Source organism: Rhinopithecus roxellana, chromosome 16 (assembly GCF_007565055.1).
Source record: "Rhinopithecus roxellana isolate Shanxi Qingling chromosome 16, ASM756505v1, whole genome shotgun sequence".
NCBI classification, from domain to species: Eukaryota; Metazoa; Chordata; class Mammalia; order Primates; family Cercopithecidae; genus Rhinopithecus; species Rhinopithecus roxellana.
The window spans coordinates 116,132,780-116,275,506 of NC_044564.1; the positions used below are offsets into that span (position 1 = coordinate 116,132,780).

At 44.3% G+C, this 142,727-nt stretch overlaps 4 protein-coding genes and 1 pseudogene across 16 annotated transcripts in view; 2 read left to right on the top strand and 3 right to left on the bottom strand.

The window, feature by feature from the left end:
• The window catches only part of ATP6V1G1 (ATPase H+ transporting V1 subunit G1), a 10,149-nt gene extending 9,056 nt beyond the window's left edge, over positions 1-1,093 (top strand). The window contains exon 3 of the mRNA XM_010370495.1: positions 283-1,093. Within this exon, the coding sequence (XP_010368797.1) occupies positions 283-456 (174 nt within the window). The 3' untranslated portion in view covers positions 457-1,093. The remainder of the gene's footprint in view (positions 1-282) is intronic.
• Positions 1,094-14,704: 13,611 nt separating this feature from the next.
• On the top strand, positions 14,705-50,516 carry TMEM268 (transmembrane protein 268). 8 transcript variants are annotated; one of them, XR_004054009.1, is made up of 11 exons: positions 14,710-15,002; positions 15,706-15,876; positions 19,407-19,590; positions 26,672-26,805; positions 29,215-29,325; positions 30,373-30,522; positions 37,765-37,875; positions 41,030-41,110; positions 42,592-42,774; positions 47,223-47,488; positions 48,157-50,516. XR_004054009.1 is itself a non-coding variant. In XM_030919908.1 (10 exons), exons 3-10 carry the CDS (start codon positions 19,485-19,487, stop codon positions 47,400-47,402), a joined length of 1,056 nt encoding a protein of 351 aa, XP_030775768.1. In that variant the 5' UTR covers positions 14,710-15,002; positions 15,706-15,876; positions 19,407-19,484; the 3' UTR covers positions 47,403-50,516. The 8 variants fall into 8 exon arrangements, 7 of the variants coding, with proteins under 7 accessions (XP_030775774.1, XP_030775768.1, XP_030775769.1 ...); XM_030919908.1 differs by having other exon boundaries at positions 47,223-50,516; XM_030919910.1 differs by having other exon boundaries at positions 14,712-15,002; positions 29,218-29,325; positions 47,223-50,516.
• Positions 50,517-60,504: 9,988 nt separating this feature from the next.
• Positions 60,505-61,688, bottom strand: TEX53 (testis expressed 53). The gene is made up of 2 exons (XM_030920290.1): positions 61,555-61,688; positions 60,505-60,832 (listed from the first exon to the last, which is right to left on the bottom strand). The coding sequence occupies exons 1-2, from the start codon at positions 61,661-61,663 to the stop codon at positions 60,729-60,731; spliced, it is 213 nt and encodes a 70-aa protein (XP_030776150.1). The 5' UTR covers positions 61,664-61,688; the 3' UTR covers positions 60,505-60,728.
• An 8,550-nt stretch (positions 61,689-70,238) lies between these two features.
• Positions 70,239-85,800, bottom strand: TEX48 (testis expressed 48). Of its 6 annotated transcripts, XR_004054042.1 has the most exons (6): positions 85,639-85,800; positions 84,759-85,471; positions 75,543-75,650; positions 75,194-75,270; positions 72,004-72,135; positions 70,239-70,551 (listed from the first exon to the last, which is right to left on the bottom strand). XR_004054042.1 is itself a non-coding variant. In XM_030920173.1 (5 exons), the coding sequence occupies exons 2-5, from the start codon at positions 75,544-75,546 to the stop codon at positions 70,448-70,450; spliced, it is 360 nt and encodes a 119-aa protein (XP_030776033.1). In that variant the 5' UTR covers positions 75,547-75,650; positions 85,639-85,800; the 3' UTR covers positions 70,241-70,447. The 6 variants fall into 6 exon arrangements, 4 of the variants coding, with proteins under 4 accessions (XP_030776033.1, XP_030776032.1, XP_030776031.1 ...); XR_004054041.1 differs by lacking the exon at positions 84,759-85,471; XM_030920173.1 differs by lacking the exon at positions 84,759-85,471 and having other exon boundaries at positions 70,241-70,551; positions 75,194-75,313.
• A 14,155-nt stretch (positions 85,801-99,955) lies between these two features.
• LOC104679264 lies at positions 99,956-104,875 on the bottom strand (annotated as a pseudogene).
• Between the last annotated feature and the right edge of the window lie 37,852 nt (positions 104,876-142,727).

Genomic DNA, 142,727 nt, shown 5'->3' on the forward strand with positions numbered 1-142,727 from the left:
TGGTTAAGGCTATATAGCAGACTCTTAGAGGAGAGATGTGAATACATGTCTTTGGAATAATTTCCTAGCAGTGGAAATGCTGCGCAGTTTACTTTTGGTAGATGTGGCTCCCGTTGACTCGGGGAATACCTCACATGTGCTTCAGCCACAAGGTCTCATTCTGAGTATACTGATTGGTGAGCCTGGGTTTCTCCAAAAGTCAGCAAGTAGCTTACGAGAGGTACCTGACCAACCAGAGCATTGTTCTCATAATGCCTCTGTTACATCGCTCCCCATCTCCAGGCACTGGGATCCCATGGCAGTTGCAGCACTGAAGTGGAGAAGGAGACCCAGGAGAAGATGACCATCCTCCAGACCTACTTCCGGCAGAACAGGGATGAAGTCTTGGATAACCTCTTGGCTTTTGTCTGTGACATTCGGCCAGAAATCCATGAAAACTACCGCATAAATGGATAGAAGAAGAGAGAAGCACCTGTTCTGTGGAGTGGCATTTTAGATGCCCTCATGAATATGAAGCTTTAGCACAGCTCTAGTTATATTCTTATGAAATGGCATTAAATTATTTCCATATATTATATAGTAGGTCCTTCCACTTTTTGGGCAGTAGCAAATCTAGCTTTTTTGTACAGACTTACAAATTATCTAAAGATTTCATCTTTTTACCTCATATTTCTTAGGAATTTAATGGGTATATGTTGTCTTTTTGGCAAGGTATATATGCTCAAGCAACATGTATATCACTGTTGACTTTTTCTTTCTTAGATCTAGTTTTAAAAAAAAACACCACATAACTATTCTTTGAAGAAAGGAAGGGATTAAATATTTTTTTTCCCTAACACTTTCTTGAAGGTCAGGGGCTTTATCTATGAAAAAGTAGTAAATAGTTCTTTGTAACCTGTGTGAAGCAGCAGCCTGCCTTAATGTAGTCCATTGTTGCTAATGGTTAGAACAGTGAATACTAGTGGAATTATTTGGGCTGCTTTTAGTTTCTCTTAATCAAAATTACTAGATGATAGAATTCAAGAACTTGTTACATGTTATTACTTGGTGTATCAGTAATCATTTAAAAGTAAAGACTCTGTCATGCATTTTTCTCCCGTTCATTTTTTTCCTTGTCTTCATGATGACCAATGGTTCATCATTTTTGATAATGCATAATGCACTTTGACCCAGATGGTCTGCAGAATTTCACTTAGGACATTAGCGCACAAACAGCACACATATCACATACCCATTTATATACATAATTTGAAAATGTTTGTGATACATGCATCATGTGATTTTACCCAACAAATGTTTTGGAAAACAGCAAGCAACTAGTGTGTAGTTTCTTTTCTCTAGAGAGCCTTGGCCTGGGGCAAGTTATTGAGCATATTTCCTTTCTGGTGGGCTAGATGACGTGCATTATACCTGCAATACCTTCACACTAGCCCTTACAAGTTGTTTTTTTTTTTTGAGACGGAGTCTCGCTCTGTTGCCCAGGCTGGAGTGCAGTGGAGCAGTCTCGGCTCACTGCAAGCTCCGCCTCCGGGGTTCATGCCATTCTCCTGCCTCAGCCTCCCAAGTAGCTGGGACTACAGGCGGCTACCACCTCACCCGGGTAATTTTTTGTATTTTTAGTAGACAGGGTTTCACCGTGTTAGCCACGATGGTCTCAATCTCCTGACCTCGTGATCCACCCGTCTCAGCCTCCTAAAGTGCTGGGAATACAGGTGTGAGCCACTGCACCCAGCCTAGCCCTTACAAGTTAAATATCCTGTGGCCCTCTTAGCCGAAAGTCTTTGGATGCAAAAGTAATTTCTTGTAGGTGAAAACAGTTGAAAGAACATTATGGGATTTCCTTGTTCTGATACAAGATAACTAGATGACCTTAAAAACCCTCATATTTAATATGACTCAGGATTTTGTTTTTCAGAACACTACTGTCTCTAGTTACTGTTATTTCTCTGTTCCTTTTTATAGAATTCCTCAAAAGAGTGACTGGATGACTGGATGAGGTTTTCTTTTGTTTGTTTTTGTTTTTGTTTTTGTTTTCTTCACTGTTAAAACCCTCAAGTCTTGCTATCCCACTGAAGCTGTGTGTCAAGATCAGCAATGCTGTCCAGGTTGAGAAAGTTCATCGTCTTCCTCCTTGACCTTCCATACTCTTGACAGGGTTGACCATTCCTTCATTTAACCACTTTCCTTTTTTTGAGATGGTCTCGCTCTATGACCCAGGCTGGAGTGCACTGGTCTGGTGTGGTCTCAGCTCACTGCAACTTCGTGTCCCCCACTCAGTCTACCCACCTCAGCCTCCTGAGTACCTAGGACTATAGGCACACACTACCACACCCAGCTAATTTTTCCTTTTTTTTTTTAAGATGGAGTTTCGCTCTGTCACCCAGGCTGGAGTGCAGTAGCGCGATCTTGGCTCACTGCAAGCTCCGCCTCCGAGGTTCATGCTATTCTCCTGCCTCAGCCTCCTAAGTAGCTGGGATTACAGGCACCCACCACCACGGCCGGCTAATTTTTTGTATTTTTTTTTTAGTAGAGACAGGGTTTCAGTGTGTTAGCCAGGATGGTCTTGATCTGACCTCGTGATGCGCCCACCTCAGCCTCCCAAAGTGCTGGGGTTACAGGCGTGAGGCACTGTGCCTGGCCAATTTTTCTGTTTTTAGTGGAGACAGGGTTTCTCCATGTACCCTGGGCTGGTCTCAAACTTCTGGGCTCAAGCCATCCTCCTGCCTTGGCTTCCCAAAGTGCTGGGATTACAGGTGTGAGCCACTGCACCCAGCCCACTTAGCTTCTATCGTGCAGTATTGTGCTTCATTGCTTCTCATTCATTCTCTCCCTCATTCTTCCTTCAGCTTTTTTTTTTTTTTTTTTTTTTTTTGGCGATGGAGTCTTGTTTTGTTACCCAGGGTGCGGCGTAGTGGCATGATCTCAACTCACTGCAACCTCCTGGGTTCAAGTGATTCTCCTGCCTCAGCCTCCCTAGTAGCTGGGACTACAGGTATGCGCCACCACAGCCAGCTATTTTTTGTATTAGTAGAGATGGGGTTTCACCATGTTGGCCAGGATGGTCTCGATCTCTTGACCTTATGATCTGCCCTCCTTGGCCTCCCAAAGTGCTGGGATTACAGGTGCGAGCCACCACGCTTGGCCTCCTTCTGCTTTTATTAGTCTCTTCACGCTGCTGATGAAGAGATACCCGACATGGAGAAGAAAAAGGTTTAATTGGACTTAAAGTTCCACATGGCTAGGGAGGCCTCAAAGTCATCGGGGGAGGCAAGACATTTCTTACATGGTGAGGGCAAGAGAAAATGAGGAAACTCCTGATAAACCCATCAGATCTTGTGAGACTTAATACCACAAGAACAGCACAGAAAGACCAGCCCCCATGATTCAATTACCTCCCCCAGGTCCCTCCCACATCATGTGGGAAATCTGGGAGATACAATTCAAGTTGAGATTTGGGTGGGGATGCAGCCAAACCATATCATTCTGCCCCTGACCCCTCCAAATCTTACGTCCTCCCATTTCAAAACCAATCATACCTTCCCAACAGTCCACCAAAGACTTACTTCAGCATTAACCCAAAAGTCCACAGTACAAAGTGTCATCTGAGACAAGGTATGTCCCTTCGCCTATGAACCTATAAAATCAAAAGCAAGCTAGTTACTTCCTAGATACAATAGGGGTACAAATATTGGGTAAACGCAGCCATTCCAAATGGTCAAGAAATTGGCCAAAACAAAGGGGTTACAGGGGCCATGCAAGTCTGAAATTCAGCAGTGCAGTCAAATTGTAAAGCTCCAAAATGATCTTTGACTTCATTCAGGTCTCGCATCCAGGTCACACTGATGCAAGAGGTGGGTTCCAACCCTGCGGCTTTGCAGGGTACAGCCTGCAATGATCCTGGGCAGCTCTGCCCTTGTGGCTTTGCAGGGTACAGCCTCCTTCCTGGCTGCTTTCATGGGCTGGTGTTGAGTGTCTGTGGCTTTTCCAGGTGCACGATGCAAGCTATCAGTGGATCCCATTCTGGAGTCTGGAGAACGGTGGCCCTCTTCCCAAAGCTCCACTAGGCAGTGCCCCAGTAGGGACTCTGTGTGGGGCTCTGACCCCACATTTCCCTTCCACACTGCCCTAGCAGAGGTTCTCCATGAGGGCCCCACCCCTGCAGCAAACTTTTGCCTGGGCATCTAGGCATTTCCATACATCTTCTGAAATCTAGGTGGAGGTTCCCAAACCTCAATTCTTGACTTCTGTGCACCTGCACATTCAACACCATGTGGAAGCTGCCAAGGTTTGGGGCTTCCACCCTCTGAAGCCACAGACTGAGCTGTACATTGGCCCCTTTCAGCCAGCCATGGCTGGAGGGGCTGGGACATGGTGCCATGTCCCTAGGCTGTACACAGCACAAGGACCCTGGGCCCGGCTCATGAAACCACTTTTTCTTCCTGAGCCTCCAGGCCTGTGATGGGAGGGGCTACTGTGAAGGTCTCTGACATGGCCTGGAGACATTTTCCCAATGGTCTTGGGGATTAACATTAGGCTTCTTGCTACTTACACAAATTATTTCTGCAGCCAGCTTGAATTTCTCCCCAGAAAATGGGTTTTAATTTTCTATCAAATAGGCTGCAAATTTTCCAAACTTTTATGCTCTGCTTCCCTTATAAAACTGAATGCTTTTAACAGCACACAAGTCACCTCTTGAATGTTTTGCTGCTTATAGAAATTTCTACCAAATACCCTATATCATTTCTCTTAAGTTCAAAATTCCATAAGTCGCTAGGGCAGGGGTAAAATGCTGCCAGTCTCTTTGCTAAAACATAGCAAGAGTCACCTTTGCTCCAGTCAAGTTCCTCATCTCCATCTGAGACCACCTCAGCCTGGACCGTATTGTTCATATTGCTATCAGCATTTTGGGCAAAGTCATTCAACAAGTCTCTAGGAAATTCCAAACTTCCCCACATGTTCCTGTCTTCTTCTGAGCCCTCCAAACCGTTCCAGCCTCTACCTGTTACCCAGTTCCAAAGTTGCTTCCACATTTTTGGGTATCTTTTTAGCAGCACCCCACTCCTGGTACCAATATATTGTATTAGTCTGTTTTCATGCTGCTGATAAAGGCATACTTGAGACTGGGAAGAAAAACAGGTTTAATTGGACTGATAGATCCACATGGCTGAGGAGGCCTCAGAATCATGGTGGGAGGTGAAAGGCACTTCTTAAGTGGTGGAGGCAAGAGAAAATGAGGAAGAAGCAAAAGCAGCCTAAAAACCCTATCAGATCTCGTGAGACTTAATCACTATCATGAGAACAGCACAGGAAAGACTGGCCCCCCATGATTCAATTACCTCCCCCTTGTTCCCTCCCACAACACGTGGGAAAGTTGAGACTTGGGTGGGGACACAGCCAAACCATATCACCAAGGTTTTGTTCTTGGACTTCTCTAATGTTCTATTGGTGAGACTACATTCATTTCCTGGCTTTATTACCTATACTGAAGACCCAAATTTGTATCTCGAACCCATTTCTCCTGAGCTGTAGTCATTAAATTGCTTATTTGATATTTTGACTTGGATGTCTGGTAAACATCTCCATCTTAACATGTCCCAAACTGTATCCAGTTTTGTTAAGGCTTTACCCTCCTTATTGCTAAGTGTAGCAACTCCTAATCTCTGCCAACTGCAAATACAGATCTACCAAACTGGAGAAACATGAAGCAACACTCATGTTCAAGGGCTTAGACTCAATTTTTAAATGGGATGCCACCAATATTTTTATTCTGGATTAATAGAGTTGTGCTTATTTATATAACTACTTGACTATTAATACTGAGCCAAGCTACTCAATGTTGCTAGTCACAGAAACCAACAGCAGAGAGGTTTTATTTTATTTTATTTTATTTTATTTTTTTTATTTTTTTTTTTTTTGAGACGGAGTCTCGCTTTGTCGCCCAGGCTGGAGTGCAGTGGCCAGATCTCAGCTCACTGCAAGCTCCGCCTCCCGGGTTGACGCCATTCTCCTGCCTCAGCCTCCCGAGTAGCTGGGACTACAGGCGCCCGCCACCTCGCCCGGCTAGTTTTTTGTAGTTTTTTAGTAGAGACGGGGTTTCACCGTGTTAGCCAGGATGGTCTCGATCTCCTGACCTCGTGATCCGCCCGTCTCGGCCTCCCAAAGTGCTGGGATTACAGGCTTGAGCCACCGCGCCCGGCCGGTTTTATTTTTTTGAGATGCTCTTTCGCCCAGGCTGGAGGGCAGTGGCACGACGATCAGGGCTCACTGCAGCTTCGACCTCCTGGGCTCAAGCCATCTGCCTACCTCAGACTCCGGAGTGCAAGGATTACAGGCATGAAGCACCATGCCTGGCCGGGAGGGTTTCTTTTTGTACACTTAATACATTATAGGGCTTTGTAGCAGTGTCCCTGGCCTCTACCCACTAGATACCAGCAGAACCCCTTCAGTTGTGACAACAAAAAATGTCTCCAGATATTGTCAAATGTCCCCTGGGTGCCAAAAACCACCCCCACATTAGAGAAGATAAGGCACTATACAAGGTGTCTGGAACATTCTAGGTACTCAGCAAATGTTTCCTAATTTTCTAAAACTTGCTGTCCTTTTCTCAGACTAATCATTCTTGATTACAAGTTTAATAATAGCTACATTGGTCAGGAGAGGACAGGCTCTGAAATCTCTGTGGCTTAATGTAACAGAGGTTTATTTCTTGCAAAGTCTGATACAAGTTGGGTGACATCAGGGCAACTGTTCTCCATGTGGCCACTCAGTGATTTGGATTACTTCCGGTTTGTGTCTCTACCGTCTCATCACATTCCATTATTTCAGTAATGGGAAGAAAAAGTTGGCAAGCATGCATCAGCTCTCACCTGCTTCAGTCCTCAAATGACACTTGTTCTCAGCTCATTGGTGTAGGTCACAGGTCACAACCTAACAAAAAGGAGGCTAAGAAATAAGGGGGAGAAGGGGGAGCCCATGAATATTCCATGGGTAAAACCATGTTTCTGCTACAGTTGCTAACAGCCTTTTTTTTTTTTTTTTGAGACAGAGTCTCACTCTGTTGCCCAGGCTGGGGTGTAGTGGCATGATTTCGGCTCACTGCAGCCTCTGCCTCCCAGGTTTAAGTGATTCTCCCACCTCAGCCTCCTGAGTAGCTGGGACTACAGGTGCCCACCATCACACCTGGCTAATTTTTGTAGTTTTAGTAGAGATGGGGTTTTGCCATGTTGGCCAGGCTGGTCTTGAACTCCTGACCTCAAGTGATCTGCCCGCCTTGGCCTCCCAAAGTGCTGGGATTATGGGTGTGAGCCACCATGCCTGGCTTGCTAACAGCTTTCTATGTGCCAGCTAGTTGTAAGAACTTTTACATTTATATTGACTAATGTAATTCTTTTTTTATGGGATATGAGACTGAGAGAGGTTAGGGAACCAGCCCAAGGATGTGCAGTGTTGGAGCCAAGATTCAAACTTGCAGTCCGGCTTTTGCATCTGTGTGTTTAACCATGGTGCATACTCAGTATTGAACAACTTCATAGCTGTACACCTTTTATGTATCTTACCAATCTGATTCTTTTCCCTTTACCTCTCCCAAATTGTAGAGTGATGCTCCTCAGTTGCCCTCTGGGCAATTTTATGTCCTGTAAACCTAGAGAGGAGGATGCCCTGATAAAAGGCATAAAATATGACTCACACCTGTAATCCCAGCACTTTGGGAGGCCAGGAGTTCAAGACGAGCCTGGCCAACATAGGGAAACCCTGTCTCTACTAAAAATACAAAAAATTTACTGGGGTGTAGTGGTGCACACCTGTAGTCCCAGCTACTCAGGAGGCTGAGGCACGAGAATTGCTTGAGCCTGGGAGGCGGATGTTGCAGTGAGCTGAGATCGAGACTGCACCACTGCACTCCAGCCTGGGTGACAGAGCGAGACTCCATCTGAAAAAAAAAAAAAAAAAAAAAAGACATAAAATAGCTTACAGCAAGCCATTGTGTAACCTTGTGGTAACATCTCACAAATTCCCTGAATAATTACCCCTCCCACTTTCTGAATGGGGGAGGGAGAGGGAAACTTGTAAAAAAACTTGTTAAAAAAAAAAAAAGTAACTTGTCAGAGGTCACACGTCCAATCTCTGCTTCTATCAGGGGAAGCCCATTATGTTCTCCGCACATATATAAACACACAGCAGCCCTGTGGGTTAGACACTGTAATCCCACTTCCACGATGAGAAAGCTGAGGCCCAGAGGCTTACAGAATGTTCAACATCACGGAGCAAGGAAGTGACAGAATTGAAGTCCCATCAGATCACCCTGAAGGCTGCAAGGGAAAACCCACCATGTTCTGCCTTCAGGCTTTTCTCCCAGGATATTGGTGGACTGGGTACTTGGTTTCCTGTAACCCCAGTAAAGCCTTTGGGCCTGATTGGGTAAGGCCCATAACTAACTTTCTGCATTTCTTGGTCTTTATTCTACTCAAGGAACCTGATGATACCAGAAGTCAACAAAAGCTGTTCAACAGAAAAGATACGCTTTGATCAGTCTTGCGTGTTTCTTGTTTTTCTACCTGTTTATTCTTCTCCCCTTTAGGGTCATTCTGGCAGATCTCAGAGTGTTTTTCTCTTGTCAACTGATCTCACATCACTTCAGTGGCTCTGAAATTACTGAAAAAGCTTCAGCACAGGCAGGCAGCTGTAGTTTTGCATTTTTTCCCCCTTCTTGTGCAAATACATAGGTCTTAAGAGGCAAGTTAAGCACATGCTTTATTGAAAGATTTGGCCAGTGGTTCAGAGAGATCTAGAAGCTGAAAGATCATCAGGTCAACATCTATCTTCTCTGGCTTTTAAAAAAAATTCAGATGCCACCGGCTCCTGTGCCAAGTGTGAATTTACAGTCACAGTTTACTGTGTTTGAAGGGATGATTGATAGGGATGGGTAGGCTTGAAGAATTAAGGAGCAGGCAGCCTCCTTTTCTTCCTACTTGAAAATAACTTACAGCTGGGTGCAGTGGCTCACACCTATAATCCTAGCACTTTGGGAGGCCAAAATGGGTGGGTCGTTTGAGCTCAGGTGTTCAATACCAGACTGGGCAACATGGGGAAACCCTGTCTCTACAAAAAAATACAAAAGAAAAAAATTAGTTGGATGTGGTGGTGGTGCCGCCTATAGTCTCAGTTACTTGCAGGGGCTGAAGCAGGAGGATTGCTTGAACCCGGGATGCTGAGGTTGCAGTAAGCTGAGATTGTGCCACTGTGCTCCAGCCTGGGTAACAAAGTTGAGACCCTGAATAAAAAAAAAAAAAAAAAGAAAAGAAAAAGAAAATAACTTACAAAGGAGGATGGCAACATTCTAGATGCTGCCGTTGATGATAAGTTTAGGAAAGAAACACGGCTGATTGTTCAGAGAGCATGACTGGGTTGTCTACCATTACCTTAGGTGGTTTTTAAAGATGAAAAGACCAATAGTCTAGTTACCTAGTTAAAAAAGTCCAATTGCCTTCAACTGCCCTTCCCTTTTCTCCCCAGCCGGAGACGGAGTTCTCCCTCTTCTGACTCTTCCGACCCTGATGCTTATCTTTCTGTTCATAGTGTAGAAAGAGATCCCTGACCCCTATCCGCCCTGGGGGAATTGCTGGCCTTCCTAATAGGAATTCAGAGGATTTTTTTCTACTGACTTAGGCCCGGTTTCCTGACAAACAGCATGTGATCTGTCTGACTTCCAGCACACCTCCTGCCAAGCACAGCTATGTATCTAGTCCCAAGCTCTCACGTATAGTTAATCTACCTCTCCCATAGTGGAGTCTGTCATTTGACGATGTGACTTCCGGGAGCTGAAATCAATGTAATGGAGCCACTAGCAATGGAATATTCTGTGGGACACACTTTCAGAAATAATTTCTAAAATAACTCACATTTATTAACATCAACTTTATACCAGGTACCATTCAAGGTACTCTATATACATAATCTAATTTTCCTACCATCTCTATGAGGTATGTATTATTATTTCTATTTTATAGATTAGGAAACTGAGGCTACAAGGTCACAGAGCTAATTTGTGGTGAAGTCTGGATTTGAACCCAGGTCTGTCTGAGTTCCCAGCCCGAATTACTACTGCATGCTTTGGGTCAATTTGTTCAGGCCATGGCGATGTTCCAAGTAGTATGTCTCCAAGAAAAGTTTAGGAAGCCAGTGAATCCATAACTGGCACACGAGCTCCAAAAAAAAAAAAAAAAAAAAAAAAAAAAAAAAAAAAAAAAAAAACCCAAACGAAAAAACACGAAGATGTAATTTTTGATCTTTGCCTTTTCACTTACTCATCCAGCAGTTCTGAGATTCTCCCAGTACCATCTGCTGCAACACTAAGGTTCTGCCAGGCTGGAAAGAAGTTCATTCTCTTACTTCATTCAAGTTATCAAATAGTATTGGCAGCTAGCCCTCAGCCCTGGGTCTGTAACCCTTGCAGACACAACAGGACAGATGGAGCAACTGCTGAGTAAGGGTGGCTTTGGCTGGGGTTTGTGGTTATTTGGGTTTATCTATAGTTGAGGCCCTGATGATTTCATACATACATATTTATTCATTCACTATTTCATATGCATTTAACAATTACTGAGGGCAGGGTTAGGGGCAGGGGGATAGCGACAAACATGGGTAGAAACAGCCCTATGCCCAAAAGGCTTACTCTCTTTTTGGGAAAGGGGACACTGAACAATGATAATACCATGTGATGGGTATGGGATGAGTGTAGGTTAAGCAAGAGTAGGGCTGGACACAGTGACTTACGCCTGTAATCCTAGCACTTTGGGAGGCCAAGGCAGGTGTATTACTTGAGCTCAAGAGTTCAAGACCAGCCTGGGCAACATGGCAAAACCCTGTCTCTAACTAAAAATAAAAAATTAGCCAGGAATGGTGGTGCATGCCTGTAGTCCCAGATGCCTGGGAGGCTGAGGTGGGAGGATCGCTTGAGCCTAGGAGGTCAGGGCTGCAGTGAGCTGAGATTGTGCTGCTGTACTCCAGCCTGGATGACAGGGTGAGATCCTGTCTCAAAAAATAAAAACAAACAAACAAAGCCAGAAACAAACAAACAAGAGTAACTATGAGAATGAACTACGAGAATGGGGAAACTGGCCCAGGCCCAGGACAGGTCAGGGCTCCCAGAAGGGCCCTTTCAGCTGAAACTCGAGAATGAGTTGGTTGGTCAGGTGCCACGATGGGGTTGGGGTTTGGAGACAACTTTCCAGATGGGAGAGAATGGCAACCACTGAGAACTAGAAGTGAGAGAACAGGGGGAGAGGGTTATATGAGGAACTGAGAGATGCTTTGTATTTTTGGAGCATAGGGTTTTTACGTGCTGGGAGAGAGTAAAGATTAGTCCAGGGTAGGGTGTGGGTGGGGAGAGGCTTGGGCCCACCACAAGGACCTTGTCACTGCTGAAGTGTGCTTTCCAGAAGACCTGACTGGATTTCACCCTACTTTCACTGGATTTTATTGCCCTTTCTTCATTCTACATGGAGCACCCACTCCCCCTTGCTATGCCAGGACTGGACACTGGTGAAATTTCAGAGATACAAACACATGACACCTTGTTGTCCAAGAATGCACAGTACTTTTACTGAGCACTTTCTTCTAAGCACTTCATCACTTCAAGTAATCCTTGCAATCTCCCGGATTAGCAGATATTGTTATCTGCCTTTCATAAATGAGGGTATTGAAACTTAGAGAGTGAGCTGAGCTGCCTGCCAATGCCACATGCCAGTAAGTGGAGGAGCCTGGTGGGCCAGCTCCAAAGGCCCCTGTCTTTTGCACCTCCCTAGTATAGAAGATTGATGTGTCAGCATCTAAGTTCACGCTGGAGTGACCAGCAATGAGAATGAAGAGTAAAGGCAGCCTAGCAGAAAGGGCAGGGGGACCACATCTGGCTTCATGGAGGAGGGAGACCTTGTTGGAGATGTAGGGTTTAGATAGATTGCGATCAGGCCACACTCTTGTTGCAGGGTCCCTTTTAGTATCCTATGATCAGTGAGTTAAGCTTCAATATCTCTTGATACTCTTGCTCCCACGCCTCTAAATTGTTTTCTGTTTTTGTTTTGTTTGGAAATCAGGCACACTAAATAGGGACCTGGTGTATATTGTTCACTCTTGCCCAGTACAATGTCTGTCCCTTAGCAGGTACTGAATGTCCATTTGTTGATAAATAAATGAATGAACTTCATTTCTAGTAGCCCACTACCTGGATCCTTACCTGGTGAATGAGGGTGCCTGGGTGGTATCTACCACTCAGGTTGTCAATTCCTGCTCCTGTCTCCAAGCATGCTGTCTCTGAGGGCTGGCCGAGCATGTAGCCAGCTAAGTTCTGGGGTCTGAGAGTTTCCCAACAATCTGGCAATATCTGTTAAATTAAAAAATGCATGCACAGGCCAGGTGTGATGGCTTACCCCTGTAATCCCAGCACTTTGGGAGGCCACGACGGACAGATCACCTGAGGTCAGGAGTTCGAGACCAGCCTGGACAACATGGTGAAACCCTGTTTCTACTAAAAATGCAAAAATTAGCCAGGCGTGGTGGCTCACCCTTGTAATCCCAGCTACTCGGGAGGCTGAGGTGGGAGAACTGCTTGAACCCAGGAGGTGGAGGCTGCAGAGAGCCAAGATCACACCACTGCACTCCAGCCTGGGTGACAGAGCGAGACCCCGTCTCAAAAACAACAACAACGACAAAAAACAAAAACGCATGCACATTCTGACTCAGCACATCTACTTATAGAAATGGGCCAGGCAGGGTGGCTTGCACGTGTAATCCCAGCACCTTGGGAGGCTGAGGTGGGAGGCTCACTTGAGTGTAGGAGTTTGAGGCTAGCTGGGGAGACATAGTAAGACCCTGCACCTACAAAACAAAAACAAAAACAAAAACAAAAAAACCAAACAAATTAGCCAGGCGTGGTGGCATGCACTTGTAGATCCATCTACCAGAGAGGCTGAGGTGGGAGGATCCCTTGAGCCTGAGATGAGAGGCTGAGGCTGCAGTGAGCTGTGATTGTGCCACTGCACTCCAGCCTGGGCAACAGAGAATGACCCTGTCTCAGAAAAAGAAAGAAAAAGAGAAAAAGAAAAGAAACAAGGAAGGAAGGAAAGAGAGAGACTGAGAAAGAAAGGAAAGAAAGAAAGAAAAGGAAAGAAAGAAAGAAAGAAAGAAAGAAAGAAAGAAAGAAAGAAAGAAAAGAAAGAAAGAAAGAAAGAAAAAGAAAGAAAGAAAGAAAGAAAGAAAGAAAGAAAGAAAGAAAGAAAGAAAGAAAGAAAAAGGCAGGCAGGCTGTGGTGTGTTTGCATGTACGCAACAATGCTGCTATGTGCATCAGGGCAAGGCCTGTCAGCAAGGCTGGAAATCACCTCCATGTCCACCAAGAAAGAAGGGCAAAGAAAACAAAGACCCGTTCTATCAGGTTGGTGCAAAAATAATTGCGGTTTTTGCTTTTTTTTTGAGATGGAGTTTTGCTCTTGTTGCCCAGGCTGGAGTGCAATGGCGCGATATTGGCTCACCGCAACCTCCGCCTCCTGGGTTCAAGCGATTCTCCTGCCTCAGACTCCTGAGTAGCTGGGATTACAGGCATGCACCACCACGCCCGGTTAATTTTGTATTTTCAGTAGAGATGGGGTTTCTCCATGTTGATCAGGCTGGTCTCAAACCCTCGACCTCAGGTGATCCTCCCGCCTTGGCCTCCCAAAGTACTGGGATTACAGGCATGAGCCACCGGGCCCAGCCTGCAATGTTTTTAATGGCAGAAAAACGCAGTAACTTTTGCACCAACCTAATATAATATAGGGACGTTTATGTGCCCCTTAAAAAGAAATGAGGCAGTGTGGCATGTTCTGGCAGATGAGTGCCAAGGTACTCTGTCGTATGAAAAAGCAGAGTGCCCAACAGAATAGAAAAGGCCTTTTGTGTAAACGCACACACGCACAGGTACATATGTGCTCTAAGAAAAAATACAAGGAAAGCACAAGGTTAGTGCTTTCCTCAGGGGAAAGGGCACTTACTTTTAACCGTAGACCCTTTGAAATTATGAAAGATGGCAGTGGGAGTGAGCCCTTGTGAGTATAGCAATTGGGAACACGAGCAAGCAGTTACGTGTCTGGTAGTTGTGAACATTTCACACACACTATCTCATTAAATCTTCACACAACCTCATGAAGTAGCTATAATTATCTGCTTTTTACAGAAAACGAAGGCACAGAGAGGTTAAATAATTTACCAAAGATGATATAAGAAGTGCAGAGACCCGGGTCATAGCCCAGATAGTCTGACTCCAAACCAACGCTCTTAATAATACAGCACACACACAATTTTCCATTAGAAATAAGTCCTCGGCCAGGTGTGGTGCCTCATGCCTGTAATCCCAACACTTTGGGGGCTCAGGCTAGAGGATCGTTTGAGGTCAGGAGTTTGATAGCAGCCTGGGCAACACAGCAAGACCTCCGACTCTAAAAACAACGACAAAATCAACCAAACAAAAACCAAACCCAAGTCCCCAGTAAACTTCTGGTCTCAAATACTGCCTCATCCACGGGTTCCGTGACTGTGTGTGTGACGGGGGCTGGACCTCCGGAGTAAGCCGCTCCTTTACAGTGGGGAGACGGCGGGAACCCGTGCCCTAAGATGCCGTGCACGTGGTTGGCTCGGCGCGGAGACTCCTTCCGGCGTCCCGGGGGGCGCTCGGCTGATGAAACGCGGCCTCCAGCTCCGCTCCGCCGCGGGCCCAGGAGCCGCGTTCCCTCTTGGCCCCAAAGCGAGCCCGGCGGGCGGCTCCTCCGGGTTGGGCGACGGAGCGGGGCCGGCCGGGCGGGGGGCGGGCCCGGGAAGGCGGCGCGGCGCGGCGCGGCGCGACGCGGGAGGCGGGCGGGGCGCGGGGCTGCGATGCCCAGAGGCTGCGGCGCCCAGAGGCTGCGGCACTAGGGGCACGGCGCCCCCGACCTTCCGCGTCCGGGGGTGGCGGCGGCGGCGGCGGCGGCGCGGGCGGTGAGTGTGCGCGGGCCCGGGCGCGCGCCCGCGTCCTGCGATCCGGGATTGGTGCCGCGGGGCTCCGGGGCTGGGAGGCCGCCTGGGCGCCTCCGCCTTGGCCTGCGTTCGGGCCCGACGGCCTAGGGTCGGCGCCGCGGGCAGCCTGCGGGGGGTCCTCCGTACGCCCTGGGGCCCCTGCCCCCGCGTGCGGGCCGTGGGAGCGGCTCTGAGAAGCCTCCTGGAAGCCCGCGGTTGGGGAGGGCCGGACTGATTTCTGGGGTGAAGGAGATCCCCCCCTCCCTCAGCCGACCTGGACAGTTCCAGAGGGCGGAGACTGAGACTGGGGCGAGACAGCTGCCCAAGTTGGCCAAGGCCGTGTATGGCGTGACAGCTCCGGCTAGCTTGAAGGAGCCTGGGTTTCAATGCTGGCTCAGTCCAGGACCGGCTCCTTGACCTTGGATGTACACTTTATTTTCTGGGTCTTAACGTTCTCATCTGTAAAATGGAGAGCTCGGACTCATTGTGTCTCAAGGTTTTTTCGCCCGGAAACTTCTATAACAGACCCTTTTAGGGTCTCGTGTTGGGATTTTCACAAACAAAACAAAACCTGACTTAGGAAACTGACGAATCTCAGTGCTAGTTCCCGGGGAGGCTGGGCACTCGGTGTCTGCAGAGATGGAGGACTTTGCGCAATAGGACTTAAGAGTATATTCCTTTGCAGATGCTCTCTACGAGCTGAAAAAGAGGGGAGCTGACCTTGTGCAAGATGGATATCTGGAAGTTCTGGTTAAAATGCAGAATCAGCAAAGGAGACTCGGAGAAGCTCTGGTTTCCTGCTTAGTTGCAGGAGCCTCAAGGCTGTGCTCACTCCCTCTGCTCTGCCTCCACCCTGGTATCTGTCAGACCCTCTGTGTTGTCCTAGGGCTGGTGCAGGGCTGAGCTGGATGGGGAAATGGAGTTCAGGACATATGATAGACATCTGCCTTTGGGGTCTTGCCAGCACCCCTCCCACCCTCTGCAGCTTCCTAGTTGAATGAGGGGCTGCAAGGTGACCACACAGGCTGCCCTGATGGGCCCATCCTGGCCTCTGGTCCATATCCCTTTCTGCTTGGCACTGGCCTCTCTTGGCTCTCACCTCCACCTCCACCTCTGCCAAGCCCAGGAGCCTCCTTCCTCCAGGAAGCCTTCCGGAGAACCCTTCCTCCACCCCAAACGAGGTGCTCCCTCTCACTGCCTTGTTGCAATTGTTTGTTTTGTAATTGTCTTTCCCTGAGTTTGTCATTCCTACCATTTGGTGATCCCTAGCAGGGAGGGTTGAGTAGGAACTTGAGTTTTTATTTCCAGTTTCGTAGTCAAGAAAGCACAGGGCCTGGCCTGAGAAGGTGCTTAGGAAATGTCTGTGGAGTAAAAATGATGGCAGCTATATTTCTTCAGTGATTCCTATTTGCCCAGTGCTATTTTGAGTGATTTACATGTGTTAACTCTTTAAACCTCACAACCACCTGAAGTTACTATCGTTTTCCCCACTTACATGTAAAGAAACTGAGGCAGAGAGAAGTAACTTGCTCAAGATTACACAGGTGGGAAGCGGCAGGACAGGGCTGGTTACTTTGAGCTATTACAGGAAACAGCCTCCAGGTGAATGGAATAAAGCCTGCTGATTGGTACTTTGTGAGAGGCTGTTGGGGCCAACTGGGGTGCTGTGATTTCTTCCGAAAGACAATGCCTCATGGTGGGATTTTTGCAACGAATGGAACCTTCCACGCAGTCTGGAAGGATACTTGTGCAGCTCCAGCCTGGGCATGGTCCCTCATGGCTCCTCGGTCTCCCAGGCCTTTCTGAGACTCTAGTCAGCTTCTCTGGGCTGTAGGCCCCTAGCTACGATGTCCCTGTGTGTCTTGTCTGGAACATGGATCTCAGAATTATATCTGCCTCAGGGGCTTAAGAGATGATCAAATGAAGCAGAGAAGGGCTTCAGTGATTATCAAGTGCAGGGCAGAGATCCTTGTGGCTATTTTTGTTGGTAACAGGAAGGAAGGAAGGCATGATGAGAGTGAGAAACGCTTAGCATATTTAGGAGAGTCTTCTGCTGTGGGCCAGGTGAGGAGGAGAAGGCCCCAGTGTAACATCTCAGGGCTGACTTGCATTTGTTGCTTGATCTTGCCGGGGAAATGCAGTCTCCCTTGACTCACTCTTTTTTGTTTTGTTTTGTTTTGTTTTGTAAGGGTGATTTCATGAACATTCTCTGAGATAGTTAGTGCAGAGGGGCAAGGGCATGGAAATTATGGGCTTGGACCCTGGAGCCAGATGGCTTGGGTTTACCTCCCAGCTCCATGCTGGTAGCATGGCCTCCCAACCTTGGGCAAGTCACTTTACATCTTTGACCTGCAGTTTTTTCTCCTGTAAAATAGGAAAATCATGTTGAGGACAGGGGCTGGTCTGGTGAGCAGAGTACTGGATATTATACTTGCATTTCCTTCTGTTACATCCCCACAGCAGCTATATGAGGTAGACCTCTCTATCCCCATTTTACAGATGAGAACAGCAAGGTGCAGGTTGTTAAGTACCTTGACAGCTAATGTCAAAGAGCATGTATGTGGCAGAGTGGGAATTCAAGTCCAGGTTTTCTGACTCTAAAGTCTTCAATGTTTTCATAGTTTGCTGCTTTGCAGCCTTAGAGCCCGGTGCAGGGCAGATATATGATAATTGTTAAAGGCTCATCTTTTACATATTCTTGGTTGGGAGTGGAGGCTCCTAAGTGATCTTCCAGAGCTGAAAATCGGGGCCAGCTTCAGGTGCATGCAACCTGTGCAGTCACACAGGGTCCCCCACTTCAGAAGCCCCTCCCATTTGGTTTAATACTGTGCTCTTGCCATCTTTAAATTCTTCATTATTTTTAAAGAAGAGGCCCCACATTTTCATTCTGCACTGGGTCACACACATTCTGTAGCTGCTGCTGTTTAAAGTATTGAGAGAAGTGAAAGATGGTGAGGGCATGAGAGCCCTGTTCCCTCTCTAGGGGGCCTGATCAGTGGCCATCAGCCCTTGGGCCAGCTTGGAATCATGAAGATGTGTGCTGACTGGCCACTTCAAATCTTCACAAACATCTAGAACCATAGCAGCAAAAGACGATTCTAGTAGACTTTTCACCAATGTGGTTAGCAGGGCTGGTGTGTCATCCCAGGGGACTTAGGCCTGATTTTCCTTGGTGAGGGGTAATTTTCAGGCCTGCTGGGGGACACATAACAGAGGTAAATGTGCAGGTTGCCGCTGGAGGGAGTGGCACTGGAAACTCAGTTTCTCATCAAGGAATCACCCATGACAGGTGTCACTGCTTTTTTTTTTTTTTTTTTTTGAGATGCAGTCTCTCTCTGTCACCCAGGCTGGAGTGCAGTGATGTGATCTCGGCTCACTGCAACCTCTGCCTCCTGGGTTCAAGTGATTCTCCTACCTCAGCCTCCCAAGCAGCTGGGATTACAGGTGCCCACCACCATGCCCGGCCTAATTTTTGTATTTTTTAGTAGAGATGGGGTTTTTCCATGTTGGCCAGGCTGGTCTCAAATTCCTGACCTCAGGTGATTCACCCTCCTCGGCCTCCCAAAGTGCTGGGATTACAGGCATGAGCCACTGTGGTCAGCCTACTTTTCTTACTCATTTATATTTCCTACCATCTGATTTTTGTTTGTTTGTTTTTGTTTTTGATTTGAGACAGGGTCTCTCTCTGTCACCCTGGCTGGTGTGGAGTGGTGCAATCTCGGCTCACTGCAACCTCTGCCTTCCGGGTTCAAGCTGTTCTGCTGCCTCAGCCTCCTAACTGGGATTACAAACATGCGTCACCACACCCAGCTGATTTTTGTGTTTTTGGTAGAGATGGGGTTTCACCAGGCTGGTCTCAAACTCCTGACCTCAGGTGATCCACCCACTTTGGCCTCCCAAAGTGCTGCGATTACAGGTGTGAGCCACCGTGCCTGATTTTTTTTTTTTTTAATTTGTATTTTGCAGTGTCTTACGGGAAGCTACTTGAAATCCTGTGTGTAAACAAGACTCCCTGTAATGAATATACCTATCCTGTGCCTGGTTGCCTGGGGCGTCCTCCATAAGGGAACAGAAATCCCAGCTGCCTGGCAGTGGGGCCTGGTCAGCTCTTGAGTACCCTGTGGACCCTTGGCTGTGCTTGAGCTGGAGGAGACCCAAGGCCAGAAGGGAAGTTCTCAGTTTGGGCCTTGGAGGGTTTTAGTTTCTCTTCCTCCTCCTTCTCCTCCTGGGAATTTTTCTCAGCATTTTCAGAAAGGCCAAAGTTGGCAAAAAGACTCTGGGTGGCTCTCCCTGGCCTTTGGTGACTTTGGCCCTGGAGAGAGACCCTAGGAAGCCCATCTTGCCCAGTCCCAGGCCTGAAGTTCTTTTTTGTGCTGTTTTTTGAAGGCATATGATGCTGAGCTGGCTGCTCCAGAATGAACCACAGCTCTGAGAAGGGGAAGTAGAAACAGCTGGCACCCTGCCATGGCCTGTGAACCACAGGTGGACCCGGGGGCCGCTGGCCCGTTGCCCCCCTCCTCCCCTGGCTGGAGTGCCCTGCCTGGAGGGAGCCCTCCCGGCTGGGGGCAAGGTAAGATCACAATCTTTCATTTTCTACCGCCTTTCTACCTCATGCTGAGCTGCACTCACAGGGCACAGAAGTTCCTTTAGGTAAGGTCAGGGGGAGGTGTCTTTGAAGCCACATTCTGTCATTTTTACCAGTTCTGTCTCTTGGCCTTAGACCAAGCCACCATCCCTCTCTGCTGAGCCCCTGCTGAAGCTTGCCTGTTGGTCATCTCTTTTCCATTCATTCTCTACATGGCAGCCAGAGAGCTCTTTATTATTTATTTATATTTCTAATTTATTTTTACTTGTTTAGAGACAGGGTGCTCTGTCATGCTGGCTGGAGTGGCATGATCATAGCTCACTGGAGCCTCGAACTCCTGGGCTCAAGCAATGCTCCCACCTCAGCCCCCTGAATAGCTGGGATTACAGGCGTGCACCACCACATCCTGCTAATTAAAAATGTTTTTTGTAGAGATGGGGCCTTACTTTGTCGTCCAAGCTGGTCTCAGACTCCTGGCCTCAAGCAGTCCTTTGGCTTTGGCCTCCCAAAATGCTGGGGTTACAGATATGAGGCCCAGAGGTTTAAATTTTTTTTTTTTTTAATTATTTTTTGAGATGGAATCTCAGTCTGTTGCCCAGGTTGGAATGCAGTGGCATGATCTCGACTCACTGCAGTCTCCACCTCCCAAGTTCAAGCAATTCTCCTGCCTCAGCTTCCTGAGTAGCTGGGATTACAGGCACCCACGACCATGCCCAGCTAATTTTTGTATTTTTAGTACAGATGGGATTTCACCATGTTGGCCAGGTTGGTCTCGAATTTCTGACCTCAGGTGATCCACCCACCTCGGGCTCCCGAAGTGCTGGGATTACAGGCGTGAGCCACCACACCTGGTCCCAGATATCTTTTTAAAATACACATTTAGTCCAACCATGTCACTTTCTGCTCAGTGTTTCCCATGGGGCATAGTGTGAAGACCTGTCAGGATCGGCTTGCACGGCCTGTCTTCATGTTCTTTGCTGTGCTGTTCTGCCTCAGGACATTTGCACCTGTGTTTCCTTCTGCCTGTTGTGCTTTTCCCCTGCCTCCTTTCTCCTGATGAATTTCTATTCATCCAGCAGACATGGTGGCTCACACCTGTAATCCCAGCACTTTGGGAGACCAAGGCAGGCAGATCACTTTGAGGTCAGGAGTTCAAGGCCAGCCTGGCCAACATAGTAAAACCCTTTCTCTACTAAAAGTACAAAAATCAGCTGGATGTGGTGGTGGGCACCTGTAGTACCAGCTACTAGGGAGGCAGGATAATCACTTGAACCAGAGAACCAAGGGAGGCAGTGAACCAAGATCGCACCACTGGACTCCAGTTTGGGTGACAGAGTGAGACTCCATCTCAAAAAAAAAAAAAAAAAATAGGAATTTCCATTCATCCTTCAAAACTTAGTTCAAATATCCCTTCCTTGAAGAATCTTCCTGGTGGTTCAGCCTAAGTCAGGACCCTCTGATACATTCCTGTTTCTCCCTCTAGCATTTATCATAGTCTGTAAATAATTATGTATGAAGTGCTGAAGTCTGGCTTCTTCACTAGAGTGTAAGCTCCCTGAAGGAAGTGGTTTCTTTTTCATCCCTGTATCTACTGTACCTAGCACAGACCTTGGCCCATAGTAGATGCTCAATATAAATATTTTGTGGAATGAAAGAATTAATGAGTAGCTGGATATGGGCAAGGGGAAACAGCATCCAGAATTGTGGGGGTCCACAGGAATGTGAAGGGTTTTTTAGAGGCTTTGAAATTTGACTGCTTAAAAACAAAGGCTTCTTTTATTACTACTGTTGTTAGGAAAGCACTGTGTGTGTATATATGTAAGGAAAGTAGTGTGTACACAATAGTAGAACAAGATGGAATGAAATAATTTTTCTATCAGAACTTTGAAGACATTGCTTCACTGATTTTTGGCACGTCAGTTCTTGTTCCTTTGTAGGAAACTGCTGCCCCCTCTGTGCTTGCATGCGCACACACGCACACACAGACACACACATTTTTCTTTGGTAGCTTTTCTTAGCTTAGGTGTAAAAACAAGTATTTTTAAGTGGAGGACTTGCTGTTCTCACTTTAAGGAACAGATGAGAGCTGGTATTGCAAAGAATCCAGGAACTCTTGGTTCGAAAGGCAAACAAAGACATCCCGAAAGATCTTTGCATTGCTTGGGCAAACACATAATTCAGTGTACAACGAACTAGACCTGGGAATGGTTCTGAGTCTCCATGCGTGGAGTCCAAATCAAAGTGGAGTTTTCATTCTTCCTGTGGAGTGGAGAGCTGGTCTGAGACTGGATCTGCTTGACTGCCTGCATTTTGTGCACTACCTTCCCTTGTCGCTTCTTGCTCTCACTTTCATTTTCCCTGTTTACAAGGGAGTTTCTTCACTTTTCAGAGGCTCAGTTTTCTTTTCCGTGCTGATGGTACTGAGCTTTGGGGGCTCTTGGAGAATGAAATGAAATCACGAATGAAGCCCAAGCGACCCAGAACCTGTTCTTATTGTCTGCCTTTCTTTTTGTTTTGTCTGGTTTTCCTCATTTGCTTATTTTAAAATTTATTTTCAGGCTGGGCATGGTGGCTCATGCCTGTAATCCCAGCACTTTGGGAGGCCTAGGCGGGTGGATCGGATCACCTGAAGTCAGGAGTTCGAGACCATTCTGGCCAACATGGTGAAACCCCGTCTCTACTAAAAATACAACAATTAGCCAGGTGTGGTAGTGCACACCTGTAATCCCAGCTACCCAGGAGGCTGAGGCAGGAGAATTACTTGAACGTGGGAGGCGGAGGTTGCAGTGAGCCGAGATCGCACCATTGTACTCCAGCCTTGGTGATAAGAGTGAAACTCCATCTCAAAAAAGAAAATATTTTTATGGTTTTAATTACTTACTGATTTTTTTTTTCTGAGACAGGATCTCACTCTGTTGCCCAGGCTGGAATACAGTGGCATGATTTTGGCTCACTGCAGCCTTGACCTCCCAGGCTCAGGGGATCCTCCCACCCCAGTCTCCTGAGTAGCAGGGACTACAGGCATGTGCCACCACATCTGGCTAACTTTTTGTATTTTTTTGTAGAGACAGGGTTTTTCACCATGTTGCCCAGGTTGATCTCAAACTCCTGGGCTCAAGTGATCCACTTGCCTCAGCCTCCCAAAGTACTGGGACTACAGGCGTGAGCCACTGTGCCTGGTCAGTTTTATCTTTTCATATTTTGTTTTTATGAAGCCACCTTAAATCCTTTCTGGAACAAGGTATGGGAGGGTAAAAACACAAATAAATCAATGTTGCTTGATTTTAATTTTGAGTTGTGGCAAGCTTGCTTTTAAAAACACAAATAAATAAATGTTGCTTGATTATAACTTGAATCGTGACAAGCTTGCTTTTAAATTATGAAAATAGCAGCTAGTTATTTTGTACCCATCTTGTGCTGAGCACTTTATTTTTATCACCTTAATTATTTGTAAAGTCCTCTGTAGTGAATGTGTGCATCCTTTAAGTGAGGAAACAGGTTTAAGTTGCTTCTTCAACTTTACCATGTTAGTGAGAGGCCGAGCTCCAGTTTGAACTCGAAAGCTATCTAGCTTGTGTTTTCACCACCTCACCACCTCGCTTCCTTGTCCCCACCACTTCCAAAAAAAAAAAAAAAAATGAGAGGGAGAGAAAAAGCAAAATAAATGTCTTTTTGGCAGGATGTAGAATTTAGAATTCTATGGAACCCTTGAGATCAGAGATGATATCCCAGGGTATGAAAAAAGAACCTTTTTCTCTCTGGGTGCAGTGGCTCAGACCTGTAATCCCAACACTTTGGGAGGCTGAGATGGGAAGATTGCTTGAACCCAGGAATTTAAGACCAGGCTGGGCAACATAGTGACCTCGTCTCTACAGAATAAAAAATTTAAAAAAAATTAGCTAAGTGTGGTGGTGCATGCCTATGGTCCCAGTTACTTGGGAGGCTGAGGTGGGAGGCTTGTTTGAGCCTTGGGAGGTGGAGGTTGCAGTGAGCTGTGTTAGTGTCACTGCACTCCAGCCTGGGTGACAAGAGTGAGATGCTGTCTCAAAAAAAAAAAAAAAAAAAAAAAAAAAAAAAAAGAACCTTTTCCTAGTTTATTAATTTGTTTATACACCAAACATGTATTTAATGTGCCTCCTGTTTGTATCAGATCAGGAGATTCAGTGATGAACAAACCAATGCGAGAGTGTATAGTCTGGCGGAGAAGATAGATTTTATTCAAGTAATTTCATGCATATGTAATCAAATAATTGCATACATAGGTATTTAGCTTTGGTGAGTATTAAGGAGAAGAGCATCAGTTATGGTAGGTTTCGCAGAGGATTTAATCAGTTAGTAGTTTAGAGTGTGAAGGAGGTCTCCCTGGGGAAAGTGAATCGAGCTGGGATACAAATGATGCATGGGCTGTAACTGGGTGAAGCTAGGTAGACGTGTTCTAGAGAGAGGAACAGCATATGCAAAGGCCCTGGGGTGGGGGAGAACACTGTTCAGGGAGTGAAGGAGGCTGGTGTGGTGAGACACAGAACGAGGCTGAGGGGCTCAAGCTGAGTCTAGTGGGAGGCTGGTTTTCCTAAGGGCTGGAAGAACGTGGTAACAAAGTTGGCTTTTGCAAAGCACCAGGAAGCTATTGAAAGTTTTACTCAAGGCATTGGTATCATCTGATCTGCACCCTGGCCACTGTGTGGAAGATGCATCATAGAAGTAAGGTAGGTTTGCAGCAGAAGCCACTTAGTAGGCTACTGCAGAGGGCCAAGGGAGAGGTGAGGATGCCAGGAGGGCACGGAGTGGACAGATGTTTTGTTTGCCCGGTTGGCAGGACTTGGTGATGCACTGGGGGAGCGGAGAGAGAGAGGGTTTGGATGGGCCAGGAATTTCCAGGAAAGTACAGTGAGTCATTTGGCTTTGAAGATTCAAGTACTGTTGAGAGCTAGACTGGGGTGACAGGTGTTTTGGGCCAGCAGACAACACACTTATGCTTTAATCCCTTCTGTCCTGCCTCATTGTCTAAGCAGCAGCCACAGAGAATATGCCAAAATATCCAGTCCTCAGCAGTGCGTGGCTGAAACCTGGGACCTAGAATCCTAGGGCTGGAATCTCTCCCAACCCCCAGACCTCTTGCCTGCTGACCAGTGGCTCACAGGGCCTTGTACTGTGGTGCAAGGAGTTCTCGATCCTTTTGTCCAGTTTCTCTACTTGGAACTGCGGGCAGGTAGGTTGGGCTTCGTGCTGCTGCCATTCCTCCCTGGCCTTGAGTGGTTTTCAGTTCAGACCTTTCTCTCCAGCTGGTCTCATGGTCTGGCTTCATCCCACCCTTGGAAGGCGGGGGCTTTGTAAGCAGTTGGGAGCAGCCTGGTTTGATGCATGTTTTTTGAGGGAATAAACACATATTTTATGCTTTTGAAATGCTGAGTGTGTTACAGCCATACGTAGGAGGGATTACCAGTAAGTCAGTGTATTAGTTTTCTATTGCTACTATAACAAGTTACCTCTAGCATACTGGCTTAAAACCACAGATTTGGGCCAGCTGCAGTGGCTCATGCCTGTACTCCCAGCACTTTGGGAGGCCGAGGCGGGCAGATAACACGAAGCCAGGAGTTTGAGACCAGCCTGGCCAACATGGCGAAACTATATCTCTACTGAAGTACAAAAATTAGGCAGGCATGGTGGTGCACGCCTGTACTCCCAGCTACTTGAGAGGCTGAGGCACAAGAATCACTTGAACCTGGGAGGTGGAGATTGTAGTAAGCTGAGATCATGTCACTGCACTCCAGCCTGACAGAGATTCTGTCTCAAAAAAAAAGAAAAAAAACAAAACCACACACAAACACACGAACAATGATAACAACAACAACAAAAAACAACCACAGATTATTTATTTATTTATTTATTTATTTATTTTGAGATGGAGTTTCACTCTTGTTGCCTAGGCTGGAGTGCAATGGCGCGATCTCAGCTCACTGCAACATCCACCTCCCAGGTTCAAGCAATTATCCTGCCTCAGCTTCCCCGATAGCTGGGATTACAGGCACCACCACCACGATTGGCTAATTTTTGTGTTTTTGGTAGAGACAGGGATTTCACCATGTTGGCCAGGCTGGTCTTGAACTCCTGACCTCAGGTGATCCATCTACCTCAGCTTCCTAAAGTGCTGGGATTATAGGCATGAGCCATCGCGCCCAGCTAGATTTGTTATTTCATAGTTCTCTAAGTTAGAAGTCTGACACTGCTCTCACTGAGCCGAAATCCCCATGTTGGCAGGACTGTTTTTCTTTCTGGACGCTCTGGGGAGAATCCATTTCCTTTCTTTGTCTAGCCCCTTGGGGCCACCCACATTCCCTGGCTCATGGCCCTCTCCCTCCATGGTCAAAGCGATTGATGCCACATGCCTCCTTGCCTTTCATCCATAGTCACATCTCCCTTTGACTCTACTTCTGTCCCCCTCTTCCACATTTAAGGTTCTTTGTGATTTTATGGGGCCCACTCAGATGATTCAGGATAGTCTCCCTAGTAAAGGCCAGCTAATGAGCCCCCTTACTTCCACCCTTTGCCATGAAAGGCAGTATATTTGCAGGCTCTGGGGATTAGGGTGTGGATGTCTTTGGGGCCATTGTTCTGCCTACTGTGGTCAGTTATTTCTTACTTAGACTCTCTGAGCCTACTGGGAATTTAACTTATTCAGCTGAGCATCCTTTGCAGTGCTGAAATCAAGGTCCACTTCACTACATCACCCCCCTTACTGTAGTTTTTCATTCTCTGTTTAAATGTTCCTTGTGTTGGGGAACATTTTTTTGTGGGGACAAAAAATACCTATTCTTTGTGGGGACAGCTTTTGCTCTTGGGAAGTTCTTCCTTATGTGGTCTCACATTGTGGTCCTAGTAGCCTCCTCCCTCTGGCCTTAATTCTGCCTCCTGGGGCTTCCCAGTCAAATCCAGTCCTTCTCTCAAGAGGATCTGAGGATGGTCACCGTGTCCCTCCTTGTTGTGAGGAGGTTCTCACGGCCAGAGATGTGATGCCATCAGGCTTTGGACTCACCCCACAAGCATGGTATGGTTATCACTCAGCCAGATGAAGCTTCCGGTCTGCTTCCAGAGCTCCACAATGGCCAGGTCCTCACTGTTCTCCGGATTGACAACACCTGTGCACCCATCTCCTTCGACCTGGGAGCCGCAGAAGAGCAACTGCAAACCTGGGGCATTCAGGTGAGTGCTGATTTCCTTGAATCCCTACCATTTTCTCTTTCATCCATTCATCCATGTATCTTTTCATCCAGTTATTCACAAAACCTTTATGAAACACTCTGTGCCAGCTCTCATAGGGTATATAAGGAAGGCGTGTTAGAACTGCTCTCTCTTTCCTCTCTTCCCAATTAATTCACTTAACAGATGTGTATTTTTTGGGTGCCCACTCTGTGCCAGGCACTTAACTGGCTCAACATAATAGAGGTGGACAGGACACAGATCCCAGCGGGGGAGATGGACGTGTGTGGGAGAAATCGGGACCGTATCATATAAATGCCACAGGAGAGGAATGCATAGGCAGTGAAGACATTCACAGGAGAAAGTGAGAAACTTGCCTGGGGGAAGAGGGCAGTGGTTGTGAAAGCTTTGCAGAGGAGCAGATGCTTGATCTGGGATCTTGAATAAATAGGAATATGCTGGGTGGAGAGGAGGAAGGGCATTTTGGGAGAGGGAACTGCATATACCAAGGAAAGTGCTTATGAATTCATTAGCTAATGATGCAGTACCTTCAAGCATAGTGATTTGAGGCCAGGCTTACAGACCTGTGGAACTGGATACAGATTTAGCTCAGATGCTCACTACCTATGTGACTTTGGGATGGTGACTTAACCTCTTTGAGCCTCAGTTTTATCATCTGTAAATGTGGATAATATTGATACCTATTACAAAGGGTTTTTGTTAGGATTAAATGCAATAATGCTTGAGGAACCCTGGCATTGTCTCTAGTATATAGTAAATGCTCAATACATTGTAGCTATTATTGTTATGAAGTACCTATATGTATGGGTTTTACTCTTTTCCCAAAGCCCCCAACATGGTCAGGACTTTCCTGTGCTAGCCAAGGAGGATTAAGGATTAATTACAAATAGGGAAGATATACTGCTAATTTTAGCCTGAAGATTTTAGAATTTACTTCTCTTTTTTTTTTTTTTGAGACAGAGTGTTTCTCTGTTGCTCAGGCTGGAGTGCAGTGGCACAATATGGGCTCACTGTAACCTCTGCTTCCTGGGTTCAAGTGATTCTCATGCCTCAGCCTCCCAAGTAGCTGAACTGCAAGCATGTACCACTGCTGGCTGATTTTTGTATTTTTTAGTAGATACGGGGTTTCACCATGTTGGCCAGGCTGCTCTCGAACTCCTGACCTCAAGTGATCTGCCCGCCTCGGCCTCCCCAAGTGCTGGGATTACAGGTATGAGCCACTGCGCCTGGCAGATTGGGTTTTCTTATGCGTGAACAGTTTACATATTGTTCTACTGTGTTCCTAAATATAATTGTTTTTTCTATTTTACTTACTTAATTAATTAATTTATTTTTTGAGACAGAGTCTTGTTCTGTGGCCCAGGCCGGAGTGCAGTGGTGTGGTCTTGGCTCACTGCAACCTCTGCCTTCTGGCTTCAAGCAATTCTCCTGCCTCAGCCTCCCGAGTAGCTGGGATTACAGGCATGTGCTACCACGCCCAGATAATTTTTGTATTTTTAGTAGAGACAGGGTTTCACCATGTTGGCCAGGCTGGTCTTGAACTCCTGACCTCGTGATCCGCCTGCTTCGGCCTCCTAAAGTGCTGGGATTACAGGCGTGAGCCACTGCATCTGGCCTTCTTTTTTATTTTTATAAAAAGAGACAGACTGTTGCTATGTTGCCCAGGCTGGTCTTGAACTCCTAGGCTCAAGCAGTCCGCCCGCCTTGCTCTCCCAAAGTGCTGGGATTACAGGCATGAGACATTGTGCCCGGCCTAAATATAATTTTAATGGTTAAGTTCTGTTTTCTTAGGTCTACTCTCACAGGGCCTTTATATTCTATAGACACTTTTGTTTGGGCAGGAAGATGTGAGTGTTCAGTCTTTTGGACCACATTAATAGATATTGATATTGCAGTATTGATAATGGCAACTCTGTATTGAGTGTTCACTGAGGGACTGGCCCTTTGCTCAGCACTGTACATGTATTATCTCATTTAATATGTACCTTAATTCTACAAAGTGGATACTTTTATTATGCTTATTTTACAGAGGAGAAAACTGAGGCTCAGAGGAGTGGGGTTACTTGCTCCAGGTCACGCAGCACGTGAGTGGCAGGGCCAGAGTTTGGGCCCAGGGCTGTCTGACTCCAGGGCCTGTGCCTTAACCATCAGGCTACCCTGTGTCTGCTGCAAGGTGCTGAGTCTGAGGCTGTGTGGATCCTTCTCCAGATGTCATGATCCCTGTTCCTTCTCTGAGCTGAGAGCTGCACCATGTGACTTCCAGTGCTCCAAGCTCCTCATTCTGCCTCTGGGACAGCCCAGAATGTGCCTGATCCCCCTTCCACATGATAGTCACATGAACTGGCAACTGGCTGTCCTGCGGCTAATTGATCTCTTTCCCTGGGTTCCAAGCAGGTCCCGGCCGACCAGTACAGGAGCCTGGCTGAGAGTGCTCTCTTGGAGCCCCAAGTGAGAAGATATATTATCTACAACTCGAGGCCTATGCGGCTGGCCTTTGCTGTGGTAAGGGGGAGGTGGCCCGCACACTGACCCTGCCCTGACAGCTTGTGGCACCACCAAATTCAGCACCATGTCTTGGAGCCTGCTGGTGTGGGTCAGAGGCTTGGGGGCTGTTGGCCCAGGTGCCTGGAAACGAGCAGCACATGTGGACATTGATTTGGGATCAGAGGAAATTTATGGGAGAGTTGTAACCAGGTCCTTGCAAAAGGATGGGAGTCAGGGTTTACTGTGGGCAGAGCTTGGGATTGGAAGTCTGCAGATCCACCCAGGCTCTGGACTCAATGTCTGGCTTTGGCCAAGATTTTCCTCCTCTCCGGAACTTGGTTTCCCCATCTGCTCAACAGATGGGTTATTTCAGCTCTATGTATGTGTGTATACACATCTGTATATATAATATAAAAAATATACATCTTCATATTGATACACATAAACTTACCTACATAAATGACAGAGCCAGAATTTAAATCCAGGTAGTCTGGTTTCAGTGTCTGTGCTCAGAAGCACTATAATTTGCTGCTGTTTTGTATGTATATTCCAATCTCACACCTGACTCCCTCCCACTTCCCAAAGAAGTGGGAAACACATTCATTCATTACCTGGTGAGTGCTGGGCTGTTACTTATGTTACCTTGTTAACCCTTATTACAATGCTGTGAAATAGGTGTTATTATCCCTATTTTACCGATGAGGAAACTGAGACTTAGAGGAGTTATACATTGTCCAAAGCCATGTAGTGCTTGAAGGATCATTGTGGTCTTTGAACTGATATTTATCTCACTTTGGATACACCTGCGTTTTTCTGTTTTATTTAAAATTAAGGTAAACAAGGATTGGGGTAGCTACTAACCCTTTTTGTCTATTTTTGCTTATAAACAAGGAACATGAGCTCATTCTCACAGACCTAGATGTCTGTATCACTCTCTTACTGGTGCTGTGAGCTGTCTGAATCCAAGGAGGATGTCAGTGGTGTCTGAAGGGTGTCCCTTTGAATGGAGCTGCTTTATGTGAGGACTGAAGTTCCTGACCATGATCTCTGTCTGGCATCTTGCAGGTTTTCTACGTGGTGGTGTGGGCTAATATCTACTCTACCAGTCAGATGTTTGCCTTAGGGAACCACTGGGCTGGCATGCTGCTCGTGACCCTGGCCGCGGTGAGCCTGACCCTGACTCTTGTGCTGGTCTTTGAGAGACAGCAGAAGAAGGTGAGATGTCTGGAGATCCCTGCCACGCTCCCTCCAGAGGGGCGGTGCAGGCGTGAGAATCAGATTTTTCTCTTTTGCCTCCCTCAAAGAATTTCCCTGGCCATGAAAATTCACACTAGCCCATAAGCCCAGTGACTAAAAGAAATCAAATCGTGTACGTGATTGTCCTCTCTGCTTTTTCTGTCTAATCCCTGTGGGTTGTTTTTCTGGAAGCAAGCTGTGTTTTGAGAATGTGGGAGGAGGGCACTAATAGCCCATATCCTGACAGTACTTCAGTTAACTGAGCCCTTTCATGCACTTCCTCCCGCTGAGTGCTCACAACAGCCCTGTGAACAAGGGAGGGTTACTGAACCCACCCTGCAGCACAAGGTGCCTGAAGTTTACCTCTGGGGAGAGGTAATTTACGTTATTCCCTCCTGTGATGGGCAGATGCCCACCTGGTGTTCTATTGACAGTCATGTCTCTAATCCCAGCAATGACCTTTGAGGCAAGGTGGGTGGTCTGAGAGTTAGGTAACTTGTCCTGGATCCCACTGTTAGTGAGAGAGCCAGGGCTCAAACCCTGAGCCCTCTGGTTCCTGATGATGTTTAGAAAGGAGGTAGATACTTCCCAGCTTGATGTATGATTTTAATTGTATTCTGTCTCTTCAGTGTCTGTCTTTTGATATGTACTGAGCACATCATATGTAGTAGGTCCTCTGTTAAATGCTTAACACATTAACTCATTAAATCCCTTGACATTAAATCTGGGTAGACACTGTTACACTTGTTTTGCAGTTGAGGAACCCTAGATTCAGGCTCAAAGAGTAGCCCCGGCCATGCTTCTAATAAATGCCAGAGTTGGAAATCAAGGCTAGGGCCTCAGATTCCAAGCTGTGTTCTTAGTCACTACACTAGAGAAAAAGGTGGTTGAATTAATTATTAAAAAAGAGTAGGTATTAAGGAGTAATCATCAGTTGACGAATTAATTCACTCATCGCCAACTCAATAAATCACTACAGTCCCTTACTACATATTTAGTGCTATCTTTATATATAGAATCTCTTTGCTTTGCTTATTTCTTTATTTCTTTATTATTTCTTCTTCTTTTTTTTTCTTTCTTTCTTTCTTTCTTTCTTTCTTTCTTTTTATTCTTTTTCTTTTCTTTCTTTTTCTTTTTTCTTTTCTTTTTTCTTTCTTCTTCTATTATCTTCTTTCTTTCTTTATTCTTCTTTTCTTTTATTTCTTCTTTCTTTGTCTTCTTCTTTCTTTCTTCTTTATTTCGTCTTCTTTCTTTTCTTTCTTTCTATTTCTTTCTTCTTTTCTTCTTTATTCTTTCTTCTTTTCTTTCTCTCTCTCTCTTTTCCTTTCTCCTTCTTTTTCTTTCCTCCCTCCCTCCATCCCTCCCTTCCTTCCTTCCTTTCTCTCCTTCTTTCTCTCTTTCTTTTCTTTCTTTCCTTTCTTTTCTTTCCTTTCTTTTCTTTCTTTCCTTTCTTTCTCTCTTTGTTTTGACAGAGTTTCGCTCTTGTTTCCCAGACTGGAGTGCAGTGGCGCAATATTGGCTCCCTGCAACCTCTGCCTCCTGGGTTCAAGTGATTCTCCTGCCTCAGCCTCCTGAGTAGCTGGGATTACAGGCGCATGCCACCACACCCAGCTAATTTTGTATTTTTGGTAGAGATGGGGTTTCTCCATGTTGGTCAGGCTGGTCTCCAGCTCCCAACCTCAGGTGATCTGCCTGCCTCGGCCTCCCAAAGTGTTGGCATTACAGGCGTGAGCCACCACGCCCGGCCCAAAACTGTTGGTTTTCTATAGCTGCTGTAACAAATTACCATGAACTTAGTGAATTAAAACAACACTAATTTATTATCTTCCAGTTCTGTAGGTTAGATATTTGACATAGGTCTCACTGGGCTAAAATCTAGGTACAGGCAGGGCTGCTTCCTTCTGAAGGCTCTGGGGGAGAATCTGTTTCCTTGCTTGTTTAGCTTCTAGTGGTCCTCTGCATTCCTTGGCTGGTGATCCCTTTCTTCATCTTCAAAGCCAGCAATGGCAGATCTAGTCTTTTTCACATCTCCTTCTCTGGCTCTTTTGCCTCCCTCTTCTACTTTTAAGGACCCCTGTGATTACATTGGGCCAGCTGGGTAATCTGAGATAATCTCCTAATTTTAAGGTCAGCTGATTAACAACATAAAGTTCATCAGCGGCTTTAAATCCCCTTTGCCGTGTAGCAACATTCACACCGGTTCTGGGGAATAGGATTTAGACATCTCTGGGGACCATTTCTCTGCTACTGCACCTATGTTGTGTTTCCACCTACTTGGGAAGTTCCTGTTCCTCCATACCCTGATCCCTGGCACAGTGCTGGACTCTGATCTTGCCTGACTCAGAAAGGGAGGGTAGGATGTTGGGAAATGCAAATCAGCATTTGGGGTGTGAATTCTACTTAGTGCGTGTGTTCACGGAGACACATGGGAAGGTTATGGTGCACTCATTCTGAAAGGATCTTTGTTGGGCTTTGCCATGAGACTGACAAAGTAATGCTGCCCTTGGGGTCTGTTGAAACTTTCATGGCCCTTGTGTTTGGCCTATAAAAAATAAAATCGAGCTGGCTACTCCCGCAGCAAGAACTTTGTCTTGGGGAGGGGAAGAAGCAAAGTGCTTTGTTTTATTTCGCAGGAGCAAGCAAAAAAGATTGGCACCTGACAGGTGCTTCGAGGATGCGGATGTAATTCACATGGTGGAGGGAATGCCTGCTTTGGCTCTCTCCCTCTGTCTCTTCTTTCCTCCTTTTATTCAGCCGGTGTTTATGAAGCCATTGATAGTACTAGGACCTTGTCCACGGCCACACAGGCAGGAACAGCAGAGCTGGGCTTTGGTCCAGGACTAACACTATTGAATTTACTGTCCCAACTATATATATATATATATATATATATATATATATATATATATATATCCGTCCATCCGTCTGTCTCTCTGTCTGTGTATCTCTCTCTCTCTCTCTTTATCTCTATCCATCCATCCATCCATCCATCCATCCACCCATCCATCCACCCATCCATCCATGCATCTATCTATCCATCCATCCATCCATCCGTCCATCCATCCACCCATCCATCCATGCATCTATCTATCTATCTATCTATCTATCTATCTATCTATCCATCCATCCATCCATCCATCCATCCATCCATCCATCCATTTATGCATCCGTCTATCCATCCATCCATCCATCCATGCATCTATCCATCCATCCATCCATCCATCCATCCATCCATGCATCCATTTATCCATCCATCCATCCATCCATGCATCATCTATCTATCCATCCATCTATCCATCCATCCATCCATCCACCCACCCACCCACCCACCCATCTATCCATGCATCTATCTATCTATCTATCCATCCGTCCATCCATCTATGCATCCATCTATCTATCCATCCATCCATCCATCCATCTATGCATCTATCTATCTATCTATCCATCCATCCATGCATCATCTATCCATCCATCCATCCATCCATCCATCCATCCATCCATCCATGCATCCGTCTGTCTATCCATCCATCCATCCATCCATCCATCCATCCATCCATCCATCCGTGCATCTATCTATCCATCTGTCCGTCTGTCCATCCATCCATCCGTCCATCCGTCTGTCCGTCCGTCCATCCATCCATCCATCCATCCATCCATCCATCCATCCAAGACAGGGTCTTACTCTGTGCCAGGCACAGATCCCAGAAAATGAGCAAGGCTTGTGTGTAGCATCAAGTCCCAGGTGCATCCTGGCAATGCCATCATCACTGCCCATTTAGGAGACTCCTTCTTTTCTTCCTAATAATGTCCATTATTTCATGAGCACCTATTGTGCGCTGTATGCTTGGGGCTTCACGTCTGTGCTCAACAACAACCTTATAAGGAGGCAGGATACCTCCACCATCTGCTAGCTCTGCAACTTGGGGTGAATTATTTAATCTATCAGGGCCTCAGTTTCCTCATCTAGAAAATGAGATAATAATTTTAGCTCCCTCATAGGAGTATTGTGAGAATTAAATGACTTAGACACACAAAGTGTTTATAATAGTACCTGGTGTAAAGTAAATGCTTTGTAAGTATTAACTTTTATTAACTCTGTTTGCCAGTGAGGAAATGGGAGTTCAGAAAGGTTAAGTAGTCAGTCCATGGCCACACAGCCCTTCTCAGGTCTTCTTTTGGGTCTCAGCTCCAGGACCTCCTCCTCCCTGGATCCCTTGTCACTCAGGACTATGCAGATCCCCTCTTCCTGGCCATTGTCACTCTTACTGTTAGCATCCTCCCTGTGTTGTTACTTGGTGTCTTTGAGAGCCTCAATGTCTTGCATAACTGTCTTGTTTTCCCTTTGGTGTACTGTTAGCCTTCCTCAGGATTGGAATGTTTGGGCCGGGCATGGTGGCTCACACTTATAATCCCAGTACTTTGGGAGGCTAAGGTGGGAGGATCACTTGGGCCCAGGAGTTTAAGACCAGGCTAGGCAACATTGTGAGACTCTGTCTCTACAAAAAAATGAAATCAGTGGGGTGTGGTGGTACATGCCCATAGTCCTAGGAGGCTGAGGTGGGAGGATCGCTTGAGCCTAGGAGTTCAAGGCTGCAGTGAGTTGTGATGGCACCATCGTACTCCAGCCTGGGTGACAGAACGACACCCTGCCTCAGAAAAATAAAAAATAAAAAAATAAAATAAAATAAAATAAAAGATTGGAAGGTTTGTAAAGGCAGGCAAGTCCCGGCCTTGTAGAGTATAGCACATTGCTAGGACACATGAGAAGTTCCAAGTTCCTACAAATATTTGTTTGTGGCTAATATGGCACAGTAAAAACACGATGATTTAAATTCACTGTCATCCTCACTGTGATATTATCAGCTGATATGTGTTAAGTGTTCAATTCTTTCAATTATTCTACATGGATTAACTAATTTCATCCTTTTTGTACCCCTCTGAGGTAGAGGCATTATTATCTCCATTTAGGGGTATGAAGATGGAGGCAGAAAGATGTTTAGTAATTTGCCCAAGGTTATATGGGCAGTGAGAGATAGAGTTAGGAATCGAACTGTTGGTGATGTGGATTTCTAAAAGGAAGAAATCCACATCAAATCCAAATCCACATCCAAATCTCCTTACTACAGATCTAGGCAAAACAAAATCTAATTATTCCTCAATTTTCATAGTAGAGGCATTCCTGGAAAACTCAGTGTATATTAAACTCATGCAAACAATCACTTTAAGTGGCTGGGCATGGTGGCTCATGTCTGTAATCCCAGCACTTTGGGAGGCTGAGTTGGGAGAATTGCTTGAACCTAGGAGTTTGAGACCAGCCTGGGCAACATAGCGAGACCCCATCTCTACAAAAAATTTAAAAATTAGCTGACTGTGGTGGCATGCATGTGTGGTCCCAGCTGCTTGGGAGGCTGAGGCAGGAAGATCTGAGCCCAGGAGTTCGAGGAGCTGTGATCTTACCACTGCACTCCAACCTGGGTGACAGAGGGAGACTAGGTTCCCCCCGCAAAAAAAATCACTTTAGGTATAAATGTAAACTGGAGTTAGGTTTGCTGACCAGATAATTCTAAGTAGATTTTTTTTATCTGTATATATGCTCAGTGGGACATTTGGAGTCCAGGCAGCCCAGGGGACAGTCTTGAATGTGCAGAATGGTTTCTAATAGGACATGTCTTTCAGTGGAAGGCATGGGTTTAGTACGCCTGGCCCTCCTCCACTAAGTGTCAGCATTGTCCATCCAATCCCTGTGACAACCAAAGGGTCCTTCTTGCATTTCCAGAATCTCCCTTACAGGGTGCTGCCCCTTTTGAGAACTATTATTCTTGATCAGGCTCTCTTCTGTGTCTGAAAGTCCTCTTGTGCTCACTTCCCCAAACCAGCATTTGGGGTCTCCTTGTCCCTCCTCTTCTCCCCCACCTGTTTAGCATCCACTTTTCCAGCTGAATGCGTGGCGTCCGTTGGTTTGGGTGGGAGAGCAGGAAGCTGATTCCCAGAGACCCTCCTGAGGACCAGGCGCTGTGTTAGATACTTTAAAGTAGGTGCTTTCTAGATGGAGCGAGTGCTTCACTTACACAACAGATTTAATGTGTCAGCCCAAACAGATCAAACCCATCTCATCTCCCATCTTCTGCAAATATCTTATGCACCTTGACAGAGTCCCAGGCCCTAGGTTAAGTACATCACACACAATCTCAGTGAAATCTCACTCCATTCTTAGGAGGCTGAGACATTCTTTTATTCTACAACTGAAGAAAATAAGGTTCAGGGAAGGGACATACCTTGTCCAGGGTCATATAGCCAGGAAGCAGCAGAGCTGGGCTTTATGCCGGGGCCGTCTGACACTATTGAATTTACTGTTCCAACTATCCCCCATCTCATTTTATTTTTCTTTCCTTATTTTTAAGAGATAGAGTCTCACTCTATCACCTAGGCTGGAGTGCAGTGGCACAATCATAGCTTACTATAACCTCACACTCTGAGAGTCTTGCCCTGTCACCTAGGCTGGAGTGTAGTAGCGCAATCATAGCTTACTATAACCTCACACTCCTGGGCTCAAGTGATCCTCTCGCCTCACTCTCCCACGTAGTTGGGACTACAGGTGGATGCTACCGCATTTAGCAATTTTTTTTTTTTTTTTGAGATGGAGTCTCGCTCTGTTGCCCAGGCTGGAGTGCAGTGGCATGATCCCTGCTCACTGTACCTCCGCCTCCTGGGTTCAAGCAATTCTGCTGCCTCAGCCTCCCCAGTAGCTGGGACTACAGGCGTGTGTCACCACGCCCAGCTCATTTTTGTATTGTTAATAGAGACAGGGTTTTACCATGTTGGCCAGGCTGGTCTCGAACTGCTGACCTTGTGATCCACCTGCCTCGGCCTCCCAAAGTGCTGGGATTACAGGCATGAACCACTGCGCCTGGCCCCACCTAGTTAATTTTTAAACAATTTTTTATAGAGACAGCATCTCGCTACATTGTCCAGGCTGGCCTCAAACCCCCGGCTTCAAGAAATTCTCCTGCCTTAGTCTCTCAAAGCACTGGGATCACAGGCATGAGTCACTGCACCTGCCTCCACCCCAGCCCATTTAATAGGGGAGGAAATGGGACAGTCCTGAGGGTGGGGATTATCCCTTGGCATCTAGGGGTGGGATGGTGTGTTTCTACTGCCCAGAGCCCAGGAGCTCCCAAGTAGCGTGGAGGTCTGGTGATGGGCCTGACATTTGTCTTACAGGCCAATACCAATACGGACCTGAGGCTGACAGCTGCCAATGGAGCCCTCCTGAGACATCGGGTGCTGCTGGGGGTGACAGACACGGTGGAAGGATGCCAGAGTGTGATTCAGGTGCTGTGTCTCATAGTGACCTCCTCCTGATGGCCCAGTTTTATGTTGGGCTAATGCAGAGCAGTGGCCTCATGTTCTCCCAACCTGCACAGTGTCTGCAGTAGTCTGCTAATGAGATGGCTGTCGGCAGCCCTTTCCTTCCTCCCTGCCCTGTTGTTTCTTTCTCAGGACACCTTCTGTGTTCTGTAACCAGTGGCCTGGAACCTCCACGTGGCAGGGCTGGAAGGGAAGCGCAGACAGCGCCCAAACCTTGCTGCTCACCTGGCATTTATTCAGCAGACAGACGGAGCCTCCTCTGTGCTGTGCCCTCAGTTGGACACTGACGACATTGAGGGGCCCATACAAGGTGCCTGTCCTGGCAGTGGGTGACAGGCATATAGTGAGACAGTCCACAGTAGCCTCTGTGGCCTTATAGCAAAGGGACAGCCCCCAACAAGGCTGAGAGGCAAGGTACACAGGGTCCCTTTGAAGGGCTGCATGGAGCTCACCATGGCTGGTGCTACACCAGAGTGACACAGCGGGGAGAGATGAGGCTGTAGAGGCAGGTCAGATGCTGAAGGCCTTGTCTGCCTGGATTGGTCATTCTCTTGGCCCCGAAGGTTGTGGGGAGATCTCAAAGTGACTAGTGTGGAGTCGCAGGGTGGGTCGGAACACAGTTAGGGCAGATCTCCTGATCCTGGCTGAACTCTCCTGTTCCTCCATCCATGCCTGATCTACCCGGTGGAATTGCAAAACCTCGTCGGCACCACATCTGCATTCTCACTAGTCATTGCCCCTTGCCTGGTGGGAGCCCAGGGGTAGGTGTGCACGGGGGACCTGGGAAGAGGCTCCTCACGCACCTGCCTCAGTTACTCCATGAATGTTTATTGAGAGCCTATTATGTACCAGGCACTCTCCCAGGGATTGAGGCTGCAGCAGAGAACACATGCAGGTCCCTATGTTTGTGGAGCCTATCACACCCGAGATGGCGTAGGTATAAGATGATCTTGCCTAACATTGGAGTGAAGCAGATGGCATCACAAGATTCTTGGCAGTTCAAGTGTGACATTGTAGACTGGGAGCTCCTGGAATGTGGGGGTCCTTTTTAGCCTCGTTTATCTTCCAGTCTCCTTTATCCGTTGGTATGCAGAGTGACTTGGCATGTGTTAGATGAATGCATGGATGGATAGATGACTAAAGAATGGGCTGGGCGCGGTGGCTCACGTCTGTAATCCCAGCACTTTGTGAGGCTGAGGGAGGTGGATTGCCTGAACTCAGGAGTTTGAAACCAGCCTGGGCAACATGGTGAAACCCTGCCTCTACTAAAAATACAAAAAAATTAGCAGGGCATGGCAGCATGCGCCTGTAGTCCCAGCTACTTCGGAGGCTGAGGCAGGAGAATCACTTGAACCCAGGAGGTGGAGGTTGCAGTGAGCCGAGATCGTGCCACTGCATTCCACACTCCAGCCTGGGCAACAGCGAGACTCTGTCTCAAAAAAAAAAAAAAAAAAAAAAAATGGACACATCAGCTGGGCACAGTGGCTCACACCTGTAATCCTAGCACTTTGAGAGGCTGAGGCAGGTGGATTGCTTGAACCTAAGAGTCAACACAAGCCTGGGCAACATGGCAAACTGTTTCTACAAAGAGTACAAAAACTAACTGGGCATAGTGTTGCATGCCTATAGTCCCAGCCACTTGGGAGGCTGAGGTGGGAGGATCACCTGAGCGCGGGAGGTCAAGGCTGCAGTGAGCTGTGATCTCACCACTGCACTCCAGCCTGGGTGCCAGAGTGAGACCCTGTCTCAAAAAAAAAAAAAAAAAAAAAAAAAGAATGGACACATCTTTTTAGACAACTGGATAACTGGATTCTTTCGGTTTCAAAATAGTGTCTTGGGATAAGGTGATACACTATCTGGGATGTCCTTCAGATTCCCTGGGGGGTGCAGTGGAGGTGGGGGTGTTGGGGATGGGTACCAAGTGAGGATGAAGATGAAACAAGAGTGGTCATGAGGTGACAGTTGCAGCAGGAGGATGGGTTGCTGTCATCTACTTCTGTATATGCTTGGAAATTTTCATGGTAAAAAGCTTTAAAGGAATCATTTGAGAAATCCTCCCTTGTGGGTAAGACATTGGGAGACTAGTTGGCAAGAAGGCTGTGACTTTGGGTCTCATGGGTCAGTCATTAAGAGGAAGGAGGTCTGGGAACCAGAGAAGGTGGCCAGTGGATGGGAGTTTGGGACAAGGGCCACCAGTTTCTCCAAGAATTTCAATTAGGATGTGCAGCAGCTGTGGTCTTGACAGGATGTTGTAACATGAACGTGGAGGATTTCGGCCTGGTTAAGTTTAGCCTGGCTGGCCCCTGGGGTGGAAGGGGAGGCACAGATGGGGTACGCACTTCTCACCCTGCTTCTCTCCCCACAAGCACCCAGGTTGATTACCTCAGACCTGGTCGTGGGCTGCAGGTGTCAGCTCTGAAGGGTTTCACTCATTTGCATGTTCACGCCCCGCCCATTGAGGATAAAGGTGGCCTCAGGTGGACAGGTGATGTCCAGGAGGGTTCAGAGTCTGTCTGGGATGCTCAGCAGCTTGTGGGAAATGGAGGCACAACCATTTTAAACAGGATTTAGCTTTTTCTCCTTTCCTTTCCTTTCTCTTTCTCTTTCCCTTTCCCTTTCCTTTTTCTTGAGACAGACTCTTGCTCTGTCACCCAGGATGGAGTGCAGTGGTATAATCTTGGCTTACTGCAACCTCCACCTCCTGGGTTCAAGCGATTCTTGTGCCTCAGGCTCCTGAGTAGCTGGGATTACAGGCGTCCACCACCACACCAGCTATGTTTTTGTATTTTTTGTAGAGATAGGGATTTCACCATGTTGGCCAGGCTGGTCTTGAACTCCTGGCCTCAAGTGATCTGCCTGCCTTGGCCTCCCACAGTGCTGGGATTACAGGCGTGAGCCACTGCATCTGGCCTAGGGTTTGACCTTTTCTAAACTTGCACACAAAGCCATTTTTCTACCAACCATGCAAATGAGATGTGGTCATGGTGTGGAACTCTGGGAGGGAGCCACATGGCACGTGCCTGCCAAACAGCAGGCTAAATAGGACTGTCTCAGGGAGGGAGAGTTCAGGGTTGGGCTGGCTTTGAGCCGCAGTGGTCACTGCTGCTTCTCCCTACAGCTTTGGTTTGTCTACTTCGACCTGGAGAACTGTGTGCAGTTTTTGTCTGATCATGTTCAAGAAATGAAGACTAGCCAAGAGGTAAGATATCTTCAGTGAAAAAGCAAAACAAACCAAAAACCAGGAGGCCAAGTTGTATCGATTGCATTATCTTAAGGGTGGGAAAATGTCTAAGAAAAAGTTACTTGGAAGAATACCTACGAGCAATCAGTGGTTGTTTTTGCCTAGGGAATTATGGCTGCTTTTCTGCTTCTTTTTAACTCATTGCTTCTTCCACATTTCCTATGGTGAGTATATATTTATTTATTTATTTTTTTCATTTCTGAGACAGAGTTTCACTCAGCTGCCCAGGCTGGAGTGCAGTAGAGCAATCTCGGCTCGCTGCAACCTTCGCCCCCTGGGTTCAAGCGATTCTCCTGCCTCAGCCTCCTGAGTAGCTGGAATTACAGGTGCCTGCCATCACACCTGGCTAATTTCTTGTATTTTTAGTACAGATGAGGTTTCACCATGTTGGCCAGGCTGGTCTTGAATTGACCTCGGGTGATCCATCTGCCTTGGCCTCCCAAAGTGCTGGGATTACAGGTGTGAGCCACCGCGCCCAGCCATGTATTTCTTTGTAATTATAATATTAATAATAAATTTTGGTGGATCCCAAAGTATCATGCATTGAGGCAACTTTTACTTGTTTACAGTGCCTTTCTACCATTTATTAAGAAAACCAGAGGGATCTTGCTCTGCTTCTGCAGAGGAGGAAACGGTCTCCGGGATGACCTATTACCAGCCTGTGGTCATGGAGCTGGCTGGTGATGCCCAGGTTTGGAGGCCAGGCCTCCTGTCTCTGAAGCCTGGACTCCTTCTCTAGGATCAGCCTTTTCTGATCCCCGGCTGCAGTGGGTCTTGAAGTCAGAGTTGTAACTTAGCCCTGAATCTGGCTCATTAGTTCCTATGTGGCCTCAGGCAGGGCCTTTGAGTCTCAGTTTAGTCATTTGCAACATATGGATAAAGATACCCACATCCTAGGCTGTTTTGAGCAAGTGAGGGCATGAAAGGAAAGACATTAGTTTATTTGTTTGTTTTGAGGCAGAGTCTTGCTCTGTCACCCAGGCTGGAGTGCAATAGCGCCATCTTGGTTCGCTGCAACCTCCGCCTCCCGGGTTCAAGCAATTCTCATGCCTCAGCCTTCCGAGTAGCTGGGTCTACAGGCATGTGCCACCACACCCCGCTAATTTTTGTATTTTTAGTGGAGACGAGGTTTCACAATGTTGGCCAGGCTGGTCTTGAACTCCTAGCCTCAAGTGATCCACCTGCCTCGGCCTCCCAAAGTGCTGGGATTACAGGTGTGAGCCACTGTGCCTGACCATAAAAGGAAAAATATTTAGAAACTATTAATGACCATCTGTAGGGAATTATGTAATACCACCCATGTGACCAGCTTTTTCTGAGGTCATCGTCTGAGTCTGAGACCTCATCCTCTGCTCTGTCTGCAGCCTGGGGAGGGACTCAGCCTGGCAGATGCCACCTGATTTAGGCACTCCTGAGCCCCTTCTCTGTTTCCTTTGTAGTCCTTGCTGAGAAGCAGACTGAGCCAGTTGTGTGTTGTCATGGAGATTGGGGTGAACCCTGTAACAGCGGAGGGGCCTGAGGACTTGGAGGATGCTCCTCTCCTGCCTGGCAATTCTTGTCCTAACGAGAGGCCACTCATGCAGACTGAGCTTCATCAGCTTGTTCCTGAGGCTGAGCCGGAGGTAACAGGCACTGGGGATAGTTGGGGCCATCCTCCCTTGGGGGAGTTTGCATAGAGAAAGTCTATGTGGAGGCTTCCCAGATTCCCCGGGACATGGCTTCTCTCAGTTGGTAGACACTATACAAATCTAGCTCAGAGTTTTCGATCTTTTCATTCTTCACCCTAGCACTTAAAAAAATAGTTAAGCATTTTATATTTGTTGGGACTTTTTGTTGCATTATTTAATATCTTGGATATTCTTTTTGATGGTTGCATTGGATGGGTAGTTGCATGTTGATAGATTATAGCTTACTTAACCATGAACATATTGACAAATATTTGGATCTTAGTCAATTAATCAATTATTTATTTATCCAACCATTCATTCATCTACTTTAATTACAGTTAGAGAGTTGACTCTTCTTTGCATTTTTTTTGTTTTGTTTTGTTTTGTTTTGTTTTGAGACAGGGTCTCACTCCTGTCACCCAGGCTGGGGTGCAGTGGTGTGATCACTGCTCACTGTGGCCTCAACTTCCCAGGCTCAAGCAATCCTCCCACCTCAGCTTCCTGAGTAGTTGATACTGTAGGCATGTGCCACCATGCCTGGCTAATTTTTTGTATTTTTATTAGAGTCAGGGTTTTGTCATGTTGCCCAGGCTGGTCTCCAACTCTTGGGCTCAAGAGATCTACCTGCCTCGACCTCCCACTTCTTTGCATTTCTGTTGAATTCCAATTCCTCCCACCCTAGAGTTCTGTTGAGTCCTGCCATCCACGCTGCCTCTTGGCTATGGCTCAGCACTGGCAGACCAGAAATCTGAAAATTCGGTTTGCAGCTTGTGCTACCTTCTTCTCATCATGAGGACAGACCCACTGTCAGGGAGACAAGCAGTGATGGTGACCTCAGGTGACGTTTGAAACTTCAGAAGAGCACTTACATCTTTTTAGCCAAGAGGTTTGGGAATTCAAGGTCCAAACCAGCCCAGACTTTCTTTTTTGTACTGGTGGGGAGTAGGAAGCCTGCAAGTAGCACTATTTAAAAAAGAAAGTGACAGGATGGTGCGGTAGCTCATGCCTGTAATCCCAGCACTTCGGGAGGCTGAGGCGGGAGGATCACTTGAGTCCAGGAGTTCAAGTTGATCCTTCCGCCTCAGCCTCCCAAAGTGCTGGGATTACAGGCATGAGCCATGATGCCCGGCCTCTATTGAAATCTTTTATCTTTTTATTTTAATTTTTTAATTTTTATTTAGAGACAGGGTTTTACCATGTTGCCAAGGCTCATCTTGAACTCCTGAGCTCAAGTGATCCACCTGCTTCGGCCTCCCAAAGTGTTAGGATCACAGGTGTGAGCCACCGTGCCCTGCCAAAATATTAAAAAATAAAAATAAAAAAAAGAGAAATGATAAATGTATTAGCCTCTTCACTTTATCCTATTGAATTTTTTTTTTTTAAAAGAGAAGAGATTGATAAGGTTATGTACTTTCTTGTGACATGCATCTGTGGGTTTTTGTGCAATAACCCATTAAATATGGGTCTTTTAAATGATTATTTTCAGATTCATTCCAACCAATAGTAATACAATTTCCTGTCATGAGTATCAAGTGTGTGTGCACATGTTTTTAAAGTAGCTGCCCTTATAATTTAGTTAGGGAAAATATAATCGATGCCCAAGTCTCAACCTGTGCCAGATGGTCACATTTCAGTAGGAACCCAGTGTCTGTAAAATATGGAAAGACCGTGATCATGACCTCTTACATTTTTATGGATTTTTCTCATGCATAAAATTCATTAGCATACTCTTCGAGGTATGAATTATTTTCACTTCTTCCTTGATGGGTGAAATAAGGTTCCAAGAGGTCAGCTGACTTGCCCAAGGTTGCCAGAAAGGGAGAGTGCAGTAAGCCCAGGGCAGAAGCCAGCCCTGCTGATTCTAAGTAGGCCAATGTTCTTGCTATAGTCCTTTGCTTCTTACATGATTGATTTTAGAGTAAATTGGCGAGAAGACCAATCTGAGCTAGTGAGTGGTAAACTATTTGAAGTGTTTTATATTTTCTAGCACAAAGGATCACTTGAAACAAAAGCTAATCTTATGAACCATGTGGGGTTTCTGCTTTTTTGAGTGATAATGACGGAAAGATATTGATGCCATTTGTGGAGCACTAAGCACTGGGCTCAATGCTTTCTGTCTATTAGTCTCTCCCTTTTTTTTTTGTTTTTTTCCCCCGAGAGGGAGTTTTGCTCTTTTGCCCAGGCTAGAGTGAAGTGGTGTGATCTCGGCTCACTGCAAACTCCACCTCCTGGGTTGAAGCGATCCTATTGCTTCTGCCTCCTGAGTAGCTGGGATTACAGACGTCTGCCACGATGGCTGGCTAATTTTTGTATTTTTAGTAGACACGGCATTTCACCATGTTGGCCAGGCCGTTCTCGAACTCTTGACCTCGGGTGATGCACCTGCCTTGGCCTCCCAAAGTGCTGGGATTACATGTGTGAGCCAATGCACCCAGCCTTTATTAGTCACTTTAATCCTCACTCTAACTTACAGGGGTCAGTGCTACTATTTTCCTTATTCTACCAATGAAGAAATGGGCTCAATAATGTGAAGTGACTGCTCTGGGTTAGTCATAGAGTGGCTGAGTTGAAATTCCCTCTTGGCCTTTTTGACTTTAAAGCCTATCCTTAATTACTAACTCTACAGACATAGCTAGTGTAACCCACACCTTATTTCATTACATTCAGAGTGGACACAAGTATTGTGAAAGAGCTTCAACACCATGCTTAAGGAATTTAAGCATTTCCCCTGAGATCCCATCTTCTATACCAGTGAATGGATCTTTACAGACCAACTGTGTTAATGAGAATGTGCAGTAAGGCCTAGCACAGTGGCTCACACCTGTAATCCCAACACTGTAGGGAGGCCAAGGCAGGAGCCCAGGAGTTCAAGACCAGCCTGAGCAACATAGTAAGATCCTATGTCTTTTTTTTTTTGAAACGGAGTTTTGCTCTTTTCGCTCAGGCTGGAGCGCAATGGCATGATCTTGGCTCACTGTAACCTCTGCCTTCTGGGTTCAAGTGATTCTCCTGCCTCAACATCCCAAGTAGCTGGGATTACAGGCATGTGCCAGCATGCCCGGCTAAATTTTTTTTGTATTTTTGGTAGAGATGGGGTTTCACCATGTTGACCAGGCTGGTCTCGAACTCCTGACCTCAAGTGATCTGCCCGCCTTGGCCTCTCAAAATGCTGGGATTACAGGCATGAGCCACTGTACCTGGCTGTACTGTGTCTTTAAAAAAGAAAAAAAAAGTACATTAAATGCAATTTTAAAATTCTTTTTTACTTAAAATTTTTTATTGTGGCAAATATACATAATATAAAATTTACCATCTTAACCATTTTAAGTATATGGTTCAGCAGCATCAGGTACATTTACATTGTTATGCAACCATCACTATCAGCCATCTGCAGAATATTTTCATCTTCCCAAATTGAAGCTCTGTGCCCTTTAAACACTAACTTCCCCTTCCCTTCTTCCTCCCTCCCCTCAACCCCTAGAAACCACCATTTTATTTTCTCTCCCTGTGAACTGATTACTCTAGGTGCCTCGTATTAGTGGAATCATACAGTACTTGTCCTTTTATGATAAACCTAATTTTGATAAGCAATCTCTTTTTTCCCTTTTTTATGTTTTTCTTTCTTTTTTTTTATTTTACTGTCAGTGATCATATTTAAATGTAAGCAGTTTCTTTTAATATGGTTAGGAGTACTTGTGTAAACAAATCTACAAGGTACCTCACATGAATTAAAGAATTCTGCTGTAATGGGAATATTCCTCTCCCCACCTCCACATTTAACTAGTAATTTTCTTCAAGTGAATCACTTTGATCTCACGTACTTGACAGACTCATAGACGTTTGAAAGTGAAAAAGAATATATTTGTGGCTGGCTAGGTTTACTTTCTTTTTATATTTTTAAAATATATTTTTAATTTTAATTTTATTTTTGTAGAGACAGAGTCTTGCTCTGTTGCCCACGCTGGTCTCAAACTCTGACCTCAAGTGATCTTCTTACCTCGGCCTCCCAAAGTGCTGGGATTACAGGTGTGAACAACTGTGCCCGGCCAACTAGGCTTAAAAAATTAGATAATTAGAAATTAGGTAATTTCTCTAGGGCTTCGAGGTTGCATATTTTTTTTGTGTGCATGTTATTATTGCCATGCAGCAATTAGTTACCCACCTTGGCAATGAGGACACTGAAGCTGCAGGAGCCCCACAGGCCATGAATTGCAGAGCTGGGCTTCTGGACCAGGCTGACATCTTCTGAGAGTCCCAGGTGCTGACCTGGCCTGGTTCTTCCTAGTGAGCATCACTCCTGGGTCCAGGGGCAAGAAAGCAGTGTGGCCTTCCCCTGGTGCCTAAGCCGTTTTTCCTCAAGGGGCTCCCCTGTGGTATTCAATCTGCTTCCCTGCCTCTTCTAGGAAATGGCCCGCCAGCTGCTGGCAGTGTTTGGCGGCTACTACATCCGGCTTCTAGTGACCTCCCAGCTCCCTCAGGCAATGGGGACACGACACACGAACTCTCCGAGAATTCCATGCCCCTGCCAGCTCATAGAAGCCTACGTCCTGGGCACAGGGTGCTGCCCGTTCCTGGCCAGGTGACCTAGGGATGAAGGTACTCATGTTCCTCCAAGACTGAGCAGTCGGGAAGGCCTCAGGAGCCCAAGATGGCCAATGGAGAGCCCCAGGTGAGGAGAGAAGCATCTAGGGGCACTCCAAAAGGGGCCTGTGATGTCAGCCACTGGGGTGTTGTGCTCACTCCAGGGCCCAGCACACAAATCTCATGCTGTTTGACATCGCATGCTGACTCCCTGGCCTTTGCAGGAGCTGATGGTTACAGAGCTAGTCCCACCAAAGCTACTCTTTCTGCTGCTTAGAACTGTGGACATGTATGGAAGGACTGGATCCCCATCGCTTTCATTGTCCAGAGAGCCCAGGAGACATGAAGATGACCAGACAGGGCAAATTATGTGTCCAAAACTTGGCCTCAGATGATGTTTCCATTTCCAACCCCTTCATGCCAGATGGGGAAACTGAGGCTCAGAGAGGATACTGCTCTCTGTGGCATTGCCTTGAACCTCTAAAATTATCAGACTGCCTTTTTCCAATATAAAGAAAAAATGTTTTCAGAATTCTCTCAATTTTTTATGTTTTTCTCCCCCATATTTTGTGAAAAGCAGTGGTACGTGTACATGTTGTCTACCAGTACACAGGCTACAGAAGACAGAGACAGAAGAAAGAGATCAATGGCAGATAACTGTTGATAGGAATATTTGAGAAAGATTGATTCTGTTTGACTTGAGGACTTACTTTGTTCACAGGCATGCACGCTTGTGGTTGTGGTTTTATATTACAGATGTAGAACAATGGTTATGTTTCCCGACACAAACACTGTCCTGGAATGAAGTGTGATCAGCCACTTGTGGAATTCTGTGAAGAGCTCAGAGGCTTCCAAGTGATCTGCTCCTGAACAAGTTTGAAGACCTATTGTTTCATCGACTCAAGTCCAAATGCCCTGACCTGGCATCTGAAGGATCCCCAGCCCCTAAGACCTAGGCTTCATCTGCGATTTTGGCTTCATCTCCCACAAAACCCCTTTATGAGTTGAAGCTCTTTCCTGGACTGACATACCTATTCCTTTCCATTTGTTGGACTCCTATTCATGCTTCAAAGTCCAGCTTTCTTAAGCCCTTCTTTAGGAAGCCTTCCCACACAGCCAACCCTGCTGCTCTCTGCCTCCTTTAAATTCTTGATACAGCCTGTTCTGATGTTTTATGGTATTGATTTTGTTTTCCTGTGTATATGCCAGTTTTTCTAACTAGACTGTAAACTCCTTAAGGACAGAGACTACACCTTATACTTTTTGTGCATGACCTGGACCGCTAAGGAAAAAAAAAATCCGGTGGATTGATTGCTTTGCCATCCCCACAGCAGCTTTTGCAGATTGCTGTCCAAACTCACTTGAATGATGACATTGCTATGGACCTGGGTTCTGGACCTGATCTGCCACTTCAAGCTGTGTCATTTTTGGCAAGTTGCTTTCTTTGCCTGGTCCTCAGTTTGCCCATCTATATAATGGGTGGATTGGATTTTTTTTTTTTTTTCTTTTTAATTGAGACGGAGTCTTGCACCGTCACCCAGGCTGGAGTGCAGTGGCACGATCTTGGCTCACTGCAAACTCTGTCGCCTGGGTTCAAGTGATTCCCATGCCTCAGCCTCCTAAGTAGCTGGGACTACAGGTGTGCACCACTATGCCTGGATACTTTTTTTGTATTTTTAGTAGAGATGGGTTTTTGCCATGTTAACCAGGCTGGTCTTGAACTCCTGACCTCAGGTGATCCGCCCGCCTCGGCCTCCCAAAGTGCTGGGATTACAGATGTGAGGCACCACAACCGGCCTGGATGATTTTTAAGGGCCCTTCTAGGTCCAAAGTTCTGGGAATTTCTAGCTTATTCTGCCCCTTCGTAGCTCTTGACCTATCTTTATCCAGATGCAGAAACATCTGGCAACCCCACATAGCTGAGATGACCTGGGCCTAGGATGCCCTTGGACAGAAGACTGGCCTACCTAGCAGACCTGGAATTTTCTTCCTGATCTGCTGCTTCCAAGTTGTGTGACCTTGGCTAAGTCACTTAACTGTTCTGATTGTCATTTCGCTTTTTAATAAAGTGGATCTGGAGAACAAGAAATGTAGTAAGCACGTGGCTCACCATTCAAGAGATGAGTCTGACCATTCACTTTCTGTGTGCCAGAGAAGAGAGACCATGGGTATAGACCAGCCCCTGGAAAGGCTGCTTTAGTCAAGGCTGAGAGCAGCTTTGCTCAAGGAAATTATTCACGGAGGTGACCACTGTCTTTCTGACCTGGCACAGAGGAAATGTTGGCTGTGAATATGACCAATAGAAAGAAGCCTGTATTTCTCATTCAGTCCTAGAATCCTGGTAAGTAAATAACAGAGAATAAAAATGTGTTTGTAAATGACAAAGCAGCAGTTTTTCAATTTTAAGGTCTACTTAAGAGCCTTTGATGTGTGTTTCTTTTCCTGCCTTTTCCTTTCTTTAGAATGGATGATGGTCTCACCTAGTGGGTAGGGCTTTCAGGGTATGCCCACAATGTACAGTTCTCTGCATCTGTGCCTCAGTTTCCTCATTTATAAAATCCGTATGATCTCTGTCTCACCTACTTTACAGGGTTGCTGTGAAGATCACATACTACACACAAGAATGCTCATCAGTTTTTAAATTTTATTTAATTTTTATTTATTTTTTTAAATGTAATTTTTTCAGAGAGATAGGGTCTTGTTACCCAGCCTAGTCTTGAACTCCTGGTCTCAAGTGATCCTCCTGCCTTGGCCTCCCATGGTGCTGGGATTACAGGTGTGAACTACCATGCCCAGCCAGCTCCTAAGTCTTAAGGCTCTGTGTTAGTGATAGTTGTGGCCATGGTGGAGGCAGTGTGATGTCTTCGAGTGAGAGTGAAGGTGGTAACTCATTGCATGGATTCTAGAGTTCCGTTTATTCTAATTCAAGTTCTTCCACTTAAGAACAATGTTCTTCCTCTCATTGAATCTCATTCCTCATCTATAGGATGGGGATAAGAGCATGTACCTGGCAGGTTGTTGTAAGGATTAAATAATGATGTAAAAAAAAGTCAAGTGCTTGCAACTTTGAATTCCAAACTTGAGTGAAAGCTCAATAAATTGTTGCTTAAAAAAAATTTTTGTCATGTATGTTATAGATACCTGATGTATATTTTTGTTGATGTAGCAGGTCATTAACAGTTAAGGCTATTCAGTCTGCCTCAGTCAGACCTCACCTATTTCAGTGCCAATGGGTATATTTATGTCAATAAAGATTTTAGTCAAATCTCTGGAATTCAGCATCCAGAGATAATGTAGCAAGGAGATAAAGAGCAAGCCGTTGATTTTGGGCCAGATACTCACTCTTTCTGTACTTCCTGTACCTAATTTCCTCATCTATTAAGGGGAGAGTGTGATAATAAGGGGGGTTAATGGAAGTGATTGATGTGAAGCACAAAGCCTGGTCCACAGTAAGGGCTCAGTCAGTGGGGGGCGTTTCTTCTGCAGCTGCTGGCTGCTATTGGCTTCTAGTTTATGTTATCCTATGTTATCTTATAGTTGAGTGTTTTTACATTTAGGTCTGTAATTCATTTTGAGTTAGTTTTTCTGAAGGATGTAAGGTCTCTATCTGGATTAAGTTTTTGCATATTGTTCCAGCACCATTTGTTGAAAAGACTCTCTTTGCTCCATTGTATTGCCTTTGCTTTTTTTTTTCCCCAAGGATCAGTTGACTATACTTATGTGGGTCTGTTTCTGGGCTGTCTATTTGTTCCATTGATCTATGTGTCTGTTCTTTCCCAAAAACACACTGTCTTGGATTACTGTAGCTTTATAGTAAGTCTTGAAATTGGGTAGTGTGATTCCTCCAACTTTGTTCTTCTCTCTCAATGTTGATTTGGCTATTGTGTGTCTTATGCCTTTCCATATAAACTTTAGAATCAGTTTGTCGATATCCACAAAACAACTCACTGTTTATTTTGATTGGGATGGCATCAAATCCATAGATCATGTTGCAAGAACTGACATTTTCACAATATTGATTTCTGTCCACAAACATAGAATCTATCTTCATTTATTTAGCTGTTCTTTGATTTCTTGTATCAGTTTTATAGGGGTTTTTCCCTTTTCCTACAGTTTTTTTTTTTTTTTGGTAGTTTTTCTTATAGATCTTGTACATATTTTGTTAGATTTATAAGATTTATACCTAAATATCTTATTTTTTGGGGTGCTAATAAAAATAGTATTGTGTATTTAGTTTCAAATTTCATTTGTTCATTGCTAATATATGGGAAAGTGATTGACTTTTATCTATTCACATTGTATCCTGCAATCTTGCTATAACCTCTCATTAGTTTTAGGAGTTTTTTGTTGATTCTTTTGTTGATGAGATAATCATCTCAGAACCTGTAAACAAAGACAGTTTTATTTCTTCCTTCCTCATCTGTATATCTGCATACTTTTTATTTCCTTTTCTTGTCCTATTTCATTGGCTTGGACTTCCAGTATGATGTTGAAGAGTAGTGGTAAGAGGGAACATTCTTGCCTTGTTTATGATTGTAGTGGGAGTTTCTAGTGTCTCACTACTTTTTTTTTTTTTTTTTTTTTTTTTTTTGAGACAGAGTCTTGCTCTGTTGCCCAGGCTGGAGTACAGTGGCACGATCTCAGCTCCCTGGAACCTCCATCTCCCGGGTTCAAGCGATTTTCCTGCCTCAGCCTCCTGAGTAGCTGGGATTATAGATCTGCACCACCATACCTGACTAATTTTTATACGTTTTTTTTTTTTCTTTAGTAGAGACGGGGTTTCTTCATGTTGGCTAGCCTCATCTCAAACTCCTGACCTCAGGTGATCTGCCGTCCTTGGCCTTCCAAAGTGCTGGGATTACAGGCGTGAGCCACCATGCCTGGCCTTCACTATTAAATATAATGTTAGCTCCAGACTTTTTGGTAGGTTTTTTTTGTTTTGTTTTGTTTTGTTTTTGAGACAGAGTCTTGCTCCATCACCAGGCTGGAGTGCAGTGGCCCGATCTCGCCTCACTGCAACCTCTACTTCCTGGGTTCAAGCAATTCTTCTGCCTCAGCCTCCCAGTAGCTAGGACTACAGGCGTGTGCCACCACACCCGGCTAATTGTTTTGTGTTTTTAGTAGAGATCAGGTTTCACCATGTTGGCCAGGATGGTCTTGATCACTTGACCCTGTGATCCGCCCGCCTCGGCCTCCCAAAGTGCTGGGGATTACAGGCATGAGCCACCATGCCCAGCCCTAGTAGGTTTTTTGATTGTTTTGTTTTGTTTTGAGGCAGGGTCTCACTCTGTCACCCAGGCTGGAGTGCAATAGCACCATCATAGCTTACTGCAGCCTTGATCTCTGGAGCTCAAGCAATCCTCCTGAGTAGCTGAGTCTATACCATACCTGGCCAATTTTTTTTTTTTTTTGAAATGGGATCTCACTCTGTCACCCAGGTTGGAGTGGAGTGGTGGGATCTTGGCTCACTGCAACCTCTGCCTCCCAGGCTCAAGTGATCCTCTCACCTCAGCCTCCTGAGTAGCTGGGACCACAGGCATGCATTGCCATGCCTGGCTAATTTTAGTATTTTTGGTAGAGACAGGGTTCTGTCATGTTAGTGTTGCTCAGTTTGGTTTTGAACTCCTTAGTTCAGATGATTCACCCACCTTGGCCTCCGAAAGTGCTGAGATTACAGGCGTGAGCCATCATGCCTGGCCTGGGCCACCACACCCAGCCATAATTTTTTAGTTTTTTGTAGAGATGGGGTCTCCTTTTGTTGCCTAGGCTGGTCTTGAACTCCTGGAGTTGATCCTCCCACCTCAGCCTTCCAGAGTGTTGAGATTTCAGGCCTGAGCCACCATGCCCAGATGAGATATTCTTTAACAAGTTGAGAAAGTTTCCTCTCTATTCCTTGCTTACTGAGAGGAAATTAGCTTTCTTTTGAATAGTCATTGCATAGTATATCTTTGTTCATCCCTTTACTTTTGACCTCCACATTCTTACATTTAAGGTTTCACCCTTGTAGGCATGTAAGATTTACTTTTTTGAAATCAAGATTTTTAAAATTCAGAGTATTTACTACACTATGTCTAATGTGTTTACTGATAGACTTGGGTTTGAATGTACCATCTTACTAAGAAGTCTTTCTACTGGTTTTCTCTTACTGTGTTCTTTTCTTTTTTCTGTCTTTTTTCCTTCTTTTGGATTAAGGTTGTTTGTTCTGGGTAATTTCTCCTTTATTAGCATATGAAGTATACTTTTCTTTTAGTTATTACCCTAGATTTAACAAGCATCCTTGACTTACTGAAGTGTATTATAAGTGGTCACTTCTACCATTTTCTGGACAACCCAATAACTACACAATTCTTTTTTTTTTTTTTTTTTTTTTTTGAGATGGAGTCTCCCTCTGTGGCCCAGGCTAGAGTGCAGTGGCACAATCTTGGCTCACTGCAACCTCCTGCCTCCCAGGTTCAAGCAATTCTCCTGCCTCAGCCTCCTGAGTAGCTGGAATTACAAGTGTGCACCACTACACCCTGACAATTTTTGTATTTTTAGTAGAGACAGAGTTTCACCATGTTGTCCAGGCTGGTCTTGATCTCCTGATCTCAAGTGATCCACCTGTCTCAGCCTCCCAAAGTGCTGGGATTACAGGTGAGAGCTACCGTGCCTGGCCCCAACAACTATACAGTTCTTTTACCTTTCTACCTGTTGTGGTAGTCTTGTCATGGATTTCAGTTTTCTCTGTATGTTAAGCCACAACAGACATTCTTATTAATGCTTTCTATAGTCAATATTCATTTAGGTTTATTCACATGTTACTTTTTATTACTCTTTATTTGTTATTTCTTTTTTATTACCCTTTGTTCCTTTCTGTATTTCCATGCATCTATTTTGGATCTTTCTTCTCCTGGAACTAACTTTAGAATTTTTCTTCAATATAGTATCATATTTAGTATAGTATATTTAGAAATACCTTTAGTGTTTTCCTTTCAGTACAGATCTTGTGATGAATTCAATTTTTGTTTTCTGAGAAGTCTGTATTTTGTTTTTGTTTTTGGAAGATATTTTTGGTAAGTCAGGAATTCTAGGTTAGTGCAGTTATTTTCTTTTCACCTTTTGAAAATGTCTTTGGTTTCTATTGTTTCTGTTGAGAAGTCATCTGTCAGCCCCATTGTTGCTCTTAACATTTTCTATGAGTTTTAGCAGTTATATTCTGATGTGCCTAGCTGTAGCTTTTAAAGTATTTTTCCTGCTTGTGCTTGTTCACAGCACATCTTGAATCTGTGACGTGATATCTTTCATCATGGCATTCACCCTCTTCTCTCATCTTGTTCAGGACTCTAATGATAAGTGTTAGACCTTTTCACTATATCTCTAAGACCCTTCTTGGTATTTTTCCATTCTTTTGGCTCTTTGTAATTCAGTCTGGATATTTTCTACTGACTAGTCTTCTCCATTAATCTTGCCTTCATTTGTGTTTAATCCTATCAATTGAATTTTTTTTGTTAACCCTATGTTTCATTTAAAAGTCAATCCAGTTTCTAACTTTTTTTTTTTTTAAGAGGTAAGGTCTTGCTCTGTTGCCCAGGCTGGAGTGCATTAGCACAATCACAGGTCACTGCAGCCTTAAACTCCTGGGACCTAAGACTCCCAAGTAGCTAGGACGATAGGCAGGTGCCACCATGCCTGGCCAATTTTTAAATTTTTTGTAGAGACGGGGTTTTGCTGTGTTGCCCAGGCTGATCTCGAACTTCTGGCCTCAAGTAATCCTCCTGCCTCTGCCTCCTAAAGCACTGGGATCACAGGTGTGAGCCACCACGCCCAGCCTGAGTTTTTAATTTCATCTATCATAACGTTCAGTTCTACAATTTTGTTTTTTAAAAAATAGTTTCCAGTTCTCAAATGAAATTAGCAATCTTGTCATCTATTCTCCTCAATATTTAATTGCACAGCCTTTTTTTTTTTTTTTTTTTTTTTTTAAGATGGAGTCTCGCTCTATCACCCAGGCTGGAGTACAGTGGCGTGATCTTGGCTCACTGCAAGCTCCACCTCCTGGGCTCACTCCATTCTCCTGCCTCAGCCTCCCAAGTAGCTGGGACTACAGGTGTCTACCACCACGCCCGGCTAATTTTTTTTTGCATTTTTAGTAGAGACGGGGTTTCACTGTGTTAGCCAGGATGGTCTCAATCTCCTGACCTCGTGATCCACCTGCCTCGGCCTCCCAAAGTGCTGGGATTACAGGTGTGAGCCACCACGCCCGGCTAATTGTACTGCTTTTAAAGTTCATGTCTGCAAACTCTAATATCTGTTTTTTTTTTTCCTTTTGCTCTTTAGTCAGTTGATCTTATTTTTTGATATTTGTGGTAATTTTTCATTAAATGCTAGATATTTTGAAAAATGAAATATCAAAGGAGCTATACAAGGCTCTGGATCTTCCCTCAGACAGGATTTACTTTTACCTCTGGGAAAAGTAGGCTTGAGATAAACTTGACCCTGGGCTTTGTAAGAGCTAGTCTAGTTGTGATTAAACCTTACTCTCAGGTTGTAGCCCTTCAGGGGTTTTAGCTAAAAATGTGTGTGTGTGTGTGTGTAATATGTATGTGTGTATATATTAATATATATTTGTTATATTAATTTATAATATATATTTATATATTTATATATTTATTATATATATAAATATATATATTTCTCTAACCAGGAGTCCTCTTTCATGGTGAGTCCTAAACCTCCAATTTTTGTTACCCCAAGCTGTGAGACTTCTGAAAGCTTTACTCTGCTTTTCAGCTACTTGGACTCTGTTTAGGACTTGGCAGGTGCCTCAAGGGGATAAGAAGGCTTCATTGTTCATCTCCTCTCTCTGTACTTTCCTCTTCAGCATCTTGGCCCCTCATGTCCTCACTGTGTTGATACCTCTCTGATGCATTCAAACACATTTAAGAAAAAAAAAAAAAAACAATTGCTTTTAAACTGCTGTCAGCAGGAGGGTTGGTCTGATATAAACTAGTTTGCCATGATCAGAAGTAAATCCAGCTGTGGACTCCATGATTATTTTTATTGTTATTATTTGAGAATCCTTCAAAGAAAGATGTCACCCTGTGTCTGAGAGCCCTTTAAAAAAGTCATAGGATGGAGGCTTCTTTGCATCCCTTCTGTGAAGGAGTTTCTAAATTATCAAAACAGGAAGTGACATTTAAGGAGCATCTTTTTTGTGTAAAGCACCTGCTATAGTTGTTGCAGGAAGCAGCTCCAAGAAATAAGGAACATGGGGTTTGCTGGGGAAGGAAAGTGGGACCTTGGCATGGGAGGAGGTGAGGAATGCATAGGACAAGTGGAATCTGGGTAAGAGGGTGGGTCCAGTGGATACAGTATGAGAATGGGCAGTGGGAAGAGGACTCTGGACATGAGGTCTGGGAAAGAGAACTGTATGTTCACCCAATGGATGTCAGTGGGGTCTCATCCCATGGGGAAGAGGTGCCACAATGCAGTGAGCTGACAACTCCGCACACATGTGATAAGCCCCTCTGCTTCCTTCTAGCTATAGTTCTTTTACCTTTTCCTGCTACATATTGCCAACCTTCTTAATAATGGCCATCCAGATGTCCCACAGGCCCCTCCAGCTTGGAATAGCCCAAAATTAAGTGATCTGCTGTGTGTTGTCCACTTGGCCTCAATACCACAAGGACCTCATTCCCTAGAATCTTCTTTCCTGTACGGTTCTGAGTTAGAATTGGCCAGCCTTGCTTGAGAAATACGACTCAAGGTCCTCTTCATCCTTACTGCTGCTGCCCTACTGTAGGCCTGTATCGCTGTCTGTCCTGATCGCCTTAGGCGGTCGCTTAATTTGTTTTGTTTTGTTTTGGTAGAGATGGGGTCTTGCTGTGTTGCTCAGGCTGATCTCAAACTCCTGGCCTCAAGTGATCCTCCTGTCTCTGCCTCCTGTAGTTCTGGGGCCACAGACATAAGCCCAGCCTCTTAATTTGATTTCTGCATTAGTCATGATCCAATTGGGAGACAGAAACCACATAACAATTTGAATATGAGAAGTTTAATATAAGTACTAACTAGAACAGGGGATTGGAGTAATGAAGGAGTGGTAAGAAGTCAGGAGAGTTTTAAAGAATATAGGAATAATGGACATAAGGAGCAGCCAGCACCCCTAGAACTAAGAAAGAACACCCCCAGGCTCTATCCCCAGCTAAGATCCAGATCTTGCTGGGAAGGGGGTGGCTGTGGCTTACAATGGCAGAGAAGTCTGGGAGAATGTTCTAGAGTCTGCCCTTGGGTGCCAGGGAAATCTGTCATGGAACGGTGTCTGATTAGAGGCACACCTCCTATTTGTGGGGGACACTAGGAGAAGCTGTTAGTTGCAAAGTGTTACTGACCACCATCCTCTGTAGGATTCCTGTTCTGGAAAAGTTGTCTGCACTGCAGGAGGGTGATGTTGGAGAAGCTGTGAGTTGTGTGCTGTTAAGATGGGCCCCTTACAACCAGGAAGGAAGGCCCATTCCTCCTCCGATGTCTCTAGCACCCCCTCCTGACAGAGCCTAATATTGCACCAACTACCAACATAAAAATATTTAAAGGGCCAGTTCCATTTTTGAAGAGCAGGCAATGAACAGTCAATTTGGGGTCCAGAGCAATAACTGAATGTCATTCTACCATTATCGAGGGGCTGCATAACCAAGTGGTTAAGAGTGTGGACTCTGCAGCTGCGTTTTTGAGTTCAAGTCTTAGCTCTGGCACTTAATGTGAATTAGTGTAAACCTTAAAAGATTTATTTAACCTGTGTCTCAGTTCCCTAATCTGTAAAATCAGGTAGTAATAGTTCTAACCTTTTTGGGTTATTTTGCTGATTGGGTTGATATTTATGAAGCACTTAGAAGAGGACCTAGCACAGAGTAAGCAATGTACCGGACTGTCTATTGCGATTATTATTATACTCAAATCGTGGTGACACGCGCCTGTAATCCCAACTACTTGGGAGGCTAAGGCAGGAGAATCTCTTGAACCCGAGAGATGGAGGTTGCAGTGAGCTGAGATCACGCCACTGCACTTCAGCCTGGATGACAGAGCAAGACTCTGTATCAAAAAAAAAAAAAAAAAAAAAAAATCCGTCCTTCAAATTGTAGCCAGGATTGGCTTTTCATTGAAGGTATGACTTTTACTCCACAATTCCATGGCCATATTCCTTTATTCTTCTCTTTTCTGAGGCAGGGCAGGCACAAGGAGTGCTAATTAATAAGTTGTCTTCTGGCCGGGTGCGGTGGGTCATGCCTGTAATCCCAGCACTTTGGGAGGTCGAGGTGGGCGGATCGCCTGAGGTCAGGAGTTTGAGACCAGCCTGGCCAAAATGGCAAAACCCTGTTTCTACTAAAAATACAAAAATTAGCTGGGTGTAGTGGCACGTTCTTGTAGCTACTTGGGAGGCTGAGGCAGGAGAATCCTTGAACCTGGGAGGTGGAGGTTTCAGCGAGTGGAGATCATGCCACTGCCCTCCAGGCTGGGTGACAGAGCAAGACTCCATCTCAAATAAACAAACAAACAAACAGAAAGGCGTTGTCTTCCAACTCACCTTGTTTGTTATGGTCTGAATGCTAATGTCCCCCCAAATTCATATGTTGAAATTTTTTTTTTTTTTTTTTGAGACGGAGTCTCACTCTGTCGCCCAAGCTGGAGTGCAGTGGCCAGATCTCAGCTCACTGCAAGCTCCGCCTCCCGGGTTCACGCCATTCTCCTGCCTCAGCCTCCCGAGTAGCTGGGACTACAGGCGCCCGCCACCTCGCCCGGCTAGTTTTTTGTATTTTTTAGTAGAGACGGGGTTTCACCGTGTTAGCCAGGATAGTCTCGATCTCCTGACCTTGTGATCCGCCCACCTCAGCCTCCCAAAGTGCTGGGATTACAGGCTTGAGCCACCACGCCCGGCCATATGTTGAAATCTTAACTCCCAAGGTGATGGTTTCAGAATTGCAGACTTTGGGAGGTTTAGGAGGATTAGGTCATGAGAGCAGAGCCCTCATGATTGAGATTAGTGCCCTTATGAAAGAGCCTGAGAGAGACCCCTCACCCCTTCTGCTATGTGAGAACACAGCGAGAAGCGCCCTCTATGAGGAACGGGCCCTCACCAGACACTGATTCTGCTGGAGCCTTGATCTTGGATTTCCCAGCCTCCAAAACTGAGAAATAAACTTCTGTTGTTTGTAAGTCACCCAGTTATGGTATTTTATTTTAGTAGCCTGAACAGACTAAGGCACTGTTCATAGTACAAAAGTCGGAAATCAGGCTGTGTCACTTTGTTGCTTAAAACTCACCTGTGGCTTCCCGTTGTTTTCAAGATAGAGTCCAGCTCCCTTTCCCTGGATACAAAGCTCTTGATGTTCTGTTCACCTCCCACCAAACCCTGGCTCAGATTTTCACTTGAGTTACTCCAGACTTGGTACTTTGCTACCCTCATGCCTTCCCAGGTCGTGTCCCTATTTTCCAACTTTGCTGATTGTGTTCCCTCCTTCTGGAATATCATTCCCTCTCCTTTTGGCTAACTCCCTTTCAACCTTCAGAAAACTGAAGCACCATCTCCTCCAGGAAGCCTTCCATGAATCCCCGAGTCAGTGGCAAAATGCTTCTTTGTCATTTTGTTCTCCAAGTGTTTGCCCTGTTATGGCAGAGTGATATACTTCTGTGCCTGGCTCCCTGGCTAACGTGGAAACCATGTGGGGTCTTCTGCGTATTACTCGCAGTTGCATGCTCTGTGTTTCAGCACGAGCAGTGCTGCGTATCTGCACTGGCTACCTGTTGCATAACTCAGGGCTGCTGTTTGCAGAGTTTTTCACAACCTGCCCTGCTGTTCCCTGTGGCCCTGAGCATCAAATGGAGTGGCCTTGAGCAGAATTGTGCCCTCAAGCTCTGGACATTTATGACAGCGGCCTGTTATGCAAACTGGCCTCTCCTAATAGAGCACTTCCTTGTTAGGTTGGTTAGGAGTGACTGGAAAAAAAAGTGTTAATGTGTTAAAATGATAAAACCACATTTCTTTCCAAGAGGTGCCAGGGTCTAATTGCTCCACATTCTTGGGAATCTCGGAGGTAGGGCTGGCAAAGGGGGAAGGAGGAGAGACACTTCCTCTGATGTGACCAAGGACTTTAATTGGAGGCAGCTCCCCCATTGGTGGCTTTTTCAGAAGCTGGAGTGACTCTTGGTGGTGGCACAGGGATGGCTCAGACATCTTCTCCTCCTGCAGGGGAGTTTCTGAATCAGTCTTCATGACTCCTGTCCACCACCCTCTTCCTCATGGAAGCGCAGCAGCCGTGCAGCCTCAGGGACCACGTGGGTGCCGCCGACTAGAATGGTCATGGCCTCCTAAGGGTGCACGCCTTGAGCATCATGCGTTTGTCATGGGGGAGGCGTGGATGTCTGTTTGGTGCAGCACTGTGGAGAGAATTTGTGTTCAGATCTGAAAGAATAGAGGAATAAACTTATCCTGGGTAAAGGCTTTGAGTGATATGTGAATAACCTGTCTTGGCCATACTGCACTCAGAGACTCCTCAGATCATTCATGGCTTTAAAAATAAAAGTTTGCTTGTATGAGCTAAGAATGATCTCAAGCTGGGTAAAGCAATGGAGATTTTAGAGTTTACTCATTACCTCAGCATGGCCCAGCTGATCCTAATACACATCCACAGATATCATTTGCTGAATGTCGTCTTTGTATGTGGCCATATGCATTCGCTTACACACGGTGTCTCCCTTCATCCTCTAACAGCCTGCACAGTGGGCGATATATTATCGTTATCCTCATTTTGGAGAGAAGGATGCTGTGCTTAGAGAGGGAGGGTCGGCGACATGCCCAAACTCAGTAAGCAGCCGAGGCAGAGTTTAAACTACCATCTAATAAAATACCACAAACTCAGTGAGAAATTAAATAAATCAATAAACTACTATGGAGGACTAAAGCCAGTGATTTCAATGAATCTAATCTACTATGTAATAACTAATCTCTAATAACTGATAGAGTCTTTAGGTTGTGTTGTTACAAGTTTGAGTACGCCCTTTCCACACTCCCAGAAGGCTGAAAGAAACCTGAGCATGTCCCAGCAGGAGGTGGCTGGGGAGGCCGAGGCACAGAGAATCATCAGATGTTCCCGACACTATCACACACCCACGCCTGGAACCTACTAAAGGACCGTGGATGATGCTGTTGGAACATTCTTGGATTGTGGAAGCCAGCCGTGGTAGAAGACCCCTCGCTGGCCTTGCGGCAACAACAGAAGATCTTGGACCCCATGTTTTGGTGGGTGGTGGGAGGAGGAAAGGGCACTGGGGCTCCTGACTCTGCAGCTCCAATCCCAGAAACCCATTGTTATTTAAGCACTGGGTCATAGTGGGCCCTCCCCTCTCTCTGACCTGCTGTAGCTCCCTGTGGCCAGCAGTTCCAGGCCCACCTGCCTGGGCCCACCACTCTGAGGGCCAGTCTTTCCTCAAGTGTGCACATTTTTCCTACCTGTGGAAAGGACTTGGAGCCCCCACTCTGCCAGTCTTTACCTGTAGCATCGCCTTCTTGAACCGCAGATGTTGGAGGTCCGGCACAGTTCTCTGGGCAGCGTCGTTTTCTAGATGAACTTAAGACTGTAGCTGAAAAACGTGAATCTCTTCTTTGCCAGGTCCTGTAGCAGCAGAACCCCAGGAGATGCGGCAGCCCACACAGACAAGCTCATGTTTAAGAGCCAGATTTGCCTTCTCTCTAGGTGTATGTGTGCTCTTGGGTGGGTTCTGTAATCTCTTCATGCCTCACTTTATTTTGTTTATTTTTTGAGACAGAGTCTTGCTTTGTAGCCCAGGCAGGAGCGAAGTGGCGTAATCATAGCTCACTGCAACCTTGAACTCCTAGGCTCAAGTGATCCTCCTGCCTCAGCTTCCTGAGTAGCTGGGACTCCAGGTGTGTGACACCAAACCTGGCTTTTTTTTTTTTTACTTTTTGTAGAGACAGGATCTCACTATTCTTCCCAGAGTGGTCTTAAACTCTTGGCCTCAAGTGGTTCTCCTGTCTCGGTCTCCCAAAGTGCTGAAATTACAGGCATGAGTCAATTTGCCCAGCCACTGGCCTCCCTTTCTTATGTGGAAAATGGGAACAGTAATACCACCTTGGAGTGATGAGTGTTTAATTGTCTGTAAACTGGCCGCTCTGATGGGAGGTGTCTCAAAATGCTTTCTGTGCTCGTTGTCTTCCCATATGGTTTGTTGGCTCCATTATCCTAGCTGGGCCCAGGTCGCACGGGAGCATGATGATGCAGCCCAGCTTCGCTGGTCCCAGTCCTGGCACTACCACTAACTTGCTGTGTGGCTTTGGGCTAGCCTATGCTGAGGTCCCCCGCATCTGCCACAGGAAGTCAGTGGGCTGCATCATCCATCTTTCCAAGGATTCTCCCAGCTCTGATGACCCAAGGTTGTAAGTCTATCTTATTCCCAACCTCCTTTCTCTTTTCCAGGCTCTGGCCATCTGCTCTTGCTCCCCTTTCTCTGTGGCCAAAGCCCCACTTTGGAAATTTCCATCATCAGTGGTTGTGTGTCAATCACAGCACACTGGATTCACTCCATGGCCTCATCCTTGGGCAGTGGCTTCCCACCTGTCCAGTGCTCCTCTCCAGCCTCAGTCACCAGCATCTCTTACTTGGATTATTGCAACGGCTCCAAAGCATCAGCATTAAGCATCAACACAGATGAATCCTCCTCCTACAGACATTAGATCATGTCACAGCTCTGCCCAGAACCTCCCAGTGGCTTCCAGTATCATGCAGAGTAAAAGAAAAGTCCTTCCCTGGGCCTGTCTTGAAAACACTCATAATCTAACCATTTATCCACCTGTCCCTCACTGTCTACTGATACTTTACCGTTCATCCCTTTCCTGCCACACCAAACACACTGCTCTTTGTGTTTGCTCCACCTTCTGCTGGAATGCTCTTCCCCTAGAGATCCACAAGATTCATTCTCTCACTTCTTTCAAACCTTTGCTTAGAGAACACTTTATCTTTTTTTTTTTTTTTTGAGATGGAGTATCACTCTATTGCCCAGGCTGGAGGGCAGTGAGGTGATCTCAGCTCACTGCAAACTCCGCCTTCGGGGTTCAAGCGATTCTCATTCCTTGGCCTCCTGAGTAGCTCGGATTACAGGCACGCACTACCATGCCCGGCTAATTTTTGTGTTTTTAGTAGAGACGGGGTTTCACCATGTTAGCCAGGCTGGTCTTGAACTCCTGACCTCAGGAAATCTGCCTGCCTCGGCCTCCCAAGGTGCAGAGATTATAGGCGTGAGCCACCACACGCGACCATGAACACTTTTTCTAGTGAGGCCTTCTCTGGCCCATTTACTCTATTTAATTCTCTCCATTTATTCCCTCTGTTTAAGCCTCCTCCCCACTCCTAGCACTCTCTATTTCCCTTCCCCACCTCATGCTTCTCTGCAGCCCTTGTCATGTTCAGAAGTAGCCTAGAATTTATTTATGTTCTCGTACTCACTTTCCCATTAGTAAAGCCAGGAAGGCAGGGAGTCTCCTGTATTCGCTGCTAAGTCCCCAGTGCAGGGTGTAGGACAGGTAGTTAACAGCATTTGTGGCATGGTTGGATGAACCTGTATGTATCTCACTTTGGTTCAGGGTCCAAGCAGGTGCTGTCACCAGGGAGCAGCAAGGAATGTCACAACCAGCAGGACACCACCTGCCTCACCCACCTGCCAAGTTGATTGATGGCTTTATGGATGACTTATAGGGTTGCTTTTGGCTGCCTGCTGGTGGGACCACCTCTCTTCCCCACCCTTTTCATCCCAAACTTGCTTTTCCTCCTCTCATGTTTCCTATTTTGGGGACAGGTACCACTATTCATTTTGTGTCTGGAGCTAGAAATGGGGCACCCCTTACCTCCCGTCTGTTCACATTCATCAAGGCCTTTTGAATCTATCCCATAAATATCTCCATTGTCGGCCACCCTCCATTCCCATTGCCCTCACCACTAGCGCCTCCTGTCTTTGGATCTTGACCACTGCTTTCCCACTAGCCTCTCTGGTGGCTCATCTGCAACCAGAAGATCTGTCCCTGGTGCCAATCCTGTTAGGTCACTCCTCCTCTGCCTTAAACCCTCAGTGGCTCCCCTGTTCTGCTGTTCAAACTTGTCTGAGGAGCTGCCCCTGTCGACTTTGCCAGCTCCACTGGTTCTAACTCAGTCACTACTCTTCGGCCATAGGAGCTGCTGGCTGTGCTCCAGACTTTCTCTTACTGTTCCATCCCTGTGCCTCTGCACAAGCTGCAACATGCACAGCTCAGGTGTCACCTCCTTCAAGAAGCCCAATCCTTCACCCCATTCTCCCTTCCATGAACAGGCTTTTTTTTTTTTTTTTTTTTTTTTTTAAATCTCAGAAAGTTATGGGAATAGAAATAGCCATGATGTCAAGAACACTGACATTCATTGAGCATTTGGGCAGGTCCTTTGACATCTCTGAGCTCATTTCATTTTCCTCTCCACCTTGCAAAGAAGGGACTTTGTCTGATTTTCCAGATGGAGGGAATTGAGCCTAAGAAAGGTGACTTGCTCAGGTGTGGCAGCCAACAGGAACAGCTGGGATTTTAATGTAGTTTTATCTGAAGCCAGAGTTTATTCTGTCTATAGACAGAATTCAATTCCAGAATGAGATGTTCAGAACCACCTTGACCTCCAAGAGTTGATGGTAAGTGGTTTTTAAATGGAAAGACTCCATCTGAAGCCTGGCAGAACAGCATAACAGTTAAGAGCACACTCCTTTTTAACTTAGATGGACTTCACTTCCTAATTCCTGTTGCATCTTGCTGTGTAATTTCGGGCCACTTAGCCTCCTTGAGCCTCAGTTTTCCAGTCTGTACAATGGTATGATGAAACCTACCCGCAGAATGCCGTTGTACCAATTTGGTGACATAAAGATGTCAAGTGCTTTGCAGGGTATCCGGCACATAGCAAGCGTTTAATGTCACTGAGATGCTGGCTGGGACGGAGTGGGGTTTGGTGTTTCTTGCATTACCAATGCCCGCCTCTAGAGGGAAGCAGGAGCCAAAGAAAAGGGCCCTTGGGCTGTCCCCAGTGGATTGTGAGTTTTGGTTCTCTAGGGACCCCACAGCACTTTGATCAGAGTAAGAAAGATCAATGAGGTCAAACAGGAAGTCGTCTGGAGCTAGGGGAGCCCTTAGGAGTCTTTCAGCACAGGTGGGGAGACTGGGACCCAGAGACAGAGAAACAGTGGGGTCAAGGCAAATAAGGGGTGCTTTTTGTAACAAAGTGAATAGGTGTCCTGGAGTGTTGGGGGCGTTTTCTATTTTAGTACAGAAAAATTACCCCCTCCTACCCTTAGGTCTAACCTATGAGCCTCACTCACCTGCAGCTGGCAGAGTGGACAGGAGGCTGGCAGTGATGTCACAGTGTGGGGCAACAAGGGAATGTTGGAGACAGTGAGGTTTGGACTGAACCACAAAGGGAGGAGGGAGGACATATGCTGAGCCCCTCTCCAGGGGTCCATCCCTTTGTCCACCATGCCATAATGTCCACTGTGCCTATCAGGTCGGATGGAGTGGTTCTGCCTCACTTGTCTCTTACCCCTTTTGGATTAGTAGACAGCTAGGCGTGTTCTTCTGGGGCTGCTAGAGGAAGACACAGCAAGCCCCACTGTGAAAACACATTTCTAAGCCCCTGCTAGTGTCTTATCTGCTATGTTTTCATTGGCCAAGCAAGTCACATGACAATTTAGTCCCTTCTCACCAGGAAGAGGTTGTTGGTGAATTCCCGACTGCTGCTGCCTCCTTTCCTGTCCTGGCCTCTGTGCTATTGTGGCAGAAACCTGCCCCAGAGTGGGCTGCAGATTCTCCCAATGTGATTGCATGGGGCCCACCCAGGTAACTGTGGATTATCTCAAGGTCACCGATTAGCAACCTTAATTGTATCTTCAACTTTAATGTTTCGCAGGGGTCATTATTCTGTCTACCACAGTGTTTAAACACTTGTATCAAGAAAATAAAAGAATGAAATAATTTCCCAATTCTAAAAGCTGGAAAAACAACAACAAAGTAACCAAAAGCTTAAAAGCAGAATTTACTAGAATGTTAAAAAGCAGATCTAATTAATTGAAATCTTTTTTTGAAAACAATTAACAAAATAGAAATACTATGTAGCTTAATCAGGAAAAAAAAGGAGAAAGCCCAAATATATAAAATTAGAAAGAATGAGGGGGAAATAATTGTTGAAACAAAAGAAATTTTAAAAATCTTGAGAGTCCATAACATACTTTTGTTTTAAAAAGTTTGAGAAACTAGGAAGTAGATAATTTTCTGGGAAAATACAGTTTATTAAATTGACTGCGTTAAAGATAGAAACTATCAATTTCTGTAGAAGAAATTTATTAAGGAATTACCCTCCCCCAAATAGGCAACAGGTCCAGAGAGTTTCACAAGGAGAGTTTCACCAAGCTTTGAAAGACCAGTTACAGTACTACATAAATTGTTCTAGAGCATTTAAAGTAAAACTTCCAAATTCTTTTTGTGAAGCAAATGTATATTGATAACCACATCTGATAGGGATAATACAAAAAGAAAATTACAAGGCAATGTCACCTACCAATACTGATACAAAAATACTTAATAAAATATTAGCGAACAGAATCCAACCTCATAGTATGAGGATAATAAATCATGGTCGGGTGAAATTTATCTGTAGAATTGAAGTTTGATTCAATATGAGTAAAGAAATTATGTGCCTTTTTTCTTATAGATGCAGAAAAAAGAGGGAGTTGATGGCTATTCTATTAATATGATAAAATGGCACTCTCTCTTTATCTCTACCTCTAAGCCTTTGCCCTAAACTCAACTTCTTCCTTAATGTGCAAATACTGGAGCTATTTAAAATCAGGAACAAAGCACAGATATCTACTAACTTTAACATTGTACCGGTGGCATTAACCATCGCAATTAGACAAGGTAAATCAGACACATAAAAATTAGAAGAAGAATTTGAAAGTATTTCTCCTTGCAGATGACATAATAGTATTACTGGTAAACCATTGGAAAGCAGAAAGAAAACTACTCAAACAATGAAAGAATTCAGAAGGGAAGCAAGGCATACAATTAGCATACTGAACTCAATAGTGTTATTATACACAAGCAATAACTACAACAATAGTGAGAGAGAAAACTCCATTTACGATAGCAACAAAAGATAAAATACTTAGGAATAAAGTTAATAAGAAATTTGCAAAATTAATATAAAGAACACTTGAAAATAGTCCTGAAAGCCAACAAAGTAGGTTTGAACAAATGAAAAGCCATTGGTTGGTGGTTAGGAAGAATCAGTGTTACAGATGTGTCAGTTCTTCCTGATTTATAATTTTCCCTAAGTTAATCTATAAATTTAGCACAATCATGGTGAAAATAACATCAAGATTTTTTCCGACACTAGACAAATTGATCCTAACATTTACATGAAAATACAAGCAAGAATAAAACAGGCGGACTCCCCAGTGGAGTAGAATAAAAAGTTCAGAAAGAGACAAAAATATATATGAAAATTTAGTATATGATAAAGGTGTCATCTCAGATGGATGATTGGACCAAAGATATTCTCCTTAATAAATATGCTGAAATGACTAAGTAATCATTAGGAGAAAGTGTAAAGTTAGATCCATACTTCCTAAATACGTAATAATAAATGCCAAATGGAACAGGTTATACTTCTAATATATAATGCTATATAAGCAAATGAAGAAGTGTGGGTGAATTCCTCTAGAAACTGGATGCAGGGAAAGGCTTTCTAATGATAACCCAAAGTCCAGATTCAATGAAACATTAATAAACTTGACTTTGAGGAGCTCATATTTCTAGTATATAAAGAGTACTCAAAAATTAATGGGAAAAATAAAAAAGTGGAAGACATAAACAGATAATTAATAAAAACATATAAAAATGACCCTTAAACATATGAATAGATGTTAGTCTTCACTCATGGTAAGAGAAATGCAAGTTAAAACCAAAATGAGATACCATTTCTCACCTGTAGGATTGGGAGAGGCTAAACAGTTGCTGAGGGCATGGGGAAACAGGTATCTCAGATATCGTATACTCTTATAGAAGAGAGCTTGGCAGCATCTAACAAAACTGTGTATGTTTATTCATTTGGCTAAAAAGTTCATGCTTAAAAATTAACCCTAAAGGTACACTGTATTAATCTGTTCTCATGTGTTATTAAAGATATACCTTGGCCTGGCACAGTGGCTCACGCCTGTAATCACACACTTTGGGAGGTTGAGGAGGGCGGATCACTTGAGGTCAGCAGTTCGAGACCAGCCTAGCCAACATGGTGAAACCCCGTCTCTACTAAAAATACAAAAATTAGCCAGGCATGGTGGCAGGCGCCTGTAATCCCGGCTACTCGGGAGGATTGAACTCCTGAGTTCACTCACTTGAACTCAGGAAGTGGAGGCTGCAGTGAGCTAAGGTGGTACAAATGGGGAAAATGTAAATTAAACAATTGGTGACTCTGGGTAAAAGGTAAATGGGAATTTCTCTGTATTATTTTTGCAACATTTCTGTAAATTTGAAATTATTTCAAAAGGTATCCAAAAAGCTAAAGTTTTTTCTCCTGCGCTTAAGGGAAGAGGGAGAGGGAGGAGGAAGGGAGGAAAGAACGAAAGAAGAAACAGAAGGGAGAGAGATGGCGGGAGAAGGATTCCTTCCTTCCTCCTTCCTTCCTTCCTTCCTTCCTTCCTTCCTCCTTCCTTTCTTCTTTCTTTCTTTCTTTCTTTCTTTCTTTCTTCTTCTTTCTTTCTCTTCTTTCTTCTTCTCTTCTTTCTCTCTTTCTTTTCTTCTTCTTTTTTTCTTCCTTTCTTTTTCTTTCTTTCCCTCCCTCCCTTCCTTCCTTCCTTCTTCCTTTCTTTCTTTTATTTCTTCCTTTCTTTTTCTTTCTTTCCCTCCCTCCCTCTCTCTCTCCCCCTTCCTTCCTTCATTCTGTCCTTCCTTCCTTCTGTCCTTCCTTCCTTCTTTTCTTTCTTTCTTCTTTCTTTTCTTTCTTCTTCTTTCTTTCTTTCTTCTTTCTTTCTTTCTTCTTCTTTCTTTCTCTTTCTTTCTTTCTTTCTTTTCTTTCTTTCTTTCTTTCTTTCTTTCTTTCTTTCTTCTTTCTTCTTTCTTCTTCTTTCTTCTTTCTTCCTTTCTTTCTTTCCCTCTCTCTTTCTCTCCTTTCTTTTCTTTTCTTTTCTCTCTCTCTCTCCTTCCTTCCTTCCTTCCTTCCTTCCTTCCTTCCTTCCTTCCTTCCTTCCTTCCTTCCTTCCTTCCTTCCTTCCTTCCCTCCCTCCCTCCCTCCCTCCCTCCCTCCCTCCCTCTCTCTTCTTTCTTTCTTGCTTTCTTGCTTTCTTGCTTTCTTGCTTTCTTGCTTTCTTGCTTTCTTGCTTTCTTGCTTTCTTGCTTTCTTGCTTTCTTTTTCTTTCTCCGAGCCTTGTTCTGTTACCCAGGCTGGAGTGCAGTGCTGAGATCTCAGCTCATTGCAACCTCTGTCTCCTGGGTTCAAGTGATTCTGCTGCCTCAGCCTCCCTAGTAGCTGAGATTACAGAGGCACGCCACTACACCTCACTGATTTTTGTATTTTTAGTAGACATGGAGTTCCACCGTGTTGACCAGGCTGGTCTTGAACTTCTGACCTCATGTAATCCACCTGCCTCGGCCTTTCAAAGTGTTGGGATTACAGGCGTGAGTCACTGTGCCCGGCCAATAGGCTAACTTTTTAAAGCTTAGTTAGATGTGACAATATATTTAAAAATAATAAGACATTATTTGGTAAGGGGGAAAGGAAAAGAGTAAGGACACATCCTCTGGTGCAATCAAGAACTTTAATTGGAGGCAGCTCTTCCCATGGGGGCTTTTTCAGGAGCTGGGGTGACTCTTGCTTGGTGGCCCAAGGATGGCTCAGATGTCTTCTCCTCCTTCAGGGAGTTTCCGAATTCATCTTCATGACTCCTGTCCACCGCCCTCTTCCTCATGGAGGCGCCCCAGCAGCTGTGCAGCCGCCGGCTAGAATGCTCAGGGCCTCCCAATGAGGCACGGCTGGAATGGCCAGCGCTCCTGGCAGTAGCGGTTTAAGTTTCTCTTGTAAAAGTTTCTTTGGGAGGCATATGCACTCAGATCTGAAAGAAGAAAGGAAAACATTATGCTGGGTGAAGGCCTTTGAATAGGGCTTGGATGAACTGTTCTTGTTGTTTGTATCCATTGTTGATCATTCCTCAGATTCTTGAATCCCAAGGGACCCAAGGCAGCCCCTAGCTTAGGACTTGGAAGTCTTTTGTGATAGGAGGAGTTTCTTGCAGTGTGTTTTGCGTTGTGCTACGTTGGTGGCTTCAGTGACGGTAGGCTGTCTTGCAAAGCACAGTGACATAGAAGGTAGGAGACTTGGGCCCATTGTGGCTCTGACACTTACGTCATTCCCTAGCGCACTCGTGGGAAGTCCCTTTCCCTCTGTGAACCTCACCCCTGTGGGGGGTGGGAAGGGCAGAAGGAAGGAGAGGGTGAGGTAGTGGGGTTCCTACCTTCTCAAGCTTGATTCAAGCAGAGCTGTTCCTCTTTGGTCTTTTATAGAAATTGGACTCTGTGAAATGTTGTTTTCAAGGGGGTTTCAGAATGACTGGGTTGGGTAATCCTTAGTTCTCAACAGGACTCCTGGGGTGGCTGTGAGTTGTATGAGACCACCTGGGCATAGAATTGCTGCCCAGCAATGTGGCTGCATTTCTTCTTCCTGGGCTGTGCCCCTGTCCCGGGATTGGGCATCTGTTCTTCCATGACCTGGAGGCATTTCACCCCCAGTTGAACTACATTTAATCCACAAGTGTTTTCTGGTATTGTTTACTTGCCATGCACCTGGCTGGATCTGGGGGCATAACAGGGAACAAAACTGATGTGGGCCCTGCCCTCCTGGCACTTACTGTCTAGCGGCCAAAGTAGACATCAACTAAGCATATGAAAAATACACGTATAAGATGATGCCGCCAGGTGCAGTGGTTACACCTGTAATCCCAGCACTTTGGGGGCCAAGGTAGGTGGATCACTTGAGGTCAGGGGTTCGAGACCAGCCTGGCCAACATGGTGAAACCCTTTCTCTACTAAAAATACAAAAATTAGCCAGGCATGTTGGTGGGCACCTGTAATCTCAGCTACTCAGGAAGCTGAGACAGCAGAAGCACTTGAATCTGGGGGGCGGAAGTTGCAGTGAGCTGAGAGTAGAGATTGCACCACTGTACTCAAGACTGGACAACAGAGGGAGGCTCCATCTCAAAAAAAAAAAAAAAGAAAAAAAAGAAAAAAAAGGTGATGCCACCAAGCTTTGAAAGGAAAGCATGGATGTGTGCCCTTTCCCCCCAGACCTGCTCCTCTTCGTCCTCTTCCTAGCTTGGAAGATAGTGGAGTCAGGTCTTAGACTCTAGGGTCTCCCCAGTGTGCTCTGGAATATGACTGGGGCTGCTTGATGGGAGCGATTCCATCTCCCCATCTCGCTTAGCTGAAATATCAATGGGGTCTGGTTATCAGGACCAGGCTCCCTGTCTAGGGGTTTCTGGTCAGTGTTAGGACCCCAATTTGGGACTCACCCTCAACCTCACTGCTGCTGGAGGAAGTGCTCTTTTTTGACTGGATCAGGGGTGTTCTCGAAGGCAAATGGGAGGCTGCGTTAATGCGCTTGGGATTTTGTCTGTCAAGCTCATCCTTCTGAAGCTGCAAATCTGGCAATGAGAATTCCACAGGGTCACGTGGGGAGGCTTAGGTGAGATCACGGAAGTGAAGGTGTTTTGCAGGCTCTGAAGCAGCGCATACAGACAAGTGGGGGTTACTGTGGGGTGGGGGTGTACCTGAAACTACCACCTCCTGTCCTCTGAGGGCTTCCCCTCACAAGTAGGTGCTGAATTCAAAGTGTGTATTTTAAAATAATACATTATATTTGTATGTATTTATGGGCTACATATGAAATTTTGTTATGTGCATAGAATGTATAATGATCAATTCAGGGCAAAGTATGTATTCCTTTTAAGACATTAACTTTTTTCCATTTATAAATGTAGTGCATATGCTTTATAGAAAAGTTAGGAAATAATGAATAGTATAAAAGAGGAAAAAGTGACCCCAAACACCTCTTCCCCAAGTTATTATCACAGTTCCGGTCTTTTCCTATGCATATTTTACATAGTCCGTCATATCCTATGTATTATGGATGAATTTTACTTATTTATTTTTTGAGACAAGGATCTGCTCTGTTGCCCAGACTGGAGTGCAGTGGTGTGATCATAGCTCACTGTAACCTCAAACTCCTAGGCTCAAGCAATCCTCCTGCCTCAGCCTCCCAAGTAGCGAGGACTACAGGCATGTGTCACTGCGCTCAGCTAAATTTTAAATTTTTTTTGTAGAGAGCGGGAGTCTCACTATGTTGCCAGGCTGGTCTTGAACTCCTGGCCTCAAGTAATCTTTTAGCCTCAGCCTCGCAAAGTGCTAGGATCACAGATGTGAGCCACCTCTCCCAGCCCTGCATTTGACTTTGTTTATATACGTTATGGCATAAATATTTTTTTATGTCAGTAATTTAAAAAAATGGTTGTACAATATTCTAGTTTTTGAATAATGTAAGATTTATTTAACCAAAGTTCTAATGTTGGATTTTTAATTTTTTATTTATTTATTTATTTTTTGAGGGAGTCTCACTCTGGTACCTAGGCTGGAGTGCAGTGGTGCAATCATGACTTACTGCAGCCTCGACCTCTTGGGTTCAAGCGATCCTCCCACCTCAGCCTCCTGAGTAGCTGAAATGACAGGTGTGTGCCACCATACCTGGCTAATTTTTTTTTGAGACGGAGTTTCGCTCTTGTTGTCCAGACTGGAGTGCAATGGCGTGATCTCGGCTCACTGCAACCTCCACCTCCCGGGTTCAAGCAATTCTCCTGCCTCAGCCTCCTGAGTAACTGGGATTATAGACATGTGCCACCATGACCAGCTACCTTTGTATTTTTAGTAGAGACGGGGTTTCTCCATGTTGGCCAGGCTGGTCTCAAACTCCCGGCCTCAGGTGATCCACCTACCTTGGCCTCCCAGAATGCTGGGATTACAAACGTGAGCCACCGTGCCCAGTCTGGCTAATTTTTTATTATTTGTAGAGGTGGGATCTTCCCATGTTGCCCAGGCTGGTCTTGAACTTCTGGGCTCAAGTGATGCTCCTACCTCCCAAAGTGCTGGGATTATAGGTATGAGCCACTGTGCCCAGCCCAAATTTTTCTACCATAAATATTGTTGCAATGAACATTGTTGTATATGAGACTTTGTCTTTATATACTTCTAGGTTTCTAGAAGAAGAACAACAAATTTTGTCGACAGTCTGAGCTGTGTTCTGTGATAGACAGCTCTGTCATTTATTAGCTGCATACCTTAACTATTTGCTTAACCCCCGCCTGCCTCTTCATTCATATCTGCAAAATGGTATGTTCAATTTGAATACTAATGTCCACTTCTTCGAGTTATGGTGGGGATTAAATAATATCATTTTATTGTTAAAATGTGAAATATATGCTCTGAAACAGTAAGGGATTTATCTGATCACAGCTGGGTCCCCAGTGCCTAGACAGTGCTTTGCATATTATAGGTTCTCAGTAATTATCATCATCCTTCCCTTGGGAAAAGGCATTCATATTTTTAAGGTTCTTGATTTTTATTGTGACTCTACTTCCAGGGAAAGTATTTTAAAGACCCTCACATGTGGATTTCTGTCAAAACAAATCATTGTACTATCCTGTCTCTCAATGGGAGTCTGCCAGGTTCCTGGCCATCTGTGCTCACCCCCTCCCACTTGTGTGAGTCCTAAATGTGGCTGATTTGGACAACAATGATTCCTTTTTTTTTTCTGTCTGAAATAGTTGATTTTGATCCCTGATCTTCTCTGCTTGATCTCTTTTCCTGGATCTTCAAGAAGATTTTGATTACAAACTGAAGGCCAGGGTGTCTTCTCTGTCTCTCTCTCTTCCCTTGACATGGTAGCCTAGGAAGCCTCATGTTCCAGAGGCCCTGGCTAAAGATTAAAAGGGGGATGGCTGGTTTGTACTAGACTTTGTGTAAGCAAGAAATACATTTTTATTTTGTAAACCATTGAGATTTCAAGGCTTATTTGTTTTAGCAGCAGAACATACTCTATCCTGATCAATACCTATATATTGTTTCTGTATGTTGAGTGCCTACTCTGTGCCAGACCCTGAGCTAGATGCTTATTTATATTGCCTCATTTTACCCTCCCAATGATCCTGAAAAATAATGATGTATTATGAATAGCCCTATTTTACCGGTAAGGACAGTGAGGCTCAGGGAGGTCAACAGACTTGCCCAACTTCTGTGGCAGAACTGAGATTTAAACTAGCATGTATTGCCCCCAAAACAGGGATCTTAACCCACTATTTTTATAGTCTTTAATCCAGTGTTTCTCAGACTATAATGTATATTCAAATTTACCTGGAGATCCTGTTAAAGTGCCAGTTCTGATTCAGTAGGTCTGGAGCAGGGTCTGAAAATGCATTTGTAACAAGCCCCCAAGTGATGCCAGTATTGCTGGTCTGTGGACTACACTTTAAGTACAAGAGTTTAAGCTCTCTTTTTTATTGGTTTGAGTACTTAGCTATCCAACACCCACCTCATTTTAAATTGGAATTATCACTCAAAAGATGAAGGCAGTTTGGGGGTATCCCAGCAGGCAGAGAGTGAGCAAACTGAGGTTTAGAGAGGCCATGCAGAGTGTCCTTATCTGATACCTACTTTGGGTCGATGGCTTGTGCTCTTGGGTTTGACTGGGAACCTTGGAGTCATCGATGGCATAGGGCTCCTGACAGTCCCTGCAGCATAAACAGAAGATCTTCGAGATCAGGTTTTGGTGGGCTGCTGTTGGAGGCAAAGGAATGAGGGGCATGGGTTCTGGAATCTGAATTCCAGATGCCTATTGGAAATTGACTGTGGTGGCGGGGGGGTATCATTGGGTCAGCCTCTCCCAGGGTATTAACATAATACTCCTCCCCTCTCCCAAATCTTCCGTAGCTTCCCATGGCCAGCAGATCCAGTCCCTTCCGCCTAGGCCATTTTTTTTCCTATTATGTACAAATTTTCTTACCCATGGAAAGGAGTTGAAATCTCTACTCTGCCAGCTTTGTCTGCAGGGGTGCCTTGTTGAATCAGCCAATCTTGAGTTTGAGCCCAATTCACTGGGCTGGGCTGTTTCCTAAGTAAACATAAGACTGTGGCTGAAAAATGCTAGTCCTTCACCTGTGTTCACACTCCAGATAGGATCTGACGACAGCAAAATCCCACCTCATGCAGACATGCACGTAAACATGCTCAGGTTTCAGATAGCTCTGTGTCCTACCCCATTAACAGGTGCATGTTCTTGGGTGGATTCTTTACCCTTTCTGAACTTCACTTTTATCATGTGAAAAATGAGAATAGCAGTGCCTACTTTGCAGAAGTAAAGAATCATATATATGAAGAGTAGCTCCTGTGGTGCTAGGTATACGGTAAGTGCTCAGTCAATGGTCATTCCATTTTCCTCCCTTCTCTTCATGTGGCTTCCTGGCTTCAAATGATCCCAGCTGGTCCAGGTCCTATGGAAAGGAAGCATATGGACTCGTAGCTTTAAATTCTGGTTTTGCCACTAATTTGCTGGATGGCTTTGGGTAGGTCCATGCTTCTTTCTGCGTCTCAGGCTCCTCATCAGTAATAAGAAGTTAGGCTAGATGATCTCTTCAAGGATCTTTCTAGTTTTGAAGGTCCAGGATTATAAGGCCTTGCTTTAGTCCCAGATTCCTTTATTTGTGTATCAAGTTTTTCAGATCTCTGGATACATTCTGTTCTCACTCCCCTTCTTGTGGCAAAACCCCCCTTTAAAAGGAAATTCTGATCATGGTATTGGTTAAGTGTCCCTCACAATACCTCATTCACTTTGCTTTGTGAATTTTGCCTTCATTATAGGCACTTGAGTCTCATTTTCTCTACTGCCATACCCTGGCTGGAGCCACCATCATCTCTTGCCTGAATTACTGCAATAGTCTCCTAACTGGTCTCCTTATTTCTCTTGCCCTGGACTTCCTCCATAATTAATACAAAAGGTGGGGTAGTTCTGTTAAAATGTATCATGTCATCTTCAGCTCAAAACTTCCAAGGACAGGAAAAAATGGGAATAGTAGATGGAGAGATATAATATGGAAGGAAGAAATGGAAACTCAAATAGAATCAAATAGAAATTCTAGTTCTATAAAAACCAGTATCTGAAGAAAATATGTATTGGGTAGGGTTAACCACAGATTGGACAAAGCGAAAGCAATGATCAGTAAACCTGCAAAAAGGTCAATAGAAATTATCCAAACTGAAGCAGAGAAAGCAAAAAAGATTTAAAAAGGATGAAGGGTACACCAGTGACCTCGCGGGATGCTACCAAGCTGTGTAACATACACGCGTTGCTGGACTCTCAGAAGGACCAAGGGCAGAAAAAATGTTTGAAGCAAAAGTGGCTGAAAATTTACCAAATTTGATAGAAAGCATCAACATAAGTACTCGGTGAGCACCAAACATGAAAAACAAAAAGAAAATCACACCTAGGCACATTTTAGTCAAATGGCCAAAAAGTAAACTGAAGAGCAGGCTCTTAAAACAACTGGAATAAATAAAGATGAAAAAAAGAACCTGTAAACCTTTCACTTCATATTCCATGAAAACATCCTTCAATAATTACAGCAAAATGAAGACATTATAAGATAAACAAAAATAGAGAGAATTTGTCTTTAGAAGACCCAGCCTGCAAAAAATGCTGAAAGATCAAAGGAAAATGATACCAGATGGAAATTCACATTTACAGAAAGGGATGAATAGAATAAGAAATAGCAAATATGTGGGGGTAAATGCAAACTTTTTTTTTTTTTTTTTTGAGACAGAGTTTTAACTGTCACCCAGGCTGGAGTACAGTGGCGTGATCACAGCTCACGGCAGCCTCAAACTCCTGGGCTCAAGTGATCCTCCTGCTTCAGCCTCCCCAGTAGCTGGGACTACAGGAGTGCACCACCACACCTGGCTAATTTTTGTAGTTTTTATAGAGACAGGGTCTCCCTATGTAGCCCAGGCTGGTCTTGAACTCCTGGGCTCAAGTAATCCTCCCACGTTGGCCTCTAAAGGTGCTGGGATTACAGGAGTGAGTCAAAAAGATTTTTTTCTCTTAGTCTTTCTTTTCTCCAAAATTGTTCAGTGGTTTCGCATATTCCTCAGAAGAAAAACCAAAGTTCTCACTTGGGTCTTAAGATATTCTGTAATGTAATCATCCTTCTTCCCTCTTGTCCACTCACAACCCTCATCACCAACTCTGTCTTCAGTTTCTTCAGTTCCCCAATTCCATTTGCCCCCTTGCTGAGTTTTAAAACACAGCAAGCTCTCAACTCAACAGTTTGTGCTTGTTTTACTCTCTGCCTGGAGTTCAGTTCTCTTAGATAACAACATTCTGTCATTACCTTCAAGTGTTTGCTTCAGTGTCACCTTTTCTAGTGAGACTTTCTCGGTTGTATTTAACATTATACCCCCTTGTCCAGCACCCCAACACTTCCTAACTCTTCCTTTCTTCCTTGCTTACTTTTCAGATGTTTTCTTTCTTTCCCTCCCTCCCTCCCTCCCTCCCTCCCTCCCTCCCTCCCTCCCTCCCTCCCTCCCTCCTTCCTTCCTTCCTTCCTTCCTTCCTTCCTTCCTTCCTTCCTTCCTTCCTTCCTTCCTTCCTCCCTTCCTCCCTTCCTCCCTTCCTCCCTTCCTCCCTTCCTCCCTTCTTCCCTTCTGTCTCTCTCTCAATCTCTCTCTCTCTTTCTTGACACGGTCTAGCTGTATGCTCAGGCTGGAGTGCAGTGGCACAATCATGGTTCACTGCAGCCTTGAACTTCTAGGCTCCTCCTGCCTCAGCCTCCTGAGTAGCTGGGACTACAGGTGCATGCCACCATGCCCAGCAAATTCTTAATTTTTTTTTTTTTTTAAGAGAAAGGGTCTCACTCTATTGCCCAGGCTGGTCTTGAAATCAAGTGATCCTCCCATGTTGGCCTCCCAAAGTGTTGGGATTACATGTGTGAGTCACCGTGCCCAGCTTCATTTCCTAACACTTTACATAATTTGCTAATTACTGTGCTTAAGGTCTGCTTCTCCCCACTAAATTAGAAGTCACATGAGGTCATGGATTTTAGCTGTTTGGTTTACTGTTCTATTCTCAGTGTCTAGAGCAGTACCTAGCGCAGTATGGGAAGTCAATAATTGTTTGTAGAATAAAAATTGAAGGTGTTTGTAGAATAAACTAGCATGTATTCTTGTCTTGAGTAAAAGCATTTGCAGGCCCTGGGGGCAGTAGAGAGGTGGGGTGTAGTTTTTGTGTCAGGAATATCACAAGCTGTAGGACACAGCTTACCCCATTCACATGCTAAGCTGACTCTGATGGTTTCATGAGTCAATTTTAGTTCTGCTCTCTGTTTACTGATTGGGACTATTTTTCTTCCCCATCTGCTGCAAAGCATATCTATCTTCTTCCCATGTTTCCTATTTTATGGGATGGTCCTATTATTCACTCTGTCTCTAGAGTCAGAAGCCTGCCAGCCTCCTGCTGTCTGCTCACGTTCATCAGTCTTTGAACTTTACTTTCCAAATATCTCTTCAGTCTGTCTGCCCAGTCAGTCCTTTGCCATTTCCTTCACCATAGTGTAAGCCACCATCACTTCTCACGTGGACCACTGCTTAAACTTTTTCATTGGCTTGTTTGCCTCCACCTAAAGCTAGAGTTATCTGGTAGACATGTAAATCCTGTCTCTCTTCTGCCCCAACAACCCTCTGCCCCACCAAGGGGGTCCCCAAGTCTGCAGGTCCAACTCCTTTTGTGATCACCACTGTTATTCTCTTCAGCCTCATCTTCTCTGGGTTGCACTCACCGCCCTACAGCCATAAGAGATGCTGTATAGGCAGCTCTCCCAATCACCTTTTACTAAATGGATCTGTTCACATCCTGTTCCCTCTGTCTGAGATGTTCTCACCTCAATCCTTCATTCATCCAACTCCAGGATTCAGCTCAGGGGCTACAGGAAGGCATGGGATGAGTTAGGAGTCCCTCCCTTGTGCTCCCACAGCACTCCCCCGCTGGCCCACCATGTTTTCCTGTATCACAGCCTGTTATTGTACAGTGACTGCCTAACTCATGGTAAATGCTCAATAAATACTTGCTGAAACATTGTCTTGTAACTGCCTATTGTTGACAGTCTGGATACTAGTTCATGAGCTTTTTCCTTTTTCTTTTTTTTTTTCTTGTTTTTTATTTTTTGAGACAGAGTCTCACTCTGACACCTGTGCTGGACTGTAGTGGCACCATCAGGGCTCATTCCAACCTCAGCCTCCCAGGCTCAAGCGATTTCCCTCTCTCAGCCTCCTGGGTAGCTTGGAATACAGGCTCGCACTACCATGCCCGGTTATAGTCTGTTTTTTTATTTTGTTTTGGTAGAGGTGGGATTTTGCCATATTGCCCAGGCTCATCTCGAATTCCTGGGCTCAAGCAATCTCCCTGCCTCAGCCTCCAAAAGTGCTGGGTTATAGGCTTGAGCCACTGAGCCCAGCCAAGCTTTTTTTTTTTCTTCTGCGTTTATTTAACATGTATTTACTGAAAACCTGCCATGTGCCAGGTACTGTTACGTGCTGGAGATATAGCAGTGAACAAGACACAAGATAGACAAATGTCCATGGAAGCAGGGACAGTATTTTATTCACTTTTGTATCCTCAGCATTCAGCCCAGGGATGGGCAAAGAATAGGTACTTTATACATATTTGTTGAATAAACACATGAACCTTCTCTGACTTGGAAAAAAACTATGCCCAGCAGATCTCCTTTCTCCCTTCCACTAACTGATTTTTAACTTTCTGCACATAAGCTGTTCCCTATGGTTAGATACGATGCAGGCTAGACACGTACCGATATCCCCATTGTATGGATTTTTTGGTCAAAGTGGGGGCACTCACTATGTCCATTTAGCCCCAATCTCCAATAGTCTTTTGGATCTGCTGCCAGGTGAGGTTTCTTTTTTTTCCCCTAGACTTAGTGTCATGTCATGGGATTTTATTTTTTAAATGTGATTTGAGCTCTGATGTATTTTATTGAGCTCTCTTTAGTGGATTTATTTTGTTTTTCTGTAATTTGTAAAGAAATAGAAATTTATATAGGCAGTTAGATCTTTTGTTTTGGCGATGCACCATTTAGCAAACATCCTTCCCATTAATCTGCTTCTTATTCTGCTACTTGCTTTAGTTTCCATTGTCTTCATCCACTTATAAAAATGCTTGCCTCATGGAGTTTGGCTTTGTTCCAGACTGCCTTGTGTATGTTGAATGTAGAAGGAAGCGCTTCATAAGAAAGGAATGGAAGCATAGCTCTGACAAGCCCCCACCATGAGTCAGCCCTGAGTGGTTGGAGTTTTGTTGGAGTGGTAATTAATTTGTCTGGGGGAAATTGCTAAAACTTGGACTTGGGTCCCTCTAAACCTTTGTCAGCATGTGTTCTGTCTTGGTAAATCATAAAAGAAGGTCACTTTTTTTTTTTTTTTAGCTTATATGCGGGAGTCAGTAATTTTCAGGTTGTTGATCATGTGGCCTCTTTTAGGCTCTGCTTGGCCAAGAAATTCAAGATACTGTGCACAAGTAGAAACTGTTTATCAATTGTAGTGTACTCTTTCCTGCTTGTCATGGTCTCATCTGCATTAAGGTTGTTGCCTCTTCCTGGAAAAACTCCATATATATACTCCCACTATAGGTACTCTCATGTATTTGTCTTAATAAATGGCAAAAATTCACTAGATGACTTAGGATTACTGTAGCCATGATGACAAAGTTTTGATGTCAAAAATCAGATTTAAGAGGAGCTCTAGAGAAGAGAGAAGACAAAAATGTCAAACATATAATAGAAGGCTTCTTTGTCTGGAATGCTCTGGCCTCAGAAAGAAAAAAAAAGAAAGACCTTACTCTCACTCAAACCTCTGACACCTACTTTCTTTGCTTCTCTCTTTCTCTCTCCACCCAACTTGATCTTTACTACCCACTTATACTCCTCTTACTCCTTCCCCTGGTTGCCCTAATAAATTTTTCAGGGAGCATTTTTCTGGAAAAGAACAATCACATTGCACAATACCCGCCTAAAACTTCTGCACTGAAGGTAGATCCAGAGAGGCTGAATTTAAACCAAGTAAGAGTTGAGTTGGGTAAAAATAGAATCTTCCCAAATTTCAGAACAAAAGAAAGTTTGTTTTCTATATCCTGTGGGATTCAGGATTCTGTTCATTACTAATTGTCTTGGACTATCATATTTGCACCAGTTAGTTCATTTCATTGTTGACCTTCAGGCCAGGCACAGTGGCTCGCACCTGTAATCCCAGCACTCTGGGAGGCTGAGACAGGAAGATTGCTTGAGTTTTGGAGTTTGAGACCAGCCTGGACAACATACCTCATCTCTACTAAAAATCAAAATTTAGCTGGGCATGGTGGTGTGCACCTGCAGTTCCAGTTACTCAGAGGCTGAGGAGAGAGGATTGCTTGAACCTGAGAAATCAAGGCTTCAGTGAGCTATAATCATGCCACTGCATTCCAGTCTAGGCAACAGGAGATCTTGACTCAAAAATAAATAAATAAATAAATAAATAAATAAATAAATAAAATTTTTGACCTTCAACGATGGGGAAAATGTTTAAGAGTAGCAGGATGAGAAAGGTCAGAAGATTCAAATAACCCATCTAAGCCTAATATTTTTAAAAATGGACTTGAGAGGGTAAGAAAAATAGGAAGTATGCCACATGAAACTATTTCAAAAGATTTTCTCTTAAGGGTAGATAGGGCAAAGATTCATTAATAACAAACAAAATGATGAATCAATAGGTGACTTAATAGACTTCAGGACACTTTCAAAGGACATTCTGGGGCAAAGAGTATAAGTAAAAGGAGCCCTTTCTTCTCTGTGCAAAAGCTCATATCTAAAATAGGGGATTTAGAAAAAAATCAATTGGAATGGGAAATTCCATTAGTGTAGATATCTTCATCATTTTCCAAGAGTCCTAAAATGTTAACTGGAAATCAAAACAATCTTATGGCCTACTAGATAACACAACTGGCCCCTGAAATAAAGACAGGACCAAAATTCCCTCTGTTCCTTAAGAATTTGGAGTCTGTGGAGAACACTTGCACTTACTGTATGTAGAAAGGCCATTAGAAGAACTAATGTTCCATGTCAGAAGGACAGCTGTCTGTATCTGTCTGCTGAGTCTTTCTAAGGAGGCTTTTGCACTTAACACTTTCCTATCTTGCCTCTAAACTCCCAAGGGGCATTGTCTATAAATATAGATGAACTATACTGCTATAAATATAAGCCATACTGCTTGCTTGTTGATACGGTTTGTTTCTTATGTGGAGATCAGACTTTTCTATTCCAACTATGTTAAGACTAATTGTTCTGCATAATGAATATTTAGACCATTCCAGTGCATGATTCTCCAGCACCCACAGTGGACTATGCCTTCTTACACAGAATCTGAAGGGATGAAACCCTTCTTGGGGGTTTAGCTACTAGTACGTGAAACAGACTTCTGAGGATTCTGAGTTGAACAATTTAAAGTGCTTCCCCCCCCCCCGCCCCACCTTGACTGACATAGAAAATCATATAGCTCACATCCTAGGGTACACCTGACCAATTTAAAATCCTTAGCTCAAGTAATTATGGATCACAGAAACCTTCGGGTTTTATTTTAGCTGATTAGGGGAGTCTGCACCATTGCTAACACTCCCTGTTGTGCCTGGATTAATATCACAGGTGAGGTTAATCTATAGCTAAGCCCAAAGAAAAAGCAGTCTGGCTATCAAAGATAGATGGTCATGCCAGGGAAATCATGGGGCATGATTCCAGAGAGGCTTTCACATCCTTTTGAAAATACTTTTAATTATCATTGTCCTTTTTCTTTTTTTTTTTTTGAGAAGGAGTTTCACTCTTGTTGCCCAGGCTGGAGTGCAATGGTGTGATCTCGGGTCACTGCAACCTCTGTCTCCTGGGTTCAAGCGATTCTCCTGCCTCAGCCTCCCGAGTAGCTGGGTTATAGGCATGCACCACCACACCCAGCTAATTTTGTATTTTTAGTAGAGACGGGGGTTTCTCCATGTTGGGTCAGGCTGGTTTCGAACTCCCAACCTCAGGTGAACTGCCAGCCTTGGCCTCCCAAAGTGCTGGGAATTGTGCCTGGCCTTCATTATCATTGTCTTGCATCATTCAGGTTGTGTTGTCTAGAGAGCTGAATGCTTTTATGTAGACTCTGGTTTGACAAATGGTGCAACAAATGATTCAAAGACAAAAATGAGAAAGAAATGAGGCAGACTGATACTCAAAATGAAAACCAGATATCTGTACATGGAAAAATGGAACTATGTTTTCAAGAAAAGCCAATGACAGTGGTGAAGATCTGGACAATCTTGGAGGGTCTTTCCTGCAGCTTTGGTTGAGGGAGGACCAGAAGGCAGAGAATGAGAATAAAAAAAGAAGCTCCCACATTCCTAGATGACGATGGATTGCCCTGTAACCACGGTAACAACAAATCCCCAGAACCTGTGTGATACCCATTTAATCTATTAATGAAACTCCCTTGGTAACCATTCTTTTTTTTTTTTTTTTTTTTTTTTTTTTTTGAGACGGAGTCTCGCTCTGTCACCCAGGCTGGAGTGCAGTGGCCAGATCTCAGCTCACTGCAAGCTCCACCTCCTGGGTTTACGCCATTCTCCTGTCTCAGCCTCCCGAGTAGCTGGGACTACAGGCGCCCGCCACCTCGCCCGGCTAGTTTTTTGTATTTTTTTTAGTAGAGATGGGGTTTCACCGTGTTAGCCAGGATGGTCTCGATTTCCTGACCTTGTGATCCGCCCGCCTCGGCCTCCCAAAGTGCTGGGATTACAGGCTTGAGCCACCGCGCCCGGCCCCTTGGTAACCATTCTAACAGACACATGCCAGTAGGTACACTTCATAGCTAAAGGTCTACCATTCCCAAGCACTGCTGTCTCTGAAACACCACCAGTACGTGAACTCAACACCTCCCAAAGCCCCTTATGCATCACCCATGAGCTTTGTGCAGAGACTTTGCCATACAAGCACAGTTCTCCCTCGTTTAACCAGAAATAAATTCAGTTTTTGTTTCATATAGTGAATGGAGGCATCTTCCACCAAAGCAGCTTATGGATATACAAGAAAATGTAGTTATTCAAATTCTCTTTTTCTCTTTTTAATACAAATGATAGCTTACTATACACCATGTTTTGCACCTTGATTTTTTTCAATTAAAAATAAACCTTGGAGATCATCCATATTATCAGTCAGCAGGGATTTGAAGTGTAGGTTTGTCGGCACCCTGTACTGATGCTCTCTCCACATGTTTACCAGACAATTTTGCAAGAAAGAGGGTAGTAGAACCACTTTCTCCTCTGAGTGTTGACGGCAGAGAGCTTTGAGCTCTTGAACCCTCTTCAGAAATGAAAAGGCTCTTAGGGACAGCAGTGTATCAGTTACAAGCACATTGTCTAGGGTTTAAATCTTGGAGATCTATTGTTAGCTAGGTAATTTAGAAGAATTTATGACCTCTTTGAATCTGTTTTCTGACTTGTAAAATGGGGATGATAATAATAGTATCTACAATAGAAGGTAGTTCTGAGGATTAAATAATGATGGAAAGTGCTTAGCACAGCTTTCTGGTGTGTTGTAAAGGCTTAATAAATACAAATGAAGGTTCTGATGCTGATGAATATGTAAGGGAGATGCCTAGGGGGTGTGTGGCACTTCTTGCACTACCAGTGACCCCCTCTAGAGGGAAGCAGGAACCAAAGAAGAGGGCCGTTGGGTTGTCCCCCAGTGGGCTAGGAACTTCAGGTCTCTAGTGACCCCATTGCACTTTGATCAGAAGAGAGATCAATGAGGTCAAACAGGAAGGCTTCTGGCGTTGCGGGCGGGGGTGAGGGAGGTCATTTAGCACAGGTGGAGACTGGGACCCAGAGAGAGAGAAACAGTGAGGTTAAAGCAAATGAGGGATGGGGATTGCTTCTTGGAGCAAAATTCATAGGTGTCCAGGAGTGGTAGGGACATTGTCCCTTTTGGTACAGAAAAACTATCACCTCCGGCCTTTTGGTCTAAACTGTGAGCCCCACTCACCTGCAGCTGGCAGAGCGGACAGAAGGCTGTCTGTGATGTCACAGAACTGGGGAACCAGGGAATGTTGGGGCTGGGGGGTTTGGACTGAACCACAACAGCGAGGAGGAGGGAGGAGTTCTGCTGACCACGATGCCATGCTGTCCATCCACCAGGCTGTTCACTGGGGCACAAGTCCTGGGGCCTCGGGAAACACCTAGAGGATGGCCAGAAGGGGACAGTACAGCACTGGACGCTGTAAACCTGGGTGCCATTCTGTCTCTGTCCACCCACTGGGTAGTAACTTTAGACAAAGGGACTTCACATTCTGCAATATGGGAATAATAATGTATTTATTTTCTTTTTTGAGCTAGAATCTCACTTTGTCACCCAGGCTGGAGGGCAGTGGCCTAATCTTAGCTCACTGCAGCCTCTGCCTCCCGGTTTCAAGCGATTCTCATGCCTCAGTCTCCCAAATAGCTGGGACTACAGGCATGTGCCATCACGTCCAGTTATTTTTGTATTTTTAGTAGAGAAAGGGTCTCACCATGTTGGCCAGGCTGATCTCAAACTCCTGACTTCAAGTGATCCCCCCTACCTTGACCTCCCAAAGTACTGGGACTATAGGTGTGGCATTCCCCTGGCCAGGAATAATAATAATTATATGTCCTGTATGCATTTTTAAGTATTAAATGAAATCAGGTAAACATTTAACATAGTGCCTAGATGTAGTAAGCACTTTAAGAAAGGGTAGTTACTGGCCGGGCGCGGTGGCTTACGCCTGTAATCCCAGCACTTTGGGAGGCCAAGGCGGGTGGATCACGAGGTCAGGAGATCGAGACTATCCTGGCTAATACGGTGAAACCCCGTCTCTACTAAAAATACAAAAAATTAGCCGGGCGTAGTGGCGGGCGCCTGTAGTCCCAGCTACTCGGGAGGCTGAGGCAGGAGAATGGTGTGAACCCGGGAGGCGGAGCTTGCAGTGAGCTGAGATCGTGCCACTGCACTCTAGCCTGGGCGACAGAGAGAGGCTCTGACAGAGGGATGCTCCGTCTCAAAAAATAAAATAAAGAAAGGGTAGTTATTAAAAACATATGCAAACATAAAGTGACATTTTCTTCCCAATTTATCTTTCAGAAAAGAGGGAATCACTTTGTATTGGAGTCCTGACAAAATCTCTCACCTTAGGAGGCATTCTTTCCATTCCTTTATTTAGGACAAGCAAGTACTATACACATTTGAGGAAGCCACATTGGATTAACATGTTCTCAATCAGGGCTATCATTTGATGCATCTGGAGGTCACTGGCTACAATGGAAACAGAAGTAAGCAAAGGAATTCAGCACAGCTGTGGGGTCATTAAGGTGGTTGGGGAGGGTGATGTCACCGCACAGCTGTGCTGAATTCCTTTAATAAATATTTGATGGTGAGTTAAACCGCCTTTGAAAGCTCACAGGTAAAGTCACACTTTTTTTTTATTATTATACTTTAAGTTCTAGGGTACGTGTGCACAACGTGCAGGTTTGTTACATATGTATACATGTGCCATGCTGATGTGCTGCACCTGTTAACTCGTCATTTACATTAGATATATCTCCTAACACTATCCCTCCCCGCTTCCCCCACCCCACGACAGGCCCTGGTGTGTGACGTTCCCCACCCTGAGTCCAAGTGTTCTCATTGTTCAATTCCCACCTATGAGTGAGAACATGCAGTGTTTGGTTTTCTGTCCTTGCGACAGTTTGCTCAGAATGATTGAAGCTACACTCTTAAATGGTAATTGAAGGTTCTCCATTTTGGCTGCAAGTGAGATTCACTTGAAGTGTTTTTAAAACAAAGAACACCTGGAGCCTAACCCCAGCTAAATTATAATTTTGGTAGGGTGTGGAATCTGGGCAGCAGTATGTTTGCAAAGATTTCCAGGTGATTCTTGTGTATAATCAAGAACTCCTAAATTCCATTGCGGGGATCATTATATACAGGTAAGCGGCGGTTCTCAGCTCAGGCTGTATATTAGAATCATGGGAGGAACTTTAGAAAATGCCACTCCTAGCACCCACTCCAGGTCAGTAAAATCACTATTTGGGGGCAAGGGCCCAGGTGTCGATAGATTTTACAGCTCCCCAGTTGATTTTAATTCACAGCCAGCATTAAGAACTACTGATTTATAGAGGTTCTTTTTTTTTTTTTTAAATAAATTTCATTGATGTGATACAAATGGATCCTTTTTAGCTTGGGATGAGTTTTTCAGGAACAGCATTATTTATATACAAATTCAAAAGCATTATTTAAAAAATAACTTAGAAATGAAGATAATATATTCTGGAAACCTGTGTTAGATGAGGTTAAAGATGTGTATGAAGTATTTGAATGAAATTGTTTCAGAAGGTGAAAGATTGAGGATAGTGATATAGTTTGGCTGTGTCCCTACCCAAATCTCATCTGGATTTGTAATCCAAATTGTAATCCCCACATGTCAGGGGAGGGACCTGGTGGGAGGTCATTGAATCATGGGGGCAGTTTCCTCCATGCTGTTCTCCTGATAGCGAGTGAGTTCTCATGAGATCTGATGGTTTTACACCTGACAGTTGCTCCTGCTCTCTTCTTTCACCTGTGCCGTGTAAGATGTGCCTGCTTCCCCTTCTGCCATGACTGTAAGTTTCCTGAGGCCTCCCTAGTCATGCAGAACTGTGAGTCAATTAAACCTCTTTTCTTTGTAAATTACCTGGGCTTGGGTATTTCTTTTTAGTAGTGTAAAAAAACAGACTAATACGGATAGCAGCACGGGTATTTCCAAATTAATGTATTTTATATAATATGCTCTGGCAAACACATATCAGGTACTGAATACTTACAAGTTGATGCGTAATTATTTCACCCATAGTACTAAATGTGCATATATTCAAATTGGAGAAAATACTTAAAATCTTTGCATAAAGAAACTGCCTTCTGTTTGGGGTGGTTTACCATTCAAGCATGTATGGTGTGATTACTTTTTTCTCCTCAGGTCTGGGAGGGGAGATGGACCAACAGGCTTCTGTATTAATTTCTGGTTCAGGTAGGGAATAATGAAATCTTGACCTGATGCACTGGGCTAAGACAAGTGGGTGGATTTTTACTCTAGTGATTTCACAGTGCATAAGTTCTGGGGTCCGAGTATCTGGGTGGGATGCTTGCCTTCCTAACCTAATGCATGACCTTGGCCATAGCCATTAACCCCTCTAATTCTCAGTTTCCTTAACTTTAAAATAGAAATAATAGTAGAGTTGGTGTGAGGAGTAAATTAGACTGGCCATGGAAAGCTGTAAATGTAGTGCCTGCTAGAGATGCAGCACTCAATAAATTTTGCTTATTATTATCTGGTGTTGAGAGTGAAGCATTAGTTTTCACACCTGTGTATGTGAAATTAGGGAATTCAATTTAGGTTTTTCAAGAGCTTTATTTTATTTTTTATTTATTTTTATTTTTATTTTTAATAAAGTCTCGGTCTGTCGCCCCAGCTGGAGTGCAGTGACATGAACTCGGCTCACTGCAGTCTCAGCCTCTTGGGGTCAAGCCATCCTCCCACCTCAGCTTCCCAAGTAGCTGGAACCACAGGCACACACCACCACACCAGGCTAATTTTTAAATTTTGTAGAGAGGGGGTCTTGCCATGTTGCCTAGGCTAGTCTCAAACTCCTGTGCTCAAGCAACTTTCCCACTTCTGCCTCTCAAAGTGGTAGGATTACAGGCTGAGCCACTGTGTCTGGCCCAAAACTTCATTTTGAAATAATTACAAATTCACAGAAAGTTACAGAGGTAACTTTGTAACTTTCTCTCTGCAGAGAGAAGCAAAAAGGTAAGTTTGTTACTTTCTCTCTTTGTTACTTTCTCTCTGCAGACAGTTCCTATGAACCCATCCCCCAGCCTCCTCAAATGTTAACATCTTGCCTTAGTATATATTACAAAATCAAAATCAGGAAATTAACATTGGCGCAATCTACAGAGCTTATTCAAAGTTCAGTCTTTATTCAAGTACTCATTTGTGTGTGTGTGTTGTGTGTGTGTGTGTGTATAGCTGCATGAAATTTTATTACGTGTGTAGCTTGGTGTAACTATCACCACAATCAAGATACTTAACTGTGTGTGCCATCACCACAAGGTTCCTTTCTGCTTCCTATTTATGGCCACACCCACCCCCTCTCCCTAACATCTCTAACCCCTGGAAACCACTAACCTGTTCTACATTCTATAATTATGTCATTTCATGAATATTACATAAATGGACACATGCAGTATGTATGTATCTTTTTGAGGTTGGCTTTTCTCAGCACAACTTCCTTGTTCCTTATATACGTGCGGAACATGTATCCATAGTTAGCTCCTTTTTATTGCTGAGTAGTAATCCATAGTAAATCATGTACCAAAGATTTTTTGGCCATTTGCCCTTTGAAAGATATTTGGATGGTTTGCAGTTTTTGGCTATTACAAATAAAGCTACTGAGAACATTTGTGTACTAGTTTCTGGTGAAAATGTTTTCATTTCTGTATGATAAATGCCCAATTTACTATACAATTGCTGGATTGTATGGCCAATCCATTTTCAGTTTTAAAAGAAACTGCCATATTATTTTCCAGAGTGACTGTACCATTTTACATTTCCATGAACAATATATGAGTAATCACACTTCTCTGAATCCTCTCCAGGGTTTTTTTTTTCACTATTTTTTACTTTTGTCATTCTTATATCTTTAGTCCAGGAGGTTGAGGCTGCATTGAGCCATGATTGTACCACTGCACTCCAGCCTGGATAACAGAGCGAGACCCTGTCTCAAAAAAAAAAAAAAAAAAAAAAAAAAGGGCCGGGCGCGGTGGCTCAAGCCTGTAATCCCAGCACTTTGGGAGGCCGAGACGGGCGGATCACGAGGTCAGGAGATCGAGACCATCCTGGCTAACACGGTGAAACCCCGTCTCTACTAAAAATACAAAAACTAGCCGGGCGAAGTGGCGGGCGCCTGTAGTCCCAGCTACTCGGGAGGCTGAGGCAGGAGAATGGCGTAAACTCGGGAGGCGGAGCTTGCAGTGAGCTGAGATCTGGCCACTGCACTCCAGTCCGGGCGACAGAGCGAGACTCCGCCTCAAAAAAAAAAAAAAAAAAAAAAAAAAAAAAAAAAAAAAAAAAAAAAAAAAAAGAAAGAAAGAAAAAGAAAAATTCACTGTGTGGATATATCATACTTTGTTTATTGATTCATCTGTTGACAAATATTTAGGTCATTTTTTCGCATTTTGGCTCTATGAATAATGCTGCTATGAATATTTGTGTGCAAGTTTTTGGGTGGACAGATATTTTTATTTCTCTTGACTATATACCTAGAAGTGAAATTGCTAAGTCATATGATAATTCTATGTTTAACATTTTGAGGAATTGTCAAACTTTTTCCAAAGGTGCTGCACCATTCTGCAATGCGCCAGCAATGTGTGAAGGTTCCAGTCTTTTCACATCCTTGATGTCCCTTTTTATTGTCTTTTTAATTTCAGCCCAGTATGTTTTAAGTGCTATCTCATTGTGGTTTTGATTTGTATTTTCTTAATGACTAATGATGTTAAGCATCGTTTTATGTATGTATTGGCCATTTTCATATCCTGTTTAGAGAAATGTTTATTCAAATCCTTTGCCCTTTAAGAAATTGAGTTGTCTTTCTAGTGTTGAGTCTTAAGAGCTTTAAAAATATATTCTGTGTGCTAGACCTTTATCAGATCTATGGATTGCAAATATGTCTTGCATTCTGTGCATTGTCTTTTCATTTTCTTAATAGTTACAGTGTCCTTTGAAACAAAAAATGTTAAATTTTGATGTTAGATTTATCTTTTTTTTTTCTTTTGATGCTTGTGCTTTTGGTGTTACATCTAACAAACCAGTTGCCTAACTCAAGGTCATAAAGATTTATTTACTCCTGTCTTCTTTTTTTTGAGATGGAGTCTCACTTTGTTGCCCAGGCTGGAGTGCGGTGGCATGATCTCGGCTCACTGCAACCTCCACCTTCTGGGTTCAAGCAGTTCTCCCACCTTAGCCTCCCAAATGGCTGGGATTACTGGTGCACACCATCACACCTGGCCAATTTTGTGTATTTTTAGTAGAGACAGGGTTTCACCATGTTGGTCAGACTGGTCTTGAACTCCCAACCACAGGTTATCTACATGCCTTGGCCTCCCAAAATGCTGGGATTACAGGCATGAGCCAGCACACCTGGCCTAATTTACTCTTATGTCTTCTTCTAAGAGTTGTATAGCTTTAGCTCTTACATGTAGGTGTATCATCCATTTTGAGTTAATTTTTATATATGGTATGAGGTGGGGTCCAACTTCATTGTTTTGCATGGAGCTAACTAGTTGTCCCAGCACCATTTGTTGAAAAGACTATTCTTTCCCCCATTAAATGGTCATTGTACTCTTGTTGAGAATCAACTGATCATAAATGTAAGAATTTAAATTTAGTTCTGATCATGTTGCATTTGGCTCTAAAGGATACTCAAATGGAGATTTCCAGAAAGATCAAAGGAGATATTGAGTGTGATAGATTGAATTGTTGTTCCCAATTCTTTATCCCTGCCTATGGTTATACCTTTGCCATGGCCTCATTGTGGACAGTATGTGTTTCCATGCTTTTGATTTTGGGTTTGACTAAGTAACTTGCTTTGGCCAATGGCTTGTGGGCAGAAGAATAGTATTAGAGTTTTAAGCTTATGCCTTAAAATTTCCCCTGTGCTGCCAATTATGATCTTGCTCTTCTGCCAGTGCCAAGAAAAAGTATGCCCCCACTAACCTATTAGTCCCTGGAGGACAATAAGAAACATAGATCAGAGTCATTCTAGGTAAGTACCCAGCTAGGCCCAGCTGAGATCCCTTGGCCTCCATGCTACTCACAGCTAAGAAAGTGATGAAAACTGACTGTTGTCACTGAACGTTTGGGTGGTTTGTTACACAGAGTGGTTAAGATACAGGGCACGAGATCTCTTTGTATCTACGAAGTACTGTCCATGTGAGAGGGAGGACAGATCACTCACTCTCCTTTCTTCTTTTTAAAAAAATTTTAATTTTAGGTTCAGGGGTACATGTGCAGGTTTGTTATGTGGGTAAACTCATGTCTTGGGGGTTTGGTGTACAGATTATTTCATCACCCAGGTACTAAGCATAGTACCTAACAGGTATTTTTTCTGATCCTCTCCCTCTCCCCACCCTCCACCCTCAAGTAGTCCCCAGTGTCTATTGTTCCCTTCTTTATGTCCATGTATACTCATTATTTAGCTCCCACTTACAAGTGAGGGCATACAGTATTTGGTTTTCTGTTGCTGCATTCACTTGTTAAGGATAGTGATCTTCAGCTCCATCCATGTTCCTGCAAAGGACATGATCATATTCTTTTTAATGGTTGCATAGTATTTCATCATGTATATATACCACATTTTCTTTATCCAGGTTACCACTGATAGACATTTAGGTTGATTCATGTTTTTGCTATTGCAAATAGTGCTGCAATGAACATAGATGTGCATGTGTCTTTATGATAGAACAATTTATGTTCCTTTGGGTATACACACAGTAATGGGATTGCTGGGTTGAATGGTAGTTCTGTTTTTAGTTCTTTGAGGAATCACCACACTTTTCCATGATGGTTGAACGAATTTATTTCATTCCATTTCTGTTTGTGAACAAGAGCTCTAATCAATCAGAGATCTTGGGATGTTTGCTAGGTGAAGGCATCAGTGAAATATTTTCCTGCAGTGTGGGTCCCAGTCCCCTGATGAGAAGTGGGGAAATTTAAGGCCAAACATGGACATGACATTCTAGAGCACTGGTTCGCAACATGAAGTAGTGACTCCCTTTTTAGTGTAGTGACTCCCTTTTTAGTGCTTTCAATTACCTAAATGTAGCTGGATGCTACCCACTCAGTAATGCCTTCAAACAGTTGCTGACCTCCCTCACAATAAAAAGAGAATAGCAGGCAGGCTCTGAGTCTTTGGCAGGTGATGGCATCAGGCTAGAATTTAAGCTCATTGTTTTGTTTTTGTTATGTTTATTTTGTGTTGATCTTTTCTATTTATGGTAGTGATATGTACCTTTGTTTTAATGTAAAAGAATAATATTGTTTAAAGAAAAATGTTAAGGAAATAAGAGTAGAGGTTAGAATCACAGTGATGTGTGAATAAATGGGGTTTAGAAAACACTCTTTTGAGGTACATCATTGTGTTAGGGTTCTCCAGAAAACCAGAACCACTAGGATCCTGCTTTCCTCTCTCTTTCTCTCTCTGTGTCTCTCTGTGTGTGTGTGTGTGTCTCTCTCTCTCAGTGTCTCTCTCTCTCGGTGTCTCTCTCTCTCGGTGTCTCTCTCTCTCTCTCGGTGTCTCTCTCTCTCTCTCTCAGTGTCTCTCTCTCTCTCGGTGTCTCTCTCTCTCTCGGCTTCTCTCCTTTGCTCGGTGTCCCTCTCTCTCTGTCCCTCTCTCTGTCCCTCTCTCTCTGTCCCTTTCTCTCTGTCTCTCTCTGTCTCTGTATCTCTCGGTCTCTCTGTATCTCTCTGTCTCTCCCTCCCTCTCTGTCTCTCCCTCCCTCTCCCTCTTTCTCCCTTCCTCCCCTCCCTCCCTCTTTCAGTCTCTCTCTCTCTCGACCTCTCTCTGTCTTTCTCTCTCCGTTTGTATATATGTCTTATCATCTACAAGTTGGAAAGCCAATGGTATACAATCCAGCGTGAGTCAGAAGGCTTGAGGACTGTGAGTGCCGAGGGCAGGTGAAGATGGATGTCCAAGTTAAGGCAGTCAGGCAGGGAGAGGTTGACTCCTCCCTTTCTCTGCCTTTTTGTTCTGTTCAGGCCTCCAATAGATTGGATGCTGCCCACCCCCATGGAAGAGGGCAAACCAGTTTACTTAGTTCACTGATTCAAAGGCTGATGTATTCCAGACATACCCAGAAATAATGTTTAACCAGATAGCGGAACATTTCATGATCCTGTCAAGTTGACTTATACAATTAACTGTCACAGCCATTGTATCCATGACTTACATAATAAACGTTATGGGATGGTTTTTGTTTCCCTCCTAAGAAGCTGTGGGAGGGCATCATTATGGATGTAAACTCAACTTGTCCATGCTTTTTGAGCTGGAAATTTGGTTTATTCTTTCAAATGACTTCAGATTGTTGATTTCCAAGAATCCCAGCCCCTAAGCTCTCTTCAAAGCCCCGAGGTGATTGTCACAAACAAAACTCTTCTGTGGCTCTTACATAGTTGATACTTATAAACCTTTTGGAAAAAAAATCATCCTCTGTAATGTAATTTCCCATTCTAAAAATAGGCTTGACTTTTGGATTTCTGCTTAATAAAAATATATTTTTCGATTACACTGGAGACAGAGAAAAAAATTTCCAGTATCAGTTTGAGGCTTGTGAGAAAATGAAGAGAAGACAAGTTTCACTGTTCTTGTCGAAGGCTTTGTATTAAAATTTTGCCACAGTGGCTGAGTTCTGAGTGTGGTGGGGCTGGGGAGGAAGGAAGAGTGAACACTGTCACCAGTCATTTAGGATGTCATTTATTACTCAGATCTGACCCCAAATGCGAAGGCTGCAGCAGGGAGAAGAAGCTGGCATTGCTGTACACGTTTGTGGTTAAGGAGCGCATCTCTGAAATTCTATGGTTTCTCTGAGTAATCACTGAATCATCTCTTTATTACAGTGAAACTTCACAGTGCTATTATTTGCTGTAGAGTGGAGCTAGAGAGCATCACTCTGAGCCTTCTTGGGCAGTACTGGAAAGGGCTTACGTTCCAAAGAGGTGGTGCCCGTCCCTTTCCAAGGCTCTCGCCCCTACTAGATGGCCCATGGAACAGTGTTACAGTGCAGGTCATCTCTCAGGAGCACCTGGTGGGCATTCCTCTTGGTGATGTGTTTTGTGCTTCCCTTTTGGAAGAGAAGGAGGAAGGAGCCGCCGCAGTGTAGGGCAATATGTAATTCAGAGTCAATCTGGCTTCCCTTTCCTTCCACATATGCTTTCTTCTTGTCACCAAGTCATCTGGAATGTCCATGGCCAAACATGCTACCCACCCCTAGTTGGATTCAGACTTCTGCCTTTCCCATGCAGGGCAAATCACTTTCCTTCTCTGAGTCTCATTTGCTAATCTTTAAAATGGCACCCACAATTCCCACCTTGCTCAGGGCAAGAAGAGCCGGCATGTATGAAGTTACATGTTGAACTGCACGGTGTGCTGTATCTTGGAAAGACTTCTGTGCCTTCCCCGATGACACACTGTTCTGCCTTTCAGTAGCCACCCACCTCTCTATGCTTTTGTGCTTATGAAGCTCAAAAGCTTGTTCATGATGATTCTGTATGGAGCCTTATAACTGATTTCAAGACAGTGTGCTAATTTCCAGAGATATGGAAGATATATTTTTTTCTTTTCTTTTCTCTCTCTCTCTCTCTTTTTTTTTTGAGACAGGGTATTGCTCAGTTGCCCAGGCTGAAGTGCAGTGGAACTATCATGGCTCACTGCAGTCTCTTCTTCCCTGGCTCAAGTGGTCCTCCCACCTCAGCCTCCTGGGTAGCTAGAACTAAAGTCATGCACCACCACACCCAGCTGATTTTTTCTATTTTTTTGTAGAGACGGAGTCTCACTATGGTGCCCAGGCTGGTCTCTAACTCTGGGACTAAAGCGATTCTCCCACCTCAGCCTCTCAAAGTGCTGGGATTACAGGCTTGAGCCACTGCGCCTGGCCAGAGGAGATTATTTCTTAAGATTGTCCTGATGAAACCCTAAAAAGTGAAATCAGCATTCTCAGAAACCAATAAAATAAGACAAATCTTCTGACTTTGGCGGGGATGTGGGAAACTTACAGGAAAAATTATGGGTTTGTCAGTGAAAATCATCTAGATGCTGTGGGTTAAGGAATCTGTGGGACCACCTTACCCCAATATAGGTGGGAATCATTTTTTTAAATTTTATTTTTTATTTTTATTATTTTTAAAATTATGTATGTATGTATTTATTTATTTATTTTTGAGGCTGAGTCTCCTGTTGCCCAGACTGGAGCTCAATGGCGTGATATTGGCTCACTGCAACCTCCGCCCTTTGGGTTCAAGGATTCTCCTGCCTCAGCCTCCCGAGTAGCTGGGATTACAGGTGCCTGCCACCACGCCTGGCTACTTTTTGTATTTTTAACAGTGACAGGGTTTCACCACAGTGGTCAGGCTGGTCTCAAACTCCTGACCTCAAGTGATGTGCCCAACTCAGCCTCCCAAAGTGCTGGGATTGTAGGCGTGAGCCACTGTGCCTGACTGGCAGGAATCATTTTAAGGGGATTAAGCATAATAGTAACATTTGTGATGTTAACTATGTGTAAGACACTGTGCCAAGTGCTTTGCTGTGGAGACAACTATCTAAGATGATATCCCAGTTCATCATATGTTAGCTGTGTGATCTTGGATGACTTATGTGGCTTCTCTGAGTTTCAGTGTCCATGCCTGTAAGTGGCATCGTAATGCCTAATGGCTTTTTGAGGATTCATTGAAACATTGAACTCAAAGTTTTGGGCACAGAGTAAACACTCAATACCTAATGTTGCTGTTTTGTTGTTATAATTCATGCATTTCTTACAAAATTCAGGACAGTCATGAATTTTGTGGCAGATAGAGTATTCTGCTGGCCCTGGGCTTCAGTGGTATTTTGAATATTTTTTCCTCAAGAGGAGGTATAAATACTTGAGGTTTAGAGTAAGAGTAAGAGGATTCTTGAGTTGTAAATTACGTAAGTCTGATTTATCAAATATAAAGTGAGAAGTTTCTTTCATTGCAGAACCATACGGCTTTATAGGACTTTTAGAAAGCTGTAATTAGACTCTGAGTAAAGGTTTCTTTCCTCTTTATAAAGTACACATGTGGGCTATATAATTTGATGGCAGTAAATTAAAATGTAGTTTTCTCTGTTTCTATTCCAAACAGGACCATATAAATGTTGCCTGGCTGGAATTCGACTATCTGACCATTCCCTTTCCATATCTTTTTGGGTCTCTGCTTCCTTAGATGGAGTCCCAGGCAGGAGTTGAGTAACATAATTGGATCTTTGTTCTCTGACCTCTACTGGGCACCTGAGGGTTATAGCTAGAGGCCTTAGTGTACTAGATACCTGCCCCAGACAACTGCTTCTGTGTAACTTGAAAAGCAGCAAGAGCAAGCCCAGGCAGATCTTTTTCCAGCACAAGTGTCTGCTAGATGTTGGCCTTTTTGTTCACTAAATACTTTCAGACTGAAGGGCAATTTCACCTAGGTGTATAAATAGGTACATCTTTGCTAGCATCTGATGGAAGGTCAACCCCTTCAAAATCTTCACTCTGATTTCTAGCAAAGAAAGAGCCAGGAGGCGCTTAAGGGCCCATGCAGACTAACTCTCCCTTGCTCCCACTGTATAGATAGGAACACTGAGGCCTCCCGGAAGGAAACATTTTGCCCAAGGTCATAAGTTGAGTCCCTGGCTGAGTTGCAGTATGGACCTAGATCTGTTTGATCCCAAACCTGTCTGCACTTGCAGCAGAGACTTCTCATTGTTTCCCAATTTCCTTTCTCCACTTCTTCCTTAATAATAGAACTTGTGATTTGTGGCTGGAAATATAACTGTCTGGAATAAAGACCATTATTTTCCAATCTTCTCTGCAGTAGAGGCAGCTGTGAGACTGAGTTCTTACCCATGACAAATAACTGATAGCATCCTGTATGACTTCTGGAAACATTCTTTTGTCCTTCCTCCTTCCTGCTAGCTGGAATGTAGAGATGATTTATTGCCACAGTAATGCTTAGTCATAAATAAAAACCTCAGTGGCTTACGGCAATGTCTGTTTCTTGCTCTCCTGCCCGGGATGGCCAGCCAGTTCTGCTGAAATTGGTTGGGGTTGGTCATACATCTGGGGAGTTGTCTGGCTACTGGATGGTCTATAATGGGCATGGCTGGGACAACTGGGTGACTTGACCCTGGTTCATGCCTCTCATCTCCCAGCAGGCTGGCTTATGACCATGGAAGAGGCTACAAGAGATAAGTAGGAACATACTAGTAATTTTTCTTGCCTCTGTTTGTGTCATGTTCTCTGATTTTCTGCTGGCTCAAATAAGACACATGGCTGGGGCCTAGAGACAGAATAGGAGGACACCTCACTTTTATATCTATGACATGGGTGTAGGGTGGAAGGAAAGTTGGGGCCTTAATGGATCCAATCTATTGTTGATGGATGACTGAATGAATGGAGGGGTGGGTGGAAAGGCAGCAAAAAAAGGCAGACAGGGGAGGAAGTTCTCTTGATCGTGTCCAGTACGAGGGGAAAGTAAATGCTAGAGAGCAGTTTCCCATGGCTCTACTGTTCTCTGAGGCCCTCCTGGCTTGGAGACTGCCCATGGCACACAGCAGGTGCTTGGAGCTTGTGGGGTGTTTATTTCATGACTTGCTTCTCTGTTGGGGAACCTTTGCTTCTGAGTGAGTCATTGTGAAAGGCTTCTTAAGCTTTATTTTGGGATTGGGAAGAGTCTATTTTGGAGATGAGAAGCCTTTTCAGAGGTCCTAGGCTTATAACATGGAAACAGTTGTGCCGTGGCCTGAGAACTGAACTGAGAAGCGAGGGACGTGTTTCAGTCCCATCGCTGCCAAGTCAGGAAAAAAACAAAAGCAAACTAAGAACAAAACACATCAGAAGTAGGACTCTCTCTTGGGCAATTTCTAAGTGCTATAGAACTTGTCAGCAAGAAAGAAGGCTAAGGAAAAAGTTTTTTTTGTTGTTGTTGTTTGTTTTTTTTTTTTTTGAGACAAAGTCTCACTCTGTCACCCAGTCTGGAGTGCAGTGGCACGATCTCAGCTCACTGCAACCTCTGCCTCCTGGGTTCAAGCCATCCTCCTGCCTCAGCCTCCTGAGTAGCTGGGATTACAGGCACCTGCCACCATGCCTGGCTAATTTTTTTTTTTTTTTTTTTTTTTTTGTATTTTTAATAGAGACGGGGTTTCACCATGTTGGTCAGGCTGGTCTTGAACTCCTGACCTCAAGTGATCCATCCACCTCAGCCTCCCAAAGTGCTGGGATTACAGGCGTGAGCCACCACGCTCAGCCGGAAAAAGTTTTAAGAATAGTTTTTTTTTGTTTTTGAGATGGAGTCTCGCTCTGTTACCCAGGCTCTGGAGTACAGTGGCACGATCGCAGCTCACTGCATTTTAATCCAGGCTTCATGGTTCTTTAGGCTTCTGGTAATATATTCTTTAAATAAGATACAAATTTTAAAGGAGATAAAACTAGTTTTGATAATTGAGTTTTTCTCTTTTTTTTCTTTCAATTCAAGAGCAGGTACTTATTAACTGACTGAATTAGAAAAATCATCATGGTAGACACCTTCATTCATTCTTCTAAGAAGGCTGTTGATCTGGTCCTCCCCGTTGTCAGCATTTCCACCTTCTACAAAATGGGTGGTCTTTTTCTTCATTCCACCTTCTGGAGAGGATAGTTTGGAGGGCCACAGGAAGTTATTTGCTTATTTGAAGCGTTTTCCAACAGTATAGATCTCATGAATCAGATCCTCCATGCAGATGATACCGTATTTACCGAGAGATTGAGCAATCAAAGCGTTATCTGTCAAAGCAATTCGTTTCTTATTGATTTTGCCATAACCACACTTATAGATTAGTTCATTTACCGACTTCAGATTTGGGTACCCACATGCAATATATGGTTCTACAATCCACAGCATGTTAATTGAAGACTTGTTGAGCTTCACAAAGGTTCCATTGAAGATTTGACGAAGGCAAAGAAGCTACAACACCTTTCAGACCTTTGGGCTCACACCATTGATACCTCTGATTCTGATGGCAAACGCCAGTTCTTCAGGTACATAGTTGTCTGCTTTTCTTGCCACCCCAGCCATTTGAATCTCAGTTCTGTACATCTGCGTATATTACCTATGATAGTGCTTTGCTTTTTCATAGATAAGCTTCCTCCTTGCCTTTAGAAGCATCTTTTGGGCAAACTTCATTCTCAGGCACTTTATCTTCAGCTCTGCAAATTCCTTGACTTTTTCTTAAGGGTTTCTAGCACAGCAGGAACCTCCTTCTTTTTGACCTGTTTCATGATTCCAGCCAGAAAAGAGGATAATTTAGTTTTCTGTTATATATAGGGAAGATTCTTTACCATTAGTTGTTTTAAATACCTTCAAAATAATCCTTACATATTTATGTATGTCATAAAATGATGGTTAGAGTAAAAATTAAAACATTGTTAATTTGAACATTGATTTTACACTTCATAATAGTTTACGCAAGAGATTGAGTAATAAATGTGAGAAAAAAAACTCAATTGTTTTGATGGTATTAGGAAGAACCACTCACTTTGTCATGTTCCTTTTTCTTTTTTCTTTTTTTGAGACAGTCTCATTCTGTCACCCAGGCTGGGGTGCCATCTCAGCTCACTCAACCTCCACCTCCTAGGTGCAAGCACTTCTTATGCCTCAGCCTCCTGAACAGCTGAGATTACAGGTGTGTACCACTATGCCTGGCTAATTATTATTATTATTATTTTTTGTATTTTTTGTGGAGATGAGGTTTTGCCATGTTGGCCAGGCTGGTCTTGAACTTCTGGCCTCAAATGATCTTCCCTCTTTGACCTCCCAAAGTGCTGGGATTACAGGCATGAATGATGGTGCCTGGCCTCACTTGGTCATTTTCCTTTTGTAGAAGAAATAAAAGTGATTCTGGCAAATTTTCTAAATCTTAAACACAAAGTTAAATGCTTTGTTTGCTTACTCGGGTTAAATACAAGCAAAGTTAGATCCAATTCCTTGGTGTCCACAGCGCCAATGTCCAGGGCACTGAAACAGACCCATGTTGGAGGGGCTGAACTCTGGGGGCCTGCCTATTCTTTCTGATCCTGTTTTAGAGCAAGCCAAATGTGACCATCATCAAATCCCAAAGAACGTCAGAGCGAGGGTGTCTGAAGATAAAAATTTACCTAAATGCCTTTCCCACTATGCAATTCTGGGGAATGCTGAGGTTCATAAGAGGAAAGAGGCTTACCTACTTGAGACTTGGGGGCCACTAAGAACATCCTGTTTGTCTGCACCCTGGATGGGATTACCTCCTTTATAGCTCATGTCTCTTTAAGTAGTAACTGGCCAGTTGCAGATGCATTAGTTAAAAACATATTCTAGCTCTGCTTTCAGAAGACAGAATAAGATGTTCTATAACATTGCCCCAGGGAACAATAGCTGTTTCATTTTCTCGTCACTTGAGTATACCCAGCCTAACCTCCATAAGTTTGCTAAATGGATCTGGGGCCTGTCTCGTTTTGTTTCCACCTTTTTATCCCCTTCCTCCATGGCTTATGCTGAAATACATTAAAGAGAGTGCTTTCTTTTTACTAGTTCATGGTTTGTGATTTCACTTCATTTAGAATTCAGGGTCAGATGCAGTGGTTCACGCCTGTAATCCCAGCACTTTGGGAGGCCGAGGTGGGAGGAATGCTTGGATCCAGGAGTTCAAGACCACTCTGGCTACATAGCAAGACCCTGTCTCTACAAAATATTAAAAAATTAGCTGGGTATGGTGGCAGATGCCTGGAGTCTCAGCTCCTCAGGAGTTCAAGACCACTCTGGGCTACATAGTGAGATCCTGTCTCTACAAAAAGTTAAAACATTAACTGGGTGTGGTGGTACATGCCTGTAGTCCCAGCTACTTAGGAGGTTGAGGTGGGAGGATCACTTGACCCTGGGAAATCAAAGCTGCAGTGAGCTGTGATTGTGTCACTGCACTCCAGTCTGGGTGCCAGAGCAAGGCTGTGTCTTAAAAAAAAAAAAAAAAAAAAATTCAGGATGGGTAAGAGATTGAAGGTATTGGCCACAGGCATCAACAGCTGTGAGATGGAAGGGCTCCCCAGGACTGCATTGAATCCCCTTCCATCAGAGGCCAACTAGACCTTAGAAGGAGCAGTCCGGAGATTCTTGTCCTGTCAGTTCATCTTTTTTTTTTTTTTTTTTTTTTTTTAAATTAAATGATAGCTGTTTTTACTGATGTCCTGTTAGTTTGAATCACATTGGACAATGGTTCCTGTGGGCAGAATGATGGCTTCTAATAAAGGAGATGATGTTGAGATTAAGATTCCTCTGCTGGTTCCTCGGGTCACAGCCTTGCAGCTGAAATCTCACTTCTTTAGGGAAAAGCAGAAGTCCCTGCCTCACCTGCTGACAGTGTCCAGGATTGGGATGCCTCTGGTGTCCAGGTTTACAATCACTTCTTTATCTTGTGATCTTTCAAAAAGGAGGAAGATTACTACGTCCAGATTATCGACTTGGAAGGCATTCAGAGTCCTGGGGTTTAGAGTGAGTCTTTAGACAGTCTAAAATCCCATGGTTTTCTCATTGGATTGCCTAGAATCATTTTATGTTCTCTGACCTCACTTTCCCCATTGACAAAACTTAGGTTCATGTAGATATCATCCCAGAAATCAGGGAATGGCTGAACAGAAAGGGCCCTGGCCTCTTGCACAGACTTCAGGCAGAGCAACTCTCTTCTGATCCTTTTCGTAAACAGGATTTGTAAACTCCAATGTGTCAGAGAAACAAAGGGCTTCTATTCAGGATCTACATTTTTTATTTTGAGATGCAGTCTTGCTCTGTCACCCAGACTGGAGTGCAGTGGTGCAATCTCTGCTCATTGCAACCTCTGCCTCCCAGGTTCAAGTGATTCTTCTGCCTAAGCCTCCTGAGTAGTTGGGATTACAGGCGTGTACCACCACACCTGGCTAAATTTGGTATTTTTAGTAGAGAGAGGGTTTCACCATGTTGGCAAGGCTGGTCTCGAACTCCTGACCTCAGATGATCCACCCACTTCCGCCTTCCAAAGTGCTGGGATTACAGGTGTGAGCCACTGCACCTGGCAGGGTCTACATTTCTATCAGTTCTGGAAGAGTCAGGATTTTGCCCTTATTAGGTTTGCCATTTCACCTTGTAGAAGGCAGAAGACTAAATCCCAGGAACTTTGGGGGGTTGCTTCCTGGTCTGACTTTGGGTGGTTTTGCAAGGTTCACCCCCAGAGAAAGGGAAATGTCCCATTATCACATGGTGGTGTGAATCGGAAAAAAACAGTAGCAAAAAATAACTCCCACCATCCCCCAACTTTTACTATCTCTGGGGCCTCTTCTGAATCTCTCTGCAGAGAGAGATCAGGGATGCCCCGAAATTGAGATTGTGGTCGAGGACTGAGACCAAGTTGTTCACAGCATGGTTGAATAATGGATGCTCAGTCATATCAGGACTCAGAAGATGTGAAGGGCCCCGCCCTGCGAGCTGTTTGAAGGTCACGATGGCTTCGCAGTGATGGGAAACAAGGCCAGTGTCTCTGTTTGTGGGTTCCCTGCACCAAGGGTACAATTCACTGGGGCCCTTCCCACCGTGCCCTGGCCATCTCTCCACCCACCCACCCACCACCTGACTCCTGGAGAATGGGGCGAAACTTTTATACTTAATTTTTTTTTTTTTTTGTCTTCTCCTCTTTTTCTGTGTTTTCTTCATGTTTGTTATAAGAGGCCAGTTTGGCAGGGGAAATGTGGTAGTGGCCTGAGGCCTTGGGGCTGAAAGAGCCCAGGGTCTGAAATCATCAGAACTGTCTCCAGATGAATTGAATCTGAGCTGGAAAGCAGCCTGTGACTCATCGCGGGTAAGAAGCCGCAGTCTTGTTTATATGATTGTAACCCCCGGCCAAGTGAAAGCAGAATGACCCCTGTCACTTCTTTGGGGTCACACAGCTACTCAGGAGGGTGAGAGGAAATGATGTCTATGAAGCACCTGCTATGGGACAGGCATTTTATCTAAACCTGTCCCTTTTAAACCTGACAGTACACAGTGAGGGAGGTGTGAGTACCACCCCTGTTTTGTAGATGTGGCTCAAGGAAGATAAGTAACACATCTTAGGGGAGAAGTCTCTGGTAGTCACTCTCCCTAGACCAGAGAGAATGAATAATCCCTTGGCACCCTCCTTTGTCAGCCCTTCTGCCTTAAAAAGTGTGTATTATTGAAGGGAAGGCGTCATGTCCACTCTGCTGTGTGTCTTTAGGAAAATCCCCTTTCCTCTCTGGTCTATTTCTGCTTCTGTATAACAATGTCTTTGGTATGAGGTCTCTTTGTGCTCAAGGATTCTATGTTTCATGCCCACTTCTTAGTGCTCACATTCATTTTCCCTAGCTCCAGAATAGGCCATATCGTTTCCTGGAAAGTTCTGTCCATTCCCATGCTCCCGTGGACAACTGAGAGTGAGGAGGGAAGGTGATTGGGATAAGACCTTGATATCGTAGGAAAAATGGTGAATGACTTTGAAATGGACCGAAAAGATGACTGGGTGTCTTCCTCAGAAAACTAGGTGTTTCTATGAGGCCTCTGGGCCTTTTGTTGCCTTTGAACTGTTTCAGAACTGTAAGTTGTAGATGACCGAGAGTGATGCAAATGGTTCTTGTCCATAGATATGCAAATACATTTTCTGGTGGTAATACAATTGTCTTACCACATCTCCTGTGGAATAAACCAGTTTTGCATCTTTATTCATTTCAGTACTTCTTGCTTGTGTATATCTGGTTCTTGGAATTATCCTTGCAACTAGATGTGACATCCTACTAGTTCTGTCACAAATTAATGAGCTAAATCATTGATATGCATTTCTTTGATTTTTCAGTGAGTGTTATGATTATGCATTCTTTTAGCAATTATCCTTTAACGGTATATAGGTAAGTATAATCCAATTCTATTTGGCATTCTTGGTGGGTAAAGGGTGATGGTGGGGTATATTAACATAAACCTTCCTATATATTTCAGCCTGGAGGCTGCTTTTCTGGCCCAAACCATTTTTCATGACACCCTCCCTCCTGGCAGGTTTCCTATGGCTTCTGTTTATCCTGTGCACTGCCATCGCTCTAGGATCCTGGGGTTCTCTCTCTGCGTTTCCTGGAGGGGAATCCATTCTCCCCAGCTCTCTACTTCTAAGCGACCCTAGAAGCTTTGCTAGCCTACTACCTACTTCTGTGTTCAGATTTGACCTATCATCGTTTGGGGGAATCAATACCTACCGTGGGGCAGTGATGAGGGTTCAGCTATGTTGCACGTGTCTGAGGGTACCGACCTGTAGTCATTCCAGGTACTAACTGGAGCCTTGTGCCTATTCCATCTTCATTTATGAGAGTGGGGCTCTCCCAACACCTGGCGAGGTGATGGAATGCTCTACTACTTGAAAATGAAATATGGGCCTAAAGAGCCCAGATTTCCACTGCCCATGGGATTACACTCAAGTTAATCAATCCCATTTTATTTGCATCACAAAAGACAGTTACAATCAGCTAATTTACACTGATTTACAGTGACTGAGTTAGGAGAATATCCCAAACCAAAAGGAAGGGGTAGAACAGTCTTCCTCCCTCACTCAGATCCTCTCTTTGACCAAAGGCACAAACTTCTACAACAGCCAACGTTGGGGGAAGCTGACCATCTAGAGTCAAAGTGAAGAGTACAGTTAGAGGTGAACATCCAACCAGTGCAGGATGTTAGGTGTGTCTACTTCTCGGAGCAGGTGGTGAGACTTGCTGAGGCCTTCAGTGTTGCCTGGAATGATATTCTCTAGGAATTTCCTCACTAGTGCTTTACTGTTTACACAAAGTACTTCCATCCATTCTGACTTGAGCCTACAATGACTCCTTGAGCTAGGCAGGAGAAACTTGATTATCCTCAACCTTACACGTGACGGGTGTGAACTTCAGAGAGAGAAGTGACTTGCCCTAGGTGGGTGTGGCAGGGAAAGGACCGGAGCCAGGACATGACAGGCCTGGTGCATCTCATTCTACTCTTCACTTTGACTCTAAATGACCAGCTTCCCCCAACCTTGGGTGTTACAGAAGTTTGTGTCTTTGGTCAAAGAGAGGATCTGAGTGAGTGAAGAGAACTCTTTTCTACCCCTTCCTTTCCATTTGGATATTCTCCTAACCCATTGTTAGCTGATAGTAACTATCCTTTGTGATGCAAATAAAATGGGATTGATTGACTTGAATGTTATCTCATGGGCAGTGGAAGCCCTGGGGATCTCCTAATCTCTCTTTCTCTGGTAGTGACACGAACAGGAGGCAGGAGGGCAGGGTCCCTGGTGAGGGCTCCACCCTCAAGCCTGGACCTATGGCCCTAAAGGAGAACAGGTATTCCTATTTTTGTGCCTGAATGTTGCCTTTCCAAGACCACTCTGGCCCACTCCACCCCCTATCCTATACCCATAAGAACTCCAGATCCCAGGCTCCATGAGCAGCAGAGCAGCAGAGTTGTGTGGCAGAGAAGGAGAGAAGTGTCTGAACGTGGTGAGGAGTTTGGCTGGGGACAGTCAGAGAAGGGTTCATCCTGGGATGGTTGAACTCCAGGGGAAGATTGTCTTCCCACTGCATCCCCTTTCCAGCTCCTCATCCCACTGAAAGCCACCTCCGTCACTCAGTAAAAACTCCGCATTCACCACCTTTGAAACCATTTGTGTGACCTGATTCTTCCTGAATACCAGACAAGAATTTGGGGACCCATTCGGTGTGGGAACTCCAAAAGGCTGTCACACTGGCCGTTTGCCCTTGTTGGCAGAGGGCAACTGCTCTATACGATGAGGAAAATGGGCCACTGAGCTGGTAACATGCCCTCTGGGGCTCGGGGGTTGCAGGCACCCCATCCTGGACGGCAGAGCTAAAAGAGCATTGTAATATGCTTGTACACAGCCGTGAGGCCTGCACAGGGCCTGCTCTCGCTGGAAAAAATGGCCGGAGGTTCCAGCCTTTGTTTGCTCTGGTTCCTGTACCCATCCACTCATGTGCTCCCTCCTCTAAGGGATGGAGCGTGGCAGCCGAGTAAATGAGCCGCCCACTTTACAAGGGGCCCCATGAAGGGGTCAAGGGAATTGTCCCGTTTCAGTAGGATCTACTAGAATACATATAACTGCAGGTAAATGTATTGATTTACAGTGACTTAAAAATTAGGCATTTACTTCTCTTATATAACAAAGAGTCTGAAGACATATGGCTCAACACTGAATAGAGATTCCAGGAATCTCTCACTCTAGCTGTCTAATAAGGTCATCACTAGCCACAGGTGGCTATTTAAATTGAGATGAATTACAATGAAAGGAAAATGAATTCAGTTCTTCTATCCCACTAGCAACATTACAAGTGACTACTGGCTACTGTGCTGGGTCAGTGCAAATGTAGAACATTTCCATCATGGGGGAAGTGTACTTAACCTCTTTGGATCTTCATTTTTCCTTCTGTGTGGTGACAGGGTTGGGTGAAGCTGGGATCCACCAACCATGGTCTTCAGGCCAAATTCTGCCCCAGGCCTTGAGCTAAGAGTGTTTATTTATTTATTTATTTATTTATTTATTTTATTTGTAAAGGGAATAATAAAAATAGAATATTTGACAGAAACTGGATGTGACCCACCAAACCTAATATATTTATAATTTGGCCCTTTAGAGAAAAAGTTGGCCCATGCCTGGATTAGATGTTCTCTGAGGGTTTTTTCCAACTGTCAGAGTCTACAAGTCTAGGGCCCTGGTAGTCTAGACAATTCAGGGTTTCCTGTTCAAGTTTAGGGCCTTGTGGGGCTCATGAGAGTGAAAATCATGGGAGCAGTTTCCCTCATCTCTGGGGTCTCTCCGTTCCCGTATATAAAGGGAAACCAGAAGGAGCATGACTAACCAGGGACTCGGGCTGAAAGCTGTGAGATGGTGACTTTATGGTAAACCTGCTGATATGGTCTGTGGAAAGAGATTTGCCACAGCAGCTGAGCAGCGGGCACCCATGTCAGAGCCTGGAAATGGTGCAGAACGTCTGGTTTTCCGGTCACAGAGGGGCGTGCCCATCCAAAGCCGACAGGACAAGCTTTGTGGGAAGCTGATGGGTGCCTGTCTGTGGTCAGGTGCTGGTGGCTCTGACAGTGGTCAGCTGGGCAGCACTGGCACCAGGCCCTGGCTCAGATGGGGCTGGGGAAACTGAGCCACATTTGCTCCTCCATAAGAATACTGAGTCTGGAATGTCACCCTGTGTAGGGGGCTTTGTATGAGATTTGACATTCTTGGCTCTTGCTTTGCTCCTGTGGTGATTCCAGGGCTTCTCCTTGGGGTCTGTGAGGACAGCCTTTTACTGCAGGCCTTGGAAGGCATCGAGTCTTCCCTTCTAGTCATCCCCAGTGTGACCTAGGCCAAGTCACTTCATTTCTCCAAGACATGATTTTCTCAACAGTCAAGTGGTGCTAATGAGTCCTATCTATAGACATCTGGTTGGGTTATTGGAAAAGCAAAAGAGGGTATTATATGGAAAATCAGATACAAACAGAAAAGAACAGAAAGCCTCAAAGTTCCAGCTGGAGATTTAAAAAAAACCTGTTTATTGAGCACTTAATTAGGAATTAGGCACTAGGCCCTTGGATAAACCTTTTACATAGTTTATTCATGTAGCCCTCACCACAATCCTCTAGACACACATCCCTTTTTTTGGGCGAGGAGACCATTTTAATGTATGAGGTACCTTTTTAAAGGGCAGCATTTGGATTCAATCGGGCGTGGTGTGATCTCTTGGTCTTGTCCACTTTCCAAGACCTGGAAAGATGACACATGGCTGGAACTGATGTTTTTAGGTCACCGTAAAGATTCCTGCATTTGCTCAGTTGGCTTCCTCATTCCCTTCTTGGGAAAGACCAGTATTGCTTTAGAGGTGCTTTGTGTCTCCTGTCCCATAGAATTTTACCTTGGCTCCTGACTAGTCATGTGGAGGACTGTTGCTATGAAAGCTCTTAACTGGAGTATTTCTATTGTTTAGTAACACTAGAGAACAGAAAAAAGACAACTGTTCTTGGGAAGTAAACAGACAAAAAAGATTGTAATCCAAAATGAAATAATAGTAGAAATAACGAAATAGGGTTTAAGATGGGATTCAAATGTTCTGCTTTGGGTAGATTTTGTGCTATTAGAGATTTCCAGATTTTTTTTTTTAATTTTTTTTTTAAACTAGAACTGGGGGTCTTGCTATGTTGACCGGGCTAGTCTTGAACTACTGGCCTTAAGCAGTCCTCCCATACCAGCCTCCCAAAGTGCTAGATTTGCAGACATGAGCCATGGCTCCAGGCCCCAAATATTTTGATTTTATCTTACCTCTCCCACTGCTAATTTTCATCTCTTTTCTGCCTGCATCCTGAGTAACTATGGAATGAAAGCATTTTAGAATTACTGTTGTCCAGTCACATCTAAATTGTAATTTTCCTTTTATGGAGTCATGCTACAGAGTTTCCTAACCACTATTGTTTCTATTGCCTTAGTTGAATATTACAGAAACATTCTGAGGTCTGGATAGTATTAGAATCTATTTTCCAGACCAGGCGTGGTGGCTCACTCCTGTATTCCCAGCACTTTGGGAGGCGGATCATCTGAGGTCAGGAGTTCGAGACCAGCCTGGTCAAAATGGTGAAACCCCATCTGTACTAAAAAAATACAAAAATTAGCCAGGCATGATGGTGCGCACCTATAGTTCCAGTTACTTGGGAGGCTGAGGCAGGAGAATCGCTTGAACCTGGGAGGCGGAGGTTGCAATGAGCCGAGATCACGCCATTGCACTCCAACCTGAGCAACAAGAGCAAAACTCTGTCTGGAAAGAAAAAAAAATCTATTGTCCGGAAGAAGGAATGGGGGCTCAGGGAGGTTAAATGACTTGCTTAGAACCATGTAACGACTCCCTAGCAGAGGCCAGATTCCCAAGACTGGCCACACCTAGCTGCCCCTCTGGGGAGGGCAGCCTACCCCGATTTCATGGTATATGATATTAACAGTGGCAACCACCACAAACACTGGCTGACTTTATGTTTAATTGCTTCTTTTTTAAACGTCATAAACACCAGCAAAATAGGTATTGATTGTCACTGCAGTCTCACAGACGAGGAAACTACAGGGGCCCACACTTTGCCCAAGTTCACTCAGCCAGTTGGAGGCAGGATCTGAGCCCACCTCTGCCTGCTCTGGGACCTACATGCTTGCCCACTGTTTTCTGTGCTGTCATTGGCACAGCCAGGGAAAATTTAGGTGATGGGGAGGGGAGGGCATAGGGTATGTTGGCTTCCAAATTCATTGGAATTTTTTTTTTTTTTTGAGATGGAGTCTCCCTCTGTTGCCAGGCTGGAGTGCAGTGGCGTGATCTTGGCTCACTGCAATCTCCGCCTCCCGGGTTGAAGCAATTCTCCTGCCTCAGCCTCCTGAATAGCTGGGATTACAGGCACGTGCCACCACATCCAGCTAATTTTTGTATTTTTAGTAGAGATGGGGTTTCACTATGTTGACCAGGCTGGTCTCGATCTCCTGACCTTGTGACCTGCCTGTCTCAGCCTCCCAAAGTGCTGGGATTACAAGCATGAGCCACCACGCCCGGCCAAATCCAGGAATTTTATGTGGCCAGGGAGTGAGTCTGGTGGAGGACTTACATGCAAGTTTGGTGATCAAGACACACACAGAGTGTATTTAGATCTCTGTCATCAGGAAATGAGTATGTATTAAGGTAGCTAAAAGGATGGTCTACAAACAGCAGGCAAGTAGGGTCAGTCTGGGCAGGTAGTATGTTTGTGCATGCATCAGTATCTTCTTCCCCCTGCTTTTTTCTTTTTTTCTTAAGCTCAGCATGGAGTTAAAAACATTTATTAATCACCTCCTATATACCCTGAGCTCACTGCAAGATACATATTTATTATCTCCATTTTAAAGCAGAGGAAATGGAGGCTAGAGATATACAGTGACTTGGCCAAGCTTGCATGGTTGGAAGCGGCAGAGCTAGGATTTATACCCAGGTCTCTTTGGTACTGAGACACTCCACCTGCTGCCTTTATCTGCCTTTTCATTCAGGCTATGGCTACTTTTCTTTTAAGTAGCCCCTGCTGCCATATTTCTAAGCTGACTTTTCCCCAAAACCAGCTCTGAGGAAGTCCATGCTGGACCCAGGCACAAGAAAACTCAATTTCCAGAGGCTAAGATGCTGCTCTTGGGTATAAGCTCTTCTTGGGTCAGTGAGTTCCTACTTTCTAGTCCTCTTTCCTGTACCAGCATCTTGTATGACTAGAGTAGGGTTTCTCCAAGAAGACTAGTGTTAATAATGTCTAACAAATGAACAGCTCTTCATACTCACATTCATCCTCCATCTGGACTGCAAAGGCTCAAACACTTCATAGCTGTTGCCCTCTTCCAGGTGGGTTCCTGGGTTCTGGTATAAGCTCTGCCAACTATCTTTGTATGACCTCGCCTCTGCAGCTTCCCTTTTCTGGACCTCAGCTTTCCCACTTGCAGATGGATGGGATCCTTGGAGAGCTTCTAAGGGAACAAGCTGAGGCCTCTTTGGCTTCTGCGTAAATTTCTAAGGTCTTACTTAGTCTTTTACATTTTGCTCGTTAAAAGACTATTTAGTTTCAAAAAAACACCGAAAATAAATAACAACTCCTTCTCTCTTAAACCTTTTTTGGCAGAGGGCATATTTCCTTGTTATAGTGTGACCTGTGCCCAAATATAATTGATTATTCTCTTCTCCACCCCTAAGAAATGGGGAAGATGAATTTAGCTTTAGAGCGATTGCTCCTAATCCAGTACAATATTTCCCTACCATGCCCATGAGCTGAGCTCCTAACAGCACATCAGAATGAAGATAACACATGTTTTCCACTCAGGGGACCGTATCTGCTTCTGTGATCAACCTCATCCCCCCGCCCTCACAGAGCACTCAATTCTTGGACAATTTCGAGAGCTTGCTTTAGGAAAAAACCCATTTTCCACTTGACAGCAGAGCTTTCTTTTTGAATCAGCTTTGGATGCTTCAGCCCAGGGAAATAGATTGCTCCCTTTGCTTTACCAAATTGTTTTTCTTTTTCCCTTTGCATGTTTTTTTCACAGGCATCCCTGTACCCATCGCTACCCTACCCTCACCTTTGTGCTAACTGGAAGCATTGACCTAAGATGGTAAACGAGACATCAAACAAGGAATTGTGTCCTTCCAGGCTGCAAAGAGAGCTGGAAGTTCAGAGGTCTTTGATTCCATTCCTGGCCATTTTGTCCCTTATGACTGCACAGTATCTCCCAGCCAGGATGAGGATGTTTTCCTTATCTCCTCTAAAGTATCAGTAATCAGCTGCCCCTCGCCTATGCCTGCCTGAGCTTTGGGGGTTTGCAGAGAAGCCTGAAGGTCTACTTTGTGTCCTTGGGAGGGTATCCCCTTGAGGCAAGTAGATTTGATTGAAAAAAGTGCAAAGTTGACCAAGAATGGTCTGCTGAGACTGCACTGGAATTACTAATATGCTGTCTGTCCTCCACCAAGCCTGGGGCCACCAGCTCTTCCTGATTTGTGCTAACCCCTGGGGCTTTGCAGATCAAAAATAAATTTGGTTATTTGGTCCTTTGGAGATTACAAGATAGTCTGGAAAAATACCACTTTCATTATGTCTCTGCTTTCTCAAAAATACTCAGTTGTTCCTCATAATACTTTTCTATTCTTGTGGAACAAATTATTCCCAAACCTAGAAACTTAATATAACAATAAACATTTGGTATTTTACACAGTTTCTGTGGACCGGGAATCTGGGACCAGATTAGCTGGGTGGTTCTGAGCTCAAGAAAGAATAAGCTCACACTTCAGCAGAGGAGGCAGATTTGTTAATAAATGTGATAGCTATGACTTATCTTACTCGCTTTGGGGATAGGCATGGTCAGAAAAAATTATTAGGAAACACATTTTGAAAGCAATAAGGCATAAAGAATAATGTGAGGTGGGTATACCCAACCGATCCTAAGAAACAAAGATTTTCCAATATGATAGAACCTCCTGTGCATCCCTTTCCTGTCACATCGTCCTCTGTGCCACCTTCTTACTCAATAAGTAGCCAATTCCCTGAATGAGCTTTTTATCATTCCTGGTCATTTTACTTATACTTTTACTGCACTGGCAAATGTGTATCCTTAAGCCATGTAAAGCATTGTTTTGCAGGTTTTTGAACTACATTAAATTCTGTCATACTGTATATATGACATAATTTTTATGCAATTTGCCTTTTTGAATCCACTATGATGTTTTACATGTGAGTATCCTTGTTTATCCATTTTTTATGCTATATAGTATTTCACTATGTGGAAATGCCATAATTTATCAATTCATTCTCTTGTTGACAGATACTTGATTTACTTATCATTTCTTTCAAATTAATTGCATTTGCTTATCATTTCTTTCAAATTAATTGCAGAAGCACTCCCTGTCCCAATTAGCAGGAAGTTTCCATCTCATCTGTGAGGATCCAGCTTCCCACTTCCCCCCTCCCTCCACCCTCCACCAAGATGTCCAGAAGTCTCAGTGACTTTCCTAGGTTGAAGAGATCAGTTCTGCTCAAGAGTTGAAGCAGTCTATGGCTGCTCTTGTTTCTGGATAGTAACATTGTGTCACTGCTCATAATTTGCCCTACAAGGTCCTTTGCGTCCTTATTCCCTGACATAGTGTCTCTGTTAGAAGAAGAGCTGAGTTTTCTGAGTGTGAATCAAAGAGCAGTAACCCAGAGTCTGAGCGTAGGGCACTGCTGATCCTGTGCAGGGCACAGTCATTAAGGGGTTTTTCCAGCAGGGCACAGAGACAGAAATTCCTTGACCAGTGCCCCATCAGTGTGGAGAATACCACTCCAGACAAACCCATCAAAAACTGATCAATAACTGTTCGAACCCTGTGAGATTAGAATGCTGTTGCTGAGGTCTGTAGAAGGACTGCCTTTGGTGGGTCTGTGGGAGGAGTTTTATTTTATTTATATATTAATTAATTTATTTATTTTTGAGATGGAGTTTCACTCTCGTTGCCCAGGCTGGAGTACAATGATGCAATCTCGGCTCACTGCAACCTGGGAGGACCTTTATTTTTCACTAACATTTTCTCTGTACTTTAGTTTCCTTATCTGTAAAGAGCGTTACCCCATGTGATGAAGAAAACCATTGTTACTGATGGTTTAGCTAGAACCAACCTCAGCTAGTAGGGGCCCCTAGCTCCTATATGCGCTCCCTCCTCCTTCCTCTGGGCAGTAATTCTTTTTTTTTTTTTTTTTTTTTTTTTGAGATGGAGTCTCTTGCTCTGTCGCCCAGGCTGGAGTGCAGTGGCGCGATCTCGGCTCGCTGCAAGCTCCGCCTCCCAGGTTCACACCATTCTCCTGCCTCAGCCTCCTGAGTAGCTGGGACTACAGGCGCCCACCACCATGCCCAGCTAATTTTTTTGTATTTTCTAGTAGAGATGGGTTTTCACTGTGTTATCCAGGATGGTCTCGATCTCCTGACCTCATGATCCACCTGCCTCGGCCTCCCAAAGTGCTGGGATTACAGGCATGAGCCACCGTGCCTGGCCTCCTGGGCAGTAATTCCTGCTGGGTTTCCCTGACAGGTGACTGCTCAGCCCAGATGTCTCCAATGGAAGGCATGGCCAAAACACTGCTCTTGGAACAAGAAGTGGAGCTTCAGGTTCTCCATCTGTAAGTTCAGGGAAAACTACCTCTCTTTCCCCACAGAACTGTTTCAAAGGTGAAATGAGACAATTAACTTGAAAGTGCTTGAGAAGGTGGAGTGGGCAGAGTGGGGGTGAGGCTCCCATTATCTTTGGAGGTAGCACATCCTGTTGTTGGACAACTCTGATTTTACAAACATCTGAGTCAGGCCCTGATGTCCACAGCCCTCTGAAGCTCTGCTTGGAAGACTCTGCACAGCCTTTTGGGAATTTGAAAACTCTCAGCATGTTCAGAATATCCCCCCTGAATCTTCTCTTTTCTGGAACAAACTTCCCTACTTCCTTAACATGTGACTTTATGATCTACAATTTCCATAAAACAGAAGAAGGTTGTGGAACATAAACTGCTTACAAAAGTATAAAATGTTACATAATTCTAAGGTGATACCATTGTGATCATTGTTATTGTCACAATGGTGAAAATGACAACCTCCCCTATTGGGAGCAGAGGTGGCTGATGACTTCCATGTCCCTAAATCCAGGGAACACCTTTCAGTCCTCTGGTTTCACTTATTTGTTTTAAGATGGGGTCTTGCTCTATTGCCCAGGTTGGAGTGCAGTGATGTGATCACAGCTCACCACAGCCTCAACTTCCCCAGACTCAGGTGATCCTCCTGCCCCAGCCTCCTGAGTAGCTGGGACTACAGGCATGTGTCCCCACACCTGGCTAATATTTGTATTTTTTTATTTTCTTTGAAGAGATGGGGTTTCACCATGTTGCCCGGGATTGGTCTTGAACTCCTGGGCTCAAGTGATCCTCCCTCTTTGGCCTCCTGAACTGCTGGGATTACAGGCATGTGCCACTGTGCCCATCTCTGTCACATTTCTTAACACCTGCTCTTCTCATGGCTCTTTTAACATGCCTGGGTTTCTTGCCATCTCACTGGCAGCTCCTTCCGAGCCTCCTTTGCGCTCTTCTTTTTCAGATCAACCCTTAAATGTTGTGGTTTTCAGAGTTATATCCTGGGTCCTCTATTCTCCCTCCTCACACCATCCCAGGAAGCTCACTTTAGCTCATCCATTCCAGTGGCTTCAATTACCATTCATAGGCTGCTGACTTCCAAAGTCATCCAGTCCCCATTTCTCCCCTGGGTGCAAGGGCTAGAGCTCCAACTGCCTGCTAAACACCTCAATTGGGATGTCTTATGGACACTCCCCATCCACCTCCCTCAACCCCAAAACCTCCCCTTTCTGCTACATCCTGTATCACAGTGAAAGTCCCCACCATTTGCCCAGTGGCCCAAGCCAGAAACCTGGGAATCATTCTGGACCTTTTCCTTGCCTTTTATCCCACTTGTAAAAAAGCACTGAGTCCTGTCAACACCATCTGTTTCTCTATTCCCATTGCCAGAACCTCTGTGTAGGATGTCAACAGGTTATCCGCATGCCATAGTCCCTTATCTGGTTTCTCTGCCTCCAATATTGCCCATGTCTGAATCAGTTTCTACACTCCAGCCAAAAAGACCTTTCTAAAGTGTGATCAGATCATGGGGATTTCTGGCTAGTTTTCTCCATCCTCGCTACCCCTCTTCCTGCCCCCACCACCAAAACTTGAATTCTGGAGGGACATGGAAGGAGAGGGAGGCACGGAGCTGCTGAAGAAATAGCACAAAACCTGTGGGAAAACTCTGGGGTACTGCAGGGGAAGGAATCTTGACTCAGAAGGAAATGTGAGCCAGAGACAGATGGGGACGGGGAGCCTCACCAGGGGACAGGCGTGACTCCTATTCTTTCCTCTCTCCCATGCATTGCTTCAGGCCATCAGTGCCTGCCTGGCATAACTGTAACATGGAAACGTATGAGAGCACCTTGGATTGTCACTGCAGTTGAAATCAAGAACAAGCAATGCGAGATTGTTATGGGTGCATTGTATCCCCAGTTTGCATGTTGACATCCTAACCGCTAGAACCTCAGAATGGGACTGTATTTGGAGACAAGGTCTTTACACAGGTCATTAAATTTAAAAAGGTCATTAAGTTGGTCCCTAATACAATGTGACTGTTATCTGTATGAGAAGAGGAGATTAGGACACATATATGTACAGAGACAAGACATTGTAAAGACACAGGGGGAAGACAGCCATCCACAAGCCAAACAGATCACAAGAATTGTGAGAAAATACATTTTTGCTGTTGTTGGATGACTCTGATTTTACAAACATCTGAGACTTCAGAATTGTGAGAAAATAAATTTCTACTCTTTAAGACATCCAGTCTGGTGTGTGTGTGTGTGTTTTTTAATGGCAGCCTAGCAAACGAGTATAAAAGTATGTGAGGATTAAAAGGGAGAGGCAGGCTGGGTGTGGTGGTTCACACCTGTAATCCCAGCACTTTTTTTTTTTTTTTTTTTTTTTTAAGACAGAGGCTCGCTCTATTACCGGACTGGAGTGCAGTGGCACGATCTCGGCTCACTGCCACCTCTGCCTCCTGGGTTCATGCGATCCTCCTGCCTCAGCCTCCCATCTAGCTGGGACTACAGGCATACACCACCATGCCCAACTAATTTTTGTATTTTTAGTAGATATGGGGTTTCACCATGTTGGCCAGGATGGCCTGGATCTCTTGACTTCGTGATCTGCCCACCTCGGCCTCCCAAAGTGCTGGGATTACAGGCATGAGCCACTGTGCCTGGCCATAATTCTAGCACTTTGGGAGGCCTAGGTAGGTGGATCACTAGAGGCCAGGAGTTTGAGACCAGCCTGGCCAACATGGCAAAAACCTGTCTCTACAAAAAATACAAAAATTAGCTGGGCATGGTGGCATATGCCTGTAGTCCCAGCTACTCGGGAGGCTGAGGCAGAGAATTGCTTGAACCTGGGAAGTGGAGGTTGCAGTGAGCTGAGATCGTGCCATTGCACTCCAGCCTGGGTGACGGAGGGAAACTCTATCTCAATAAAAGGAAGAGGCAAAACTATCATTATTTGTAAGTGCTGTAATAATCTGCATAGAAAGCCAACTGAATCAGCAGACTCTCTTTTATAACTGATAAGAGGATTCAACAAGATTTCCAGATACAAGATCAACTACTAAAAACCAATAGCATGTGTCCATAGCAGCAAATACAGAACCAACCATCAAACATAAGAAAATAAAATGCCACTCACAGTAGCAAGAGAAACTAAATATACCTAGCCATTAATATATCAAGGAGTAAAGAAGTTCTCTATGGAAGAAAAATTTAAATTCAATTAAAGGACATAAAAGGAATTTTTGAGTAAGTGAAGAGGCATTTCATGTTTGTGATAGAATAACAGAACATTGTAAAAATGTCAATTTTTTTCAAAGTAATCTATAAATTGGATATGATTGAATTAGCATTCCAGATGGCTATGTTGATAAACCTGATAAATATTCTAAACTTAATAAATATAAAGGTCCACAAATGATTGAGCCAGCTTTTAAAAAGAGGAGGGACTTGTCTTCTAGATATTAAGATATATTACAAGGTCACAGTAATAGAAGAATTATGTGGTTCTGATGGAAGGACAGGAAAATAGATGAATAGACAAGATAGCTCAGAGACAGACCACACATACGTGGGAACTTGATGAGTGATAATATGGTATCACACATTAATAGGAAAGGTGTCACTGACTTGCAGATGGCTTTGAAAAACTGGGTGACTATGTCGATCAAATTATACCTACAAACCTACTTTATTCAGAATATAAAAGCAGAGCATAGATAAATTAAAGACTTAAAGGTTAAACAATAAAGCTGATAAAAAAAAATTATAGGGCCTAGTGTGGTGGCTCATGCCTGTAATCCCAGCACTTTGGGGGACCGAGGCAGGCAGATCACTTGAGGTCAGGAGTTTGAGACCAGACATTATAGGGAAATATTTTTATAACCCAGGAATGATAAGGTCTTCTCAAATAATACCTCCCAAACACAAAGCATGACATAAAAATGGATTTTATTAAACGTTATGGATTTCTAATCAATGGAATTAGATAATTATAACCCAATAGGATGAACCACTGGTTATAGACCAGTAGTTCTCAACTGGGATCAATTTTTCTCCCCACCCCTCAGGATGTTTGGCAATGTCTGGAGACATTTTTGGTTGTCACAACTGGGTAGGGGGTGCCACTGGCGAATCTGTCAGGTAGAGGCCAGAAATGCTGCTAAACATCCTCCAGTGTACAGGATACCTCACAACTAGTAATTATCTGGCCAAATATTAATAGTGTTGAGATTGAGAAACCTTGCTATAGATGGATGCCATGTGTAGACTCCACGTTTAAAATCCACATTTAACTGAATCCTAGACTACACCAAAAAATCCTATAAATTGTTCAGAAAAAGGCAGGAAACCCGAAAGAAAAGTAGTCAAAGTATACAAATAAGCAATTCACAGAAGGGGAAACACAAATAGCTCAGAAGTATATGAAGAGATGCCCAAACCCAATAATTAGATACACATGAACACAACAGTGAATTACTTTACATTCAATAGCCTGGCAAAAACAAGAAAGTTGGATAATGCCAAATGTTGGCAGGGATGGAAAGGAACTGGGAACCCCTGTATACCACTGTTGGGGATGTAGACCAATGCAGGAGTTTTGAAGAGCCATCAGGGAGAATTCATTCAAGATACTGTGTCCATACGAAGTATCCAGCGATCTCACTGACGAGCATCCCCAGTCCGGCTACACAGCTCCAAAAGAGGACATTGTCAAGCATGTTCACTGCGGCATTGTTTTTGGTGGCAGGACATTGGAGTCCCCTAGGGTCCACCACTAGGGGAATGGAAAAGTAAAATATGGTGTAGGCATATATTAAAATACTATGCAGCAGTCAGAATCCATTCACTTAATATACATGCACCAATGCAGATAGGCATTGGTAAGAATTAAATGAAATCAATTAGAATCATACCTGGCATACAAGTTAACTTTGAATAATACGTTTGCACATGCCAGTTAGATAAATTAAAAATACATGTCTATATGTTTTTGCTAGAACATGCACCTGTGTGTTGTAAATTTTATTTATTTTTTTGGCGGGGGAGGAGTCTCACTTTGTCGCACAGGCTGGAGTGATCTCGGCTCACTGCAAGCTCCACCTCCCAGGTTCACACCATTCTCCTGCCTCAGCCTCCTGAGTAGCTGGGACTACAGGAGCCCGCCACCACGCCTGGCTAATTTTGTTTTGGTATTTTTAGTAGAGGTGGGGTTTCACTGTGTTAGCCAGGTTGGTCTTGATCTCCTGACTTCGTGATCTGCCCACCTCGGCCTCCCAAAGTGCTGGGATTACAGGTGTGAGCCACTGCGCCCGGCCTGTGAGTTGTAAATTTACCGAAATTCCTTCTATGCCTTGTTTACTCAGTACTATGCTATCCGTGAACACTTAGACATAACTGTGTGCCAGGAACTATTTTCATTACTCACCTCCTCATGCCCCCACAAGAAACTATATTAATAAGTTATATATGTATATAAATACATATATATGCATTATATGTTATGTATATATGTATACATATATGTATATAATATATGTATTATATATATATAATGTATATAATACATTCACACACACACACACACACACACACACCCCACACACCAGACATTTATTTATTTATTTATTTTTTTCTTTTTCACTGGATAAGTTTCTTTCTTTTTTTTTTTATTATACTTTAAGTTCTAGGGTACATGTGCATGACGTGCAGGTTTGTTACATATGTATACTTGTGCCATGTTGGTGTGCTGCACCCATCAACTCGTCAGCACCCATCAATTCATTGTTTATATCATGTATAACTCCCAATGCAATCCCTCCCCCCTCCCCCCTCCCCATGATAGGCCCCAGTGTTTGATGTTCCCCTTCCCGAGTCCAAGTGATCTCATTGTTCAATTCCCACCTATGAGTGAGAAGATGCGGTGTTTGGTTTTCAGTTCTTGTGACAGTTTGCTAAGAATGATGGTTTCCAGCTGCATCCATGTCCCTACAAAGGACGCAAACTCATCCTTTTTTATGGCTGCATAGTATTCCATGGTGTATATGTGCCACATTTTCTTAATCCAGTCTGTCATAGATGGACATTTGGGTTGATTCCAAGTCTTTGCTATTGTGAATAGTGCTGCAATAAACATACGTGTGCATGTGTCTTTGTAGTAGAATAATTTATAATCCTTTGGGTATATACCCAGTAGTGGGATGGCTGGGTCATATGGTACATCTAGTTCTAGATCCTTGAGGAATTGCCATACTGTTTTCCATAATGGTTGAACTAGTTTACAATCCCACCAACAGTGTAAAAGTGTTCCTATTTCTCCACATCCTCTCCAACACCTGTTGTTTCCTGACTTTTTAATGATTGCCATTCTAACTGGTGTGAGATGGTATCTCATTGTGGTTTTGATTTGCATTTCTCTGATGGCGAGTGATGATGAGCATTTTTTCATGTGTCTGTTGGCTGTATGAATGTCTTCTTTTGAGAAATGTCTGTTCATATCCTTTGCCCACTTTTTGATGGGGTTGTTTTTTTCTTGTATATTTGTTTGAGTTCTTTGTAGATTCTGGATATTAGCCCTTTGTCAGATGAGTAGAATGCAAAAATTTTCTCCCATTCTGTAGGTTGCCTGTTCACTCTGATGGTAGTTTCTTTTGCTGTGCAGAAGCTCTTTAGTTTAATTAGATCCCATTTGTCAATTTTGGCTTTTGCTGCCATTGCTTTTGGTGTTTTAGACATGAAGTCCTTGCCCATGCCTGTGTCCTGAATGTTACTACTTAGATTTTCTTCTAGGGTTTTTATGGTATTAGGTCTAACATTTAAGTCTCTAATCCATCTTGAATTAATCTTCGTATAAGGGGTAAGGAAAGGATCCAGTTTCAGCTTTCTACTTATGGATAGCCAATTTTCCCAGCACCATTTATTAAATAGGGAATCCTTTCCCCATTTCTTGTTTCTCTCAGGTTTGTCAAAGATCAGATGGCTGTAGATGTGTGGTATTATTTCTGAGGACTCTTTTCTGTTCCATTGGTCTATATCTCTGTTTTGGTACCAGTACCATGCTGTTTTGGTTACTGTAGCCTTGTAGTATAGTTTGAAGTCAGGTAGCGTGACGCCTCCAGCTTTGTCCTTTTGACTTAGGATTGTCTTGGCAATGCGGGCTCTTTTTTGGTTCCATATGAACTTTAAAGCAGTTTTTTCCAATTCTGTGAAGAAAGTCATTGGTAGCTTGATGGGGATGGCATTGAATCTATAAATAACCTTGGGCAGTATGGCCATTTTCACGATATTGATTATTCCTATCCATGAGCATGGTATGTTCTTCCATTTGTTTGTGTCCTCTTTGATTTCACTGAGCAGTGGTTTCTAGTTCTCCTTGAAGAGGTCCTTTACATCCCTTGTAAGTTGGATTCCTAGGTATTTTATTCTCTTTGAAGCAATTGTGAATGGAAGTTCATTCATGATTTGGCTCTCTGTTTGTCTGTTACTGGTGTATAAGAATGCTTGTGATTTTTGCACATTAATTTTGTATCCTGAGACTTTGCTGAAGTTGCTTATCAGCTTAAGGAGATTTTGGGCTGAGACAATGGGGTTTTCTAAATATACAGTCATGTCATCTGCAAACAGGGACAATTTGACTTCTTCTCTTCCTAACTGAATACCCTTGATTTCTTTCTCTTGCCTGATTGCCCTAGCCAGAACTTCCAACACTATGTTGAATAGGAGTGGTGAGAGAGGGCATCCCTGTCTTGTGCCAGTTTTCAAAGGGAATTTTTCCAGTTTTTGCCCATTCAGTATGATATTAGCTGTGGGTTTGTCATAAATAGCTCTTATTATTTTGAGGTACGTTCCATCAATACCGAATTTATTGAGCGTTTTTAGCATGAAGGGCTGTTGAATTTTGTCAAAAGCTTTTTCTGCATCTATTGAGATAATCATGTGGTTCTTGTCTTTGGTTCTGTTTATATGCTGGATTACGTTTATTGATTTGCGAATGTTGAACCAGCCTTGCATCCCAGGGATGAAGCCCACTTGATCATGGTGGACAAGCTTTTTGATGTGCTGCTGAATCCGGTTTGCCAGTATTTTATTGAGGATTTTTGCATTGATGTTCATCAGGGATATTGGTCTAAAATTCTCTTTTTTTGTTTTGTCTCTGCCAGGCTTTGGTATCAGGATGATGTTGGCCTCATAAAAAGAGTTAGGGAGGATTCCCTCTTTTTCTATTGATTGGAATAGTTTCAGAAGGAATGGTACCAGCTCCTCCTTGTACCTCTGGTAGAATTCAGCTGTGAATCCATCTGGTCCTGGACTTTTTTTGGTGGGTAGGCTATTAATTATTGCCTCAATTTCAGAGCCTGCTATTGGTCTATTCAGGGATTCAACTTCTTCCTGGTTTAGTCTTGGGAGAGTGTAAGTGTCCAGGAAATTATCCATTTCTTCTAGATTTTCTAGTTGATTTGTGTAGAGGTGTTTATAGTATTCTCTGATGGTAGTTTGTATTTCTGTGGGGTCGGTGGTGATATCCCCTTTATCATTTTTTATTGCATCTATTTGATTCCTCTCTCTTTTCTTCTTTATTAGTCTTGCTAGTGGTCTGTCAATTTTGTTGATCTTTTCAAAAAACCAACTCCTGGATTCATTGATTTTTTGGAGGGTTTTTTGTGTCTCTATCTCCTTCAGTTCTGTTCTGATCTTAGTTATTTCTTGCCTTCTGCTAGCTTTTGAATGTGTTTGCTCTTGCCTCTCTAGTTCTTTTAATTGTGATGTTAGAGTGTCAATTTTAGATCTTTCCTGCTTTCTCTTGTGGGCATTTAGTGCTATAAATTTCCCCTACACACTGCTTTAAATGTGTCCCAGAGATTCTGGTATGTTGTATCTTTGTTCTCATTGGTTTCAAAGAACATCTTTATTTCTGCCTTCATTTCATTATGTACCCAGTAGTCATTCAGGAGCAGGTTGTTCAGTTTCCATGTAGTTGAGCGGTTTTGATTGAGTTTCTTAGTCCTGAGTTCTAGTTTGATTGCACTGTGGTCTGAGAGACAGTTTGTTATAATTTCTGTTCTTTGACATTTGCTGAGGAGTGCTTTACTTCCAATTATGTGGTCAATTTTGGAATAAGTGCGATGTGGTGCTGAGAAGAATGTATATTCTGTTGATTTGGGGTGGAGAGTTCTATAGATGTCTATTAGGTCCGCTTGCTGCAGAGATGAGTTCAATTCCTGGATATGCTTGATAACTTTCTGTCTCGTTGATCTGTCTAATGTTGACAGTGGAGTGTTGAAGTCTCCCATTATTATTGTATGGGAGTCTAAGTGTCTTTGTAAGTCTCTAAGGACTTGCTTTATGAATCTGGGTGGTCCTGTATTGGGTGCATATATATTTAGGATAGTTAGCTCTTCCTGTTGAATTGATCCCTTTACCATTATGTAATGGCCTTCTTTGTCTCTTTTGATCTTTGATGGTTTAAAGTCTGTTTTATCAGAGACTAGGATTGCAACCTCTGCTTTTTTTTGTTCTCCATTTGCTTGGTAGATCTTCCTCCATCCCTTTATTTTGAGCCTATGTATGTCTCTGCATGTGAGATGGGTCTCCCGAATACAGCAGACTGATGGGTCTTGACTCTTTATCCAGTTTGCCAGTCTGTGTCTTTTAATTGGAGCATTTAGTCCATTTACATTTAAGGTTAATATTGTTATGTGTGAACTTGATCCTGCCATTATAATATTAACTGGTTATTTTGCTCGTTAGTTGATGCAGTTTCTTCCTAGCCTCGATGGTCTTTACATTTTGGCATGTTTTTGCAATGGCTGGTACCGGTTGTTCCTTTCCATGTTTAGTGCTTCCTTCAGGGTCTCTTGTAAGGCAGGCCTGGTGGTGACAAAATCTGTAAGCATTTGCTTATCTGTAAAGGATTTTCTTTCTCCTTCACTTATGAAACTTAGTTGGCTGGATATGAAATTCTGGGTTTAAAATTCCTTTCTTTAAGAACGTTGAATATTGGCCCCCACTCTCTTCTGGCTTGTAGAGTTTCTGCCGAGAGATCTGCTGTTAGTCTGATGAGCTTCCCTTTGTGGGTAACCCGACCTTTCTCTCTGGCTGCCCTTAAGATTTTTTCCTTCATTTCAACTTTGGTGAATCTGGCAATTATGTGTCTTGGAGTTGCTCTTCTGGAGGAGTATCTTTGTGGCGTTCTCTGTATTTCCTGAATTTGAATGTTGGCCTGCCCTACTAGGTTGGGGAAGTTCTCCTGGATGATATCCTGAAGAGTGTTTTCCAACTTGGTTCCATTTTCCCCCTCACTTTCAGGCACCCCAATCAGACGTAGATTTGGTCTTTTTACATAATCCCATACTTTTTGCAGGCTTTGTTCATTTCTTTTTCTTCTTTTTTCTTTTGGTTTCTCTTCTCGCTTCATTTCATTCATTTGATCCTCAATCGCTGATACTCTTTCTTCCAGTTGATCGAGTCGGTTACTGAAGCTTGTGCATTTGTCACGTATTTCTCGTGTCATGGTTTTCATCTCTGTCATTTCGTTTATGAGCTTCTCTCCATTAATTAGTCTAGCTGTCAATTCTTCCACTCTTTTTTCAAGATTTTTAGTTTCTTTGAGCTGGGTATGTAATTCCTCCTTTAGCTCTGAGAAGTTTGATGGACTGAAGCCTTCTTCTTTCATCTCGTCAAAGTCATTCTCTGACCAGCTTTGATCCATTGCTGGCGATGGGCTGCGCTCTTTTGCAGGGGGAGAGGTGCTCTTATTTTTTGAATTTCCAGCTTTTCTGTCCTGCTTTTTCCCCATCTTTGTGGTTTTATCTGTCTCTGGTCTTTGATGATGGTGACGTATTGATGGGGTTTTGGTATAGGTGTTCTTCCTGTTTGATAGTTTTCCTTCCGACAGTCAGGACCCTCCGCTGTAGGTCTGTTGGAGATTGCTTGAGGTCCACTCCAGACCCTGTTTGCCTGGGTATCAGCAGCAGAGGTTGCGGAAGATAGAATATTGCTGAACAGCAAGTGTACCTGTCTGATTCTTACTTTGGAAGCTTCCTCTCAGGGGTGTACTCCACCCTGCGAGGTGTGGGGTGTCAGACTGCCCCTGGTGGGGGATGTCTCCCAGTTAGGCTACTCAGGGGTCAGTGACCCACTTGAGCAGGCAGTCTGTCCCTTCTCAGATCTCAACCTCCATGTTGGGAGATCCACTGCTCTCTTCAAAGCTGTCAGACAGAGTCGTTTGCGTCTGCAGAGGTTCTGCTGCTTTTTTGTTGTTGTTTTTTTATCTGTGCCCTGTCCCCAGAGGCGGAGTCTACAGAGACAGGCAGGTTTCCTTGAGCTGCTGTGAGCTCCACCCAGTTCGAGCTTCCCAGCGGCTTTGTTTACCTACTTAAGCCTCAGCAATGGTGGGCGCCCCTCCCCCAGCCTCGGTGCTGCCGTTTCAGTTAGATCGCAGACTGCTGTGTTAGCAATGAGGGAGGCTCCGTGGGCATGGGACCCTCCTGGCCAGGTGTGGGATATATTCTCCTGGTGTGCCCGTTTGCTTAAAGCACAGTATCGAGGTGGGAGTTACCCGATTTTCCAGGTGTTGTGTGTCTCAGTTCCCCTGGCTAGGAAAAGGGATTCCCTTCCCCCTTGTGCTTCCCAGGTGAGGCGATGCCTCACCCTACTTCAGCTCTCGCTGGTCGGGCTGCGGCAGCTGACCAGCACCGATTGTCCGGCACTCCCTAGTGAGATGACCCCAGTACCTCAGTTGAAAATGCAGAAATCACCGGTCTTCTGTGTCGCTCGTGCTGGGAGTTGGAGACTGGAGCTGTTCCTATTCGGCCATCTTGCTCCGCCCCCCAGACATTTATTTTCTCATGGTTCTGAAGGCTGGAAGTCCAAGATCAAAGTGCCAGCAGGGTTGGTTTATCCTGTGACCTCTGCCCTTGGCTTGTAGGTAGATGGCCCCCTTCTCCCTGCGTCCTCACATGGCATTTTCCCTTGTGGATTGCTGCTGTCTTCTTTTTCTTATAAAGACATCAGTCCTTTTGGATCAGGACCCCACTTTATAACTTTAACATTAATTACCCTCTTTAGAGACTCTGTCTCCAAATACAGTCACTTTGAGGATTAGGGATTCAACAAATGAACTTTACAAGGATACAATTCAGCCCACACAGCCCGACTGGTGTTGAAGAGGACATGGGGAGGGACCTGGGATGCTTGTTGGGTTCTGTTTCTTGATCTAAGTGCTGATTACACAGGTGGATTTAGCTGGTGAAAATTCACAGTATAGTGAGGATTTGTAGACTTTTTTCGTAGGTATGTTATCCTTCATTGAAAGCTTTAAAAAGAATTGAATTATAGCCACTGCTTTCTCCGCATTTACTTGTATGTTTATATAGGTTTTCTACTTTGGTCTTTTACTATAGTACTTTGCTGGGGCTGACATACCAAAGTCCCACAGACTAAGTGGCTTAAAGAGCAAACATTTATTTTCTCATGGTTCTGGCAGCTGGACTTCTGAGATCAAGGTGTCAGCAGGATTGGTTTCTTCTGAGGCCTCTCTCTTTGGCTTGTAGATGACATTCTTCTCCCTGTGTCCTCACATGGTCTTTCCTCTGCAGATATCTATGTCTCTGCCCGAATTTCCTCTTTGTACAAGGACACCGGTCAGATTAGGGCCCACCCTAATAACCTCATTTTAACTTAATTACCACTTTAAAGCTCTATCTCCAAATACAGTCTTATTCTGAGGTACTGGGAGTTCGGACCTCAACATATGAATTTTGGGGGGACATAGTTCAGTTCAGAACAGGTATCTTACATTGAAATATTCTTGTGGTGCTACTTGATCATGAGGTATTTTATGCATTGCTGAGTTCCAATTGCTAGCATTTTATATAAGATAAAAATAAGCTATGGCCACATTGAAATTTGCGTCACATTTTATTTTATGATGCCATCCCTGTTAGGTTTAAGCATCAAGGTTATAATAGCTTTAAAAATGAGATAGGTAATTTTTGCTCTTTGTTCTATTCTGCAAAACAACTATTGTAATCTCATTTTATGTGTGTCTTGGAGGTTTGCTGAAACTGAACAGTAAAACTCTCTTACCTCAAACAAAAAGTAAATCAAAAGGGGAAAAGAGAAGGGGAGGGAGGCACACATAAAAGTAGATGAATAGCACCATGAATGTATTTTCTGTCCAGTTCCCACCCCGTCAAAACACATAAAGGAGCAAACAAAACAGGTTGGATCAAGCCGCTCTCCTGCTCAAACTTTCCAGTTGCTCCCTATTGCCTTCTGGAAAGAGCCCACTCTTTACCATAGACCCCCTCAACCTGAAAGAGCTTTTATCTCCCTTCTGCACTTTTGTTTTGTTTTGTTTTCTGAGACAGGGTCTTGTTCTGTTGTCTAGGCTGAGTGCAGTGGGTTGATCATGGCTTTGACCTTCAGGGTTCAAGCAATCCTTCCACCTTTGCCTCCTGTGCGGCTTGGACTATAGGCATGTGCCACCACACCTGGCCCCTTCTGTACTCTTGATTGGAACACTGTCCTACTCTCCAAATGCTCCCCTGGTGAACTCTTCCTCCTGTTTCAGTTTAGCTCAGATAGCACCTCCTCCAGGAAGCCTACCCACCTACCCAGGCTTCTCCCACCCTACCCGACTCTAGTCTCAACTAGATGTCCTCCTCTTGGCTCCTCATACTCTTTATGCTGTCCCAGCCTCAGCCCTCCCCTCTCCATTGTTCTTGTTGCTGGGAACCCTTTTATGGGCTGGGATTGGAGTCGTGGGCACCAGTCCAACTCTGCGGGATGGATGACAATCTGACTCAGTGGGTGAGACTCACAGATTCACATCATGGAAATAGCCTTTCCCTAATTAAACATGCAAAGAAATGGAAGTCAGTCCTTGCTTTGATGACCAAAACTTTTTTGAGAAGGTAGTGGCTCTCAAAATTACGTCTAGAGTTAAACACTACACAAGTTTGTATTTAGGAGTGAGGTGGACTTGGGTGGGTGAGGCATGCAGCCCCCTTCCTCTTCTCTTACAGCTCAGAGCCACAGGAGGTGTCTTCTTCTCTTGCTGCTGCTCCTGGGCTGCCTGAGACAGGCTCACTGGCTCTCAAGGGAGGATTTAGAGTCTCTAAACTTAGCATTACCTCCCCTCCCTTCTTTTAGCCTTGAATGGGCTTGCTTGAAAGACTATCTGGCTCTTTTTTGAGCCTCTGGGACATTTGCCCTTGGAAGAGAGCTTGGTTGTATCCTGGGAATCTTTGAGAACAGCACTACTCCTACATTGTTTACCATGGAAACTGAGACACAGAGAGGGAAAGGGTTTAAAGTTCCTCCACTGCTGGCAGAGGCTATTGCTACCAATGGGGGCTGTTCTGGCAGTGTGTGTTCTAGGGCAGGTGTGCTTCCTGGGCTACCATTTTCCCATCTTCATCCTACCTCTGCCCTCCTGCTGTGGACTAAGTTGTGTCTCTCCCCAATTCAAAAGTTGTAGCCCTAACCCCCAATGTGACTGTATTTGGAGACAAGCCCTTTACAGAAGTAATTAAGGTTAAATGAGGTCGTAAGGGCAGAGCCCTGATCCAACAGGATTTTAGGGTGCTTAAGAGGTACTAGAGAGCTTGCTCTCTCTCTCCTCTCCTCCTCTTCTCTCTTGTCTTCTCTTCTTCTTTCTCTTCTCTCCTCTCCTCTCCTCTCCTCTCCTCTCCTCTCCTCTCCTCTCCTCTCCTCTCCTCTTCTCTCTCTCTCTCTCTCTCTCTCTCTCTCTCTCTCTCTCTCTTCTCTCACCATATGAAGACACAACAAGAAGGTGGCCATCTGCAAGCCAGGAAGGGAGCCCTCACCAGGACCTGACCATGCTGAAACCCTGGCCTCAGACTTCTAGTCTGCAGAGCTATGAGAAAATAAATGTCTGTTGTTTAGATCACCTAGCCCATGGTATTTTGTTATGACAGCCTGAGCTGAAGAATACATCTCTCAATCCTGATAGATCTGCTCTTCCCCTTAACTCAGACTGCTTTACCTGTCTAATCCTCTGTCTCCTTTTCTCCCTAAAATCCTAAATGTTGGCATTCTTCAAGATTTTGCCTTTATACCATGCCCTTCCTTCTCCCTTTTCCTGTTTCCGCTCTTCCCTCTTTCTTCTCTTTTCTATTCTCTGGCTTTCACATCTTCAGTTCAAGCCTCACTGTAGGTAATATCTTCATTCATTACTTCTCTCCTGACTCCTATCTGGCATTTCCAGTCACCTCCTGAAGTTTTCCACCTGGGTTTCCTTTTATCAAAGATGGGTGTCCTCTCCACTCTCCCCAACCAGAAAATTCATGACCCTCCTGACTTCCCTGTTTACATCCTTGACACCCCACTCCCCTGTGCCTTCTAATAAATTTCCAAATCATCTTTGGACTGGCACGCCTCCTTTTTGGACCAGGGCAAAAGAGGGAACTCTTTTGCCTGCCCTTATGGCAGGGAAGAGGGGTTGTGAGTTGCACCCTTAGGGAGTGGTTAGCAAACCTGGTTGCATAGTCAAAAAGCACCAGCAGGAGTGGCCTCTGTGAGTCATGAAACCACAGGGGCCCCACCTCTTGTGTTTTTCTTGGAATCGGGTGTGTGGGTGTGAGCGCCCTCTCACGAAGACCTCTGCAGGGTTGCATCCTCAAAGGAGGGCAACAGCTGACCTGTGCAGAGTGCTTTGCAGTTTACAAAGCACTTTCACATATCTTGACTCATTTCCACCCTACAACAACTCCATGAGGCGGGATTATTGTTCCCCATCAAGAGCTGAAGGGACTGAGAGTGACTTGCCCAAGGTCAGTGCTACAAGCAAATTTGAGTCCCAATTTGGCTACAAGGTGGCCAAACTGGGACTCAAATCTGGTTTTTCTGCTCACAGACAGAGGAATTCCCTGGGCACCTCTCACTGCCAGGCCCTTGACATTGGCTGTCTCAATACATGAGGAAAGTTGTGGCTCAGCTAAGTGGGATGATTTGCTTAGGATCTCCAATGGGTGAGTGCTGTCCTGAGTCTCTGAACCCCTGTGTATCTGACTCCAAAGCCAGTGGATGCATGAATTCCCTAGGTGCACAGCCTCCCAAATCCCAGGGCTTCCCATCAACCCAGAGGGACTTCCTAATGGGTATTGAGGCATGGCCTGTCATCTTGTTGAAGTGGTTTCCAGCCTGGAGAGTCATCATCTCCGTCATCACCCTCATCTTTAGCACTATTTATTGAGTGCTTATTATATGCCAAGCACTGCGCCTGATGCATTATATGCTTGATCCATGTGTTGACACATATAATGACACAAATTCATCTCCCGAAGTCCTAACCTCCAGTATTTCAGAATGTGACTATATTTGGAGATAGAGTCTTTAGAGAGGTAATCAAGTTAAAGTCACCAGGGTGGGTCCTAATCTAATGTGACTAGGGTCCTTATAAGAAAAGGAAATCTGGACACAGACACACACTGAGGGGAGACCATGTGCGAGGGGACATGGAGAGAAGGTGACCGTCTATAAACCAAGGAGAGAGGCCGTGGAAGAAACCAACTCTACTGATACCTCGATCTGAAACTTCTAGCCTCCAGAACTGTGGGGAAATGCACTTCTGTTTAAGCCACTCAGTCTGTGGTACTTTTTTATGGCAACCCTAGCAAATGATATATCTGATCTCATTAGGTTCTCACAGCCATTTTGATAATGAGCTTCTGATCCCCGGGGGAGCCCAAGGCAAGAGGGAGAGAGGAATGGGCCCCATGAGGTTGTCGGAGAATGACCTGCTGACAATCAGACTGGTGCCCACAAAGTGGTAATTACCCTAGTGAGGCTGCCAGGGTTGGGGTTGGTGCCATGGGGAGGGCTGGTGGCCCCCAGCTCTGTGAGTTCAGAACCAGACCATTGAGAATGAGAGCAACCCAGCTGCACTTGACTGGGCCCTGTCTCTGTGCCAGGCACACGCTCAGTGCTGTCAGAGTCTGTGAGGTGGAAGCTGTCATCATCTTACCGTACAGATGGGGACATGGAGGTTCAGGGAGCTTCCCTGACTTGCCCAGGGCAACACAGCTTATAGGGACTAGAGGTAGAATGTGAACCCAGTTCTGCCTAGCTCTAGGACTTGGCGTCATACCAAGCAACTCAGAGACATGGCATCTATATTTATAAACCTGATGCCAAGGGATCCATTTCCAAAGAGGAATGTACCCCCATGTGGTCTGGAATGCTCCAGGGCTTTGGGAGGACGTTTTGTTCCCTGTAGCGAACTTGTTACAGGGTTGCTTGGTGACCCTGGAATTGGAGTGATAAGAGTGAGTTTTCTTCTTTCAAGCTAATAAGGCACAGTGATCAGGAGAACACAGCTGGTGGAGCCAGTCTGCAGGCTGAACTCTGACACTTGCCGGCCGTGTGAACACGGACAAGCTGCTTAACCTTGCTGTTCCTCTGTTTCCTCATCCAGGAATCACAGAAGATGCGAATGGCAGAGTCCCTCCTAGGGCTGTTTACGAGGACGAGGGTGTCAGGTTCCCATGCCAGGCTTGGCAAGGAGGCCACTCACATCCGTGGAGGGGCTCACTGTGCCAAGAGGTCAGGAGATAGAGACACTTCTGCGCAATCTTGGCTCAGCAACATCTCCTTGTCCTTCCCTTTCTCTGACACCAGATCTGATCTAGTTGGTTTATTATCTTTTCCAACAGAATCTAATCCAATGACTTTTGATTGTCCCCCATGGGGTTTTGGAAACCAGGCTCTACACTCACACATTCTCCTGGTCCACTTAGATGACTCATCTCTTCCTTTTGTGGGTGGATTTTGGTAACTAGAAGATTCTCTCCTTGTCTTTTCCCCTCCTCCTCCCATTAGAGTGTAAGTTTGCTGAGGGCAGGAGTGTGACCCTCTTGTTCACGATTGAATCTACAGCGAGTGTCTGCTTGGATTAGCTTGAGGTCATGATGCAAGTGAAAAGGGTTGGACTGGAATCCAGATCTCAGGGCTCCCAGGAAGATCTCAGTCCCCCAACCCTCCCTTCCTTCATACACCGTGCCAGATGCCCGGTTTCCAGCAGAGAAAAGACAGACACTCACCCTCTGCCTTGATGGGTTTCTTTCCTCCCATGCCAGTGCCTCATTGGTAGCCTCTTGTTAATCATTTTCAGCCTTCAGGTTTTTGTCCTGCTATTTCCTTCCCTGGAGCCGCCTCTTCCCTGCTCTATGTGCTGGCTCCTCCTGGGGAGCCTGTCCACACCTGCTTCCTGCCATGGCTGTTGTTCTGTTTCCCCTGCTCACTGCCCCGTCAGTCACAATCTGCTCACACAGGTTTGCTTGCTTGTCATCCACGCCCCCGCTAAACTTAAAGCCTTGCAAGGGCAGCAACCCTGCAGTTGTATTTATTGCGATGTCTACATGGACTCTGAGCTTGAAAACCACCTGGTGATTAAATGAATGAAGGACTCTGCTTTCTAGTAGGTGAATGACTTTTTGTCTAAGGATTACACACATACACACACAAACAAACAACGATGCACTGAGGTAACTGCTGTGAAGGGAGCTTACAGTGTGCACAAGGGCACAACACACCGGGGCTGACCTCTGCTGAGTCTTGCATGGAGGCACGCACAAGCCTGTGGGGTAGGAGCTGGCATTGCTTCCTCAGAGAAGCATCCGATACCCCAGATCAGTGCAGGCCTCCCTGTCATGTGGCTTGACAGCTCCCTGTACTTTCCCTACAGCACTTATTGCAATGATATACATTTATACAATTAGTTTTATTTTCATTGTGCTGAAGCATGCATAAAATTGGCCATTTGTGATGTTTGGTACATTCGCAATGTTGCTCAACCATCACCTTTATCTAGTTCCAGAAATTTTCATCATCTCAAAAGGAAACGCCATACACTTTAAATGGTCACTCCTTGTTCTCCATACTCTGGCAAACACTCACCTTTCTGTCTCTATGATTTGCCTGTTCTGGATATTTCATATGAATAGGATGCAATTAGTTAAAAAATTTTCCCCCCACAGCCATACAAAAGAAAGAAATCACATCTTCTGCGGCAACATGGATGGAGCTGGAGGCCATTATCCTAAGTGAAATGGCTCAGAAACAGAAAATCAAATACCATGTGTTCTCACTTATAAGTGGGAACTAAACAATAGTTACTCACGGACATAAAGAGGGAAATAATAGACATTGGTGACTCCAAAATCCAGAAGGGTGGGAGGAGGGTGAGGGTTGAAAAATTACCTATTGGATGCAATGTTTACTGTTTGGGTGATGGGTTCACTAGAAGCCCAGCGTCACCATTACACAATGTATCCATGTAACAAACCTGCACATGTGCCCCCTGAAACTATAAAAAACAAAAGCCAGTGGGGGAAAATATTTTTTTCCTCTGTTTTCATCTCCCTCAGGGTAAGGATTGTAGAATTTGTGTCTGTATGACTTATCTTCACCCTGTCCTGGCACAGAGGCTGGCATGTGCTTTATGCCCCCCAAACTGTGTTGGCATGATGGAAGAACATTTTCTCATTGCACGTCTGCAAGCTCACTAGATGAAAACTGTGTAACTTATAGGATACAGGAGTCAGGGTGCTCGGGTACAGTTCCTCCAAATGCCTCTTGCTAGATCAATTATTACTTTAGTCTTGTTATTTAACACCTTGGCACATCAATTTCCTCATCAATGAATTGGGGAGACTGGTAATGCCTGCCTTCTTCCGGTAACACAAGAACAACTGACACTCTATCTGCACAAGTGCCTGTTGCAGCAGCTGGCCCAGAGCAGGTTGTCAGGATCACTAGCTGTTGTTATTTTCCTTGTGCTTTTCAACCCCAAGTTCTGGGCTGGGTCATACACAGAGTCCATGGCAAATGCATGTTAGTTTGAATGATACCTAAAAGGATTTAAAAATTAGGCAGGTGGACACCTATGTCAAAACTGCAGAGAGTTCAGTTTGGATGATGACAAAGAAGAGACCTCTCCCAAGAGCTTTTGTTAAGGTGTGCTGCAGCACCAATATCTCAGAGACTTACAACACTGAGAGTGTGTTTGGCTCACTTCGTAGGTCCCCATGGGCCAACTGTGGCTCAGCTCCATGGGCTTTTTATTCTGAGATCCAGGCTGAGGAAGCAGTTCTCATCTGGGTTGTGCTGCTCCTGTGGCATGGCAGAGGGGAGTAACAGGGTTGGCTCCAAGGCTCCTGTTCCCGTGTTGCATACATCACTACTGCTTATATCCCGAGGCCACACCAATCACAGCCAGGCCAAGGAGGGCAGCCACAGCGACCTCTTTCAGGGAGTGCAGCAATGACTGGGAATAATTATACACAACCATGCTGTGGTCTCAGAGCTTTAGTTACGTTATCGGCATCTTCTGATGCATCCCTCTAGCTCTCTCACTCCAACTCTCTACCCACAAGTTAGAACCATCACCCCAAGAGTTTTGAGAGGGTTGTCAGCTAGCAGTAGCTGCTATGTGGTCTGTGAGGCTCCCCTGCTCTGCAGATTTGGTCCATAGATGGAAAGCTTTGAAACTCCCTTTGTGGCAGTGTTATTTATGGTAATGGAAAACTGGGAAGAACCTAAATATCCAGCAATAGGGGAATGGGAATAAATGGTGGTTTGTTCACACAAATGGTATTCTATACCACTGTCAAAATAAATAAATGACAGTGAAGTTTTAAATTGGAGGAATCTCCAAAACATAAATAGTGAGTGGAAAAATCAGATGTAGGATGATTGCATGTGAAAATATGCAGAGTATTGGAAACCATCTGGCAGTTCCTCAAAATGTTAAAATAAACATAAGTTATTATATCACCAAGTGATTCTACTCCTAGTTATATAACCAAGAGAAATGAAAATGTCTTTCTGTATAAAAACTTACACATGAATATTCATAGCAGCATTATTCATAATAGCTGAAAAGTAGAAGCAATCTAAATGTCCATTAACCAATGACTGGAAAAAGTAGTATATCCACCAAATGGAATATTATTTGGCCATAAAAAAGAATGAAGTGCTGATACATGCCACAACATGGATGAACCTTGAAAGCATTACGCTACATGAAAAAAGTCAGTCACAAAAATCTCATATTTCATGATTCTGCTTATATAAAAATCTCATTAGTCATGTGCACTGACTCATGCCTATTGCAGTTTAGGAGGCCAAGTCAGGAGAATTGCTTGAGTCCAGGAGTTCAAGACCAGCCTGGGCAACGAAGTGACGTCCTGTATCTATAAAAAAGTAAAAAAATTAGCTGTGTGTGGTGGCATATGCCTGTGGTTCCAGCTACTCAGGAGGCTGAGGTGGGAGGATTACTTGAACCCAGGAGATTGAGGCTGCATTTAGCTATAATCACTCCACTGTACTCCAGCCTGGTCAGCAGAGTAACACCTTGCCTGAAAAAAAAAAATCCATTATAGGCCAATCTATGGAGACAAAAATTATATTAGTGACTGCCAAGGGTTAGGGAGGGGGGAGAATGAGGAATGATTGCTTAAATGGCATGAGGTTCCTTCTAAGCTGATAAAAATATTCTGGATCTAGATAGTGGTGATAGTTGCACAATACTGTTTATGTACTAAATGACACTGAATTACACACTTTAGAATGGTTATGTCTGGATGTGCCGGCTCACATCTGAAATCCCATCACTTTGGGAGGCGGGCAAATCACTTGAGTCCAAGAGTTTGAGACCAGCCTTGGCAACATGGTGAAACCCCATATGTACAAAAATTACAAAAACTAGCTGAGCATGGTGGCATGCACCTGTAGTCCCAGCTACTTAGGAGGCTGAGGTGGGAGGATCACCTGAGCCCTGGAGGTTGAGGCTGCAGCGAGCCAAGATCGTGCCACTGCACTCCAGCCTGGGTTACAGAGAAAGACCCTATAATGTTAAATTGTATCATGTTATGTGTGCTTTACCACAGCAGGGAAAAATAAACAGGACAACACATATATAGTGTGTATGAAAACCCACAGGGAGGAACTGCATATACCTATATCAGATTATTGGTATATAACAGAATATCAGTTATCTCTGGAGAAGGAGAAAAGGGGCTGGGAGGATGGATGAGTGGTGAAGGAATTTCCAGCATACTATACCTGTGACATTTTATTGCTTTAAAATGCTTTTGAGGGCATTTTGTCAAAATGGCAAAATGTCAACATTGATTAAATCTGGGTTAGTGTGGGAGTATTTGTTGTATGATTCTCTGCATTTTTCTGAATGTTTGAAATATATCATAATTGGAAGAAAGCCCAGCAGCTTGGAAAGCCCTGTCTCTAGACAGCTGAAAGTGTGCCTGTGTCTTCTACCCCACTGCACTCTGGGAGCAGGTGACATAGGGAACAGGGAACATTAGATTTCATTGTGTTGTTGCCTGGCTGCATCACATTATTTTAGATTCTATTGAAATTAATGATGCAGGGACCTTATTTTTTTCCACCCAGGCCTGGAAATTTAACTCTGATCAACGAATTTCATCTTCCGGAGGCATAGTGATGGGCTGGGTGTTTTCATCTCAGATAATTGCTTTTTTTCCTTTTGTTTGGTGAAATAATTTTCCTTTCAGGCCCAAACTATTCAAAAATAAGGCAGTAAACTTGTTTTCTCAGTTTGCGATTTTTAAAATGAGTTATTCCATCATCATGATAAGCAATTCTCCAATCTATAAAACCTCTCAGAAATGATGAAGTGGGAGAGAGAGGAAGCTTGGCTGCTAATTTTAGATGTTACTGATTATGTTGCTTGAACAAACAAATTCTGACAGTGTCTCTGGGGATGAGGCAGGAGGCGGTGGGGAGTTGTTTTTCCTCAGTAAGATTTAATACCTTTCTGGGTCCTGTTCTTTTTTGCTGTAAAACAAAATGATTACCCTTGTTGTTTCCTGAATACCTATGCAATGAAGTTACCAATCATTTTAACAAAATATAGCCAAACTTTGTATATCCAGCAGCAAGCATAATATCCCTGGGATCACCATTGTTCAAACCTTTTCTGAAGGTCCCTTCAAGGTCATGTTGTCCAACAAACTCATTTGACAGATGAGAAAACTGAGGCCCAGTTTGGCAACAAGATTTGCCCACGATCCTGAAGTCTGTTTTCTATTTCAAAGCCAAATCTCTTTATGATCCACTCACTAATCTACCGCACTCACCAATTGTGGATTCTGATGCCTTTTGTCTGCTAAAATCAAACTGTTCTTTCCAAAGGTGTAGATTCCCCACTAAAAATTTCCCCTTGGGACAATCATGCTGTGAAAAACTCTACATGTTGGAGTCAGAAAGCCTGGTTAAAATACCTGCATTTTCTGAGAACCTGTATGATTTTGGGCCAGTCATATCTCTGGCATGGTTATCAGTTTCCTTCTATATAAATTAGGCTAAGGATCCCCAAATTGAAGGCTTGTTGTGAGACAACAGAGGTTTCCTGTGTTGGAGAAACTTGGAGTCAAAGAAAGGGGTCCAGCAGGTAGTACCTGGGCATGAGCCAAAGTTCAAATGGCAGTGGCCAGGCGGAGTGTCAATCCAGAAATCTTCAGAAAATCTTCACAATTTATGAAGGAACACTAGGGAAAGACACAGCAGATAGTAGAACCCAGATGATGTCAGCCAGGCCTCAAAGTTCCTTTCCTTGACAGGGGTCACTTTCTTGTTCAATTTCTGGCTGTTGGCAGGATGATTTCGGAAAGAAAGAGCTTGTGTTAAAGGATATAAAATTACAATGAGATAGGAGGAGTAAGTTCTAGTATCCTGTAACACTGTAGGGTGACAATAGTTAACAATAATATATTATATAGTATATTAGTCTGTTTTCATGCTGCTGATAAAGACATACCCAAGACTGGGTAATTTATAAAGAAAAATATTGAATGGACTCACAGTTCCTCATGACTGGGGAGGCCTCAAAGTCATGGTGGAAGGTGAAAGGCATGTCTTACACGGCAGCAGACAAGACAGAAAGAGAACCAAGTGAAAGGGGAAACCCCTTATAAAATCATTAGATCTCGTGAGACTTATTCACTATCATGAGAACAGAATGGGGGAAACTGCCTCCATGATTCAATTATCTCCCACTGGGTCTCTCCCCCAACACGTGGGAATTATGGGAGCTATAATTTAAGATGAGATTTGGGTAGGGACACAGCCAAACCATATCATATAGTTTCAAATTGCTAGGAGGAAGATACTGAATGTTCCCAACACAAAGAAATGATGAATGCTTGAGTTGATGCATATGCTAATTACCCTAATCTGTTCACTATACATTATATGTATCAAAGCATTACTATGTACCTTGTAAACAGGTACAATTATTATAGGTCAATTAAAATAATTAAATTTAAAACTGGTACCTGGAGTTTTATTTTCTTGAGATAAAGAGAGACTGAAGAGGGAGACCATATATTTCAAAAGGATGTTTTGAAAGCTGACCCAGGATGAACACTCTTGCCTTCCAAATTTCAGATCAGAGCAACTTTCTTGGCATCACCTGCTTCCACCAACTCTGTCTGCACCAGGAAAAATCAGGTCAGTTACTTACTCAACAGGACCTCTGACATTGCTTCCTGTGGATAGAGCCCCTTGAGGTCTTCACTGCAATAGAGATTGGAACCACTGAGAATGGATCTGGGTCCTGGTAAGAACACTCCTTTGGTGCCACCAGCAAGGAGCCCCACTAAAAATCTTTGTATGTGATTCATAGTCCTTGTCATAGAAGGGTGCCCTGCAACCCCTTTTCTATTGCTGAATAGAGTCCTGGTTTTCTGTGCTGGCTTCCCCATTCTCTGGGAGGCTCTGAGAAGGGAGGAAGATCAAGAAGAAAGTGGCAGTTTTGATGCCCTGTTTCCTGCTCTCTCACCCTGCAACCCCTCAACCTCCCACACCTACCTGTGACCTCACTTTTCCTTTAATCCATGTATGTCCAGCCTCATAGACTGAGAATCCATGGCCTGGGTCCTCTCCTAGTCCTTGTATCTATTTTACATGTCAATGGAGCATATTCTATTGACAGTGCTGTTTCTCTCTCTCTCTCTCTTTTTTTTTTCCAAATAAGTTCTTCAGTATTACCATATTGTACCCTTGTCAATGAACAATGAGAACACATGGACACAGGGAGGGGAACATCACACACCGGGGCCTGTCATGGGGTGGGGGGCAAGGGGAGGGAGAGCATTAGGAGAAATACCTAATGCATGCTGGGCTTAAAACCTAGATGATGGTTTAATAGGTGCAGCAAACCACCATGACCCATGTATATCTATGTAACAAACCTTCATGTTCTATGCATGTAGCCCAGAACTTAAAGTAAAATAAAAATAAATTAGTTAAGTCCACATCTCTTATCTGCACTTCTGAAATCAGTGAAGCTTCATAAACCAGTTCTTCTGCTGAGAAGGTTCTTTTTCCTAACCTTACCTGAACAGATACGAGGCTATTTGTATTCTTTATTGATCCCACTTATGATGACTGTGTATCTGTTTTGCTGCTGCTACTAGTGTCTTTGATGTATTGCCCTAGACTCTGCTGGGTATGATATACAATAGAATATAAGCAACAAATAGATTTTCTGAAATTGGGAACATTTTGATTTCCAAAATACATTAGGCCCTAAAGGTTTTAGATAAAAGATTGTGTACCTATATAATGTACCACACAAGTTGCTTGGCTGTTCTCTTGTTGCCGTGTGTTTGCGATTTTTAAAAAACACTACTCTATCATACAAAGATATAAAGTTACTCCTCACCAGTCCCTCCTTCCTTTGGGATTATTTCCTTGGGTACACTCCTCAGAACTAAATCATTTTATCATAGAGCAGGAGCAGTTTTACAGATTGTGTGTCTGGGGCCAGGTTAAGTCCCCAGAACTGTTAAGTTTGTGAGCACCAACCACACCTGCTCACCCTTTCCTCACTCCAGGGAGGGGGATTTGTGTAAGATACTGTCTTGTTCACATAAGGCTGTGAAAGTGAGCAAGCTGTGGGACTCCATATAAATAATCAGTTACCCTGTGAATGTCTGCTTGGATTTCCTGGGTACAATGTGGTCTCCTCAATTCTGTTGACTGGCTGAGGCCTAGGCTGTTGGCTGGCTTTCTAGGGGTTGTCCATCTACTCATCATCCATCCATGCTTCCATCTTTTCACCTGCCCATCCATCCATCCATCCATCATCCATTCACCATTCTACCATCCACCTATCCACCCATTCATCCATCCATCCATCCATCCATCCATCCATCCATCCATCCATCCATCCAGTTATCCATCTAGCCATCCTTCCTTCATGGGATATTTGTTGAGATCCTATCCCTTATCCAGGAACCAGGAAGAAAGCAGTAGGCAAGACAGACAAAGTCCTTGCTCTCATGGAGCCTATGATACAATGGGCATGTGGAAGGGGAGGTGGACAATAAACAACAAATAAATAAACAAGATGATGTCAGATAGGATTAAATATAATAAAAGTAAAATGAAGTGGGGTGTGGTGGCTCATGCCTGTAATCCCAGTACTTTGGGGGGCCAAGGCGGGCAGATTGCTTGAGCCCAGGAGTTTGAGGCCAGCCTGGGCAACATGGAGAAATCCCGTTTCTATAAAAAAGTACAAAAAAATTAGCCAGGCATGGTAGCATGTGCCAGTTACTTGGTGGGGCTGAGGCGGGAGGATCACTTGAGCCTGGGAGGCAGAGGTTGCAGTGGGCTGAGATTGCACCACTGCAATCCAGCCTAGGCTACAGAGTGAGACCCTGTCTTAAAAAGAAAAAAAAAAAAAAAAAAAGAAAAAAAGAAAAAGAAAAAGAAAAAAACGAGGTGATAGGATTAGGGGAAGCCTGTCTAATCTGATTTAAAAAGAAGTACCTTAAGGACCTAAGAATAAAGGCTATAAACTTAATAAAGGAAGAAAGTAACCCACAAGGCTACTCTGTGTTCATTCTTCAAAAGTCACATGACAGAAGGTAAAGACTCTAATAGCCCCAGACACCAGCAATGATGTGTCAATACTCACAAGGCGTGGTTTGAGCTAACATCCATGCCAGGACCATCAAGACTAGTATATTTCCACTAGTTTGTACAGGGAAATGAGGGAAGGCTTTTTGAGGAGATGGTGCTTGATATGAGGCCTGGATAGCAAGAAGAAAACCATTATTCAAAGATCTTGGGGGAGATGCCTCCAAGCAGAAGAAATAGCAAGTGTAAAGGCCTTGAGTGGGAAGGAGCTGGCATTTTGAAGGAATACGTGGGGGCAATTTCTCCCCTCCTTCAGCCCCTTGGAAACCATCATTTTACTCTTTGATTCTAGGAGTTGACTATTTTAGATACCTCGTGTAAGTGGAATCAGGAAACATTTGTCTTTCTTTTTTAAAAGATAACGTTGTTGAAATGTAATTGGCATATAAGACCTGCAACATACGGATGTGCACAATTTGGTGAGTTTGGGGATAGGCACACATCTGTGCTGTCATCACCACAATCAAGGTCATAGACATATCCAACATCTCCCAATTGGATGGTGTAGATACAAAACAATTTCATTGTAATGCAAAATTTTCTTAGACCATGCTGGTCCAATTTGAAATACAAGCAGGCCT

Coding starts and splice junctions, on each gene's coding strand:
- TMEM268 (XM_030919908.1), top strand. CDS start 19,485: ATGGCCTGTGAACCACAGGTGGACCCGGGGGCCGCTGGCCCGTTGCCC. Junction 37,876..41,029: donor GATGCCAGAGTGTGATTCAG/GTGCTGTGTCTC, acceptor TTCTCCCTACAG/CTTTGGTTTGTCTACTTCGA. Junction 42,775..47,222: donor TTCCTGAGGCTGAGCCGGAG/GTAACAGGCACT, acceptor TGCCTCTTCTAG/GAAATGGCCCGCCAGCTGCT.
- TEX48 (XM_030920170.1), bottom strand. CDS start 75,344: ATGCCCCTCATTCCTTTGCCTCCAACAGCAGCCCACCAAAACCTGATC. Junction 72,136..75,193: donor GCACAAGCCATCGACCCAAA/GTAGGTATCAGA, acceptor TCTCATTGCCAG/ATTTGCAGCTTCAGAAGGAT. Junction 70,552..72,003: donor CAGCAGCAGTGAGGTTGAGG/GTGAGTCCCAAA, acceptor TTCTTCTTTCAG/ATCTGAGTGCATATGCCTCC.
- TEX53 (XM_030920290.1), bottom strand. CDS start 61,663: ATGGGGTCCAAGATCTTCTGTTGTTGCCGCAAGGCCAGCGAGGGGTCT. Junction 60,833..61,554: donor GCATCATCCACGGTCCTTTA/GTAGGTTCCAGG, acceptor CTATTCTTTCAG/ATCTGAACACAAATTCTCTC.